Source organism: Phoenix dactylifera, chromosome 16, assembly GCF_009389715.1.
Source record: "Phoenix dactylifera cultivar Barhee BC4 chromosome 16, palm_55x_up_171113_PBpolish2nd_filt_p, whole genome shotgun sequence".
Taxonomy (NCBI): Eukaryota; Viridiplantae; Streptophyta; class Magnoliopsida; order Arecales; family Arecaceae; genus Phoenix; species Phoenix dactylifera.
The window spans coordinates 12,594,115-12,715,902 of NC_052407.1; the positions used below are offsets into that span (position 1 = coordinate 12,594,115).

Here is a 121,788-nt window from a genome sequence, read left to right on the forward strand (position 1 = left end):
CTGAGATGTTAGAACGGAATCTATAATTAGTCCAAACCAATTTGCTCTTTGTATTTAATAAAATATATCTATAATGTAATCCAAGAGATCAACTTATCATCTAAAATATTTGAACATAATAAAATTAATTAACAACCAACGATGGAATCCATAAGTCTACATAAATGTATTTATAGTCTTAGTAATTCCTAATTTTTATTTACTTTTTCCTAGAAAAAAATATTTAGCAAATTTGTCCATTTAGTGAACAAATTAGGGCGTAAAGTGGTCAAAAGTGTTAAATACTAGACTTCATTGCAAATCATGTGGTCTTTGACGAAAGCTTCCATGTTTTGATGAATTGACTCCAAAGCTTTCAGCATCAACATTAGTTACTTTATGCATATAGGATAACTTCTCGACCTGTTAACTTGTCATGAAAATTAAGGATTCAAGAATCACACTTTTTCATTCTTTAGTATTAGTTAATGCTACATTACAGCACATCTTATGCATGTCATTAATTGGCATGCAACATCCACAATCATACATGTTTGTACAACAATGTGCAATCTTATTCAATTTAGTTAGCAAGTCTCATGTCATCCACAAAGAAAAAATGAAAAGTCAAAATCCTAATTCCTAAGGGCCCGTTTGGTAACTTTATTATATATTATTTTCTATTTTCAAAAGTTAAAAATTAATAAAACAAGAAATATGCTTTGTGATGCCCCTTTTAATTTGTTACTATTCGTAAAACTCTTAGAATTCTTAGTAGCATATTTTTTATGTTAAAAAAATCGTAGAAAGAGTTATGTGCTTTCGCTCGCTCTATCTAAATCATGCATTCTTGGGTGGTGTTTCTACTCACAAAGTAAGTCCATTTTTGATCCCGATATGCCAAGTGACCGATTTTCTATAGGTTTATTATACTTTTTATATTTTTACTCTTTTTGCTATAACATATTTCTATATTAAATAAATAGATTTCACTCATTTTATTTCTTTCTATGATAAAGAGGAACCATACTATTAATGATTTATACCACTAAAAATATCTAGAAATAAATAGTGACGTATTTTAGTAGTCTCTTGACTATGCACTAAGTAGATACAAAAATATATAGCTCATATGATATGAAAACATATTTTTCTATGATATGAGCATTGAGCTCTATTGATTTTCAATCCATACATATTTTGATATATATAGATCATGATCAATAAAGTAGAATAATAGCATAATAAAAATGGTCTATTTTTTATGCTTGCTTCATATATAGAATAGAAACCACCAAAATATGTGATTTTGGTTCCTAGGCATTTTTAGTGCCACATATTATTATTAACCATCTGGCTCTTCTATTTGAATGCTTAATTATTAATTTTGAACCTAACAAGAATAGATACCCTTTCCTCTCGAGAGGAGAGAAGTTAATCCCTATACATACATACATATACACGCACACACAAAATATATATGAATTTTCCCCTCAAATATATGTGTGTGTGTGTGTGTGTGTGAAGGTTTTTCTTTTTCTAGCTTCAGCACTTGAGCCTTCCCATTGTGATCACAAGGATGAACTAAAGACCCCCATCAGAAAAAAGGACATGCAAAGAACATGTCCATAAATTTTATATTAAAAATTACATTATCATTTTTTAATTATATATTAAAATAAGTATTAAACATGTTAAATGTATAAAGTTATATATTAAAAATATGGAAAATATATTAAAGTTTATGTTAGGCGAAGCATATTAAATAGATAGCTGATTAGAAGATTGGCATTTAACAAGAAGGTATAGGCATCAAATTATATGGAGCCTGTATGAACTTTTGACTGTGATTTGCATTGGATATCTCCAGCAAGACAAGAATTTGCAGAAAAGAGAAATTGAGTGTAGAAAAGAGCAACTATTCTTGCTATAAACATCCAAACAAGTCTTAAAGATGAATGCTATCTGCTTGCTTACAAAAAATTCCAAAAAATAGGGGAAAAAAAGAGCATGCAGGTGTCACTCCAGATGTATGAATCTAATGCTTGATGATGACCAATATAGAGTGAGGAATTGTTAAGGTCTCAAAAAAATTACATCAGAATGCAAAGCTAGGATATTTGAAAAAATAATGCTAAACAAGTCTATTTTAGAAGCTAGGGAAAATGCATCTTAGATACACTAATTAGTATGTAGGTACGAGAGGATTAATGTCAGATCTCTAAGGACAAAAAATTGGTCTATCCATTCAAAGCAATTGATGCGCAGGACTTTTTTTGGTGAAATATAATTTTGCGCTACATAGCCGACAAAAGAGTTCTAAATACTGCTAAGCGAATATCAAATACTGGAACCTCATCATTCGTGGACTTATTCATTAGAGTAGCAGCAGCATTATTGATCTTCTTCTTTCAAGGATTGGAAATAGCTAATAAGACGGTTGAGAATTTTGTGGGCCAATTTTGTCAATTATTCGATGCATATATAATTGTATTAAAAAAATTAGAGAAATGAAAGAGCAAGCATAAAAGTAAAAAAATTCAAATAAGTGAAAGAGCAAGCATAAAAGTTGTTAATCTCCGTCTATACAAGATAAATTAAGTCCTAGTACTAGAAACTATCGTACATCATCTATACAAAATAAACTAAGTCCTAGTACTAGAAAACTATAGTGGATTCATCATCACATGGTATAGGTACAACTTGAGGCTAGCTTTTTTAGGACTCATGTCATTTCTATGTATTCATATGCGCGTGTGGGCATGTACATTAGATAAGAAAAGATCTATATCAATGAATGTTGACGATGGAGATTAGCTATTTGGTATCGCAAGAATCCTTGCAAATAAGATGAGTCTAACAATCCAATATCAAGCTCGAAAACAATGAAAACATGAATATGTGTGATATATTTTTACTTTTTTCTAAGCATTGCTTAAAATTTGAAGCTTGGACCTCCCCCAAGGATAAATTTTTGGGTGAGAGGTGCTGAGCAACAGCTATATTCATCTTTTTTTTATTTTGTTGCACAGATAAGACTTGATTCATATCACAGGGAGGGGAAAATCACATAGATGGCATTGAAAGCTGAAAGCAGCAAACAAATTGCTTTCTTGTGGGGGTGTTTGCAATGAATTACAAATATATTAAGAGGTATGCAGTCCACAAAATAGCAAACTAGTATCAACTAAAACTCTTAACGAGTTCTACAACCCTTGGATTTTGTTATCGAGCATCTTTTATAAGTACTTTAATTATTTGCACTAGTAAAATGCATGATCGTTATCAATGAATTGATTTGCCGGCGGTGCATGTTATATGAAATAGATGGAATATATTTCTGGCCTTAATTATTTCCGCAAGAAAATCTTTGGTGATCCACGACCGTAATTAACTGAATGAATTTTAAGTCGGTGTACCTTTTCAATATCATTATATAAGATGATTCATACGGATTTAAAAGACCAACATTATGATTGCGTTTTTGGAGATCCGTTGTATTTTGAGCAAAGAGAAGGTTTCCAATCATATTCTACATAAATTGTCATCCAAGACCCATCCTCACATATTCAATCAAAATCCTTGGATGCATCAACCTCAACGCATATCCTTGCATAGCTAATGCGTTTTTATGGCAGAACGGGCTGATCTGGTCTTTCATAATAAAGTGATAAATGAAACTGCTATGAAACGACTTATTAGCAGATTAATAGATCATTTCGGAATGGCATATACATCACACATCCTGGATCAAGTAAAGACTTTGGGTTTCCAGCAAGCCACTGCTACATCTATTTCTTCTTTAACAAGAAATACATCAGCTCCGGCTAAAAACTCTGTCTTAAAAACAGATCCGAAAGGAAGAAGTTGTTGCCTAAAAATAAAATTCAGACTCCAATTCGGAAGTAGCGAATGCCTCTTTCTTACCAAGCCTAATCTTTCTTATCGAAATAATAGGAACCTTCGATCAAGCCAAAGAAAGAGAAAATGATTTCACCAGACTATTATATGCTTATAGCTGCCCTTAGTTGTAAATTGCCTGATCAGTATAGGGAAAGTGGGGGTGGTAGTTGTCATAATCAGTTTTTGTTAGGGTAAAGAAATTGAACCATATATGATATGGCTATGAGATTACCACTATCGCAAATTGGTTTAGCATAATAATTTAAGTTTATGGTACAACCACATAATGATTACTATATTAATAAATGTTCTTTTCTTGCAATCGAGTTTGAAATATAATTCATCTCAAAAAATAATTAGATATCAACCTTTTCTTAATCTTTAAAATTTTTAATTTCTGCCCCAACTCTCCACCTAAGATATCTGAATTCAACAATCTAGCACTATCACATCAAGCTGAATAAAAAAAAAAAAACAACCCTCCCCTAACTAAATTAACTTTTGGACCATCAAATTCCTGTGTGGAGGTAACAACACTGGTTTGGATCAAAAGATACTTTGCAGTCTCCACCCCCTGCCATACATGTAACCATATGAAGATCAAGGTTCATAGAGTAATCCCCTTGAGATGAGATATTAACCCTCAATCATCCGCCATTAATTCTGCTAATAATTGAAGGACGTTTCATTAGATCGTAAACCCCATATCTCCCGCCGGCGCATTAAAGTCCAGGCTGCTCCCTTGCGTGTCCGGCCACTCAAATAAGCTCGGAATTGGCACCAGCACAGTAAAATCCCAACCTTGCGCAGCCTCAAACGGTGAAAAGCCAGTAGCATGTACCAATACTCGTTTGATTAGCAAAATTTTTTTTTTCATTAAAATATTTTTTTTAAAAACTGATATCCCGATATATTATATCTAAAAATAATAATTTTTATATATTTAATTGATTATAAAAAAGTGACTAGTTTAGATTTGGTTGAATATTTTTTTTAAAAAATATAAAATAACTATTATGTCTTTAATCAACTGAAAGGTTAAGAATATTTTTTTAAAAAATTATTCTAATTCTCAGCCGACAAAATTTAGAATTTTTCATACCTCATATAGATATTTATAATAAAATATAAAAAAATATTTTTTATTTTTTAAAACTCTAACTTAATATGAAATATTTTTTAATTTTTTAGTTGAGATTATTTTTTTTAAAAAATATATACTATTCTTAGTACAGCTACTATCTCCCGTCTCCCTACAAATTCCAAATGTAAAGGGAAAAAAATAATAAAAAAAGAGATGCAAACTTAGAGCAGCACTAAACGCCAGATTCAATCCATCTTTTGGGGAACAGTGTGTAAGAGAGAGATGAAGACAAAGCGAGGGTGGCGGGGAGGGGGGAAAAAAGGGACAAAAGATCTCGGCGCATTTGATGCAGAGATTCGGGTGGAAAAAAAGGGGGCTGCAAGTAAAAATAAATACACAGGTATAATTGAAATGAATTTCGAGCCGTCTGATCTGAAGAATGTTGATTGGACGGGCGGAGATGGGGTGTATGAAACGGAAAGCGTCCGAATCTATGGGTCGAGATGCCGAGGGGGGAGGTGGCGGTCTGGTGTTCCTGCAGAACAGGGTATTGGTGATGAATGAAGCTTTTGAGGAAATGCCGGAGAGTGGAGACCTGTCCGTGTACCACGTGGGGTTGCACTCACCCCCGGTGAGAAGACGCGTCTAAGATCAATCTTTTCGCCCGAGCCAAGTAGTTAATTACTTCCTGCTAAAGAGAGAGTAAATATCACGAGCTCAGCCGAAAGAAAGAATAATAAAAAAAAAAGCGCTTAGAATGCTTACAAAAACAAGAAAAATTTGAAATTGCCGAGCATTGCATCACACTATTTAGGTTTGCACAAAATCCTTGGGCACAAAAAATATGAGCAGTGATAATCTATTACTATCATCATCGTCATAACCCATGCAACATTCGTTGCATGAGTCACATTATACATAAGTTTGAATCTATAATTGTAGAATAATTTTTTTGTCATTTGTTGGACAATATTGTCTAGCTATAAGACAAATTATGTATATATTAAATAGGTGACAACCGGAGACGACGCCATCTAATTAGTCTCTCAATCTTTGTAATTAGAAAAAATAATAAATAAAATTATATTTTTCTCCTATACAAAGGACCCACTATATTTGTTTTGTAAGTGGTTGATCAAAATGATTTCATAATAGCAATTGGTGAAATGTCTAAGCTTAAAATTTGTTTATCCGAGGATACATGCAAGGGAGCAGAGGTAAGCTAGGTGGAGAACACCACCCCATGGGTGCAACCACTCCCCATCATACATCATACCATGCGAACCCATACCCCTCATACGCCAACTAAATATTTTATAATCCAACCCCCAATTAAACAATGTCTTTCCTTTTATTTTATTTTATGGTATAAAACTTTGAAGAGAGAGAAAGTACTTTTTCCGAGAGCAGCAGCAGCAGCATCAGCGGCAGGAGCAGCAGAGGAGAGAGAGAAAGTGTGTGAGAGGCGGAGCAATGGGAACAGCTGCCCAGAAAAAACAAAACAAATAAAGAAATGGTTCCCAATTCTTGAAAAGAATAGAAAATTCTTAAACTAAGGGGAAGCTCGCAGAAGCGGCCCCATAAATCGCCCCCGTGCATCGCCGCTCCACTTTAAAGTTGGTCCCGGCCGCAGAGCCAAGCCTTCCACTCGGCCAGCGAGAGAGCGTTAAAAAAACCCAAAAAAAAGCGAAAGGGAAGCACCAAAGCGGCCTCGTCTCTTCTTCTTGGCCAGCATCTCCTCCTCTCTCTTTCTCTCTCTTTATCTCTCTGTCTCTCTCTATATCTCTCCAAATGGCCGCTGTGGGAGCCGGGAAGAAGCTAGGGTTAGGGTTCCGCCGCGCCGCTGTGGCCGTTCCGGCGGAGGGGGCGAGGGTCTGAGCCTGTGATGCTGGAGGGAGGCGGCGCTTCTACTCTCCAGCCGCCGAGGTGCCGGAACAGGGGGGGTTCTGTGGGGGTAAAAGTTGGTTTTTGCTAGGTTTTTTCGGGGGGAAATGGCGATGGTGGTGGCGGGGCAGGGAGGGGGGAAGGAGGCAGGGAAGCCACAGCAGGGGGGGTTGGACGCGGGGAAGTACGTGAGGTACACCCCGGAGCAGGTGGAGGCCCTCGAGAGGGTCTACACCGAGTGCCCCAAGCCCAGCTCCATGCGGCGGCAGCAGCTCATCCGCGAGTGCCCGATTCTCGCCAACATCGAGCCCAAGCAGATCAAAGTCTGGTTCCAGAACCGCAGGTAAAGAATTAGAGCCCAGAAACCAGTCCAAATGTTGGATTTGGCGAAAAAAATGGTTTCATTTTGAGATTTTTTTTACCGTGATGTCATGCTGGCTTGGGCTTTTCCATGGTTTTTCCTTCTCTTTTCGTCTGACTTTTAGTGGAAGAAGGGATTTTGGTAATGGGTTGGAAAGGGACGATCTTTAAGGCCTCGATGGGGATTTTGATGTCTTTTTATTTTTTTGAAGTAAATGACCCAACTGCCGCTTTTATTATAAGTAGCTCTGTTTTACATTCACTTCGAGCGATTCCTGGTTATCAGTTCCGATTACTTCTATTTTTAATGCTGTCCTACTACATTTTCGCACGAAAATGTTTGTTGGAAGAATATACGGGTTTTCTGTACTGAAATCCTCAAATAATTTGCGTGGATTTGCTTATAAGATGTTTTTATATGAAAGTATTTTGCTTTTCTGCGTTATAAATGTTTCTGTCCTTTTATTCGAACCATGCTTCTTGTCTTAATTTGCTATCATAAAGTGTCTTCTGGTACTTGTGATGTCTGCTGATGAACAGTATACCTTTTATCTGGATTTTTTTTTGGAATCATTGGATGCAAAAATTCTTACTTTTCTTCAATTTGTCGGATCTAAATGTTTCCATTTTCCAGTTTTTCTTTGTGTTATGAGAAGCTTGATATGGTTCTCGGGCAATCTTACTATGCTTAAGTATATAAGAAAAATTCGCATCCAGATCTGTTTTCTATATAATCTGGAAGGGAAGCATTTGTTTTTGTGGTCCTCAATGTTGAAGGCCATGGCCATGCATTGGAATGACTTGGAAAGGACTTATCTGGTCTTAAAAGGTTTTTCTTTTGCTTTCAAGTTTTCCCTCGAAAGGCTAAGTGATAATATTGGGGAAGGGGTCTGAACTAGTAACAGCAAATGAGGGGGTGTCCTTCAAAATGAAAGTTCATTAAACTTGCGTTTGAAACTCGTCCCGACAAAAAAGCTACCTTTCTATTTCTTGGAAATTTAGAGCTCCAAATCGCACTGTTGGATAGCAGTGTTCTTGGTGCTAGAAGCTTGTCTTGTTATTTAAAAGCCTTTGACATGAGATATAGTGGTAATCATTGAGTAGAGGGAACCGACACCAGTTGAGGGGAAAATGACTGAGAGTCCAAAAGTTAATGAGGCTTCGATGATGACATCTTTAATAATAGTTTGTACTCTCAATATCATCTGCTTATAGTTGAATGTCCGGTGTCTCTTAGCGTTCTTGTGATAAGAGATTGCTCAGAATTTCACTTTGGGTGGATGTGTGTTAGAATGACATCGAAATGCTTTTCTTTCTTATGCGTTTTACTTTTTAAGCCTCTGATGTTTGTTATTTTATAATGGAAAATCAGATGCCGGGAGAAACAAAGAAAGGAAGCATCTCGTCTCCAGACAGTTAACAGAAAGCTGACTGCCATGAACAAGCTGTTGATGGAGGAAAATGACCGGCTGCAGAAGCAGGTGTCCCAACTTGTTTATGAGAATGGATATATGCGCCAGCAACTACATCATGTAAGGCTATTATGTCATCACTTTTCTTTGTAAGGCTTTAAAGCAGCCATGCATCTAGATCATATTTTGTTCTGGCCTTGTCTGCTCGCTTCTGTTTTTGTAATTTCCTTTTATTTTCCAGCATTCATTACGTTGTCTATACACATTTTTTGCCAGTATGCTCAACACTAAACACATTGTGCTGAGGCTGAAGATTGCTTGGTTTGAAGCTCTGTTGATCTAACAATCAATTGAGCTCATGAATTAAGTGCTTAAATATCTGATTGCAAGGGCGATCAATTATTTGTCAACTGGATTGAAGAGGTTTTACTTCCATACTTGTTGGGGACTAGAGAGTTATGTGAACAACCCTTGTTTACAATGAAGAGCATTTAAGAAAGGCTATCACTGTTCTGTTTGAGGACATTATAGGTTATTATATGCATTCTTATTAAATCTACTTTCCTATGAACGAAGATTTATCTCTGCTTGTCATCGTGCAGGCATCTGTAGCAACTACTGACACAAGCTGTGAATCTGTAGTGACGAGTGGTCAGCACCACCATCAGCAAAACCCAACACCTCAGCATCCTCAAAGGGATGCTAACAACCCAGCTGGGTAATTTATCAGCCTAGTTGTATTTTTCCATCCGATTGTCTAATTGCTTGTCTTCCATCTCACTTGTCACTTTTATGGTTAACAGTCTACTCGCAATTGCTGAGGAGACCTTGGCAGAGTTCCTTTCAAAAGCCACTGGAACTGCTGTCGATTGGGTTCAGATGGTTGGGATGAAGGTAATAGGAAAAATATTTCTAACATTTGCTTAGAAGTTTTAATCTCAAATTCCAATGTCAAGTTGCATTTTCTTGATTGTTGTATGATTGCAGCCTGGTCCGGATTCTATTGGAATCATTGCTGTTTCCCACAATTGCAGTGGGGTAGCAGCACGAGCCTGTGGTCTTGTGAGTCTAGAACCCACAAAGGTAAGCCAATCCTTCTAAGAAGTCTATCAGCTACTAGCTTTTTTTTGTTCCTAGCAGGCTATTATAGATTATTATTTTATAGGTCGCAGAGATCCTCAAAGATCGTCCATCTTGGTATCGTGACTGCCGCTGCCTTGATGTGTTGACTGTAATTCCTACTGGAAATGGAGGGAATATTGAGCTTATATACATGCAGGTTTGTGCTTATGGTCTTATAATTACCATATTTTTTCCTTTTTTTCTATGAACGTTGCATGATGCAACGTGTCATAACTTGTTTTTCTTTGTATTATCTTATTTTCCATATTAGACATATGCACCTACTACTTTGGCATCGGCGCGCGACTTCTGGACGCTCAGATACACCACTGGTCTTGAAGATGGCAGTCTTGTGGTAAATACTTTAATTTCGTGAAATTTAGTTACATCTGTCCTGCACATTTTTATTTTTCCTGTCAAGCCCTGTCAAATTTCTATTTAAGTTCTGTTATTTCTCTCCTTGTTTTATGTTTCTTTTGTTTAAATTCTTCTTGTATTAGACCTCAAGCCTGTAACTTAATCTTGTAGATCTGTGAGAGATCATTGACTCCTTCCACTGGTGGTCCTGCTGGGCCACCTGCTTCGAATTTTGTTAGAGCTGAGATGCTTCCCAGTGGTTATCTAATTCGACCATGTGAGGGTGGTGGTTCAATGATTCACATTGTCGATCATGTTGATTTGGATGTAAGTTTTCTACATGATTAAATTCCTTATCAACTTGGCCAGCATGACTTTTTCAAATTTGAATTCTTTTGTTCTTTATGCTTTAGGCTTGGAGCGTGCCTGAGGTGCTGAGGCCCCTGTACGAGTCACCAAAAATTCTAGCACAGAAAATGACCATTGCTGTACGTTTCTTGTCTTAATATGAGAGCCTGTTTTTGTAGCACTGCAGTATATTGGATTTACTTTTTGTCTCTTTTTTATTAGGCATTGCGTCATATACGGCAAATTGCACAAGAAACAAGTGGTGAAATTTCTTATGGTGGGGGACGTCAACCTGCTGTATTGAGGACTTTTAGCCAGAGATTGAGCAGGTAAACTCCTTGTCACTTTCTGCTGGTTCATTATTTCTTGCTTAACCTCGCTACTGTTTTGATTTGACTTAAATCTTATTGGAATAAATGCAGAGGTTTCAATGATGCTGTAAATGGGTTCGCAGATGATGGCTGGTCATTAATGGGTAGTGATGGGGTTGAGGATGTAACTATCGCCATAAATTCGTCGCCAGACAAGCTTCTTGGGTCTCATGTTAACTCTTCAACAATGTTTTCTGCCATGGGCTGTGGCATCTTATGTGCAAAGGCATCCATGTTGCTGCAGGTTTAACTTTCACCGTTGGCACCCATTATTGCTAAAAGAAAATTGATGGGTTCTTTTTTAGTGCATATATTAATTATATGCTTCAGCTTTTTCAAAGATCCCACGTTATCACCAAAATTTTTATGAAAAATTGTGAGGATAAAAACTCTTTTTTTTCTTCTTACTTTTGATTGGTGTGTTTTGTTAATAGTGGCATCATTTTTTCTTGGATGAAACTTGAGTATAATAATACATTGTTTTGGGTGATTTAGAATGTGCCACCTGCTTTACTCGTTCGTTTTCTGCGGGAGCACCGTTCTGAGTGGGCTGACTGTGGTGTTGATGCTTATTCTGCTGCATCTTTGAGGGCTAGCCCATATGCTGTTCCTGGTGTGAGGGCTAGTAGCGGTTTTCTGGGTGGTCAAGTTATATTACCTCTTGCTCATACTATTGAACACGAAGAGGTAATCCAATCTTTGTTAGTAAAAAACAATTCCATGTGCTCATGTTATTTTCTCAGTGCTCGAATGTTATAACAACAACTATTCTTGCTTGCGTTTGTAGTTTTTGGAGGTGATTAGGCTTGAGGGTCATGGGTTCAACCAAGATGAAGTAGTTTTGTCAAGAGACATGTATTTGCTGCAGGTTTGTCTATTGAAATATGATGATGGCTTTTATGCTTTGGAATTAGACCTCTGCCTGCTTAATTTCTTTTTCTTGTAATGGCAGCTTTGTAGTGGAGTTGATGAAAATGCAGTCGGTGCCTGTGCACAGCTTGTATTTGCACCTATAGATGAATCTTTTGCTGATGATGCTCCCTTGTTGCCCTCAGGATTCCGTGTCATACCGCTGGATCCTAAGACAGTTGGGTAACTAAACTTGTTTATTATTTAAAACGATTTTTGGTTTAAAGGCCATTAATAAATTGATGTCAGCCTTATGAGTTTTTTTCTTTTAATTTTCTTGTATTATGGGGCATGACATGAAATGATCCATGTTACAAATGCCAATCCATATTTGAAGTGCTTGTGGTCCTTTTCCTTTTTTTAATGTTATGTTTTGTTTGGGCAATCATTTTGTGTTTTTATCATATGGCTATCTTTCCCATGTTATCGACTTTTGCCTGCCATTAGTCCTCATAGGCATCGGTATTAAATGAAAGCACGTGGTGCACAAAACTGCTAACTAAATTGAATTGAATGATAAAGGTTATTACTTTTCATGCATTACCTATTAATTGCTTGCGCCTATTTACTTGCAGATATTACTTTTTCAGTTTCAATGCATGCAGTGATAGCTTTACCAACATTTATTTATCTAACAAATGCATCATGCTTTTCAGTAGCTTTATCTCTAGTGGCATAATTTCAAATGCTATATTTTATTTTTGGAGCAGGATGCACCCAGTGTCAATCGAACCCTTGACCTGGCTTCCACGCTTGAAGTTGGATCTGGTGCTGCAGCCCGCTCTTCTGGCGAAAATTCTTCAAACACTTATAACCTGAGATCTGTCCTGACAATTGCATTCCAATTCACATATGAGAATCATCTCCGAGAAAGTGTGGCAGCAATGGCACGGCAATATGTCAGAAGCGTGGTGGCCTCAGTTCAGAGAGTTGCAATGGCAATTGCACCTTCGAGGCTTGGCTCACAGATTGGGATGAAGCATCATCCTGGTTCTCCTGAAGCGCACACTCTAGCTCGATGGATTTCCCGGAGCTACAGGTAATGCCTTTATTTTTGTTTTCATTTGTGAATGTTGCATGCTGAATTATTTGACTGAGTTGAATTAAGAATATTAGTCTTTAATAAAATGTAAAACAAGCATGTTTTTTTTTTTTGAATTTTAAGAACACCAATAAGTTTATAGTGGTATACTTTAGCAAGGGCCACTTATAGGGCACTTACCACTTTCTTATGGAATATATCAATACATTCTCCTCTTTGTAAACATGACCATAAACAGTTGTGAAGGAAACTTGATGGTTGCTGTTGTGGTTACGGGTATAGTTTATGTTTCGGCCACAATAATTTTTGCAATTCAGGCAAATATACTTATTGGAAAATATCGATTCTGAAAATGTTTGATGTCTGGTGGATCAGATAATTAGCTTCATTCAAGCATGTATGTATAGATTATTTTGGTCTAGTGTACCTGGACGGCATCCATTGGATAGATTATTTAGCAACATCTTTCTAATCCCTTCTCACAATTATACCATTTCCGAGTTTGTGCCATTTAATTCTCTGAAAAAAAATAGTTGCTGTTTAAAGATCAATGCTCTCCATTCATACTAAGGAAATGCAAACTGACGAATTTCTTAGATAATCACTAATTAATTTTTGAGGTCTAGATTGCTCATTTGCATAAGATAAATCATTTTTCATCTGATTTATGTTGCATTTGCCATGTTTATATTCAAAATATCCCAGGTTTCATATTGGAGTAGATCTCCTTCGGGCTGACTCCCAGGCAGGCAGTGACGCCTTGCTGAAACTCCTGTGGCACCATTCGGATGCAATTTTATGCTGTTCGTTGAAGGCAAGTGGAAATTTTCCTTTAGACTTGATAAAATCATTCTTCGTATGATTTTTAACATAATATAAAATTGCATTCTTCCCTTTGTGCTTTATCACACAAATTTGGATTCTTAGTGTTCCTACTTTGTAACACAATTGCTTCTGCTGCAGTCGTCCCCAGTGTTTACCTTCGCAAATCAGGCTGGTCTTGACATGCTGGAAACCACTTTTATAGCTTTGCAAGATATTACGCTGGAGAAGATCCTCGATGATAGTGGTCGGAAGGTGCTTTGCTCGGAGTTTACCAAGATAATGCAACAGGTAAGAACAAGAGCTTCTACTCGCTTCTGAATCATTTTGCACTTTCCTTTGGGAAATTAGTTCAATTTCACCGCCTTACATGTTCGTTGATTCCTTCTAGGGTTTTGCTTATCTCCCTGCTGGCATCTGTTTATCAAGCATGGGTAGGCCTGTCTCCTACGAACAGGCTGTGGCATGGAAAGTACTGAATGAAGAGGATTCACACCATTGCTTGGCCTTCATGTTCGTGAACTGGTCTTTTGTTTGAGTCACCTGTGGCTTTTGCAGCCCCTGTATGTTGTACCTGGATGAACTCTAGCATCCTTAGATATATGTTATGCTTCTGGAGTCATCGGACCGCTTCTCTTGGTACCTGCTATCTATATATTATGGGAACATCAGACCAGTGTTAATCTAAGTTAAGATGGTACTTTGTGGTGTTTAATGCCTCCTGTTTTTCTATAAATTCATGTTGTATTGATGCATCGGATGCGTGTCCTTGATGTTTGTTGCTTGATCTAAAATGCTCATCTACCCACTGGATTTAAGCAGCCAATCTTCTCTAGTGGTTCACAATGTTCATGTATGGCCAGCAGCAGTATGTAGCCTGCAAACGTTCTCTAATTCTTATTACATTCTGCTGCATTTAGAGATGTCCGCCAACCGAGCAAGGTGATCTGGTCTTACAAATAAGTGCTCATGAACTCTAGGAAGTTTATTTGATAGGGGTGAAGCAACTGTTCTATCCATGCTAAATGACTTTGTGGTTCCTGGTGCTTTGTAAGAGTTAAATTTTTTGGGGACCTAGACATTTGTTAGCCACATTCTAACTTGGCCTTAAATCATCCTCACATTCGTCTTATATAGTTAGATGGTGAGAAAAGTGACGGACCTGTGACCATGTCACCTTAGAACCTTGCTCGATTGCATATTGCCTTGTGTGGCCAACCCTTCTTAGTGTGCATTTGGTTTGCAATCTAAGGTGTGGAGGATTGAGGTATTTTTATTTCCTTCTAGTATAAGAATGAGAATAGAATTTTTTTTCAACTAAACAGCATAGCTGGAATAAGAGTTAGTTTATTCTCATTTGGGCTCAACTTTTCCAATCAAACATGCCTTTGAAGTAATCCAATGACCCCGAATGGAGTTCACGTCACTAGGAGATCAAACACAACCTGCTCTTTAGATAAAGGGAATCCTAAACCATCTTAGTTCCCAGTAAATACTTCTTACCAAGGTTGTGGGCCTTTCACAGCGGCTTCTAGACTATACGTAGGATAATATTTATATAATTTGTATCCTGCATCTCGAGCCAGTTCTGGCAGGCTTCCATGCATTAAGTTCGGTTTCACTGGGAGGTCTTACTGCACAAAATCTGGCTTGGATCACATCCAAAATTACCACCCAACTTAAACATCCAGAATGGTCACCAAGGTCGCAAACCATGCAACCAACAGCGAGAAGTCGCATCCTCCTCTCAGAGACCGGTATCCATCAACCACCCTTCCCGACCTCTTCCGGTTAGCGAAATTCCCATCACATCCCAACCCTGTCCCATCATCCATCAACGGCCGCGATCCCCTCATCTCCCAGCGCCCACCATCACGTGGCTTTCTTCCACGCAGCCGCCCCTACCCCCCTACATCTAATCGTAGCTGCAGGTGAATATTTTTAGTAAAAAGCCTAGGCATGACCCTACGATTTGACCGAGTTGTCCCGTGTCAAACCTAAGCAGTAGCCTCCCTACCTACACCTGCGACATTATCTCAGCACGGAAACATTTTAATAATTTAATAATAATAAAATAGAGCCGAGCCTCGCATCATCAGCATATAAACCTGTCCCCCGACAGCACCCACAGTCTTCGATGTGACCACATTATCTTCTCCTGTTCGTCCACCTGTACTCATTAATTCTTTATGACTCTAATAATAGACACTCACCCCTTGTATAGACCCACTAAATAGACCCTCTCAAGCATCATCTCTGAAGATTAAAATAAAATAAATATACTGGTTCTTCGATAATGGGTCCCGTAGGCCTGAGAGGTGCCACGTAAGAGGAGACCGCGTGATCTTCCCTTCGTTCCATCCATTCTGTCTGTACGCCCGCTGTAATTTTGCTTCCCCCCCCCCCCCCCCCCCCCCCCTAAATGGTGAAATGAATGCCGCCGGAACGCCACGTCACCGAACCTTTACTCATTAATTACGGCAACTCTTTTACCGAAATACCCTTAGTGTTATACGATATTGCCTAAACGATTTGATCGCGTGATGGGCATCTCTGACACGGGATGGAAAATCAGACGGTTAGAGACGTCCAATCGCAGTAGAAGAAAAGGTGGGGCAGGGAGCATTGATTGAAGGGGTGGGATGGTACGGGTTGGCGTACGGATCGATGGACCTCAGCGTGGTCGGGAATAAACGAGGGCGATGGCAGGCGCAGCATCTGGCGGTGCTGCTCCCGTCGCTGTCGGTGGGGCCCGACCCCTCTCGACAAGTGGCCCTCTAGGGGCACGTGTCCGCATCTCGTGAGCCCGTGGTCTCCCTCCCACCCGCCCTCAAAAGCGTCGCTGCTGTACTCCCCGTCAGGCGCGCCAGGCGCTCAGGGGCATGCGTATGAAGCCCCCCGCTGTCAGTGACCCCGCTGTTCTCCGAATTTACGATGCTGCCACCGTGGGGGCGAGTGCTGGTTGGTGATCTTATTTACTCATGCCATGGCATGCATGCGGCATGGATTATGGATGGTCGTGCATGCGGTGATTGTAAGCTACGCGCACCGGTAAATCTACTAGGGGACGGTACGCGTGTTGGAAGTCTGGAGGCGTGTTGAAGACTCAAAGGCTAAGTTGGGTCGCAGAATAAATTTGAACGGAATAATAAAAAGTTATCCGGTAGCTAAAGAGGATCGGTTTATGTTGCGGGATAATTATTTTCCGAAATTTAGATAAACAATAAGTGGACGGGAAGCATTTAGATTTATCTTTTTTTTCTTCACAAAGACGAAATTAGTTTTATATTTTTTCTGTATTTAAGAAAGGATAGAAAAATGGACAAAAAAAATGATATGCAATTGGTTTAAGAGGGCGAAAAAAATATGTTTAGCGGAAGGAATTGGAGGTTATCCCGACTTATTTATTCCCATCCAAACGCGGCCTAAAGTACTCTCTGTACCGAGGCAGTGGGGGAAAGAAGCCATGGTTCTCGAGCCTCCCTCTCTCTCTCTCTCTCTCTCTCTCTCTCTCTCTCTCTCTCTATGGGTTTGGGCTTTCCCTTTTGTCCCCAGCTTTTTTCCCCCAAATCTCGATCCGCTGCAGCGAATCGGCCTCAGCATCCATTCCTCGCTTGTTTCTGCCCTCCTTTATCTCTCTCTCTCTCTGTATATATATGTATATGATATTATCTCTGTGGGTGATGAGATGAGACCGGCGTGGGCCAGGGAGCGGGCAGGAGGACATGGTTGGGGGCCGGCGGGAATCCCGGTGGCTTAAATGGGGACGGGGGGAGGGACTGAGATCATCATCATGGCCTTACGAGGTCCCTTGCAAGGGGAATTTAGGGGCTCCATTCCGAGGGCTGGAGCTCGACGCGATTCGCCTGCCCGCCCGGATCCAATAATTCCCCACCACCAGCGCTTTTTAGGGTTTTTATCTTCTTATCAGGGCTTTAATTTTAATTTGGAATTATCTCGTCTTTTCTCAAAATTATGCGGGAAACGCATTGGAACCGGACGGCATTGGACGGACTTCCTTCCGGCGGGCCATCTGGGCCCCCACTGGATGGACGGCTGAGATACGCTTTCCGTGGGACGAGGGCAATTCGTTATTGTTCGCTAGGGCTAAGAGGGAGAGAGAGGGGGAGGCGGGAGGCGGCGAGGGAGACGACGACGAGGTCTCACGGCAGTTCGAAACCCTAATTAATGGCGAGGAGGTCTAATCCATCGAGTAAATCCAGCATCTCATGTAAATCTTTCTTCTTCTACCCTTTAAATAACTGTTTCTGTTTAATCTCGGGGAATGATCTGTGTTCTATTTGATTTATTTGTTTGCCTGGTTTACGATAGTTGGAGTGGTGGAATTTTCAGGAGGGATCCAATCTCGGTTCCAATTTGGTTTGTTTGGGCATTGAGGTTATACAAAATTGTGATTTTTTTTTGACATGTCATAAAATACGGCTTGAGTGCAATGTTAGGGATGGTGGAGACCTCTATCTAAGTTGGAAGTGGCGGAAACAATCTTAGAAAGGGATTGAAGTTTATAAAAGAAATAGGACAATTTGAAATTACTTGGTAATTTGAGTTGGAATGCCTTAGGTTCTGATTGTTTTAGAGCTTAATCAATGATTCATTTGGCAACCATTGTTGACACCTTGGAAACTCTTATATGCTATTTCCATACCTTACTGTCTTGATGAGATGAGTTGGTGATATGAATATTGCTTGAACCATCTCATGTGAATCATCATGAATAGAAGCAAATTCTGGAAAGTTGCATGATCAATGTTGCTTTTGTTCTAGCTATCAATGTAAATTGCTTGATTCCTTGCAATATCTCTTTGTGGTCGGACTGTGTACTTCTAGGAGTACATCCATGTGCTACTTGCACCACTCCTTAGTTGCATAGCTTTTGTAAGTCAGTAAAAGGAGAATAATCCTCAATGGAAGTGCAAGAATAGAATTAGTCTAGGTCCTATTTGATGAAGATTATGATGTGGTGATATCCGATGAATTAGGTATAGGAGAAAACTCGGAAAAGTTGGATTGTGAAAGGCGTGCAATATTGAAAGATCGATGCTGAAGTAGTGAGCTTCATACCAAAAGGCAAAAGTGTGATCAAGATAAATTGTCAGTGCTTGTATCTCATGGCCCCAGTTAAATATACGAAATCAACAAGTTATCTCTGCAAATGGTTAGTATAAGAGCATTGCAGATTAAATGAGAAACATTGTTTAGTGTTGGATGAGGGAACACAGGTGTCAAGTGATCAGTTTTCCTGGAGAATCTGATAGGTAACTTTAGGAACTAGGTTAAGGGATAATACATGATATTATTTTACAAGATATGTTGGTATGATCCTGTACTGTTCAGTATACACCATTATGATATGCAAGGATTCCATTGTATTGGTTACATTATTGTATGGTATAAAATGGATTATAAATTCAATATTTATCTGATTTGTATGTCTTAGACAAAATAAATTGAACTTCAAACTCTATCCTAGCTGTCCATTTATGCCTTCCAGGAACTTTTAAAAACCCTTTCTTGGATCAACATATAAGCTCCTAAATATGTAACATAACTTATTTAATCTTGTAGGGATTTTCTTAAAAAGAATATTATTTGTAATGCTAAAATGCCTAATAGGTAAAATATCCACCAAGTATGTTTTACATTAGCTTGTCCCTAAAGCTTCTAATGAGATATGATTGCCTAAGTATTTAGTGATTAAATATTATTCTCGTCACCATGCTCCTAAGAATGAATTCCCAATTGAGGTGCTCTTGACTTAACAAACTGGTGTTGCCCATCAACCCAATTTTAGGGCCCATTGCGTTTGAGCATTTTTTTAATGAACAATCAAGCTTGACGTGTTTCCCTGTTGTTGTTTCATGTCTGGATTTGGAACACAATTAACTTCTTAGGAGTATAGCAAACAATTTGCAAGGTTCTTTGTTGGCGCACTTTGAGAGAACTGTAGATGCACTTCCAAGGAACAAGTTAATTGATGCTTTGTTATCATACTAGAATCTATCACCTAGAGACCTGAGTGTCCTCTTTTCTTTTCTTGTACTCTTGGGTAGCTATTCTTTTTTCTTGCTCTCCATGTAATTGGGCTGAACATAAAACTTATTAGTGAAAACTTTTAATTTAGTAAATGTTAGCCACTTGCTTTGGTTATCATGAACATTGTTCTTAGGTGCCCATTGTTGGTCTCTATAGAGCCCATGCGAAGTCATCATAAGCATGATTCTCATCTTCTTCTTACATCAACAATCCTTGCCTTTCTTCACATATTCTATAACAACCATAGTCCTTACCTTAAATGATAGCCGAAAGGTACTTTTTAGGTTACTTGGTCCTGTATAAGTACCCAAGATCTCCTATAACATACAATGATATGAGACTATTCATATGCCTACATGAGCTCTCACATATTCTCTCCGTTTAAGCTTGATGTCCTCATCAGGCTAAGAGTTCAAATTCAATCAGAAACACCATGGTCAGACTGTTGTCAGCCCCACGAAAGACTCATGATGTAATGTCCTCTAGTTTATATGGGCCATATGGGTTTGATTTTAATATTGTATAACCTATATTTATCAATCGGCCATACCGATTAGTACCATACCAAGGTTCGCCGTATTGGTACCGGACCCTATACTGGCGCCACACTAGCATAGTGTCGGTACGGTATGGTATGCGGTACGCTTACCGAGTGTCGGTACGCCACGGTATCGGTATCGGTACAGTACGTCCGGTACCATTCGGTTCGGTACGGTATAGCATACCATGTTAGTACCAAGTCGGTATGCAATCTCGTACTGTACCGACACTCGGTACGCAATTTCGTACTGTACCGACACTCGGTACGCAATTTTGTACTGTACCAATACTCGGTATGCTTCGCTGTCTCGTACCGCATACCGACATTGTAATAGCATAGTACCAGTACGGGGTCCGGTACCTAGATGGCGAACCTTGATCAATCTATTATAAATATATGTTTTATAGGCTTTCCTTTTAGTTCGTTTATTATGTGTGTAGGTATGTATGTATGTATGTGTATGTATGCGTACACACACAAAGAATATGTTGAGTTTGAATCACACCGTGCCCACCTTGGCTTAGGCTCATTTGTTAATTTACCAAGAGTTAGTCCAAAGTTTGAACTCAATTTCTAAGTTTTGTGCACAATGAGTTTGGTTTACTCTCAATTTGGCTAGTACAACCATTGTGTATCCCAACTCCCAAGTACTTGGACTTGAGGCATTGTTTAAAACAAAATGAAGGGCAAGGCTTGGTTAGCCGAGATGCCGTACCATCTGAGATCCAGTAATCTTTGTCTCTCTAATGCAAATATCTACCTCTAGCTTCTGAGGCCCTTGTCTTTTCTCGTCTTTTATATTTCTTTTTTATGTTATATTTTTTCTTTATTTTCCTTTCATCTTTTTTATTCTATGTTTTTGCTTTATAATTCTATTAGCTAAGCACCAGCAGTGATGAGCATACCATCAAATGCTGAAGAATTAAGAAAAACTGTGCTGTGTTGATAATAAACTTTTTTCAGTCTCTGAACCACTTCTCTTTTCTACAATCTTGTAATCTTTTTGTTAATTTGGAATTGTTGGCTTTTAATTTTTATTGTCTTTGGTTTGATATTTTTGAAAGCCATCTTTATGTATGGCTTCTGCATTCCTATGTCCGGGCATTTTATTCATTTCATAACTGTTGTGATTTCAGTAAACTTATTTGATTTTTGAATCAGAATGATTGTTTTTGACAAGTGATAGGTAATTGTTATTCTACATTTAGAAGATAATTCTTCAGCATCCAAGCATGCTGTTTATCTGATTAGTTAATTACAATATTCTCTCTTGTTTGGTATTTATAAAAATTTTAGTAAGGAATAGCTATCTCAGTCATTTTCTATGAGTGGAGATACCTTTTCGATTGATCAGAAAACTCCCTATTGGTGGTTTATTGCAGTAAATATTGGCCTCTCACTCCAATATGGTTTTGATTATTTTGTTTTGATGTTTCCTACGATACCTAAGTTAGCATTTTTTTCCCACATGAAATTAGCATTTGAATACACGTATTTATCACAAGGTAGTTCTTTGCAATGTTCTGAAAATCGGACTGACCAGCTAGTTGAACCAGTTGGACTGTCAGCTGGCCAGGCATCTATTTCGGTGCAGAACATGAGTAATCAACTGGACTCTTTTGGCCATAGTTATCTTCGATGGAGAAACTTGTATGCAAACAGTACTTTCCATGATTTAGAATTTGGTAAGGGTAAGCTTTCCCTTGTCCTCATGGCTGTCGAGCTATTCCTTTGATAAATAGAATGTTTTGGTTTGTTTGTCGCATGTGTTTTTAGCCTACATTGTTGAGCTTTCCTTGTTTGAGAAGATTCTACTCTATTATCATTTAAATGCCTGAAAGCAATTAATTTTGTTTATGCTTCCACATTCAATTGCAGATTGGGAAGAAAGAGCGACGTGGCACATTGCAAGAAACACCTGCTCTTGAAGTCTATGAAGCCTGATCTAGACCACCTTTTCACAAAGTTAAGGTATGCAATGTGCCACGTCGCTCTTTCTTCCGTACGCCTCTAGATCTGTGATTGGAAGGACTTGCTGAATATATTGGTAAATGGTGTGTCGTCAAACAATCTTTCGTCTTGCTTGGTTATATAATTCTAAAAGCAGGAGCCATACACATCTATGACTACTTTTCAGATATCTTGGTAGATGGCGATGTTTTTGATTACTTGTCATGAATAGCTTCCTGCGCTTTTACATGTTCTGACAGGAGATTTACAGGTTAATGTTTCTCTATCCATGCGTGTGCTAATTTGTTGGCCTATTAGAGTTTCAGAAGCATGAAAGCAAACCTAAAAGCGTCGTATCCTGATGCCTTTCGAGATGGTTTGGCAACAAAGATGCTGGAACAAAGACCTGACTTCAAAAGTGCCTCTGCAATAAGCATCAGAGATTAGAATTAAATTGGCTGTTTTGTTATTTGCTCCATCCAGTATGGACTTTAAAAGAGATGAAGAGATGATGCACATGAGAACTGATCTTTTGCGGTGCGCGGTTTGTACCATAAAATGTGCAGCTCTCAATGGCCGCCATCAAGAGATGGATGGCCATCAAGAAACATGGCCTTTGTGTTGATAACTGTTCATATCTTGATGACGACCATCAGACTATGTTTGTTCATATTGTTTCACTAGACTTCCTCACCATCAGACTTAATTTGGAGTCTACTTGAGCTCAAAAAGCTCTTTACTATTATATTGACATCGTCTTTCCTTTTTTCTTAGCATCCTTCATTTTTTTTGGGGGCCTTCATTTTTTTTTGGGGGTGCAATTTGGAATGAAGCTTCCAACATTTCTTTTTTCTATCTGCACACTAATTTCATAATAATCAAAATAACTCATTTAAATAGTATCGAGTTGCTTTTTATCTTGCTCTCCCTTCTAGTCTAGTTTTTTTCCTAACTCGGCTCTGATTCTTTGACTTATCACCTTCTTGTCTTCCCTTGGCTTGTTTTCTCCTCAATCCCCTTGGCTTCACATTGCTTTCATTAATTTTCTCCACCCTAAATAGGTTCAACTCCTTTTGGATATTTTTATTGAAGATTGTCAATGTGTTTTATAAAGACTACATGATCATCAATAGAAATTTCTAAAGTAATAGTCTACTTATAGAACTCGGTGTAGCCCTTGGTAGATTAATCGTACTTCTACTGGAGATATAATCATTGACTAAATCGATCTCCCTTATGGTAAGTTGGATAGAATTTCTTCTTGAATAAAATTGTTAATTTTTGTGTCATATTAAGTACATTATTATTTCTCATATAAAAGTTCTACTAAGTAGGGCATGACTATAAAGCTTTAGATAAGCAAAAGAAACTTTCTAAATACTATGTTCATAAATAATAAAATGAGTCTCCGATTGATTTAACCTATTATGCAACTTCTCTATATCGATAGATCCATGATATACCTAATATCTTAATATGTGCTTTGACTATAAAAGACTAGAGAGGGGAATTTTGAAAACCTACAAGTTATCATCCATTTTTACTAGATGGCAGGTCATCATTTTCACTTTTCAGATATTGTAGACAATGTTATAAGAGTAGATGGTGTTGGTGTCGAATGCATTAGTCAAGTCATAAGCTCTATAAATTGTAACAATCTTCTCCTATAATTGATTGACTATTGGCGATATCATCTATCGAGATAGAAGCCCTTGCCCTCATCTTTGTCCTTTGATATCTTTTGAACATTAAAAACTTTTTTCTCATGTACTTGTACTACTTGCAACTTGATTCGATTGAAGAGAGAAGAGGGCAATTTCATTAATCTACTCAACATATACCTCGTATAGAAAATAATAAAAAATATTTAGAAATTTGAAAATAGGATTTCTAGCCTATTTTGTATTTATTTATTAATAATAAATTGATACGTAGGGCCTGTATTATCACTAATGTGGTCTACCCTTTCTATATTTTAGTTGAATTCTGCTTCTAGTAAAAATAAGTGAAAAGTTATCTATGATGGTAAGAAATTTATACTATATAAAAAGAAATTTAGATTTTGACTTTTATATCAACTTTACTTTTTGTCGCATTACCTAATTTCTTCTAGATTGGAAGATATACTTAGTCAACTTGCTACCAAAAAAAAGTTGATTGGCTTATTCGATAACCCAAACATCATTGAAGCCATGTGTTTACAAGGTGCGATGAACCCCTCGAGGGTGGTCATCCCTTATAATACTCACTAAGAGTTTCATTTGGTGTTTGGCATGCTAAAAATAAACATTCTTTGAAATATTAAAATTTTGGTTTACAATGAAGTCTTGAATGATCGTGCTCTAAAACTCCATCTAGACTTGCCTGAAGTGACCACATTGGTGCACAAATGGATCCATTGATCCTCCTGAATCAAGTGTTTATGTTTGCATTATAGTTTTCTTTTTGCATCAAATGTAGTAGATGTATTTATTTATATATTAGGAAGTTGAGTCCAATCTTGAAGGCAATAAAATATAGTTATGATATGAGCTAATTATTAGTTCAACTCTTATTTTTCTATTTCAAAATAAGAAAACTTTCAAATTTGAATCCTTTCATGCTCTCAGAAAAAAATCTTTTATTTGATAATGAAATTGTAAGAAATCTCCCTCTAACCTTATTTCCATAAGATTTTTACTATTTAAAAAGCTAAAAATTTAAGTCTCATGAGTTCACACCAAGCTAGTGGATGAGTTGCTCATATGTATTACATATTTATTTAATATAAAGATAATTGAATAGCAATTAAAATTATAATTTAATATCAAAGAGTACAAAGATGATGAAGATACTGTATGATATTAGTACACATGTAACAATATGCCTTAACATATATTTTTGAAAACATAACCAACTAGTCACCAACTTATCTATGATCTTAATTGAAAGTAGGATAATTACTTTTCTTAGCTACTTGTATTTTATAATAAATTTTCTAAAATTGAAACACTATTTTCTTTTCAATAACCAAGATACTTACAAAACAGATGTCTTTCTCATGTGCAAGAGAGACAATGTTTCTTATCCCAAAGGTTTTGAAGGCTAGTCATGTATGTCAAATTGCAATTGTAAATCTAAAATAATATTTTAATCATTTAGGAGCATAAAGATAGACAAATGCTATACATTGTGAGTATGCATGCAGTGCTATGCTTTGACATGTATATTTTTAAAAATAGCCATTTAGGTAACTGATCTTTCAAAACTTTTAGTTGAAAGTGGGATCATTGTCAATTTTTTACAATAGAACAAGTTTTTCTTTCTTTCAATGCTACAAGGGTTGATGGTTATGATTTATTCTAGAACCCATCAAGGATTGGGATGCTTATACAAGAGCTGCCTTACTTCCTATGTTTGAGATGCATCAAGTTTCCTTAATTATTTTTCTCTTTTGATAAATAGTAATAGTCTATACATGAGGGGTAGCCATCCCCCAATACCCTAACTCTCTAAACCATTATGAAGATAGGATTCAATCCAAGTCACTAGGCATACTTGCTAAAGACCATGGTAACTTGGTACAGCTTTATATGTTTGGACTTTAAAAACTTTCTTTAATATATATTATAAATAAGGATAGCCAGCTGTGGTTTCTCATTGTACTCGGTGAGCACTGTATATTTACAAACGAGATGCATTAATTTTCATTCCAAAAGTCATCATGCTTTTTACGTGTAAATCTTTAAAAGCTGGCTCAATTGTCTGGATTCTAAGATTTTTACACCATATTTATATATAAAGATTGAGGATTGCAATTTATTCTAGTGCCTGGTTAGGACTAATATCCTAAAAAAAAATCACAGAAATTCTCATGCACAAGGGATGTTATATTTTTATGCGAAAAGTTTTGAAAGGTGGTCTCATATGTTTACAATGAGATTCTCATGTTATATGTCATGAACAAGGGCAGATAGATGTGACTTCATGCAGCATCTGCTTGTATGGAAGGGTTTTGAATTTTTTTTAATATCATTTATGGTATATCTATCTCTTTATTTATCAACAACAAACATAGATAGTGACATGTGGTTAGAGTATGAATGAATTATCTTCGTTTAAGTTTTGTTATTCTATTTGAAAATTAAAATATTAAAATATTTAGATTTTTATCACTTATTATTAAATAATAAAATATGTCCCTCTAAATATAATTTTTGACCTAAGTTACCAGCAAACGAGCTACAAACCTCTACTGGCATGCTATAATATTGATGTATATATATATTTTTTGGTAAACTGGAAACATCATATCTTTCTAGCATGACCACATTCAAGAAAATTAGAAAAAAAAAGATGATAAAAAAAGGGTAGAGCAGACTCGTAGTTTTTACAAAGCCAATTATTGGAGTGCTATGCAACAAAAGAGGCGACCTAATCAGCCGTATTGTTCGCCTTATGATAAGCATGAGTAACCTGGATGGCCACACAGTCTCTCAAAAGATTTCTGATATCCTGTAGCAGCAGGTGCTGGTCCCTTGCTCTCATATGTCCCTAGATCCATCTGATTACATTAGCAGAATCTCTTTCTAGATGGATGCGCTCAACCCCTAATCTGATGCGTGCATTAGTGATTCCTTTTCAAGCAGCTCTGAGTTCGGCTCTAGGAGTAGAAATATCATATAGTTGGGTCTTCTGTTATGATCAATTTGAAATCAATGACGTTAATCACCAAGCCAATACCTTCTCGACTTTTCTCCTCAAGCACACTTCCATCAAAATTCACATTGAAAAAGCTGGAGATAAGGACTCCCAGGAGATAAAAATCATCCAGAGTCACTCCAACAACTGAGTGGGTCTGGATGTCCCAAGTGTCCCAGATCCTCTACTAACCAAATGTATATTGTTTTTTTTTTTATGAAAAAAAAGAGGGGGAGGGGAAAACCCCACCCGCGTAGCAGCCCTCACTGTGCCCCTCTTTCACCAGAGAATGTTCGATGCAGGTAGAAATTTGACTCATACCCTTCTCAATCTATGGGCCACCTCACGTGTGAGTACGTCACCCCACCGCCACCTGGACCAAATAGCGGTCCCACTGAGCATGTCTAAGTGGAAGGCATCCGGTCCCTATATTTAATCAACGTCCGTATATTTCGAATCTGGATCGCACAGATAGAACTAAAGCTTCATTCCAACCATGTTACCATCTTGGTGGTAGATGTATATTGTTCAAACCGCGTAAAATTGCGCAAATTAGTTTATGCCTTTCTAATGGTTGGGCACTTAGCTCTATTTAGAAGTTGCCTAGAGCTATGAAGGGCGGCTAACCATTAGAAGTTTAACTTAAGAGCTCTAAAGGACAGCTAAGGTGGTTCGATTCCATTTCGGCATGGCGAACCTGTCCCCTTCCCTCTCTACGAGTCCTTCCCTCGGGGGACCCACCCCCTCCTCTCCGGCCGCCGCCGCCCCCAAGGATCGGAAAATGGCCTCTGCGGAGCAGTTGGTTCTGGATCTTTGTGATCCCGAGCTGAGAGAGAACGCCCTCCTCGATCTCTCTAAGGTTACTTTTCCTCTTCCTCTCTGCTTCTGTCGTCTTTTATATGCTTAATTCTTTTCGGAAAGAAATGTTTTTTTTCTTGCCTTTTGATCACTAATCCATGATAAGATTATTTCATCCCTCCTTCCTTCTCTGATTCTGTTGTCCCTTATTATCTAGTTTTTTTTTTTAGAAAAAATCGTTTCTTTTTGTGTTTAAGAACCTAATTAGGCTATTCATCCCGTCTTTCCTCTCTTTTTTTTCTGTGATTTTTAATGTACATAAGCATTTTTTGAGCAAAAAAAATTCTTTGGTGATCGCTGACCTAATAATGTTGATTTATCCGTTTTTTCTTCTCTTCTTCGGTTGTTTTTTAATTTTTTGAGAAAAAGTTGGTTCTTTTTGTTATCACTAACTCTTCCTGGCTCTCTTTTTCTCTTATCTTTTACGTATTTAGGGGTCTTTGAGAAGAAGTTGTTTCTTCTTGTGATCACTAGTCTATGATTTGTCATGAAAATGTTGCTTACTGTAGAAAAAAAGCTTTGCTTGCTAATATAATATTACTTTTTTGGTAAAGAAATATCTCATATTTAACAACTGGTTTTTATTTAACTATTACCATTTTGTGATCCTTTTTGAAAGCACACGACTTGGTTTCCTTTTACCGCAGAAGAGAGAGATATTTCAAGATCTAGCACCGCTGTTGTGGAATTCCTATGGCACAATAGCGGCACTGCTTCAGGTATGTGCCCATTGCGACTTGTGTAGCGCTTTTTATTTGGGATGATTATTGTGGGTATAAATTTTCCTTTTTAATATCTTTTCGTTCCTCCTTCATCTTCTCCTCTCTTACTACAAAGATATGACTTATTGGAGATTTTCTTTATAAATGTTTATTGGTTTATGACCTGTGCCTAAGGTAATGTTAAACAATCTGAATAGAAGATCAGTAGGAGTCTGAGAAGTAAGGTGTTTGGTGAATCTTGATAAAACTCGATCATATGTTACCTATGGGCCTAGATTCACTAGCTTCGAACACTGAACAAAATCTTCTAGCCTCATTTCTGGAATATTTTTGTGGATACCTAGGGTTTAGATTCACTAGCTTCAAACACTGAACAAAATCTTCTAGCCTCATTTCTGGAATATTTTTTTGGATACCTAGGGTGATAATTTTTTGTTTGATAGCTTCAATCTGTGATTACCTAGGGTAATAATTTTTTGTTTGATAGCTTCATAGGGGTGTGCATGTGTGTGTATCTATATGTATGTGTATATATACGTATATATACATGTGTATCTGTATACTATGTATATATATATGTTCATATTGATGTGATGACTTTTACCTTAGTGCTAAAGGAAGCATCGTTCTTTACTTGTTCCAATGGAAGTTGATTGTCAAATTATGATGAGGTTTACTTGACAGTCATCTTGTTTGAAGAATGTATTAGTAAGTCCCAGAATAAAATCAAGAAGTGTAATGTTCAATTAATCTCATGGTGAAGAAGCTGAATTTGTGGTTCTCAAAATTCATTTCTTTTGGCAACTCACTTGGAAGCATAGATGTTGCCAGAATAGATTGAAAAGGTAATATGAAAAGTTAATGATGTCTGTCTTTTACGAGCATATATTCCAAAAGGAAGGAGTTTAGTTTATTTTCTTTTGCTCAAAGACAATTTGCTTTTTTTAACAAAGTACTAGAAAATGATTATTTTTAAACACAGCATGCAATACTTAAAGGAGGAGAAGGGTAAAATGAGGCAGTTTAAAGTAATGATATCTTTGTAACAACATCTGACCACCTTTATCCTAGATGGCGTGAAATCATCACCTGTATGACTCTATCAATCCTTAATTATTCCTCTTCAACAATAATGAGACATCACTTTAACCTTAGTTCTATAACAATCCCCAGTTTTGCTAATTCCTGCTTTTCTTTCCGTCTTGCTCTTAGAGATAGGGATTGTTAAATTACAACATTCAACTCATTTTTAAAAGAAGCTTATGCTCGACCTCCTTGTACATGAACACAAGCTCAGTTATATCTGTCGTATTTTATACAACTAACCGTATTGATTATTAATTGTGGAAAATCTCTATTTTGTAGGATGGTCTTCATTAAGCAAACTCTATAGGGCTTTAACGTAATAACTTTGGAGACTAGGATAAAATCTGAAATCGTTGATGGAGTATTTTTGATGATCATTATACTGCTTTGGACACATAATATTTAGCTATTCTTCCTCAAGGGTATTCTCTTAAATATCATTATGTTACTCAAGTCACATGAAACCTATATATTTAATGTCATTTATGCTATTAAAATGCATTAAAAACTAAACATTCGATTGTTTGGAGATGAGAAAGGATTGAATGATTTGGAGCGGTCCCGTATTCTGTACCCTTTTACACTTTGCACAGCTAAAGGCCTCTTATGTAATCATGCTTTAAAAACATTGTTAGTGCTCTTGCAAAATGAAAGAGCCTAAATCTTTGGTGCCAATTTGTAAATATAACAATACTCATCATGTGTATACACACATATGTGCCTGAAAATAGACCTAAATACCCATTCTTTTTAAAGAGCTCTAAGCATTATGCTTAGTGCATGGCAGCAAAATAAAGTACTTTCATGCCCATGTTCTATAGATAATTCTTGTTAAAATGCATGCCATAATGTCCACATATATGGCGAACATGAGTTTTATGTTCGTTAAACTTTCGCAATCATGTTTGCATACTTTTGACATTGTTAAAGATGTGCTTGAGGCAATCTTGCAAAGATGAGTTGTTGGCTCACGTGCCTTAATTGGAAGAATAATACATGGTATACATACTCTGGGCCCTGACCTAACAAAATGCTCACATGCCTCAATTGTCAATCACATTATATGTTGCCCGTTTAAATCTTCTGACAATTCCTTAAAGAAAGCCAGCCTATTTTCTTTAATTCAAGTGATAACTTCAGATTGTAAGGTAAGTGCATTGATTCTGTTCATAAATTAAGATCATAAATCCAAGTTATTATTATTTGCGATTCCTGCATCGTAGGAAGCTGGAGGCATTAGAAACTACCAAAGAGGGTAAAATAGTAAACAAAGTGAGGAGTGCTGAGTAGAAAATGCTTGTAGGGCTTTATCATTTGTCCATGAGAACCTTCTACTGGGTTTCTCTTGTTGGAGCTTTCTTTTCTACAATATTTATTTCTTTCTGATTCTGTCTGTTTGTAATTTTCTCTTTATCATGTTCTGCGTATCTGGAGCTGTATTACATGGATTCATTCCTCTTTTTCTTTAATAAGAGCAGTTCCATTTCCCACCCTAATAAGTTCTGAGCATGCAAGATCCTTATGTACCAACTTGAAAAGTGAAATCATGCTTATTTAGTTCCGTAATAGCTTCAGTGGACAAGATTGTACAACTTTTTGGTTGTATTGCTCTGTGATGTTGCTGATGTTGGACATTTGAGTGCTTTTATCCACTAATTATTAATGCTGCAGCGTTCTTTTTTTTTTCCATTTTTTTCTCACATCTTTCTGGTGTCTTTTCCTCATACTTTTCTATCTTCTTCTCTCCACTATGTTTCATTTCTTTTTCTTCTGTCTCTAGCTGTAATTTTTACCCTCTTCTGTCTCATTGCATGAAATACTAGACCTACTTTCTAGGTGTTCCAGTTGCTGCATGATATCCTTGATCTAATAACATCTGATTTTAGAGTGAATTTAGTGTACTAGATGTTGAAAGCAAAAGAAGTTGAGCTAGAAAGCTGGTTATTTTTGAACCTTTCAAACCAGAACTTTCGTTGGGACCATAGGGAGATTTCTGCAGCTAGCTAATATCATAGGGTAGATGCAGTGAAGATTTGTCTAAAACATTACTAATAATTGAAGAATTGCTGCAATAGTAACACTGCTATGTGTGTGTGTGTGTACAACATTTTATTTGGTTAGTACATCTCATTGCAAATGGAGTTACTTGTTCTTACTGTATGCTTTCATTATTTGCAGGAGATAGTTTCAATTTATCCTGCTCTTTCGCCCCCAACACTGTCACCTGGAGCGTCAAACCGAGTTTGCAATGCACTTGCTCTTCTTCAGGTTAGATGTTCGCTTATTGCTACTCTAATCAAAGAAAGCCTTGGAGGGTCATTCTATTCAATTCCTGTAACATTTTCTGCTTACATGATGATTTGAAATGTTTCATATATCATTCTGCTCAATTCTTTTAACAGTTTTTGTTTACATGATGGTTTGAAATGCTTTTTATGGTGAGTATTTATATATATAAATAGTGTAGAGTATGTGGCTTGTGGAATACATGTAATGATGTGGGTAGTGCATGAGTGGCTAAGATCAAGTGCATGAAAAATTATTTTCACTTCTAAGCCTATGATCGCTGTGATTACTTTTGTTCTCCATAAATATTTGATCATATATTTAGAAAACTCATAAATATGCTCACAATTTTTGGATAGATTCACTTAACCCTTATTTGGCAGGTGCAGTTTGTATCTATACTTCTGTGGTTAATGTTATGGTTGTAATTAACAATTCTCAGTATGGAATACCTTAGATGGAGTATGCTTGATTGTACACATCAACATGAATAAAAGCACCACATTGTCTATATGGAAATGATATGATCTACACATAACTGTTCCTGAAGCATAACAAGAAATGGGAGCAATTTTTGCAAATTAAGATATCTGAAAAAGGGATAATTTTTAGGCTAATCACATTTAGCAACCTTATGGTAAAAGTAAGATGTTCCATAAAATGTTTCATCAGATTCTGTATTTGTAGATCAATGTTGCAATCAAGATATTAAATAAGGGAAAGCAAAGTGAATGTTTCTTTTGAGATTCAACCAAGCTTGAGAAAAGAATATGGAAGAATCTGATATTGCGCTAATGCATTACTGAGAGGAAGTAAAACTGCATCAACTCGAGAAGGATTAATGAAAGCAACAAGTAGAGGGACTGTGGGAATAAAATCCAATTTAACCAAGAATAATTCCCTGTGGCCTCTACCTATATCCATGCCAAACAATTTGGTATTCTACAAGATGAATATGTTAGTTTTGCTGGAGTGAGGAACTAATCTACTAAGTTCTGATTTTTTCCTTTAGGAAGTGACTGATAAAATGCACAAGCACCTAAATGAACAGGACTTTGATAGAGTCTAAAATAATGGAGAAAAGATTTCTAGAGATTTTCTATACAAGTGTCAACTTGGAGTCGTCTTTAAAAAAAGAAAAAGAAAAAGATGCTTGGCTCTAGATTCTGGTTCCATTCAGTGAAGACATGCCGGTTCATGCACAACATTAACCAATATGGAACTGTCATGAGATCAGTGGTGGCTACTAAATCTTTTGTTAAACCGGAGAAAATGCATGTGTCTTCAACTGCTATTCACAGGGTTATTAACAGCCCAATCGATGCTGCTCAAGATGGCATCCGATAAAATTTGCAGGGTTAGTATTCATTATGACAATTTTTTTTAGATGCAGCACTTGACATTCTTAAGATTCCACATGCTCATTTTGCTTTGCCTGGAACCATAGTCTGCCGTACTGCCCCATATTGCCTAGTACGGGGCGTACCATATTATGAGAAAATGAGTACGAAACTTAACTTTAAGTCAATACAAACTCTGTACCGGCTTGAGGCGTACCAGCTTGTACTGACCCGAGGCGTACCGGCCCGTACTGTACCGAGATAAAAATTGAGAAAAATGGTTAGAGAGCTATTTCAGTATAGAAATGTACCATACCGAACTGAATCGATAAGATACCGATATGGTACCCGGTGCCAAGATTGCGGACCTTGCTTGGAATTGTGAAGGATCATAATTAACTATTTGACTTGATGATATGCACTAAAGTTCATCTACAAAATGAAGTGGTAGACATGGATGAGCAGAAAAAGGGTCATGGATCTTGAGTTCTCTGAAAACACAAAGTGTTTATGATACAATACACAAGAGCAACAAATATCTTATCATGTTAAAACTTTTAAATTTTTTTTTGAGAAGTGTATGTTTGGTATCCTTAGACAACATTTGGAAGTTTTTTAACATATCTTCTTATATGCTTAGGAGTCTGACTTACTTTCAGAATGGGTATGAAGCCTAGCCTACTGGTTTTTTCATGGTTATACATCTGGGGATGGGCTTGTCGTTTGAGGACGGCATCTTGTGACATAATTTTATCTGCCACTGCAATGCCATTTCTGCCCTATTTGTTGCTAGATTTAGTAACATAACAAGTTGGGAACAACCTACTATTTAACAAGGTGTTTCAACCTAGAATCTGACAAGACTTGACCTCAAGTCTTTATACTTAGGATTTGAAGGAGATTTTGTTTGGAGCACTATCAGCTGGAGATACTCTTTCTGTTAGCAATGGAATATGAAGATAGAAGAACAAAACCTTAAACCTATGGGGTCTAGTTTGCTGCCCCTAAAGATTTGTGAAATTAGATGGTAGAAAACAAATATATATATATATATATATATATATATATATATATATATATATATATATTTCCAAATAGAACTATATACTAGAAAGTAGAAATTATTACTGTTAGGTAGCATCCTGAAAGAAATTAGTATAAGTAATAGCTAATTACTTGCAAACGAAGTTATAAAATAGTATAGGTTGTTTGAAGGCTGGTTTCCTGATGGGATATAAAGATTTTGGTTCTTAAATAACACAAAACGAGGACATTATGAGACTAATACCATATTCAGACTAAATTCTAAATGGGTGAAATTCTATATATAAGGCCGCGAAAGAATTTTTGTAATATCTGTCAAGGAACCCAAAACTACACATCAAAGCCTATTCGTTTTGATCATAACTCCATATTTTAGTTAGTTTGGGGTTGATGATGATGTAAATATCGGGAAAACTGATTGCTAAATCTTGAAAGTCACAGTGAGAATTATCAGAAGTAGCTTTTCCTGGCATTGAGAGAGGTTTTCTGGTGAAGTTCTCTTGTTACTCTAAGATGATAATTTATTTTTAATGAAACTATAACTGCAATTTTGACTACCAGCCGTTTTTCATTCTGTTGGAATCAGCTCTATGGATGAAAGCCCGATCATCGAGTTTGGAAGTATTCTATGACTGAGTAGCAAGCTGAATTCAGCCCATATGATTGGTATTGAACAGCTGGTCAATGGTACTCTATGCAGGAGATGGTCCTTCTATGAAACCTGTAATTATAATGTGGGTTGACGAGAAGGATGCCTTACTGATTTCATCAATTTAGGAAAACTTGGAAAATATTTAGACAAAAAAGAGAAGGCAAGGTTCGACATGCTGAGCTACATTCAAATTTTCAGCGGACATATAGCTGCATATTCTCATCATCATTTCTCTCTAGTACAGGAAAATGCACTGTTAAAAATCTATTTGAGGCCACATTTTTCCCTAGGTCTTTTCTTCTGTTTCTTCCGTCCATAAATTTCTTGTCCGTTATCCTACTGGTTGAAGTTCACATATGGCATGTTATGATTCTGAAAATGATTAATAGTGATAAAAAAATAAGCCACCTAAATTGACGTTCACAAAAAAATATCTCACCTCTGTCAAAGTGCCTCGGCTAGGTATGTTAACATTTTTTCCCTGATCATTCTTTGTATTAATATAACGATAATTGGAATAGCAAGATGACAACTTTTGCCCTTGCCATTCTTCAGTTTGCAGGCCTTAGGCTTAGCTTGGTAAATTTCTTGTTCTATTCTGCAGCTGAGATATGTGCATGCACACGTGCGCAAAAAAAGAAAAAGGCCGTGTGGTTTCTACTGGCATTCAGCTGCTTGCTTCTTGTTGAGTTAGTTTCTTAATCAATTAATTTAGTTCTTTCTCTCTCTTTATTTTAATAAACAATGACTTGTGCATTATTTCTGTTTTTTTATTGCTGTGAAATTGCTCCTTGGAATTTCTATAATAACCTACTGATGGCTGTTTTATGTTGTCAGATATTTGAAACTATTTCTTTTTGGTTTACATGCAGTGCGTTGCATCACACCCAGATACTAGGATTCTTTTCTTAAATGGTAATCTATACTTTTCCTAGTTTGTCATGATTCACTCCTATAGCAGCTCAATGTGGTTGAGGTGTATCTCATTTGCTGTTTATCATTGCAAAATTTCTGTTTTTTTTGGCACTTCATGAGTTGTTATGCATAATAATATGTATTTTTAATTTTAGGAGGAAATTATCTATGGTTCTATGACTATTAATACCAAGGTAGACCGAATTGGACTGAACTGCTCGGTTCGGCTCGCACTGAGCAGACCCGGTGGAAAACCGGGTCGGTTCTTCTATTAGAATTAGTTCCGGCCCCTAATCGACCGGAACCGGCTGGAAAAGGCTCGAACCGGACCGAACCGGCCGCAACCGGCTTGGAACTGGCTAGTTCCATTCGAACTCGGTGCGAACCCGACGGTTCGAAACCGAGCCTCTTCTCCCTCTGCTTCTTTTGTTAAAATAAGTGTCCAAACAGTTTTTTTATGAAGTTTGTTTAGCTGTAAGACGGCTAAACGACTCCTTCCTTCTAATTTGCGAAACCACATTGATGCAACGCGATTGAAGAAAGATCCAAGCCTAAATAAGTTGTGCTTCCTCTTTTCTATCTTATTTTTTCTATTTTTTTCTTAAAAAATAGCTGAAAATTTGCAAAATAAGAAAGATCATGCCAAAATTTTTGATTTGTGCTTGAATTTATTATATGTTGGAGATTTATGGATGATCTACACGATGAAATAAAATTTTTAATTTTTGGATTATATATAATTTTTAAAACTTAAAAAAATATTTTTGGATTAAAAAAATAAAAAATAAAAATTAAAAAAAAGTAAAATTAGAAGTGTATTTAGGGATATGTAAGCTACTTTTGAGCAAAATTTGGTGTCCATTTATTCAAGTTTTGATGCGATCACGTGCACAGTGTCATAAGCCTAAATTTGAAAAAAAAATAAGTAGCCTTTGATGCATGCCCACGGGCCTAGAAAAATATATGTAGCATCTATTGTTCGGTTCTACATAAATTTGAATTGAAATTATTTTTTTTGAAATCTTTATATTTAAAAATTAATTTTAAATTTAAAAATAATTAAAAATATATAATTAACGCCAAAAATTATAAAAAATTAGTACTACGTATTACATAATTCATAAGTAATTTCTTAAGTGAAAAGTATATTTTTCTGAATTTATGATATTTAAACATATTTTAAAATTTAAAAATATTAAAAAATATAGATAAATAAAAAGATATGAAATATTTGTATTATATATTAGATAAATTAGATGTATTTTTTGAGGTAAAAAAGTTATCTTCATCATAACCAAATTTTGCTATTTTTAAATAATTGATAAATTGATGTATTTGATAAACCTGCAGAAATAAAACTATCAAGAAGAAAGGATTCAGAGCATGATATTGGTTGGGATCATAGGTAAATGCTCTCCAGTTGGCACTATTGAAAGTACATCTGGTGCAACACAAAGTTCAAGAAAGAACGGATAACCAGATTGAAGCAGCACTTAGCTGGTGGTTATCCGAGGATCTATGTATTGAAAATGCCTTCAGAAGGTGTAGCAGCTGAAAAAAAGTACTTCATTGATTTTAGAGCAGCGAAGGAGAGGATTTCGAGAAGACGGCGGAGGTAGACTATCGAGCGATAGAGCCATCTTTCTATCACTTCAGAAAGTTCGAGGAGGCATCTGCTCTAGATAATGGAGAGGCATAGATCCAGGCTGCTATACAGGCGAGCCTGAATGATCAATGTTGGTAGGATGAGATGGCCAGGCATCATACTACGAGTCGGACTCCGGTTCTGCGAGCAATAGGACAGATCCAGAGTTTAGGATCTCAGTCAAGGAGGCCGTCAGCAAAGGCCGTGGCTGTATTGTATCTATGCTGGGGGCTTTTGGTAGCAAAAAGAAGTCATCTAGAGAGATTCTACCGGGAGCAGCAATTCATGGTTTAGATCCATATGCCTTTCGCAGCAAAGGGTTGACATAATGCTAAAGAAGGATAAAAAGAAGGACATGTGGTGAGCTATTGGATTATGATTTTACTTCATCTACATTCTAGAAAATGTGGCGCACAATACATATTATAGGTTTGCCATTTTTTTCATACAGGCTATTAGTCTTAGTGTAGATCTTCCAGGCTCGTACAAGAGTGACCCATGTATGGACTGACGATGTGTGATGGTTGGACCGATCCTATCAGGTGGAGCATTATCAACTGCTTGACATATTGTGATATGAAGATTTTCTTCCATAAGTCGGTTGATGTTTTTGATCAGGTGCACGACACCACGTACATTCTTAAATTGATGGAGGTTATTGATCAGGTAGGAGAGGAGAATGTCATGCAGGTCATCACTGATAATGGACAATAATATAAGACCGCCGGAAGATCTTGATGGAGCAGCGGCTACATTTTCTGGACTCTAGTGCTGCACATTGTATCGACCTTATGTTGATGGACATTGCAAAAATTTATAGGGTGCAGATAGTGAAGATAGCCCAAACCATCTCCAGATATATTTATAACCATACATGGGTCCTTTCACTGATGAGAAAGTATGCAGGGGGAGATTTTGATAAAAAACCATATACATAGGGGTTCATACAAGAACCATCAAATAAAAAATTGCACTTAATAACATTCTTGAGAAGAAAGCAACCTTACGTCAGATGTTTGTCAGTCTCGAATGGCAGAAAAGTAGATATGCAAGGGCCGGCACGGAAGGAAGCATTGTTGAGGACTTGGTGACGAGGCAGACATCCTAGCAGCAGGTCACTACAATAGTGAAGACTATCGGACCATTGTATGAAGTGCTTCGGGCTGTAGATAGTGAGAGGTACCTTAGATGGGCTTTTTTTTATCACATGATAGAGTGGGCAAAGATTTAGATCAAGGAGGCAGATCCGACGTATGCCCAGGAGTGCATTGACGTCATTGAGCGATGGTGGGACGACCAGACGAGTAGAGACTTGCATCTAGCAGGCAAGAAAAAATATTGAAAATTAGATTGCTCTTGTATTTGTACAATTTTACTTAGACAATAACGAACTCTATCTGCAATATATTACTTGAACCTTTGGTTTCAGTACACCATAGCTAGAATTGACATGGATGACGAACTTTTGGCCGCTCTGCGTAATGTGATTTATAAGATGGAGTCTGATTTAGAAGTCGCGACCCTATATCTAAAAGAGGCAAGTTAACTTAAGTAACATGTGTCAGTTAATTAGTATTTTTATTATTAATATATTATAACATGATTCTTTTTCGCAGACCAAAATGTTTAGAGAGTGCATTGATAGCTTTGGAGTCTCGGCAGCAGTTGTAAGAAAGTACAAATCCAAGTATATTACATATAAGGTGGACATTTATCTGACGTTAGATGGTTATGAATATGATAGTATCGTATATGCATTTTTTCAATATTTTTGCAGCTGAATAGTGGATTCATTTTGGTTTGTCTATGAAAAATCTTAAACGGCTAGCTATTTTGATCTTCTTCCAGACGGTTTCTTCGAGTGACTATGAGTGCAACCAGTCTACCTCGCCTTAATCTACAACAAGCAGAAGAATTGTTTGACACAGAAGCGCCTCAACAATCTTGTATATGTTCAGTACAATCTAAGGTTGATGCTGAAGTGCAATCAGAAGAAAGTGGAGCTAAAGTACATAAATTCGATCCATAGTGCTTTTGTCGATGATGAGGATGATTCTATGATCAGATGCTTGTGGGCCAGCAGCAGGAGCCAGTGCTTGATGAGCGAGGATCGCTTCCACGACTGGCCAGTTTCGTAGTTAGCGAGGCTAGGGTCGATGCAGAGCAATGAACAGAAAGCAATATTCCATGCATCCTTTTAACTCATCAGCCATAGCCCTAAGGGAATCGGTCATCGTATGACTCTTTATTCGAGACACTCAGTGATCGAGAGATGCTTAGACGAGGCCATTACGCTATCCGGTTGACTCGATTAGGAGGGCGACATATATCCTTCCAACATAGCCAGGTAGAGGGACACAAAGGGAAGCATGCAGCAAGTGGCACGAAGGATAAGAAGATAGCTGCCTAGCATACCAAAAAAGAAAAACAAAAGGCACGTGCAGCCCCAATGGAGAATGTGGAGGAGCCAGTTCATTCAGATTCAGAGATTAGGAGTAGCAGTTCTGGTGGTTATGAAAATGCTGGCCAGAAAGAGTGGAGGATATAAGACCACCATTTATAAGACAACCACAGGGTGGTTTTCGATTCACTGGTGAGTTCCAGTTTACACATGCTATACATAGGATAGAGACCATGATGCACGATCTAGTAGAGCCGGCGAAGATCCGATTGCATATAGGAGACGGGCTCCTTGGGATCATTCAGAAAGATATGATGTAGCTGCAGATGATCTTGTATGTGTAGGATCCATAGACGTATCAGATTTCGAGTCGTATACTGGATCCTATTATTCACAGCCACAGACAACCTATAACTAATATAGATACGGATATAGATATGGTGCGTCTGAGGCATCTTTCGGTGGCTACTATTCTACGCAATTCGAAGCATTTTACGAGTCGGATTTTGCTGCGACTTATTTGGATGGGCCTCTTCACAGTCGTTTTATTAGCCAGTTTATTAGTCAGAGGTCTAGAGGACATCTCTCAGAACTAAAACTTCAATGAGAGATTCGAGAGTGCTTATAATTCGAAGCGTGTTCTTTATGGGATGAACATACAAGACTACAACGTCATCTAGTTAGAGGGGCGGGCTGATGTACTTCCTAACTATGCTAATCAAGGTCCGCCGTACCGGTACCGGTCGGCGTACCGGTGGCCGGCCGGACCGGTACGGTACCGGCCGGTACCGCGAGCCAAACATTTTGATTTTTTTTTAAATGTTGTCTCTGTTGGATCTTAAATTAAGTGAAGATTGATGTTTTTTTATTGCTTTTTTCATGATTTTTGATGTTTTTATATTTAAATTTAGGGTTGAAATTTGAAATATAGATGATGCATGTTATGTTTTCCTTCCGTTCCAAATGATAAAATGATACACATAAAATATCTTCAAATTAAGATACAATCATTTACATACATTTAAAGTACTCTAGGATATCTAAAATCGGGACGAGTGCCGATGGCTCTCGTAGATATCCGAATCATAAGTATAATCAGGAGGAGGCAAATCAACCCAATCAGAAGGAATGCGCGCCAGGTTATAAGAAATGTCGGATCTCTCGCTCACGCTCTGGCTTTGAGAGATGTCCTCTGATTGTGTAGGGGCCCATCCAAATATGGCGGAAGCAAAATCCAATGCACCATATCCATATTCGTCAGGCTGTGGCTGTGGATAATAGAATCCGTATCCGTATGTTGTCGGATCTGCAGTCGTATCCTATCTTCCTGAACGACCTCGAGGTGCCCGTCTTCTATATCCAATGATATCCTCATGAAATCTATCAGGTGGTCGATTATGGTCCGTATCCTGTGTAGCACCCGTAAATTGGGATTCACCGGTGAAATAAAGACCACCCTCCGGCTGTGTCTCATGAGTACCATACTGTTCTCCGCTCCCTCCATGGCTAGAAGATCCATCACCACCAGAACCTTCATCGCTGCTAGTCCAAGTCTCTTCCTCGACACTCTCCATTGGGATCCTTTGTTTTCCTTTCCTGGCCCTCTCTGTCTGGCTCCCCTGTGCCTGCGGCTGATCAGCTCTAGGAGTGCGTGGAATATTGCACTCAGCCCATTGCTCTGGATCGACCCCAGCTTTGGTGGCTATGAAGGTAGCTGGTCGTGGAGGCGATCCTGGCTCGTCAAGCTCGGGCTCCTGCTGCTGGCCTACAAGCCAGCCGAGTAGTGGATCATCGTCATCAGTGGTGAAGGTCCCGTAAATCTGATCTGTATACTTGAGCTCCACTTCCTTCTGGATGCACTTTAGCCTCAACCGCAAATTGTAATGCACATAAACAAGGTCGTTGAGGCGATTTTGCGTCAAACGGTTTCTTTGTTTGCTGTGGATAAGGGCGAAGGTGGACCAATTGCGCTCACATCCACTAGAGGAGACTGTTTGGGAGAGGATCCGGATAGCTATCCGCTTTAGATTTCTCGCGGATCCACAAAAATGCACCCACCATTCAGCTGCAAAAATATTTATGAAAATTACATATATGATAGTTCCATAATAGTAACTAAGTAACACTAGGTGAATGTTTAGCTTTAGTGTCACGTACCTGGATTCATATTGTGTTTGCTGACGACAGCCGCTCGTTGGCCAAAACTGTAGCTGCCCTCTCTAAATAATTTGCTCTGTGAAAAATAAGCATAAGAAAACCATGTTAATAATTGAAGATGCTGATATACTTACACATGCTGGTAATTACTAAATCATAATTATCTCTTCAAGACATAGGGCCGCTTTTTCTGGATCATGCTCCATCTTGTAAATCACATTACGCAAAGCATCTAGAAGTGTTTCATCCATACCAATTCCATCTATGCTGTACTGAAATCGGGGGTTTAGGTAGTATGCTGCACATATACGAGACTATCTTAGCATAATTATATAATTACATCCATCACTATAATTATCACTATAATTATATCTTGGCTTACCTGCTAGATGTAATTCCGTACCCATTTGCGCTCCCCACCGTTGCTTCATGATGTTGATGTACGACCGGCTATGTGCTGGATCTGCCTCCATAATCTGATCCTTTGTCTTGACCATCATGTGATACAAAAATTCCATCTGGGGGTAGATCTTGCTATCTACGGCTCGCAGCACTTCATATAATGCTTTGATAGCCTTGACTATTGTAGTATCCTGCTGCCAGAATGGCTGTCTCGTCACCAAGTCTTCTATCTTGCTCCCTTCAGTGCCGGCATAAGAATATCTACTATTATACCACTCGGAACTGGCAAATATTTGACATAGGGCTCCTCTCTTCTCGAGTATGCTATCAAGTGCGATGAAGTTGGTAGCAAACCGTGTGACTCCTAGTCTCAGAATCTCTCCCCCTGCATACTTTCTCATCACTGAAAGGATCCAGTTATGGTTATAAATATACCTGGTAATGCGTTGGGCTGTCTCCACCGTTTGTTGCACCCTACGGATCTTTCCAATGTCCATCAACATGAGATCGATACAATGTGCAGCACATGGGGTTCAGAAAATATGTGGTCGCCATGGTCTGCCGTACCGGTCGGTACGGGCCGGTACCGTCCGGTACATATCGGTACTGGATCCTACCGGTACGGTACAGCTACATATTTCGGTACCAAACTGTACCGGCCGTACCGACCGGTACTGATCCATACTGACTTGGTACCGGCCCGTACCGAACCGGTACCGGCCCGAACCGATCAGTCCGTACCGGCTCCAATTTTTTTTGGCTTTTAGCCCCATCGGTACAGTACCGGTTCGGCTCGGTTTGGTTCGGTACCGTACCGGTACCGATGCCCACCGGTACGTCGGTATAGTCGGTACCGCGTACCTTGGTCGCCGCTCCATCAAGACCTGCCCGTCAGCCTTATATTGCGGCCCATTATCAGTGACGACCTGCACGACATTCTCCTCTCCTACCAGATCAATCACATCCTCCATAAGTTTCAGCATGTACGAGGTGTTGTGCACATAAGCCGAAGCATCAACTGACTTGTGGAAGGTCTTAGCATCACAGTATGTCAGGAAGTTGATGATGCTCCGCTTGGTCGGACCGGTCCAACCATCGCACATGATGGTTAGTCCATATATGGGCCACTTGCTCTTGTAGGAGTCAATCAAATTCTCCAGCTTCTCCTTATTGTTGTCAAGAAGCTCACCGTATATGTCCTTCGGGCCTGGAGGAACTACACCGGGACCGGCAGCTTGTATGGCGGCAAGACCTGTAGTATGTATTGTCTGCCACATTCGCTGGGATGTGGCTGAAGTAAAACCAGGATCCAATAACTCGCCACATAGTTTTCTTCTTATCCTTCATCCACATTGTGTCTATCCTCTCCTGCCTTGAATCTTTGCTGGGGAGAGCATGCGGATCTACATTATGAATTGTCGCTCCTTGTGGAATTCCTCTAGATGATTTCTTTCGGCTATCAAAACTACCCAGCATAGATGCAATCCGGCCACGTTCTTTGCCGATGCCCTTCCTGACTGAAGTTGTCCTCAAGAACTCTGGATCTTGTTTAGTGCTTCCAGAATCGCTGCTCGACTCGTATGCAGAGGGCCCAAATCGAGCCCTATGCCTGGCCACCTCCTCCTGCTGCCACTGATCATCCAGGCTTGCATGCATGGCCGCCTGAATATCTGCCTCCTCCTCATCTAGATCCTCGACTTCCTCTGGCTCCCTAGAGTGATAGGAAGGTGGCTCTGCCGCTCGGCGATCGACCTCCGCCCTTTTCTTGGAAGCCATCTCCTTCGCTTCTTTGACCTCAGCGAGATTCTGCCTCATCAGCACACGAATCTCGTTAGGACAATTTGGGCACGTAGCAACCTCACCGAAATTTTCGGCTAAGTGTTGCTTCAACCTGGTTACCCCTCCTTCCTTGAAAATCTTGTCGCAAAACTTGCATTGAAACTGGTGTCGTTGCCCCTCACTTCCAAGTCTTCGCCCATAAGACCAGCCAATATCACGCTTTGCAGGGTTCGTTTTTCTTGATGGCTCCATTTCTATCATAAATGTACGACTTATCAAAAAATTAAGCTAATAAAGTAAATTTTTGCATTATCTTATTATTTAAGTAATTTATAAACTATTTTTTTAAGTTACTTGTTAACAAAATTAATGAAATAACATAGGACAAAAAAACCGCACCTTAAATAGTCTCCGCTGGATTTTTTGGGCAGGACCTCCTCCTCAATTTGTGGGCTATCTCTCAAATCTTTCCGTCTCTGATTACTCTTCAGAGGCTCACTCCTGGATTTTAGTTACTCTGGAGTCTGGACAGAGCCTCTCGTTTTTATAACCGAACGAGCGAGGAAGAAGTGGCCGACAGGCCATAGCTTTTTTTTTTTTTGTTTGAAAGAAGTGGCCCGTGGGCCACTTCTTCCTTAAAACCACAGCGCAGGCTCCGTACCGGCCAATTCGCACAAAAAAACCGGGAAATACCGGCTTTCATCTATTTTCGGTACCGATCAAGGACCGGCCGGTACGGGCTGGTACGACATTCCTTGATGCTAATAATCCGGATATCTATGAGAGGTATCGCCGTTCGACAAATTTTAGATATCGGTATGTATGTTGTACTTTAAATATATGTAATTGATTGTATTATTTTATATTTTTTATCTCACTACTTGATTTGAGAATATTTAATGTTGCTTTTTGTAGCATGCAGACATCTTACTAATTATTTTATGTTTTGTATCATTTTAAAACAATAAGATGCATCATTTAGGTTAAATCAGGATCATAAAAACATTAAAAAACATTAAAAAACATAAAAAAAAATCAAATTAGACTTAAAATCATTGAAAAAGTTCAAAATGATTGATTACCAATTAAATCAACTTGAAAAACTCCAAAAGAAAATGGGCGTGCTGGTATGGAACCGACATGCCTAAGCGTACTGTGTTGGTACGGTACCGGTTTAGTATTATACCGACCCGTTGGCCAACTGATATGGGTCTCGTTACCGGTTCGACGGACCTTGATTGATACTTTTTGGTTATTAGAATTTACAATCTCGGTACCATATCTCGTACTGGTACCATGTTGGTACAATGTCGGTACGTACGTTACGGGATCAGTTTGGTGTATTGATACTCAATACACCCCCATATTATCGGTTCCGTACTAGTATGGTATGTTATATGCCCTGTACGTGGTTGCATGCACCGGTATTGCAAACCTTGACGGCCACTATAAAAGATTCCCTTAGATTTACAGGAATGCCTTATTAATGGGAAATGTTGGTGCTAGAATTTTTGCCATATGTAAGATTAATAGCTTCATGACATTTTGCGTGTATATCTGTGTTTTGTATTTGCTTATGATTGAATTCCAGAATATCTTCATTCATGCATGTTATGCTTGTTTGTGTCATCAAGAAGATCATCTAGTGCACTTACTCTACATGTATGCAAGGTCCACAATTTTTTCTCAAAGATGCTTGATTAAGAGCTACCCTTGGTTTCATCTATGAATAATGGCAGAGCTTGTGATTTCATCTTTCTAGTGACTGCGTTTGTTCCCCAACTAGCCACTACCCAGCAGCCTCCCTCCTTTATTAGTGTAGCTGCTGGATATCTTGCATTGTGAGCTTTAGCTCCTCTTTCTAATGCCAGAGCGCCTATAGTTTACTTGCTAGGCGAGTGGGTTTAAAGCCCAAGTTTGGATGCAAGATTAGAATGCAAGGGTTGTGAGCCCCTGGAGGGTGCACGTGCTTGCCGCATGGGTCACAGGTCTCGTACGCATGGGTTTCGGAACCCAAGCTAGCTTTGTCTTGTTAAGAAAATTTGATGTTAGTGAATTCTAGAGAGTTTTGATTTTTGTGAACTTTTTTTACAGAACTTTTGATGTTATTAGGAAAGGTAGTAGTTAGGGTTCTTCGAGTTAGAATAGAATTTGGAATCCCATATCGAAAAGTAAGAGAAATGGGTTTCTTTTGTACTACTTATAAATATCCTATTGGGGCTCCTATTGTAATCATATTTGAGATACTTAAGCTATTGGCTAGTGAGAATTCTCTTATAAGAATTGTTATTGCCTTCTCTATATCCTTTTTCTCTTCTCCTTTTTGGTAGATTTCTAGGGTTTGCGAGTGAGTGTCGTGACAACTGTATCTTTGGAGTGGCTGGCCAAGGTGGTGGTTTTGGTCTTGGAAGAGATTGACGCACCCCTGCTCCTCTTCCAACTACCATTTGCTGTTCTAACACCTAGTGTCGTATGTGCTGTGGTGGGGTTTCTACCTTGCCACAATTGCTTGCAACGATATACCCTTCTTCCTTTGATTTTTCAGCCCAAGTTCAATACCTCCCGGCATCACTTTCATTGGCATTATCGAACTTCTTGAACCTATTGTCTTTTGTCAAATCCTGCGTGTTCTCCCAACTTATATTTGCATTTAAACCTTGAAAGGAGTTTAAGTGATGGAAAATAAGAGTTTATTAATCTTTGTTTAATGATTGTTGTTGCTTGATGTCAGTATTAAGATTATATTAATGATAATTTTTGTATTTTCTTGTTTTGCAGCTCACATACCTTTGTATCTGTACCCTTTTTTAAATACCACAAGTAAAACAAGGCCATTCGAGTACTTAAGACTTACAAGCTTGGGAGTTATTGGTGCTCTTGTGAAGGTACGTACACACTTTATCAATACACTTATTGTAATAAGCCAAATGGGCATACATTCTTGCTGTTGACTTGCGAAGTCATTATTTGACATGTTCCTTTGTTATATGTGCATCTCACTTTTGTGTGTGTGTGTATATATATATATATATTTGGTTTCTTTTCTTCTTAAAGTGTAGGGCATGCGCTGAAAATTTTCATTGATTTAATTAGCATTGCCAATCAAATGATGGTCCTTAATCCTGCTTGAGCTTGCAAAGAATAGTCAGTCACCAAACAAACTCATGCCAATTTAGATAGTTGTAGATTGAAAATTTGAATACAGTCCTAAAAGCATCGATCAATCTGTTAGTGCTTTTTCCTTTTTAGACCTTGTTTTATGTGACATTGGTGAATGAATATAAGTTGGAAATCAAAGCAACAAAAAGAAGTGAGGATCTACAGAATTATAAGAAGCCTATTGGCCAAAAAAATGTTAGGCCTGTGGGCCGGCCCGGAGAGGCTAGGCCCAAGCTAATGTTGTGCTGCAGCCTAGCCTATGGGCTTGTGGGCCGGCCCAGGGTGGCCGGGGCCCATTAAGGACCGAGCGTGCTTGCTGCACGTGATGGATGGAGAAGACTTCTGATTGGAGTCTTCGTCCTCCTTCGGTATTGTCGGACTCCAAGAGTCCTAAGGCGATCCCAACACCAGGGAGTCATCTATTTAACGCCTTCTTCGTTGAAAGTCGTCCTCAATTTTTTCAAGAATCGTCGTCGATGTTGACAATCCTTCTCTGAGTCACCTCGATCGTCGCCGGAAGGAGCTGTCAGAAAGCCTCACTGGATTGAGGTATCAGTTCTCCATCTCCTCTTTTTTTCTTAGTATTTTGGCTTTTGTTCCCTTAGATTTGAGCTGTCAAATCGCCAGAATACCTTTTGAAACAGGGGTGCCTTGTTTTGGCTCCCTTCGAGTTCGCCGTCGCCGGCCACCGAGTTTGGTCGAGCTTCGCCGATGTATAGGACCCCTGTGATCTTGCGGTTGTGGGTGAGGAAAACAACCATGGTAAAGGTTGATTAAGGGGTTGAGCATGATGATTTCTTTTCTCCTTTTCTTCGGCCGACCACCATCGCCGGTGGTGCCGCGATCGAAGGGCTGCCTGTGGCCGTCATTGTTGCAGGTTGGGCGGCTTTGGTGGCTGCCACCGTCTAATCCGAGAAGTGAGGGAGAGATCGACTCCCTTATTTTGGAGAAGAGAGCCTCTCTTCTTTCTCTTTCCTCTCTTTCCTTTCTCTCTAAAAGATCTATGGAACCCAATATCGGGTTCTATCGACCTGATTTATGAATCCGAGTTGACTCCTGAAAAGAGGTTTTGAACTGTCTTGGTGCCCGGGCTGCCTACTAGATGGATCATCTCGGCTCTGTTGAATGTCCACAAAACCCCTATTGATGAACCTTGTTGATTAATCTTGGCTCTGATCGAGTCTGATTCATTGAGCGAATCATCTAGACCTGACCTACCCGAAATCACCGTACGTCCAATCAAGTCTTCTCATATTATTTTAAAAAAATCATCAATTAGAAATTATAATATTTTAAATAGATCTAGCGGATCATCTAGCAAAGTCTAACAATCTAAGACAAACGAAGTAAGTTGATCATGCACTTCTTACTGTTTTTCAACTTATCATGTTTTCTTGCATAAGATTCGCTTGTGGAAATATCATATTTTTCTTAAAATTATAGATCTGCATGTGTGCTATGAAATTCAGGGGCTTTATTTAAGGTCAGTTTCATCCGCTTGCTTTATTATGAAAAATAGTTTCATAAATATTTTAATAAAATAGCTTTGTTATGAAATATGAATCTGATTATGCCATTAGTGTTTTTATCTATTTATGTGTATGTTGTAAGAAAAAGATATAAGTATTTGAAAGGCACTCGGATAGCTATGTACGACCCTTGCCTGCGGGTATAATAGTTGATAACGGTCCTCGCCTGCGGATATAATAGTTGGTAACGGCCCTTGCCAGCGAATATAATAGTTGACATATGGCCCCGCCAGTTGGTATAATTGTTGGCATGCGGCCCTCGCCAGTAGGTATAATCGTTGGCAGAGTGTGACATGCAGTCGATTATGGCCCTGTCACGGGTATAAAGTAACCGTAGCATGAATATCTGTGAGCAATGTTTTTTATCTATGATAGAGTTAAATGACATGAAGAATAATTTACAAATTTATTTGCAAAATAAACTTAGAACTATGTTTATGAAAGATGGATAATATGTTTATGTATGATTTGCTTTATGACCTATTTTAATATATTGTACTATGGAAAATTTTATTTTGTAATATTTGTTATTTTTTCTTAAATAATGCATTGACATGGAAAAACTTATGCTTGATCCGGTAAGATAGTGTAAGGTTTATTTACTGAGCAGTATCGCTCATATATCTCTAGTTTTTTTTTTATATATTTCTCTCCAGGCGAATAGAGTCAGTAAGGATGAAGGATGGTCTAGGCTTGGAGTTCGTGCTAGAAAGCTTGGCGAATTATAAGCAGAACTTTTGTCCTTAGTTGTTTATGAATTTGTAGCTTAGTAATCTTCTAAATATTGAGGATTATGGGTTGGTATTTATGCTTGATGTAGATGCTCTGAACCAATATTAGTTGCATTTAAGGGATGATGAAATTGAACTTTTATTTATTATATTGTTTTTGAGATGAATTTGGAAGTTAAGATGGATTTGAAATTTAAATGAAATGTTTGGCTTCGTGTTATCATGGGTTGTACCCCTCGGTAGCACGACCATGTCATGCTCCAGATCTAGGGCGTGACAGAATATAAGTTGGAAATCAAAGCAACAAAAAGAAGTGAGGATCTACGGAATTATGAGAAGTCTATTGGCCAAAAAAATGTTAGGAATGTCAAGCAATACAATAAAATCTTGCACAAGTTCTGGCATATGAATAACAGAGGAAATAATGAAGCATGAGTTCCTTGTACACCCATTTAGCAATATTCACCTCATGTTTACCCCCATTTCCTAATATTTTGCACTTCTATGTCATGTTGTGAACAAAGGAAATTTGAGTTTTCATCCCGTCTTCCCCTTTTTTTTACTTTTCTTTTAATGGTGAGTTCGCGTGTTCAAGTAATTTTTAGCTTATGGTGATATATCATCTGCTTATTTCTTCATATACCCTGATATTGGCTAAATTTCTGATAGTGTTAGCACTTTGTACTATTGCTGATTGGCTCTGATCATCTCTGTCTACTGCTAGGCATTTGATATATAAAGAACAATTCACAAGCATATATATGGTTCATACTTTTTGTAGGTTGATGATACCGAGGTTATCAGTTTTCTTCTTCAGACGGAAATAATTCCCCTATGTCTTCGCACCATGGAGATGGGCAGTGAACTGTCAAAAACAGTGAGTTATCGAACTTGGATCTTTTTCACAAATATGATTACTTGTTATTGTGTGTTTCTCATTCAATCCTGCAGAGTGCCGGTCCCAATAATGCCACGCCGGTTCTAGGTACTATCTTATTACTTGTCCGCAGGAGATTCAAAACATACTGACTGCATTCTATGCTCATTTTTCTTACCTTATCTTGATAAATATAAGCATATCTCAATGCCTCCATATATTGTCTTGTAATTATCTAGGCCTCTTGGTTGTTCTCTATAACCTTGTTTTCCATTTAGTATTAGTATTTAGTACAACACTGAAATTCCAATTTAGGCTAGTTGTGCTTTGGGGATCAGGAAAAGATGTTGCATGACTTTGTTTTCCTAATGTATTATCTTCATCTCGTTTAATTGTTTTAGTACCTTATTGGTTAGGATTTAAAAAATTTTCATATTTCTATCTACATGATTTTTAGTCAATGGAGATATCTTAATTGAAATTTATCAATCTCCTTCTAAACAAAGTTTCTTGTGTTGTTATACAGATAATTGCAAATTTTGATTATCTTAACACTTCTTCAACTTCTTTTGTACTCCTTTGAAGCATGGAGTCTTGATAAACCCGAATCCCGATTATGTTGCTGTTGCTCTCAAAGTTTTGTTTCTTGGTTGCAAACTACCAAGTGCAAGGACATGATTGGTGAAGCAAAAATGGCAAGCTTAGTTTAACTGTCTACAACAATAAATCAATTGTATATGATGTTGGTGCTTGCTAGGATTCTTGATGCAATTGCATGACTAAGGACATTGTGACCTGCTTAGGCGATCCAAGCTTGGAAGCATTCTAGGTGGAAAACCTTGAAGTTTTGGGAATCTTTGATGATGATGGAATGTTCAGAAAAAGATTACTATTTATTTTTGTGATGTTGTTGTTTGTGAAGAACAAGAATCGAACACCATCTAAGATTGTAGCTTGTCAAGATATGAACTAGCACAAAGTTTGTCACAAGACTTTTAAGTTTGAACGGCTAACAATTGAATGGGATGCTTTGTGCATCTAGATGAAAATATTGAAAACTAAGTCAGTCTTCAAAATTGTGAAAATTTGTTCGAGATGACAATCTGTCCTCCTACAAGCTAATCTTTGGTAGTTAAGTGGCTGTACCCTGGAAATTCAAATCCATCTCTGAATGTAGTGTTGGATTCTTAAAGATCAGGCCGAAAAATGTGGTTCCATGAGCTTGATGTGTTGGAGAAACATATTCAAGCCTTGCAAAACCTTAAAGCAAGCCAAGATAGCATGAGCTTGCGACAAGTGCATTAAACATCATTCTCTCAAACAATGCTATTTTCTGTTGACTGTATATGCCTTATAAAATAGCTTGAAGAATGAAACACAACTTCGATACCAAGCCAAGTATGAAGGTTCATTTGTTGTGCAAGATGTCCACTGTAATGGCACCCACAAGATCATCTTCCCTAATGGTGAATTATGCATTAGAGTTTGAGCTTCATGAGCCAAAATTGGAGGCATACAAGTAGATATTACATGTGATAGAATGATCACAAGAAATAAGAGAATATAAATAGAGAAAAAAGCAGATAAGCAAATTAAATGATAAATGTGGTGTTGAAGAATAAGATACATCTGCAAGTTATGCAATGAGGAGGGACCTCAATGCATGCTTAACAGATCAAGATTTGCCTCCACTTGGTGGACAAGAACCAACTCTTCCTTGTTGCCTGGAGCTTCCTCTGCTCTACTAAATCTCTTTTTGGGATTTAGTGCTTGTGCCTCTTGGAGCAGTGCTTCAAATCCTTTATCATGATTGCATCTTGAGCATGCATGTTGATGACTGTCTGTAGACAAAGTGATTGCTCCTCCATGTAATGAGAGAACTCTCTCATCATCTCAAGCTTTTGCTTCTTCTCATTGGCTTTGTAAATCCGTGACTTGGAGACTCACTTCCTATTAAGATTTAGCGTAACTCGAGTCTGTGGCCTCTCTTAAGTTTGTAATGCCAATATGTTAACAAGATTGGCCATTGGTGTTAAAAAGGGAAGAGGTGGTGCTCTCATTATTCAAGGCATTAATAATTGCAGTTGTTTCTTGGCATTGGAATTGAGCAATATTGGCCCACTCCATTTTTTGTAGGCCTGGGTAGAGATATTTGGCCTGATGGGCCAGGTCAAGCCAAATATTTTAGGCTTGAATAAAAATAAGGCTGGGCTTGAGGCTTGCCAAATTTTGAATTGGTCCGGCCCTAAATTTATATAATATCTATATCTTTTCTTGATCGACTATATCTAGAGCTATACCATACACTTTATGTTAACTCCTTGAAAAAGAAGTTAACGATTCAAAATCAATGATTGGCCATTCAAATTCAAGATCCAAACCGTTGAGAGCATGATCTATACTATAAGAAAAATAGCTGGAAGCCAAAATTTATGTGTTCTAGTGGTTTCTAACTTAATTATCAAGTAGTAGTGTCTGGACGGTTTTAATAGTATGATACTATGTTTTACTATCATTTAATCATCAAACCTAGTGAATTTAAATCAAACCATATTTTAAGATGAAATCATGATCCATAAAGTGGATTTTTAATTTATATGCTCTGTCATGTGTTTTATCAAAGGGTGAGCCTTGGCATAATGGTAAGGTTGCTCCACTTTTGACTTGGTTTTCATGGGCTTGAAACATAGAAATGGCCTTTCCATGCATGGATGTAAGGCTACATGTGTCTAACCCTCCCCAGACCTCACTGGGCTGCCCCATCATGCATCACATTAGTGCAATTGATATTGTTCATTTTTGTGTTGACTTGATGCATAGGTTAGATATCACCAAAATATATAAATTTTGGTTTCTAGTTTTTTTTTTTTGTAGTGTATATCATGCCCAGCAGTTTGTATTTTCAATTTAAATGTTGTATCATTGATTTTAAAATCGTCAATTCCTTTTCGGAGTTAATGTAAAGTGTGTAGTCCAACTCTAATATCTATATCTATACTATATATAAAAGCACCAATAAGTTTCTGTTTGGAGATGACCTCAGGTCCTCAACCATTGAATCCAATTGAAGAAATCCTAACCATATACTATTTGGGGGGGGTGGGGGGTGGGGGAGAGAAATGTGATATATTTCTCTCTGCAAGCCATTTGATGGTGGGTATCATTCAAGAAGAGTTTAGCCTCTTAGATAAGGTAAACCCGAATAAATCATCCTTCATATCCCCAACAACATACACCTGTCAATGAACCACACAGTGCTTCTATTCTCATCCAAACTCCAAAGGTAGCACTGCCATAAGAGAGGTATTTCCTCTCATATTTAACACAATCTAACTCAAAAGCTAGTGTTTTAGTTATCCTATTACATAGAGGGCTTGGATTCTACTTTAGATCCAAGGCTATTAAAATAATGTTAGATTAATTTAGCTTATACTCTTTATTTTATTTTTTCTTCTATATGGGACTGTTATCTAAAATTATCAGAGGATGTGTTATGAGATTTTATGTTTTTTCTTGAGTTAAGAAGAGTTTGTTTTCCTGTGTTTCATCATTCATCTTCCGTACGGTTCTTTCATTTTGCTTCATTTCTGGTGGTTTTTGTTAATAGGCACTACAGCATCCTTGCTCACTGACTGTAACTTTTTTCCCATTTGGTGAGAAATGCAAGTTCCCAATTTCATAAATACATTCTTACTTGCTAAACCATCTAGGAAATCTGCTACAGTATTTCATGTGCTTGCTGCTACACAAACTGCCAAGATTCATCACCTTATTATCATTTACATACCCTTTCCCATCTTTAGGGGCTCAGCTGTGCAGCATAACTCTAGGTTGGAAACTTAAGGGAAAGATTGATCAGATCTTTATAATAACCAGTCAACCTGACCCCAAAGTAGTACTAGGCACATTTAGGAAACCTGATTTATTTTTTAATGCTTGAATAATCTAGTTTTCCTTTACACAGCACCTGTATAGACCTTACCATTATGAACCAATAGTATGCTTCTATTGTGGGAATACCTCATCACGGCTCTACGATAAAAATTCATAGATCTACATGTTTCATCCTTGGTCTGCTCTTCTTTGTAAAAAGGAAAAATTAAATTCTAATGTTCGTTGAAGGTCAGTATGATCTTTACATGAGCATATACATGCATACATATGCATCCAAATGTAAATGGAAACATTACTAACTCCTAGTTTTTAAGTTGAGGATCTCCTTTACCTTGTTCTAGATTCTGATGCCACTAGTACTATCCGTAGGCATTTGAGGTGTTTGAGAAGCTGATGCATTTGCAAACTTGAAAAACATTATATTCATTTTCAATCAATTATCCCATTTCTTTAGATATGAAATTCAAACTATCTTAGGTATTCACAGTTTGCAACTTATTCTGTGGTAGTTGGGTAAAGATATTCTAGGTATAATAAGTTGCAGTTATGAGACTCTGAAATAATAAGCTTTATTAGATATGACCCTGTTAGTGAGCAAGGGTTCATGTGTACTTCAAGTGAATGGACAAGGTTCATTTCCTACTTACTATGTCAATTTTGGTCATTATGATTTCTATGGATTATTGTAGCTTTGTTGATTTTGTCTATTCCATTTTGGACTGCAACTTTCATGCCTCTATCTCAAGATCTGTTGTTATTTTTTGCTCCTGTTCCTTTTCTCAAAATTTCCTGCGGTCATTGCTTGCTGCCTAAATTCTTTTCCTCAACAATTTAGGTTTTCAACTGTTACTGTTACTAATCAAATCTTGAACTTTCAGGTGGCCACCTTTATTGTTCAAAAAATTCTATTGGATGATGTTGGTCTTCGATATATTTGTGCTACTCCAGAGCGCTTCTTTGCTGTAGGTAGTGTTCTGGCAAATATGGTTGTGTCACTAGCTGAGCAACCCTCGACAAGGTTGTTGAAGCATATAATACGATGTTACCTTAGGCTATCAGACAATCCAAGGTTTGTTCATGACATAATTGTGGCATTTATTTGTGATATATGATGTTATTAATTTGTTCTATGCTAGTTCGGTTATCCTCAACCTTGCTTCCCTTTAATGCAGAGCATGTGGAGCTTTGCAGACTTGCCTCCCTGAGATGTTAAAAGATGGAACTTTTAACAATTGCCTTCGGGTGAGTGTCACTATGTTGTTGGTTTCAAATGCCCTCATAAAATTTTTTCTTCAAGCATGCATTGTGAATATTATCCTAGTCTTTTATTTAGAGTGGTCTTGCTCATTCATCATCCTGCCAGAAGTTCATTCTTTTTCATTTATATATTTCAGTAGGTTAATTTAATTTCTTTTGTCAGCTAATCCTGATGCTTTGGAATCGATGGAAGTTCCCTTCAAGTTTCTTATTTATTCTTGGATCTCACTGGACATGACAATGTTGTATCATTATTTAATAACCCGAAGTCTCACAGAGCATAGAAAACACACTCCAGTATCAACAATAGAAAGAATCTGCCTTTGCACCTCCATCATCATTTGGAGTAGAGACCATGTGTTCACTCTCTTTGCTGCCTTTAATTACTCTTGCCCTTCAGAATAAATTTCGTATGAACTCATTAATTTCACCTGATCTTCTGTCATTTAGGATAAGGCGACCTATTTCATCACTCTCCAATTTTATCACCATCTTTGTTTCTGAAAAAGAAAACATCATACTTAAGAAGGTTTGGACACGCCCATTTTGGGCTATGCTGTTGTCCATATCTCTAATTATAATCTAAAATTTCAGGATGACCCTGCTACCCACCGATGGCTTCAACAGCTGCTACACAATGTGAGTGGAGGAAACTTGGTGGCCTCTCTCCAGGCAGGACTTGATCACATGATGGCAAACTAGATAACAGTCGAGCTTTTTGTTCTCGTATTCAGGCGTGCGGACTGTCATAACCATTTTATGTTCGAGATATCTTGTTTCATGTATGTTTTAGGCTTATGTGAAGATGCAATTTATAGAGCAATGTTGTAACGTATTAAGTTATTTGAAAGACTCCGTAAGCACCAACAATCTTTATAGAGGGTACTGTGAGTGGACTTGTGTTTGTATAATGTGTATATAATGAATGTCATGATTAAAGTTATAATCTTCGACTTTGTTATGCTATGCGGTCCTGGTCCGCATAGACCGACTATTTTTTCATCCACCAGGAAACTTAGGGTATTTGATGGGGCAAACTTAACTCGATTACCGTGTTTAAATAATCATTGGATATGAAAGCTTAAATTGTATATCATGTCTTAATATTGCCCTTTTCTTTTCCTTTCTCATAAAGTGTACTCACTCACTGCATCTGAATGAAATATTTTTTGTTCTCTCATAGTGTCCAGAGATCTATTTTGTAATACTCTTGTAAGACACTTCAAAGTTTGTTGTAGGTCCTCTAAGCATTAGCTTCCGGACTCCATTAAATGCTACAGGTCCTCGAACTATTTTATGCAAAAATTGTTCTTCTGATAGAAGTTACCTTTTCTTTTCTTTTCTTTTCTTTCTACAATCTCACTTTTCAACGCTGGCTATTCTATCACCAGGCCTTTGGGCATCCTTAGAGGTCCTCTTCTCAGACAGCGCTCTTCGATCTCCCGGCCTCTTCTTTTCTTCCTCCGCCTACAACTTTTCTCCAATTCCTTTTGGTCCATCGTTTATAGATAAATCTCTCTCTCTCTCTATGCTGGCTTTGGAGCGTGATGATATGCTAATGTCGCCCCAGTCTTATGATCCGTTCACCTTGTGACTGGATGATGGTGATAGACATTTTTATCTGATTCCTTACCAATTTTCTCATTTTCTTTATAATTCTAGTTCTTTGTACATGATTTTTTTGGGATATTTTTTTTTTCGTGTTTTTTGATGTGATATTAAAGGGGGATATGATGATTTCTAATCCATAGAAATATTTCTGCAGTTCAGATGAAGAATATATATAGAAACATGCACTACCATCTGATCTCCCTGTAATCATTTTATTCAATCCCGGTTTTTTATCAATTGATCCTTTAAAGGTGAAATTAGATCAGGTTACTGTCGGTTTATATTGAAATTCTTTTAGATTTATATAATCTAATGATTTATGCAGATATTTCGATTTTTCTTTTTTTTAGTATCAATTTTTTTCTCAATGAACTTGATTAAAAAAGTCAGACTTTGTTCTTTTGTTAAGATGTTGCAAATAAGTTTACCAGGATTTTTGTCGAGAGTTGTGCAATCTGTGATGAAATTGTTGTTTATTGCTGAGTTGCAATGATTATTCATCAAATTAATTACCATCTTTCGGCTGAGATTGCATAAACATTTTAATGTTTTTTTTTTAATTTTTGATTTGTTAGTCCGATAGATAAAATATGAATGCCATGAGGTATCTGATGCTCAGTCTAATCGATGGCTGTGCTTCTCGTTAGAGTGGCAGATAAGGAGACGAACAGGTCTTGCGACACTGGTTGCTCTTCTTCAATGAGCTTCCTGTTACTTTTACCCTGCTTACATTTTTCTGTTCGAATCCTTTAAAAACTGTTTGAGGTGTTGAAGAAAATTAACCAAAATCAGTTAGAATTTTGAGAAAAAATCTTTTCTTGCAGGTAAATTTTGATGATCGGCCTAAATGTTAATGTTGCAGGATGGTTATTCCCCTAGATTTGGTCCACTCAATCTAGCAAATGATTATTATTTACCTTTGGTTACTTGCAATTAGAGATACTTTGAAAAAGGAATCTCATTTAATTTCGACATTTGTGGAGGTTGATTTGTTTGGACAGCTAAGTACATGAGGGTGGTGTTGATGCTGATCATTTATGCTGTGCTTTTTCATGATGATTTTTTCATGATTTATCTCCACATCCGTCAGTTGTATGAATACTTCCGTGGGAGTTGAATTATAACATGCAATTACTGAATTGTTTTGCTGGACTTGGATCAATGAACCAAAATAAGGAACGATTTTATGTTCACATGACCAAATCGGTGAACTTTGAGCTGCATGTGAGGGTTCCTATTCTGAATTATTTTTCCAATTTCGTTGACGGGCTACAACATTTGCTTTTAAAACTAATTTAATTATTGATATATATTTTTAATTCAAATTTTAAGCTAGCTTAATTATTAGTTTTATTCTCTGAATATTAGTGTTCATTTTAATAGTTTCACAATGGGAGCGGGACGTTAAAAAACTCTATCACAATTAATAAAATTGGATGCTTTCGCTTGTGTCAATCTCTTGGTCATTTTGTTAGGATAGCGGTTACTTAATCCTTAATCCTGGTTTGATTCATTTAAGTGTAAAACTTTCTGTGCGGTTTTGATCCGCATAGAACCTACTTTGCGTACTTGAATCTGTCTGCATCCTTTTATATGGAAGTTGCCGCATAGAACCTTTTACGTGGAATCTGCCCGCATAGAACCTATTACGTGGAATCTGTCCGCATATATCGTTTCATGTCAAATCTGTCCGCATAGATCATTTTATGCGGACCCAGTACGCATAGACCTTTTTGCAGGATCTTTCCGCATAGTGACGTCTATGCGGAATCTGTCCGCATAGTGACGTCTATGCGGAATCTGTCCGCATAGTGACGTCTATACGGAATGGACCGCATGGGGACTTCTATGCGGAATCCGTCCGCATAGTACATTCTATGCGGAATCAGTCCGCATAGATCATTTTATGCGGACCCAGTACGCATAGACCTTTTTGCAGGATCTTTCCGCATAGTGACGTCTATGCGGAATCTGTCCGCATAGTGACGTCTATACGGAATGGACCGCATGGGGACTTCTATGCGGAATCCGTCCGCATAGTACATTCTATGCGGAATCAGTCCGCATAGTACATTCTATGCGGAATCAGTCCGCATAGGGACTCATATGCGGAATCGGTCCGCATAGGAACGTCTATGGGCCTTCGGTTCGCATAGTACATTCTATGCGCATTCGGTCCGCATAGGGACCGCTATGCGGAATCGGTCCGCATAGTACACTCCTATGCGGTGTCTGACCGCAGAGGTGCGGAGAATCCGTCTTCATAGTACATTCTCTGCGGTATCCGTCGCATAGAGACTCCTAGCAAGGTTCTATGCGGACTGACGCCGCATAGACGGTACTGTGCGGACTGAAGTTTCTAGCGGACTATGCTGGCGTTGTCCGCATAGAACCGTCTATGCGGACGCTTCCGCAGAGAACCTACCATTCTGTCTTGGTCCGCGGAGATCGTGCTATGCGGACAGCATCCGCGTAGAACCTTAGACGCGGGGGCCTTTAGGGCATGGAGAAGAGGAGGCTAGACGGGGCAGAAGCAGCAGCCGAATGAGAATGGGGTGATGGATCGTATCCACTCCATTACATGTTACAGGTCCTCGAACTATTTTATGCAAAGATTGTTCTTCTGATCGAAGTTACCTTTTTTTATTATTCTTTCTATAATCTCATTTTCGGCGCCGGAGATTCTATCACCAGGCCTCTGGGCATCCTTATGTCAGTCACATCTATCAAAATTTCTTTTTAGAATTCCAAATGCTTGAAATTGACTTTCCCCAACATTTATCCAACACCGGATGTAGTTGTGGAAGCCTCAGGTTCATTATGCCATGCAATTCCTAATCAGCCACTTTGGATAAATTAAATGAAGCTTTCGATAAATATGATTAGAAGTATTTTAATTTGATGGACAAGATGGATCAGCTCAATTATCTCTGCCTTCCCTTTTATTTTTTTAGCACGTTTGGTCCAAGTCCTGTTTGAATGCTAATAATTTCAAACAGGTGTTGCATGTAGTGGTGCCATACACTGGGTCAGCCATATATATCCATACCCGCATACAAATGCTAATCACAATCTACACAAAGATACACTAGTAAATAAAATGGCATTTGCTGCTGGAAATTGGATTTGGGGGCCGCTGTCGGCTGAGAAGGAGGAGCTCCGGCGTAAGATGGTGGGTGACGGTCCGTTGGCGGGCGGCGTCCTCCGGGTCCAATTTCCAGCAACAGTTGGCGCTAGAGAAAGGGCCCGAGTTGTGGCCATGAAGTTGAGAAGCAAAAGGGCCTCCAATGCCTCCCAGCGTCTTCCACCAAGTCTTGGACACTCTGCCAGAACTCGCCATCTCCAGCTGACCTAGTTTCCCAAGTTCAGCCGGAACAGTTTAATATCCTGGTGCAGCAGGTTCAAGCCTTGGCCGCAGCCGTCCAAGGCCTGCAACGTGAGGAAGCCCCACCTATGCCGCCTCCGCAGACCTAGGTCCAGCCAGCGCTTCCCCAGGGCCAAAACCTCCACGGCTCCTCGAGGGCCAACAATGAAGAACGATGCTGTCGTCAAGGCTCAGCCCGGGCGTCTCCTTGGAGAGAATTGCCAGGGATGAGCATAGACAGAAGGCCGCAGCTTTCGGAAGCTGAGTCAGCTCCGGACCGTCACGAATCAGAGCAGACTACTGTGGCAATCCCCCAGGTTGGGGAGCTCGACAGGAAGGTCAAGAACCTTGAGCGCCAGATTGAAGCGCTTCACAGTAGGAAGGCAAGGCGCGAGAGCGATTTCGAGTTTATCACCAAGTCCCCCTTCTCCCGCCAGATCGAGGATGAGCCGGTCCCACCGAGGTTCAAAATGCCCCAAGTGGAACCCTACAACGGAACTACTGACCCCCTCGATCATTTGGAAAGTTACTGAGCCCTCATGGCATTGCAAGGGTCCTCGGAGGCTGTGCTCTGCAAGGCCTTCCCAGCGACTCTTCGGGGAACGGCTTGGCTTTCGTTCTCTGGACTGAAACCGAGCACGGTATCCTCTTTTGAGCAGCTCGGCAGGCAGTTCGCCACCAACTTTGCTGCCAGCCGGCGCCAGCGGCGAATATCGGATTCCCTCCTAGACGTCAAGCAAAAGAAGGGGGAATCCCTCAGAGAATACCTTGACCGCTTTACCACCGCAACCTGAGAGGTCCGCGAGCTCGACCAGTCGATAGACATGTCGGTACTAAAGACTGGGGCTCGCTCCTACAGATTCCTCTTCTCCATTGAGAAGAGCTTCCCCGCTGACTTCACTGAAATGCTGGCCCGAGCTCGGAAGTATGCGAAGGCCGAAGAGGCTATCGCCTCCAGGCGGGGCACGACCGAGAGGCCTCAAAGAAGCAGAAAAAGTGCCGTGAAGAGCACGGCTGTCCGAGAAATCGATCCCCCCGCCGAGATAAGAACCTGCCTCGGCTGAGGAGCCCACCTCGACAGCGGGGACAGCTTCGACCAAGGTCCTCGCCTCGACCGAGATCTCCGCCGCGGCCACGAATGTCCTCGGGGAGGTACGAGAATTACACTCCCCTGAATGTTCCCCGAGCAGAGGTCCTAATGGAGATAGAAAGTCGAGACTATTTTCGACCTCCACCCTCGATGCGGGATACCGGAGCTCGGCGCAATCCTAGGAAGTATTGTCGTTTCCACCAGGACCACGGCCACGACACGGAGGATTGCTTCCAACTCCGGGATGAGATCGAGGCGTTTATCTGCCGCGGGGTACTCAACCGGTTCGTGCGGAACCGGCGTAAGAAAAGGAGGCTAGTGGAAAATGCTGCACTGCCCGAAAATCTAAATGACAACGAGCCTATCGCCGGCACCATCAACACCATTGGAGGAGGAAGCTCGGCTGAAGAACTAATTGAGAGAAGGACCCCTCTGAGGCGCCCGCGCACCTCCGAAGCCATCTCATTCTCGGACGAGGACTTGGAAGGAGTTGAGACTCCTCATGATGACGCTGTGGTCATCTCCATGATTGTAAATAAATTTGATGTAAAGCGCGTCCTAGTTGATAATGGAAGCTCGGCACATATTTTGTACTACGATGCCTATCAAAAAATGGGGATGACGGAAAGCCAGCTTCGGAGAATGAATGCTCCATCTGGTCGGATTTACCGAGGATTCGGTCTAGGTCGAGGGCGAGGTCGGCCTTCTTGTCACGTCGGGCTCGCTCCCCGAGAAAGTACTGTAAAGACGGATTTTCTTGTGGTCCGCGTATCTTCGGCCTACAACGCCATTCTTGGACGACCAGGGCTAAATGCCCTCCGAGCTGTGGTCTCGACCTATCACCTGCTTATGCGGTTCCCCACCGACCAAAGAGTAGGCGAAGTTCGTGGGGACCAGGCAATAGCTAAGCGGTGCTACATGGCAACTCACCAAGCAAAGCAACCAGTTAAGGTACCAAGCCAGAAGGAGCTACCGGCCAAAGCACCAACTCAAACGCCAGGTCAGATGCTGCCCATCGAAACCTTGGAAGTGCGAGACGACCTCCGAAAAGGATGGGTAGAACCTGGTGAGCTTCTTACCCAGATTTCGTTACCAGAAAATTGCCTAGAGTTAACCGTGCAGGTCGGCTCCGGCCTGAGCTCCCTTGAAAAAAATTGCCTGATCGAGTTCCTTCGGTCCAATATGGACGTCTTCGCCTGTTCGCCCGCCGACATGCCGGGAATAGACCCTGAGGTCATGATTCATCGGCTCTAGGTGAAACCGACCTGCAGACTTGTGCGACAGAAGAAACGGGGCTCCACCCCGGAACGACAACGAGCGACGACCGAGGAAGTGGACAAATTTCTCGAGGCCGGCTTCATCCGGAAGGTCTCCTATCCAGACTGGCTTGCCAACGTGGTCCTCGTGAAGAAAGCTAACGGGAAGTGGCGCATGTGCGTGGACTACATCGACTTGAACAGAGCCTGCCCAAAGGACAACTTCCCACTCTCCAGCATTGACCAACTCGTAGACTCCACCTCGGGACACCAGTTGCTGACATGCATGGACGCCTTCTCAGATACAATCAAATCCGAATGGCGCCAAAAGACGAGGAGAAGACGACCTTCATCACCGACAGGGGCACTTACTGCTACAAAGTGATGCCTTTCGGGTTGAAAAATGCTGGAGCAACATTTCAAAGGCTGGTCAGCCAAATCTTTAAAAACCAAATAGACCGAAACATGGAAGTCTATGTGGACGACATGCTGGTAAAGAGCCGAACAGCGGAGGACTATGTGGCTGACCTCAACGAGACATTCTTCATGCTTAGAAAGTATCGGATGAAGCTCAACCCTGCTAAGTGCGCATTCAGAGTCACCTCGGGCAAATTCCTTGGCTTCGTAGTTACCCAGCGTGGAATCGAAGCAAATTCCGAGAAGATCCGAGCACTGCAAGAGATGGTGCCACCAAAGACGGTCAAAGAGGTACAGCGGCTCACAGGGCGGGTTACGGCTCTAGGAAGATTTGTTTCCAGGTCGGCCGAGCGGTGCCTCCCATTCTTCACAATCCTCAAGCGACCAAAGAACTTCTTGTGGTTAGAGGAATGTCAGGAAGCTTTTGAAGAGCTTAGGCACCTCCTTGCTTCCTCTCCATTACTCACAAAACCCCAGCATGGTGAGCTCCTCTATTTGTACCTGGCCGTCTCCCCGATTGCGGTAAGCTCGGTCCTGGTCCGAGAAGAGAACAAGCTTCAAAGACCAGTGTATTATGCCAGCCGGGTCCTGATTGGTTTGTATTGTTGGATTTGCATTGTGAGATTTACATCGATGTATTTGGTTTGGCATGTAATGATAGGTGTTGTGGGAAGGGCCTGAATTTAGTCCCATATTAACTAGGCAGCGGAAAGGTCTGTGCCTTATAAGGAGGGAAAACCTCTTTCCTCACGAGGCGCCTTTTGAAGGGCAAAACCGTGCGGGTATCCCCCCGTCAGCGCTGGATGCGCGGGCCGGAAAAAATTCTTCCCGCAGCGCTGGACGCGCAGGCCGGAGTCCCAGAGCGGACGATACCTTGTGGGAGACGCAGGCCATTCTCTGTCGTCAGTTGGTTGGGACTGTGCTGTTGTCGGGTCGGAAGGCCCGCAACAGATGGCGCTAGAAGGAGGGTCGCCCGCACATAGAAACTCTCCCTGGGCCTGGGGGGCTGTCACGGGTAAAACTGGCACAGGACCTTCTCGCTGAGGGGGCTATGTTGTGGAAAGGGCCTGAATTTAGTCCCATACCGACTAGGCAGCGGAAAAGGTCTATGCCTTATAAGGAGGGGAAACCTCTTTCCTCACGAGGCGCCTTTTGAAGGGCAAAACCGTGCGGGTATCCCCCATCAGCGCTGGACGCACGGGCCGGAAAAAATTTCCCCCGTAGCGCTGGACGCGCGGGCCGGAGTCCTAGAGCGGACAATACCTCGTGGGGGACGCGAGCCATTCTTTGTCGTCAGTTGGTTGGGACTGTGCTGTTGTCGGGTCGGCATACCTGCAACAATAGGTTTCCAGTACAAATATATTTGTCTGATGATTATACGTAGTAGATATTGAGAACATGATTATGTGAACAAAGATACTTTGAATTTGAGAGAAATTCATTTTATAAGTGGTAACTGATTTGACAAAAATAATAAGTGGCAGACAAGATATGGTTTGAACTAACCTCGTTATGGGATAGCACCTATGGCCTAACGTATGGGGATAGCCTCTACGAGTTTATGTGTGAGATAGCCTACACAAACTTATGCGTAAAATAGCCTCCACATATTTAAGCGTGGTATAGCGCCTATGGGCTAACGCATAGGGATAGCCTCCACGAGTTTGTGCATGGGATATTCTCAATGGGCTTAAGCATGGTATAGCACCCATAGGCTAATACATGGGGATAGCCTCCATGAGTTTACGTGTGGAATAACACATATGGGCTAATTCATGGGGATAGCCTTAATGGGCTTACCGCGTATAATTTTGTCAGTCTTGGACTGAGTCATGATCTTGATTAGTCCAAAGTTGGAAATTAATCAATAAGAAGCATGAAATCAAGTTAATAAGAAACATATGAAATGATATAAGAAATTGTTGTTGAATAATTAGTTACATTTGAGATATATATATATATATATATATATGTGTGTGTGTGTGTGTGTGTGTGTGTGTATACTTTTTCAAAATGATGATAATGAGAACTTATGTGCATGTTATTTGTATGAGCTTTCCGAGTATTGATACGATATTCATTTTTTCTGATTTTGCTAATTGATTATTTTTTTATTACTTATAGTGTAGCGGTTTGAGATTCTTACTGGGCTATAAAGCTCACAACCCTTTTTTTCTTTTTCTTTTCAGAGTTGCGGAGTACAAGTAGCTTAATATTTGACTATAGTTACTTGGCTATGAATGAGATTATATGGAAAAGGGACGAATAGATATAGCATCACTGCTACAGATGGGATGATTAAATTCGGTAATTAGATCAGTTTTATTGTTTATTATGAATTAAGATTATTATTGTTCACGGATATTGAGGTTGTGATAAATTTTTTAGACCTAGCATATTTTCTATGGCTCTGCCCTAGGGCGTGTGTGGCTATGTTACGTGGTCGACCTAAGTGATGGGTTTGAGGCATGACATGTAATGCATGGGAAGGTCTCATGGTAGCAATCAATTATTTTTGTGCATGGAGGACTTGGATCAAGGGTGACAGCCATCTCATGGAAAAAGTTAGACATCAATTCTAGAGGCTGGATAATGTCCCTAAACATGCGATGCATATCTATAGGGTAGATAACAAAGTATCTAATTGGTTTGCTAGCTACGTTGTCTCCTCGGGGAGGAGTTTTTTTTATAGACTATAAGTTATCCTACCGAACTCAAATTTGTTGTATGCTGATCTTTCAGAAAAAACCTAGGCTTTTCATATTTTTAAAATAACAACACTAACTCATAGCTATCACAGTTCATGCAATCCTTTCGCAAGATGCGAAAGATTCTATCAAGTATACATGGGGTTTGATGATCTATGTCACAACCGGAAGATCAATCCTAGCCATCTATACTGTATAAACTTCAAAGATCCGAAGCATTAGCACAAATCTTGAGGTGCTGCCAAGATTTAGAATGCTATACCCCTTTCACATTCCTCGCCACTTTGATGCCCGGATGGAGAAACAGGGGAGATGATTTTAAGACTCCCGTTCGCCATCCGCTCCGCCCTTCCCTCCCCTTCTCTCCCTCTCCACCGCCGGCCAATCCGCTCTCCTCCGGCCTCGGCCCTCTCCTCCTTGCCGCCAAGACCCCGCCAAGAAATCCCTCTCTTCCTCCGCCCCCTCGCCCACTCCGCCGCCCGCTCCGACCTCGATGCCTTCCGCCGCTGGGCCAAATCCCTTGCCCTCACCGCCGCCCCCGGCATCGCCGCCGCCGCTGACGGTGGCCCCGACGCCGATCACCTCATCCGAGAGCTCTCCTGGCTGGTCCAGGACGCCACCTCTGAGCCCGAGGTCGGCGACGAGGTTCGCCTGAGGGTCGGACTGGAGGAGCTCTACCGCCTATGGAGGGAGAGGATCGAGAAGAGGAGGCCGTTCCAGTACTTGGTCGGGTGCGAGCACTGGAGGGATTTGGTTTTGGTGGTGAGGGAGGGAGTGTTGATACCGAGGCCGGAGACGGAGTTGCTGGTGGATATGGTGGCGGAGGTGGAGGGGTTCCAGGAGGGATTGTGGGCTGATATGGGGACTGGGAGTGGCGCCATTGCCGTGGGGATTGGGCGGCTCTTGGGGGTGAGAGGGAAGGTTTTTGCAACGGATTTGAGCCCGGATGCGGTGGAGGTGGCGAGGTTTAATGTGGAGAGGTATGGTTTAAAGGTCAGTGTTTGTGGGTTGTGGTTTTCTGCTTTCTGTTTGGGCTTTCAGTATGCCAAAAAAAAAAACTTCTTTTTTCTCCATTCTGCAATTGACTAATTGTATGAATATCATGGTAAAGATTATTATCTTGTTGTAGAACTAAATAACGGGAACAAACTACCAAAAAAAAAATCTGCTTTTCTTTCCTGCGGGGCAATGGAAGGAGCTTTCATAGTTAAATTGCTGTAGAACTGGAATGAATATGTTAGATGAGAGGGTCATTGCGAAGTAAATCACCTTTAAATGTCTGCTGGCATAGTTCTAATCGTTGAATATTTAGTTCTGAATTGATTGATATTTTGGGTGGAAAAGTAACTAATGAAAGAATGAAGTACCTGATCACTTATTCTGCTGTTTGTCATGGATGCTAGATAGATCGGATCTCTATTCCCCCTGTTTTCTGTTTCCTGCTTAGCTATGGTTCAATAGTGGCACGGTTTGCGGTTATTTCATCATCACTCCACTTATTTTGCTCTTTTTAATAAGTGATGTAGTCATATTTCTAAGTTAGTGGCTCCAACAATGTCTTACTTTTAGCTCCAGTATCATTCATCGCCAAATAATTACCCCAAAACTGAGAAAAAAAACATGTATTCCCAAGATGTTGAAAAACTCTAAACAAACCTTTTATGCATGAAACGTAGGGGAAATTATAACCTTAATTTCATTCTGTGCTCTTCTCCCAATCAGATATAACATTAGGAAATTTGGGGATAAAGGTACTAGAAATAAATCCTTAGTTTAAGAAAGAAAAATTCCAAATACCCATGAATAATATGTGTGATGACTGGTGAGGCCCATAGGTGTGTGATCTTGGGATTAAAGCAGAAATCAGGGCATGTGTATTGCACATCAGAATGTAGGGAGCCACCCATAATATATACCACCATATAACCTAATAATTGCAACTAACTGTGGCATTCAAATATAATGTGCTGTTAAGTAGACATCTGCACCTTGCAACCCACTTCCTTGGTCATAGACTGGAGGCTTACATAAATAAGGGGAATTCATATATTTCTTTTGAGTGAAAGCATTCGTATATTTCTTGAAGATTCCATTTTCTTAAATTATCTCATAATTTGCTCCTTGGGCCTGAATTTTTCTTGTTTGCATTTAGGATAAAGTTGAGATAAGAGAAGGACCATGGTTTGAACCTCTTCAAGATGTCAAAGGCAAGCTTGCAGGATTGGTCAGTAATCCTCCATATATACCAAGCAGTCATATATCTGGACTACAAGCTGAAGTTGGCTGGCACGAACCAAGGCTGGCTCTAGATGGAGGCAAGGATGGCACTGATTACCTTCTTCATCTTTGTGAAGGATCTGCTTCGGCACTAAAGCCTGGCGGTTTCTTTGCTTTCGAGGTAATACATCTTCCAACTTTGATTTCGTTATCTTTTCTGCAACATAGAAATCCTTCCTTTTCTTTTTTTATGGTTAATAATATGTAGGTCTTAATTACTAGGGTTTGTGTAATTTAGTCCAACTTGTCGAATCTATCAAATATATTGTAGTTTTAGTATGAGGGGCCCTGGGAGCTAAAAATGATGTCCATAACTGCAGTATGAAGGCTTGTATATATGACAAAATCAACATGACTGCATTCGTCTTTGATGAAGTGCAACTCATATTGGCACCCAAAGTATGGCATATTTATACAATATCTCAGTTCAGTGGTAGCCCAATATTTGGCTTCCACAAGTGGACATGCTATCCTGCTTTGATCTTTGCTCTTCTTTTTTGTTGGTAAAATAGCCATCTGCGGTAAATGCTCCTTGACTTTGATGCCAACCCCCCAACCACTTGTGTCATCTTGCTCCGGGCCACAGGATGTATGCCTCATCACTCACATTTCTGTATAAATAAAGATTCCCTGCCTTCATGTGAATCTCTGAATAGTACTCTTCGGTAGTTTTGAGCAAGTTATTTGATACAAGAACACTGCTTTGGTTGTGGTTTTGATCAGGGGAACAGTAGTCAGTCTGTGATATGCACCTGTAAGTGTTATCCTGCTGGGGATTCCTAAATGAGAACATCTTTCATCCTTCCTGTAATTCCTGTGCTATTCTATCATCTTTAGTAGCCTTTTAAGGTATAATTGGAAATTAAAATCAGATCAGATTTCTTCAAGTCCAGTCTTTGCTCAGATGGGTTCTGATACACATGCTGCACTGGCCATAACATTTGAGCTTTTATTTCTGAAAAAGATTTTGCACTTGTTTTGCAGACATTGAATACGTTAAAGCTGGCACTCATGTCTCATTCTATAGCCTTCTGAAACTTTGTGCTTTATCCTGAAACTCTCACATATCAACCTGTATTTTAATAACATATAAAATAAGACTGAACAGTGGAAATATTTGTCTCTAGTCACCAGATTAGACAACCACTTGGAAGGGGTGCCATTCATTAGCATAGTAAAATTAGCTGTTCGGATATTCTCCAAGACTCCACTGATCAATTATTAAAAGGGCTTCATCAGAAGCTTGTCACATCCTATACCATGTTTTTCATCGATATTAGTGGCCTGGATTTTCATATATCCAAGCATACATTATGAAAAAGCCATGTGAAGTCCGTTACATCTTCATGCAGAACAGTGCAGAAAAACCAATCAGTCCTGGCACACTTCCATGATATAGGATAATCACATTCTCATCAAACTCCATTTCTGATTCTTAATTTGTCTGCGGTATTCCAACATTTTATGCTGGGCAAGACTGAGTGTTTCGTAATGTATATCTTGCTGAATACTTTTATAGAAAAATTGGGCCAGGTGAATGCTTTTGATGCCGCTGTGGTGGATTTACCTTTCTTGGCACATTGCTTTGTGTAACTACTAAACTTCAGTGCTGCTGATCTCTTATCTCCATGAATGCGGAAAATTTGCGCAATATTCTGATACTTCTCTTTCTGTTGCAGACAAATGGTGATAAGCAATCTGAGTTTATTGCAGATTTCATTAGCACAATGTGGGGGAATTTCTTTGAAAATGTAGAGACTGTATTAGACTTTGCAGGAATCAAACGTTTTGTGACCGGGGTTCGCAGATGAATATCGGCCATGTAGAAGATATTTCAATTCATCACAAGCCCTGGCTGCTATAGAAAGTTTGGAGGTGCTAGTTTGTACAATAAACTAGATCCTTCGTAGGCTTTTTGCTTTCAAGTCTGATAGGATTTATGAAGACATTAGTATGGGATACATATATTGCTCCTGCTAACAAGCTTCTCAAGGGCAGTGGTTAAACATATAATCAATGGATTTGATATTTCAGAACCTGTCTCTCTTCTTTTCCTTTCCTTTTGTGATATAATGAGTCTATTTTGTTCTTAAATTGCGTCCTAATGCACGAGGCTTCTATTGTTGTGGGTTCTGAGGAGAATTAGATATATATAGTTTTACCATTGTGTCGAAAGGCCGTTTCTATATTTTAAAACTATGATATTTAGGTCACCTTATCATTGAGTCAGAATCCACCCTCTATAAGTCCTTTCTTTAAGAATAACTATACCATTTTTTTGGGACATTTAATGTACAGAAAATGATGAGACGAGGATATAATCCAATGCCTACCAGTGTTTGGTACCAATTTCACGTCTACCCCTGTTTTGTACCAATTTCACAACGACGACGATAATAACAAGTACAACAATTTTAACGGTGACAATGATAATAGCTACAACAACTACAATGATGATGATGACTATATATATTACATGTGCCACACTAAACACTACAAGAGGGTGGCTCCGTCCGTGATACGAGACCGACGACGGCTAAAGCATCATTTGAAGCGAGAGAACAAGAGATCAATGATATTAGTTGCAAAAGGACCAAGAAGCATGCTGTAGCTACAAATTATCTAACAGCCCAAGCAAACCCTTCAACAGACTCACTAGTTGTTTGGTGTCACTGCATAGGTCACATCTCGGGTCCAAATAATGGCCAGAAATGACTATATTTTCCAGAGTGATTTTTGGAGTCCTAGATTGATCCTTACAAAAGTAGTTAGCTAGGCTCAGGAATATATGAATGCAGCTCTCTCGGAGGTGTCCTGGACAACCGGAAAAATTTATGGCTCTTCCTTTGCAAACTTTGCGTACAATTTTTTTTCACTTGGGAGCCACCGCTCCCTAGTTTTCTCAAGATTAATTTTAATGATAGTATCCAGAATAGAGATGAGTGAGGCAGAGCAAGCTTTGTTATTAGTATAACCATTTTTTTTTGGTAACAAAACTTATCTCTTAGTATAACCATTTTTTTTCATTAAATCAAAACTTATTAAACCATTCTAGAGTAAACAAATCTATGAGAATCAGAAAATAAAATATATGAAAAATCATGAGGAATATCTATCACAGCAATTCATAAAATAGTCACAGTATGATTGGCCACATATGTCACCATCCAGTTCGCAGTACTATTTGTTTATATATAAACATGTATCACCTCAAACAAATGTAAAAATGCTCTCATTCTCCAACGGCCATGAATCAATATATGGAGGCTAGTATCTATATTTGATGAACTCGATAACCATCGTGCCAAAGAATCCTCCTCCAATATAATGTAAGAAGCATTTAACTATTTTGTAGTATATATCAGGTATTTTCATGCAGCATGCAACTTAGTCATGGATACTGTTACTGTAGTCTCAAATAACGTAACACGCCTGCTCTGCCATGGATGCATCGCAAACGTCATAGCATGACCATTAAATCCTTACTCCACCCGCTTGGTCTCCTACCATTGCTGTGGTCAAAGAAAGAAGAATGGAAATGCCTTGCCCGTTTTTCAGTTTATTTCGTTTCCTTTTTTTTATTTGTTGGATGTTTACTTTGTTTCCGCTCTTAGCCGCCCCTTGACTCTTCACACATCAGCGTGCACAAATCTCAAACTCCATTCTCACAATTCAGCAAATCAGATTTTAACACGAACTACCGTACCACGTGGCATGCGCTTAGCGGAAGAGCCCTGCTGTTGCGTGCCCTAGTTCCTGAGGTCGTAACGCACTTACCAACCCTTTTTTTTTTTTTGGGTGACAGAAGTAAATGGCCTTTAATGGTCTCGGAGGGACGTATAACTAAAGAAACCAAGTATTAATATTAGCTCCATTCGATCAATTTACCATTTTAACCTTTTCCAATACTTATTTTCGACCGTTGATGTTCCTAGCGGACGGCTGATCTTATTCTACCCGAACGATATCCCAGCAAATACAGTAAATTATAATGGTAAAATAGTCTACTCGAAAGAATAAAATACTAAGGGTAAGACGAATTAGTCGTGGAATGCGCTTGAGACCTAAGAGTAGGCCTTGCGATCGCTGAAGGGGCTTCTCGCCTCTTCCTCACCCCAAGGGATCTCTCTGCCGATTATTCGAAGCCTTATAAAGAAATCCTAGCTTTGATTGGGGAAGGAGGGGAACCCTAGAAATTAGATCATGGCGCACGCTGTAGGAGCTCAGGTCAGTAGATACCACTCCGACCTCGGCTTTGATCCCTCCGATTTTTTGGTTTTTTCTTTGAAGTTTTGGTATTTTTCTCTTGTTTCTATTTCATTCTGATCTATCCAGAGCTCTCTCTGATGTTGGGATCGTTCGCAGGTCTCCCTATCGGTGCCGGTTCGAACCGATGTTTCTCTGAGGAAATCCGGATTGAAGGTAATTTTTTTTGACGCTTCGTGATATCGTAATCGGTTTTTTATTATGATTTCTTGTTCTTTTATGCGTGTGATGTCATAGTATTGGATCAAAAAGTGGTTTTGTTTGGGTTTAATGCGTGCTTGGCTTCTGTCGTGGTGAAATATGATGGTAGAAATCCACTTGATGCCAGCTCCGCATCACAATTTTAGATTTATCTTATTTGATTGGACATGTGGTTTATAGATAAAAGACAGTCAATTGCATTGCAAAGTGTGACCTTGTGACCTTTTTGTGCACATTGATTCAATAGTGATATCCAGATGGAAATAAGGCAACAGTGGCTGTGATCTTCTATGGATACTAGTTGGGAAGGGTGTTTTGTTCTCTCCTATAGGGCATTTATCAACAAGAAAATAATAAAACCTTTTATTCATGAATCTACAATTGGTATTGATTTGGAGAATTTTCAGATTTTCTTGAATTCTTTCATGCGAAGCTTTTTTTTTTCTCTCTCTATCTCATACTTATCTAGCTTTATCCATATGATAGTCAATCATGATACCAATGGAGTGAGCATATTTGCTTCCTATGTGGTTTATCACCTTAGCTTCTGAAGGAGAGGAAACTACTAAATGCTTTCTTATTTTGCCTTGTGTTTCTACGTAGTTCTATTTCTGATCCCTTCTGTTCCTCTGAACTTTGATGATTCTGGAATTAGATTGTCGAGGTAGAGCAGTATGATGTGTCACAATTAGGAGGAGGAACTTTTTAAATGTTACATGTGAGTTACTTCTAATTATGAGGAAAGAATAGAGATTGTTTTCATATTCAAATTGGAATAGAAAGGTTTGAATAATGAAGCTTTTTTTTAAAAAAAAAAGAACATATAGAATGCAAATTTAGTGAAAATATTAGTAAAAATGAGGCCTTATTTAAAATTAATGGCAGAGCAAATTCTTTAGGTCTGGATTTATCCTATAAAAGAATGGAGTTGACGACAATTTTTTTTGATATGGAGTGGAGTTGATGGACAAAAGAAATGCTTTTGAGGGTGTAATGTGATTACCATTTGCCTTAAGGATGTAATATCAAACTTGAAAGGCAGCAATAGGGAAATCCTTGTTTGGTTAGGATATTGGCCAATTTTAAACATGCATAAAACGAGCATTCTGAAGTATAAGAGTGTCTACTGCCAAAGATTGTTGCATCAAAGAGGATACATTAGTGAATGATTGATTGACAGGGTGCAACATTTGCATGATGACTACAGAATTCCCTTATCACAAGAGGGCCCTGATATGTCTAGGATCAGGAAAAAGAAACCATAGGGCTTTAGACCTAGTTGATAATATGGAAGATGCCAGGATGGATGTAAAGGAAAAAAATGCCCGAGGGTGTAAATCAATGGCAAAAAGGATTTAAGTGACTTGTTTCTTATGGTTAATGTGGACTTCCTGGCATTATCCTAAGGTAAATTCCTCATCAATCTTAAATCATAGACCTATTGTATCTCTCATTATGTTTTTAATTGCTCCTATGTTTTATCAGATTTCAGCTTAATTACTTCTGAGCCATCCAATGACGTACCATTCTTTGGATCATAATTTTCCACAATTTGACTTTAGAGTTACATGCCTGTTTGCAGATTGTCTTAGATGCAATTACTTTAGATGTTTAATTTTCTTTTCTTTGAAGTGATTCATTTCAGTGAGAACAAATTCTATTGTTTTGAGCCAATCATAAAAGACGACCCTTCTATAATCAAATTAAGTTTCCAACAGAACCTGTATCTAACATGTGGAGCTCAAATATTAGTTTTGCTGATCATTCTAGGAAACATTTTATTTAAATATGCTTGATCTCTTATATATTATGATCTTTCATTTTAATCCATAAGGATATACTTTTACATCTTTTCCTCTTTCCATGTACATTGGTGGACCTGGTGCTAAATGACTTGCAGACAGAGGCATTATATTGGTTTTATTTTATGTGTAGAAACATTTGTTGTTAAGATTGTTAAGGCCTTTACACATACTTTTGGTTTTCTGTTCTGCTTTCAAAATGCTTTATGCGACTCAGCCTCACTGTGGTTCTCACTTGTTCTATTGTATTTCAGGGTCGCAATAATCTTAGCTTCCACAATAACCTGTGGGTGCCGTTTACATCTTTAGATTTAGGAAGCAACAATGTACAATCAAAACACCAGTTCAAGGTCGTATGTATGTCCATACAACAAGCCAGCAGAAGTAAAGTTGCAGTTAAGCCTTTAGAGCTTGAGAATGCTCAAGGGCCACCTCTCAACCTGTACAAACCCAAGGAACCTTACACAGCAACAATAGTCTCAGTTGAGAGACTTGTTGGCCCAAAAGCCCCTGGGGAGACGTGCCATATCGTTATTGATCATGGAGGCAACGTCCCTTACTGGGAAGGGCAAAGCTATGGGATCATTCCTCCTGTGAGTATTATTTTAGAGTCCAATTTCTAGAAATCTATATTCTTGCAAATAATGCCTGTGATGAGAAGTTTAAATTCGCATTGTCAATATGTCAAGTGATGCAAAACTTCTCTGTTTTTTCTTTTTTAGTTTGTCTCATTTCTTTTATGGTTGCAATACTAGTTGACTGCTGCCATTACTATTGTCACTTTTGCATTTATTAATTTGTCTCAGCGCCCTTTTCTAATCCTTGTGCTCTCTTTGTGCCCTTTTCTTGTTCTCTTTATTATCTTGATTTTGGTGATGATCTCATGTCTTCTTCGTTTGCTTAATATGATCTGTGCTTTTCTTCGGTAGCTGCTTCTATAATTTGCATACTGCTTTGAAATTAAAGAAAGAAGAAAATAGTTGTATCGATGCATCTTCTGCATTTTGCTTGTTCGCATGTTTATGCCCCTCCATTTGATCATTAGAGTAAAAGCTAGGCAAGGCTAAACAGGTTTCCGGGTATCTAAAAGTTCTATTGGTGGTTATTGTTGAAAAAACAGCAAGAAAAACACATGTAAAAGTACATTTCACTTCAATAAGAAACATAATATATGATATAAAGCATTCTATTGGTACTTCATTATGTGTTCTCCCTTGAATATTGCATTCTTTGTAAGACATTGTGAGAAAACAGCAAGAAAAACACATTTAAAACTATGTTTCGCTGCAATCGGAAATATAATACACAATATAAAGTATTCTTGTGGTCCTTCATTAAGTTCTTTCTTGAATATTGCGTGTTCTTTTTAAGACATTGTGATTTTTTAATCCTCTAGTTATACGTTTATAAATCAATATTCATTTCTATTGTACAGGGTGAGAACCCAAAGAAACCTGGATCTCCTCACAATGTTCGACTTTATTCGATTGCATCAACAAGGTACGGAGATTCATTTGATGGAAAGACAGCCAGTTTATGTGTCCGCCGTGCTGTCTACTACGATCCTGAGACAGGAAAAGAGGACCCTTCAAAGAATGGTGTTTGCAGTAATTTTCTCTGTGACTCAAAGCCAGGAGACAAGATTCGGCTCACAGGTACAATGTAAATCCAGAAAAAGAAAAACCAAGAAAAAACTTAGATGCATATGTGCCAATTCAAGGTGAAATACTTCCATGAATTCTAGATTGGTAGCTCTCATGTGTTTTAAAACTTAACCCTGTGCATTCACAATAAAAGCAAAATCATACCTTAATCATAAATCCTTTGTTCCACATGTTTGGGGATGGCAACAAAACGTGCAGGGATATATAATGTACTGTTACATATGTATATACATACTTTTGTGGGGTAAATGTCTATGTGAGCATGTTACTATATATGAAGTGAATATCCAGATGTTTGCCTTATATTATGTTTCAATGACCAGTGTTCTGCTGGCTATTAAATCTCTGGCTATGGAAAAACCTGAAGTGATGACTTTGTGTCATTACTAGTTTTTTGCCTGTAGATTAATTTTATAGCTATCCGAAAAGGAGCGAAGTAAAAATTTCATGGGCGAAGCTTCTCCATGGTTGAACATTTTTTTAACTTTTTCAAAGAGGATAAGAGTCAAAATGGAGTTGGCCTGATTTTCACAGTGCTTAGGATATGATGATTCACAGAGTTAACGGTTATTCTATCACTATTCCTCAAATGTTTAAACAGCTTTTTCTCAATGTTTTGCATCACATATAACCTTGGACCTGTTCTTCTTTCTTGATTCTCTAGTTATGTGCCATAATTTAGCATGTATTTGCAGGTCCCTCAGGCAAAGTGATGCTCCTACCAGAGGATGACCCAAATGCCACTCATATCATGATAGCCACAGGGACTGGGGTTGCTCCATACCGTGGGTACCTTCGGCGCATGTTCATGGAAGCTGTACCAACATACAAATTTGGTGGCCTAGCATGGCTTTTCCTTGGGGTTGCAAACACTGACAGCCTTCTCTATGATGATGAATTTACCGGCTATCTTCATGACTATCCTGACAACTTCAGGTCTAAGATCTCTCCATTCAATGTTTTCATTTGTGTTGAATTACTTAATTCTCAAATTGCATCTCACATGAAATAAAATCAGGTACGACAAAGCCCTTAGCAGGGAACAGAAAAACAAGAGCGGGGGAAAGATGTATGTTCAGGACAAGATTGAGGAGTACAGTGATGAAATTTTCAAGCTTTTGGATCGAGGTGCACATATCTACTTCTGTGGTCTGAAGGGGATGATGCCTGGGATCCAGGACACACTAAAGAGAGTTGCAGTGCAGAGAGGGGAGAACTGGGATGAGAAGCTCTCCCAGCTTAGGAAGAAAAAGCAATGGCATGTTGAGGTTTACTAGAAAAGGCTGGAAGGTGGTAAACAAATAAGGGCATGGCTGCCGGATCAAGCATAGTTAGATGACATATCTTCCCTGATGTCATGTGATTTCAGTCGCATTTATTGCTTGCTGCTCATTCACTGATGCAGAAAACCCATGTAGCATATGTTAGGATGCATAGAGAGCTATTGGGGCAGTTTACTGCAGCATTGTTACTCCATTTGATGCGACAAATGGACCTCTACTTAATCCATCAGCAATTTATGACTTTTAGCCATTCTTATTTTAGAACTCTGTTCCCCAGACATCTTTAGTATTGGCAAAGGAGATTGCCTCTTATTTGTGAGATTTGTGTTCTTGTTCCTCAGTTCTAGAGACTATGGAGAAAGAAGTTGGGAGTAATTTACTCTTATGTTACTGGACTCGCAGATTGTGCTGTTGTATGTTTGACATCATTCTTAGAGCAGCTGCACTAACCCCATTAACCTCTTCTTTGTTTTTTATTTTAAGGTGGATTTCATATGTGCAGCATCTTAAGGTTCATTGACATGATCAACGCAGCAACTAGCTCCACACCAAACACAAACCTACTTGCCTCTGCAGAATTCTATATTTGAGGAAAGCACAGGAACCATCCATCCTTGTCGTCCGAGAATGGAGCAGCTTTGTCGCAACGATGAAGATAAGACATGATTAACTGAAGCAGAAAACCTCAAAAGGATTCCTAACCATAACCACAGAGCCATGCCTCAACTTTGTCAAATAAATTAGTTCATCAGCAGCCCTTTTCTTTGTCAATACATTCCTTTCTTGTCTCCAGGCAAATCCCTTGTCACAGCATTCACCTGGAACATATAGGTCTTTCTGCTGCAACCTTCCGCAATGAATCCTAGTCCCTTTTCTTTTGCACTAGAGTACTTGGACAACTATGATGCTGACTGTATTAGGTAACAGTTAACAATGACGGACGAGTCTTTGGAGCTTGTTACAGTATGCGACTCGCGCCGGAGTGGCATTTACCTCCCATCGGCCTGCTAAAATTTTGGGTGGTTGTGCACAAGATTCTCATGCTGAATGGCTATCTGGTCCGATGTGCGACCTCGGAGGTTGGTTGCTTTTGGTTTGTATGGCCTGGTCTTTAGATCAATTGTAATTGACTTGACTTGGCTTGATTGTATTAAGGGGTTGTAGAGTATATTGGAGGTTGGTTGCTTTTGGTCTGCATGGCCTGGTCTTTAGGTCAGTCGTAGTTGACTGACTTGGCTTGATTGTATTAAAGAGTTATAGAGTATATTCTGGTTGCCATCTCAATTATGAGCCGGACGAATTCAGTCATGCCACATCATCATGATTATTTTATATCACATAATGCTGAAATACACTTCCCTTGTTGAGCTGCTCTCTTATAACCTCCGTCTGCCAATTAATCTACTTAACTCGTTCCTAGTTCTACATCAAGCAATGTAGTGATTAGGGCCAACTTAATCATATGGTTCGTTTTGTCCAAGCAATGGGTGATGAGATCATGATCGAAAGATGTGGACTTGTATCCCACTTAGCAACTCCATTTTTGTTTCTGGACAAAAGGGATCCATTCCATGTCTGAAAGTAGCTTAATCAGCAATTTTTTTTCTTTTTGTAAAACAAAAGAGTGCAATTTTACTGTTTCACTGCTATTATATCTTGTTTCCATGGGTTCAGCATTTGGACGGTGAACATTGATTAGCTCCACAATCGCTGCACCGTCATCCAGCCAGCATCATAGCTAGCTAGCACGCGCATCACGTGTGCACTTCACCGCATGCTCCCTTTCCTCGCTGGGTATTGAGAGCTTTCATCAATTGATGCCGTTAAATCAACAATCACATGAGGAGTGGGGTTTTGGTTGGACCACATTTTTATTGGTTGTGCTTCGTGGGACCCCAAGCTACTGGATTAGAATATTATTCACCTTCATAAGCCTCCTTTTTTTTTTTCTTCTATTTCATTCTTCTTCTCCTCCTCCTCTCTCTCTCTCTCTCTCTCTCTCTCTCTCTCTCTCTCTCTCTCTCTCTCTCTCTCTCTCTCTCTCTCTCTCTCTCTTCTTTTCTTTTAAAACTTTTTTCTTTCTTTCTTCTCCTTCTTCTTCTTCTTCTTTTTTTAAGTATAGCTGAGTCTGGTTATTTGATCAACACTTTGGACTTGATTGGTTTATGAAATGATTAGATTATTTAAGCTAAATCTGAGTATTTCTCTTGTTGCTTGTCCAATTAAACAACTTGAGTTAAACTAAGTGGGTCTTTGGATTGCACAATGAGTCTAGTTATTTTCATTGCCGACAATGCATTTCCACATAGATGTCCAACTTTGAACTTAGGCTGATCAAAGAATTATTGCATATCTAGCTTCCGGATTCCTTCTCTCCTTTATTTCCACATCGTAGTGGATTTGTTAGGATGGGCCCCTTTATGCACCATTGTTGATTCCAATTAGAACCTTGATTAATTCCTTCTTTAATCCTTTTGGGTTCTTCGTGTAGGTCCTCCCAAATTACTAATATTTTTTCTTGGCATATTCTCTTCCTCTTACAACAGTGGGATTGTTTGGATGCTTTGATCTAGTAAAATATAGAGGCTTAATATTCATATCTAAAGGTTAGATTATGGCAACTATCACAGTCATGCAAGATGATTGCTTGCAAACTTTAACCTTCTCCGGGCTGTCATCTGTCAACTGGTCACCCACCAAAAAAAATGGAGGAAGGAGATTATTGCAGACATTAACATTGAAAAAAGGGGGAGTAGTCAACCACCATCCTCTTCTTTTAGAGGTCCCTTGGTGGGACATGGTTTAGCTTGCAGATTAATAGAAGCTTGTAAATAAGATAACACCATATGATAGGCATCAAATGATTTAAATAGATCAGGTGTTCCATGAATTGATTGGTGCCTGCAGCTTTATTTAATTCGCAAGGTTGATCAAGAAAAACATTATAGACCTTTCTGGGTATATCATGATGTTGGGCGTTGGTCAATACAAAAAAAAGAAAAAATTGATTACGATCAGAAGTGCTAGCCTATCAGGTGGAGTCAATGTTGAATTTCAGCTCATTCAACATCTCTTTAGAGTAAACACTCAATCTATTATTTAAATTTGAGCAAGATAACCACATATTTATTTTTTTTAATTTGCATATTAATTTAACTAAACTTTAAAAGGCAATTGATATAGCTCATCTTTGTCCAAGTCAATATCATATTGATATAACTTACCCATTTTCACAAGTAGCTAAAATTGAAGTTACAAGTGTAGGTTCAAGCCTAGATTTAAGATAGGCTTTGTATTCCAAAAACAAATGTTTCCATCATACTTTAACTTATTAATTTTCTTCCTTGATCTTCACATGTGGATCTACAAGACCATGAGGTATGTTTTGTAACGATATTTTGAACCGGATAGTATTCAACAAGTTTTGATCTAATTCATACCCATAGCATAGACTACTAATCAGGGTTTCGAATGCCTCATTACCTGAGGAGATTTGAACTTACATGCATTAGTAAGTAATTTTCTCTCATTTTAATTCCTTCTCTTACTTCCAACCAAGTCACTTGGAATTGATCTAACCCTAGTATGTAAAATTTACATGTTTGCAATCATTGATGACCTCTGCTTGATGATGACTAGCGATCATAATGATTATTTTCACCAATACCATATTGGAATTATCATATTTTTTTTCAAATATTCAAAATTTTCAAGCTTGCACATCGCTATCATAGTCTTAGTCATCTAGAATCTCTGGCAGCAACTAAAATCAATCAGCACGTCACACAATCAGCAAACTGATTTGCTCTCCGAAAATGATTTGCTTTCCAATGAAATCGTCATATGACCTTTTCCTTCAAACTTAAGAAACTAGTGAAAATGGAAGCTATTTCCTAGAGTAGTTACTAGTGAGTCAATATAACTATTAACATATCACATTGCAGTACGAAAGTTTCATAAGGGGTCCACACATAAAATTCCTAAAGTATTTATGCTTAAGAAACTCTAAAACCATCACGTGGCTTGTCACGTGACCCCTTTTATGAACCTCATCCAATCGAACAACGAAGGCGAGGGCACCTCGTCCCCCCTTGTAATAAAAGCATCAACAGTAACCGGAAAAAGGAAGACCCCACTAAGCTCTCTACGACTCTACCCTTCGCATCGTCATCTCTGGCTCTCGGCTCCCCCGCCTCCTCCCTAATTGCTTTCACCACTCGCTGGTAACAAGGGAAAAAGAGAGCCATTAATCCCACCTTACCAAATCTCTCTCGCCCCTCTCTCCTCCCGTCTCTTGGCGTACATAATGATTAATGGGATCCTCTCCAAGCTTTAGATCTCTGTGCCCTTTTCCCGTTCTCCCTTCCTTTTGCTTTTAACCCGCCACCGTCTCTCTCTCTCTCTCTCTCCCCGCGCTTTTTCACGAGCAGTGGCGGAAAGAAGAAAAAGGAAGGAGAAGAAACAGCTAGGGTTCCATCAGATTACCGTGGATTATTTTAGGGTTTTGTTTTCCAGGGCTTCCGAGGAGGAGGAGGAGGATCGGATTTTCTTGCCTTTTCCCCAGATCGCTTCCTCGTTCCTTGCTGCAACCTTGGGCTCGGATTTGGTATTCCGGGGTTTTGAAGGAGGAGTTAGGCTGTTGTTTGGGGGAGAAAAAGATGTGATAATTGTTCTGGGGATTTTGGTGAGCTTTCTGCGAACTGTTGTAACTAATTGGCGTAACTCAGGGAAGAGTTATTCTTGTTGAAAAGTGCAAAAGATCTGCTTCTATCCTTTGGAGAATGCTGGGTTTTTTTTTTTTGGGGATAAATTTTGTGTTTTTCTGGTAGAGTTTGATTGCCTGTCGTGGAAAGAATGGATTTTTTGAGATCCTCCAGCAATCCCATTCAATTGACACGTAGTTTGATGCCGGTGTTTTGTAGTTGAAGGCATCGGGGCATCGGGAGCAGTGAAGACCTTGTTTAGAAATTGTTCATGGGAATATGATTGTGTGAGGTATTTTAGAATCCTAGTGATGGTAGTATAGGGATATCTAATGGGGGATATATGGCTGTTTAAGCAAGGATGGAAGTGGTTTCAGTGTCAGAAGCAGGCTTTTGTGGGCACCCAGGTTGCAGCCAGCTGCACCAGGGACAAGCTCGTGTTTCTGATCGACCGTCACTGGCCGATGGTATACAGCTGGTCCATAAACGTGGGGAAGTTTTTTTTGATGCTGCTGGTCCTGTGGAAAGATTGTGTTGTCAGAGGCTTTTGGTCGTTGATCAGTTTGGGTTCAGCAGCGCTATTTGTCATAATGTGGAGTTGTTTTCTTAGCTTGACTTCGACATCTTGCGTTGTTTATGCCCTTCTAAGTCTGGTTTGCTCCTTAATCTTGACTTGCGTTTTTCTCTTGCAATTTCTTGTATTACTTCTCTTTTTACCTATTTGTCTAATCCAGATAGATAAGATGAGGCTGGTTTTCTATATTTGCATATGTTGTTTTCTCCATGATATGTTCAGTTGACAAAATGTTTAATTTTGGAACTTAATGGCAACCAACCATGGTTTCTAGTTTAATCCGCTTTATATAATGCTATCATCATGTTTCTGATACATGTTTATTCATTGGGTGTTTTTGAGCTTCTCTTTCTGATTATACATGTTCCTCGATGCGCTTCTTTGCTTTATTCCTGAGCACTTTGTAAACAGCGATGCTGCTACTGAAATTTAGTAGTAATATAGTACACTCTCCTATGTGTTCTTAGATTGAATTCTAGATTTTCGTATGCGTTCTTAGATTGAATTCTAGATTTTCGTATGCATTCTTAGATTGAATTCTAGATTTTCACTATTTCTAATGGTTTTGTTGAAAATCTGAGTTTTTAATAGTCAGTGACATGGATGCTTTTGAGACCAAGTAAGTTCATTTATTTAATTGCTTTCTAGTGGCCTCCCTAAATGCACTTATCATCTGTTATCTTTCTAGGCACATAGTGCCTACCTGCCTGCTATTAGCATGTGAAAAATATGAAGATATGCTTTTCAGCCTGAGTCCAAGGTGATGAAACAAAGCCCATTCCCAGGGTCTTGATCGGACCTGATCTAGAGTATGCAGTAGGATGCTTGACTAAGGAGAGGAGGGGGGGGGGTCTGTAGGAGAAAGAAAAGAGAGAGAGAGAGAGGGCATAATGATCAAACCTATAAGCTTGAGAAACACTGCTTATACTTTTTCAGCAGTAAAGGTGCCTCTTCCTTTGTTGAAATAGCCATTAAATTTCAATAAACGGGTAGAGTTTTAAACAAGTGTAAGGCATTTTTGCTTCTTTTAATGATACATTAAATCCCTTGATAGTCAAGTGATTTCCACATTTGGGGAATTTGTGCCTGACCTCTACTTTTCATAAGGACCAGAGTTTGACAAGAAATTGATTAATTGTAAATATTTGTTTTTGAGTTGGACTGTTCTGTTGACAACTTTAGGTTTTTTGTTAAAAAAGGTTTGTAGTGTTCATCTGTTATTCTGGTTTGGGATTATATTGAATATTTAACATGATAGTGGTGGTGAAAGATTCTGCTTGCTGCAATATCTTGTTCCTTATGCATATATGGAGTTAGCTGTTTCAAATTGTTTCTAGTTTATAGTTGATGCTGTTCAAAACCAAAAGGGGGAAGGACTAGGAATACATGGTTCATCAGCTTCATGCTATAATGTGTATTTTGTCAAATAAATGTTTTGACACTTTTTGACTTACTAATTTATATTTCTTATTTGTATATTTGGAACTAATACATAGCTCATCAGCTTCATCTTACGATGTTTATTTTGTCAAATTGAAGTTTTTACAAATTTTGACTTAACTAATTTATATTTCATACTTGTATATTTGGAACCAGTAAAGAAGTGATATTGTGTGCTAAAGATTCTTGTTTTTAGTGAGTATTTGAAGTCTGTATGCCTTTAAAATCAACGGATATGGCCTATGATGCTTCAACACTGACCTTTTATCTATTAGCTCATCTCTTTTGTGGTCGTCTCTTAAATCATTTCCATTTTGGCTGTCCCTTGTATCATAAGATTTTTAATTGAATAGTTAATCACCTTTTGTCTCTTATATTTCTACTGCTTCTAAAGAGAGAGGCCTTTGCAAAAGCGTAATAAACTATTTTTGAAAAGCAGCTACCTGGAATGCCTGGGCGGCTGCAATGGCTTGCCCAAGCCCCTAGGGTGGACCTCCTTTACATCTGACATTTACTATCTAACATGTCATGTCCTCTGAAAAATGTAATACTGTTTCCTTTTTCTACCATCCTTTTTTCCTATAGTTTCTTTTGATTAGTTTCCTATATTTCTAGGTATTGTTTGTGTAGTTATGAATTCTCATTCATTTTAAACTACAATCTGCCTAGGTATCCATCTTCCATCTAATTGGGCAATCCTATGAACACATGAATATGTTACTGCCTTTAAAAACACTGGTATTATATTATTGAGGGTTAGCAGGAATTTTTAGAGCAGGTTTATGGTTTTATATTTTTGATGTAAGACTATTTTAATGAGGAAGGAAGAACTTGAGTTAATCTCTTTGTCAGTGTTTGGTTCGGGAGTAAAGCAGGTATAACGCTTGAAATGAGCCTTATGCATACCTTTATACAGATATGAGAAATGGGCATAATCAAGGAACAATTATGCCAGTTAAAGTTTTTTATGCATACATAACCATGCCAAGGGAAAGTTGCCACTATTTGTGGCATAAAACCATCATAGTGCTAAGATGCAGGAACAAAGTGCATAGGCAACAATATAGTCACCTATAGATCATCATTAGTATAGTGCTAAGATGAGGGATAAATAGAATGAGCAATTCATGAACAGTGAATAAGGGTTGATAATTTTATCATTCAGACAAGAGTAACTACAAGAGTAACGGATTCTTATTTATATCAAGATTGTTAAAGCACCCACTTTTCTTGTAATCAAAGCACTCAATTTTCAGGAAAAAAAAAAATAAAAAAAAGGTTGTCATGTAGGATAACTTCTCTCATGTGTAAACACAGATGGTTGTAATGACTGGCTTCTCCCTTGCAACATGGATGTAGTTAGATGCAGACAAAAACACTTTGTTCTTCATCCAGTAGAGAGGACTCCTTTTGCAATGCTTAAGTGGATTTATGGGGTTACATGATGAGTAATGGTACAGTGGTTATCCTATTGGCTCAGTGGATTACATATCATTTGTGATTAGTAGGGGGTGAAATGATTTTCATATCATATAATAGAAATGAGGTTATAAAAGGACTATTTTATTACTGCCTCCGTGGATTACATGAGTACCATGTTGTTATCAGTAAGGGGTAAAATGATACACATGATATATGATAGTCAAGGGTTATATGGAAGGGATATGATTTTGTCCCATAAATGAAAATAAATTCCTTAGTAAAGAAGTTAAAATTTCATGACAAATGCAAATTAAAGGTTAAAGGACACTGATCTTTGTAATTTGGTAAGAGAGTTTTATGACTTTATCTATTGTTTCTTGAAAGTGGAATAACTAAGGAGAAGTAAACCATATTTGCTGTTAATCTTCTTTATGATTTTTAATTTGTGATTGTGTCATTACGAAAATCCATTCATGCAAATTTATTGCTTGGCAGGCTTTTCTTGATTTGTCACTCTCTCCTACAGTGCTTCTAAGATCAATATGTCATGGTTTTCAAGATAAAGTTTGTATGTTCAGATGTTATAATATGTTAGAAATTTGTTTTTATTACTTTATAGCACATTCACTGATGTGTGCAAAATATGCTAGTGAATTTTTTATGTTGATGTAGCCAATTTCAGCGAAGGCAGGGGATGCATGGTCCCATATGCTGCCATCTTTTCTTCAATTCCCAAATCCCATAGCCTTCCTTCACCTAGCTCTTCACCTAAAGGGTAGGGATGGGACTATAGGATTCTAACTCCCTCAAAAAAAAAAAAAAATTGTGCTTGTGTGTTTTTTGAAATCAGCAAACTTTACTTCCTGCATCATGCTTATAATTAATTTCTGAAGAAAGTGTTCCATATTTAGATTGCCGAACCTAGTGAATATGGTCTTCCTACTAGCAAGAATTAATATAATCAGTCTATCATTTGCTTGTGAAAGATATAACTTTTTACAAGGCCATTCAATGAACTATGTATGACTGACATGAATTTATTGTATCAGGGGGCTGCTGGGGCAGCCATTCGCTGTTTAGGCCATACCCCTGGACTTTTTATCATTGGACTGTTTGGAATTTTGTTTATGTGGATATATGGCAACTTTTGGATTACAGGAATTCTATTTATAGCTGGAGGTATGGAATCTGCACTGATGAAATATTACATATTCAATTTTAGTGCATCTTACACTCCATAATGTGATACCATTTTCTTTCTTTTTTTTTTGTTGATTATTTATGTCAAGCAATTGAAAAATGATTATATCATGCAGGCTATATGTTTTCCCTGAATCATGCACGGTTTCTGATACTCATAGCAACTGCATATGCTGTTTATTGTGTCAATGCTCGTGTTGGCTGGGTTGGAGTTTTTCTGTCACTAAATCTCTCTTTCCTTTCAAACGATCTCCTGAATAAGTTGCTTCAAGGATATGATGATACCAATGAAGGCTCACACTTTGAAGAGCAGAAGAGTTCAGAATCTTTTGTGGAAGACTTCTCTGCTGATGCTGAATATACTCCTCCAACTAATGAATCTGAAAATGTAGCATCTGTTAAATCATCATGTACAACATCCACTGTGCCAACAGTTTTAAATACTCAGAAAGAAGCTTCTTCTAGCAAGGTCATCAAAGCTGATTCAATGTCATTGGATGAGATGAAAAGAATAATGAATAGCGCAAACCATTATGAAGTTCTAGGCTTTCCTCGGAACAAGAGTATCGATCCTAAAATATTGAAGAAGGAATACCACAAGAAGGTGGTGAATTTTTACATACATAGAACCAAGAGTAACTCTTTTCAAAGTTTGTTCATCCATCCCATGATATTTTAACTTAGCTGGTGTACACTTTGTTTATGCAGGTCTTGCTTGTCCATCCTGATAAAAATATGGGAAACTCATTAGCTTGTGAAACATTCAAAAAGCTTCAATGCGCGTATGAGGCAAGTTAATCTCGAGGCAAACGATTATTCTCTTGGTTTACTAGGAACACCTTATGAATTAAAGAGAGATTAAGGGAAAAAGAGAACTGCGTCTCAACATTAGAAGTTAATTATGTTCTATTTATCTCAAAGGTGCCTGCATAGCTTAAGAAAACTTTCAGAGAGTCTTTGCTGCAACTCATAAATGTATATTTCAGGTTCTTTCAGACTTGACAAAGAAGAAAAGTTATGATGAAGAATTGAGGAAGGAAGAATCTGGGAGAGTGGGTCAGAAATCTCGTGGTGCCTCTCAACAGGTAGAAATAATTATGGCATATAATTTAAATGATTCGGATAAGTTAATCCAGATTTAATGGTTATCAAAAACTGAATCACCATTATGATTCACAAATATTAGAGTGAAATCTCATATGCTTTAGGTTGTGTAGTTTTTAATATGAGTAAATATTACGCTTACTTGCTGGGAAGTACTTGCTATTCTTGTGAAGCATCCAAAGTTAAATAAGGCAGAAACTGAACCTGTTTACCTCTGTCAAGTAGGTAGATTTTTCCACACACACCAGGTCGTGTTTTTGGCTTTCTGATTGTCCTCCTTTTTGCCACGAGTTGCTTTTCTGATTGGGTGAACACCAATTTTAGAGGGTTGACATCAATCATAAATTGAAATCTTGTCCATGCCGTTAAGTGGGCATTAGCATGACCATGCCTGTGCCTTACTGGGACATTGCTTTGGCATGGTGTTAAGTGCATGCCAAACATTGGTACATTGTGGCATGGTATGTGCCGATCTTGTGCTCGTCCAGCATGACAACAGTACATGATACTTTAATCCTTGCTTCAATTGAAAGTCAGTTGTAAATGTTTGTAAACTTCAATGTCTCATGCCTCTTTTTGTGAAGCTTCCAGTGTCCAATAAAGATGGACGATGCTTGATATTCGAGGTCAATGTACTTCTCTATCTACTATCAATTTTTTGTGAGTGTTCTTGAGAATATTCCTTTTTTATAGGATTCTTCTGTTGTTTTACTGGAGCATGGCACTAATGCTTGAGTTTCTAATGGTTTTTTATGCCAATGTTCTGAAACTAAGCTCGAATATCAAGTCATTTTGATGTCCGGGCTATGGGTTAATGGGTGGAGCCGGGGTCGATCACTAGTGGACCCATTAACTCATGGTACTATAAATAAATACTTTCCACTTTGTAGAATCTTATCCGATCCCTAGTCCATGCCATCACCCTTCTCCTCTCGTGTCGACCCATTAACTCATTAGTGCTATAAATAAATACTTTCCACTTTTTAGGATCTTATTTGATCCTAGTCCACATCAGCCTCCTTTCCTCTTTGCCTCAAGTCTTTCTCTATCTCCCCGATCCCATCTTTCGTCCCATCATTCTCTCTTGATACCATTGTGAATCAAGAACCCAACACCAGTGGCAGTGGTGGTGAGACTCCTCTAGCAACCCAGCCATCTTGCACCTACTCCACTCCCTCTTGATTGCCCCTTCCCCCTGGATGACATCTTTTCAAGGTGGGCTCCCTCCACAGCCTCACTGCCCGCAGTTAGTGGTGCAGTAACCTCGACATGGTGACCTGTACCCGCTCCCTCTCTATCCTTTTCCATCCCCATGACCACGTTGTGGCAAATCAAAACTCAAGTGTTTTGATTTCACCCTTCCCCCTTGAAAACCCTAGAAGCTGCATGGAAAGGTAGGAGGACTTAATGGGGATCTCACCTTGGCAATGATGATGGCCGACGACACCACTCTCGCATTTGCCTTCGCCAACACCACCCGCTTCCTCCTCCGCCCAAACCCCACCTACAACTAGCTCTGGGCCATCTACAGCCCCTTCGACCCCTTTGCGAAGGACAGTGTCCTTGGGGCATGCGCAACCACCCATGACCATTAACTTGGACGAATCAAAAACCGGGTTGAACTAGCAGGTTGAGTGGGTCGATAGCCTGTGTCAGCGGCTTGCCAGAGTTTTGAGGAAACCCAGGTTGAGGATTGATCCAATCCTTTTAGGCTTATAGGTCACTGGTCGGCCAGGTCAACATGCCCGACTAGGATGGGTCTTAAAAATTGATTTATACGCAATTGTCCATTGCATTTATTTCTGTTCTTGATTGTCAACTCTAATTTGGAGCATTTTGCTGTTGAATGATAGCCTATGGTGAAGTAGAATCTGTAAACTGATTCCATAAACATAGATTAGTTAGATATGTGACCATTCTAAGCTGGATGCACGCATAATGCATGCATGCTTTTTGAGTGAGTCGCGTGGAAAGCTTCTGTGTGTACATATGTATGTATTTATGTATGTCTGCATGTGTGTGGATGTGTGCAAATTGTTCTGTAGGCTTCTAATTTGTTATGTTAGTTTGTGTAGGATTCTTCACTGCTATAATTTTCCATGCTGCCAATCTGAGACCCAAATAACTTTGCCCAATCGCCTGATGTCATCTATTACAGGATGGGGTGGAGTATCGCTCTGAAGAATCCAGGCGTATAGAGTGCACAAAGTGTGGCAATTTTCATATATGGATATGCACCAAAAGAAGTAAAGCCAGGGCAAGATGGTGCCAGGTCAGAGATTAATCAGAACCTTTTTTTGATGTTGGAGTGTTGACTTCCTTTATTTCTACATAGATGACGAAACCATGTAAGCTTTGACACCTGATTAGAGTAATTACTGGTATTAGGATTGCTCCCAGTATCATCAAGCTAAAGATGGAGATGGATGGGTAGAGATTGGGTGCTCCTCAGTCTCTTCAACACCTCAGAAGGTATGCTCATGTTAAAGCATGTGGAAGTCTTTATTTTTTTAAAATTTAGATAGTTGTCTTGATGTTGTTATGATCATCAAGTTGAATAGCATTTGTATGACAGTGAATGCATCAACAATCTGAAAAGTCATCTGCCAGTTAAGAAAGAAAGAAATTTTGATGTTTATCCGTGAGAAATGAATAAGATGGATAAATCTATATACAGAGGAGAGGTTGGAACTCACCTGATTTTTTAGTGCTTGAACTTTAGAAAGTATACACTGCATATCTAATATACATATTACGTTAAATGATCATTCAGTATCAACTCAAGATCTGTATTCAGACTAATAGATTTTTTACTCTTATCTCAGTGTTGTCGTGGTGACATGCCACTGTACTAACTGCCGTTACATCCATGTTGAAATCTGCCACATGTTAATGGTGGAAGTCATAAAAGATAGGAACACTCTTCCCGTTTGTAGCAGCCGGAGCGCCTGTCTTCTCCATGACTTCAACCATCCGCATTGAGTCTACCTGGTTATCTATACGAAAATAGCATGTGAACTTAATATAGCCGCTTCTGTATTGCCTTACAACTGAATTAAATGTTTGCATTTTCTCTGGCCTTTTCTGGGAATTGGAACCGGGAATCTGCTACAGATGTTGAATGTACACCAGATAAAAAGTTCCTTTGTTTGAACATTTTGTGCTTTTATTTGCAGAGATCAGAATTACATCTATTGGCTTATCACTCTTCTCTGGGGTCGAAATGGACACTTAAATTCACTTCTTTGCTGTCAGTGAAATGGCCATTTCTTAGCAAGATACTATATGGGAAGAAACAGAGGAAAATTGAGTCCATGACGTATGTATATACAACTCATTTGAAGAATCATAGCGAGAAAGTGCCCTTTTTTGATAAATTTAGGGTCTTTCTGCAGATAATTAAATGTTATGCTGCTGAAGCAGCTATATTTTTTTGCATCTTTGAGCATAGCCTCCCTCCTCCTTTTTATAGTAACATTTTGGCCATAAATAAGTAGAAAAGCTTCATAAAAGTTTTTACTATAAGATTTTCACTCAATCCAGAAATTACTAAATAGTGAAATAACATTTCTATGGTCTCCTTATCGATTCTTGGTTTCTAACATATGCTAGAACTCCTAGGTTTTTATAATATTAACTCGATTAAATCCTTAAAAAACTAGAATTCTGAAGAAGTAATTTAATATACTCTACTTAGTAATCATTCTTGTCTTGCATTGCATATGAAATGGGAATCACATTGTTCACTTACCATTGACATATCTTTGAGTTTTTGATATGCTCAAGCATAAAATCCTCAGATGCCCACATCTTATAAATCAAATTGCTGTATAAAATTTTCAGATGCCGATATCCTATACATTAAATTGCTGAAGGCATGTATTTCAATATTGAGTACCCACCAATGTATTAAAATGAACATTTGACTGTGAGAACTACTTAGTATATTGCGCAACCTTTTGGGAAATTATTGCTCATTGTATACAACTGATTCCTTTACATAACTATGACTTTTAATATTCCAGAAAATAGGTTTTGTTGATTATGCAGATGGCTTGAATTGACTTAATTTTGATTGGAGATGGTCAGTAGAGGACTTCTATTTAGATCTTTGATATGCTTAATGTTACACTTCACAACTGCATTAGCTGTTAATAAAGTTTGATTTTTATGATCAATTTTATGGTATTTAATCATCAATCATTCCTCAAAAGTTATCTTGTTTAATAAACCATTATGCATATGATTACTAGTTCTAACAATAGATTTTACAAGTTTTCTAAAATATTTATGCTAATAGTGTCCTCAGTGTATAGATAGTGTAAATATTCAGTTTAATTGAAATGATTGAACTGTTTTTGGTTCAACACTTTTGTGATTGTAAATGCAAAAGAAGCGTTTCTGCTGGATGTTACGAACTCTGGGGGAACAGTATCCTGTTCGTGTTGAAGGCAGTGTTTTAAGACTAGGGCTGGTTGAGCAATTTCACTATTTTACTGCTTAACTTGGAGGATTGGGGTTCACTTTCAGTCCTATGAAAAAAATAAAAACTTGCATCTCAAGTTTCCAACTCCCTTTGTTGCTGTTGCCATCCCAAGTTACCTACAGGGTATATTTGTAGTAAGAGATAAATGCAAAAATAAGTTATGAGATTCCATCATTTTTGTGGTATATATGTTATATATGTAATGGTGCTGATAAATTTTTTTCCCATTACAGTATTTACTTACTGCTAACCCATGACCTGGACGCTAGAATAGCTCGATGTTAGGCTCTCTCTCTCTCTCTCTCTCTCTCTCTCTCATGGTTTTATCCAAGCTTTTGGTGGGTTTGGCTGAAGTTTTCATATTGTTGAACATAGTCCCCTAATTTATTGCCATAGCTTGTTTATAATCCTTAGATTATGCTGCTCAAACATCAGTTAGTTTCATATATACTAAAATACTTACATGTTATCTTATAATTAATTTTGACCCATCTAAACTCTAAGAGGTGCTTGTGGATGTAGGAACAGAAACAAAAATCACTTTGAGTTTAGATATAGGAACCATGTAGGTATGAAGTTGATGATGGTTTATTTGTTTTTCATTTTTATTTTTATCAAGGGTGGGAGGGGAGATGGTACTTGAGGCTTCCATTGTCTACCAAAACATTAATGTAGAAGCCTTTCAGCCCTAATAGCAACTAGTGCAAGGTTGTCCTGTAGAAGATATTGGAAGGAGAATGAAGAAGTAGAGGTGTGCATGGTTTGGGTTTTGGTTTAGGGGCATTTTCTGAAACCGAACCGACTTAAATCGGTTTCCAAAACTGAAACTGAAACCAAACCAACCTAATACGAAAACCTGTTCAAATTTACCCTAAAAATTCGGTTCGATTCGGTTTATTAGGTTGGAAGAGGAAGAGAGAAGGAGAGGGAGAAAGATAGAGGGAGGAGGGAGAAGAGAGGTCCGGCGGCTTCACTGGTTGCAGTGGATTCGGCGGTCGTGATGGTGGTGGGGCTTGGAGGCCAGCCCCACCCTTTGTCCACTTCTCAATTCGAAGCCAAAAGCTAGAGTGGCAATAGTTGTTGGGATTGGAGATGGAGAGGATGAGGTCGGCTAGCTTGAGGTAGAGGCCTTTGATGGAGGGGTGGGCGGCAAGGTGGCAGGGGGAGGGGGAGAGGGTGCCACAGTAGAAGTGGAGGGAGACGTTGGTGGTGAAGATGCCTGGGAATGACATTGTTGTTCTCGAGCATCATGAAGATGGTGTTGTTGTCGTCGCTGGCATTGCATAGGAGGGCGGCAGCGTAATTGGTGATGTCCTTGTGGACACGCCAGAAGGCGCCGAGGGTCATGGGGTGCGATGGTGGCGGTGCAGCGGACCTCGACACTATTTTTTTTAGATGCTAGAGACCCGATCCTTATAGAGGTCGGAGCTGGAGATAGAGAGATCGAGGATGATGCAGGTCTTCGATCGTCGAGGGGAAGGGGCAGTCGCATGGGTCTAGGGGAAGGAGAAGTTGGATTTTGACTGGGGAGGATTGGCGAGAGCGACCACTAAGGTTTAAGCCTTAAAGGTGCTGGCTCCATTTAGGGAAAGGGAAGTTGGATTTTTAGCTGTTGATGTTTGATCGGATGACTCACAAATGTTGGGGTTAAACGGCGTTGGTTCTATTTAGTCCCACATTGACTACTTACATGATACTTTCTCCCTTTTAAAGAAAGATCCTCACAAGACTAATCATTGAGCTTGGTACCTAAAGCTTGGTTTGGGTGTGACTGGCATATCGAGCTAGTTCCCTATTCCAAGTTAAATGGTACATATGCAGGTCAGTTCGGTTTAAGTTGTTTTTTTTAAAACTTAAACTGAAATAGAATCGATTTTTCCAGCTCTAGAAAATTCCAAACCGAAACCAAATTGAATGTGGACAAACTTGATCCAAACTGAACCAAAATATTTGGTTTGGGTTAGTTTTGTAGTTTGGTCGGTTTTCTAGCACACCCCTGTGAATAATAGATGGAGGTGGAGGGTCTGGGATTTCTCAGTCAAAGGACGTATATATACTGCCGCCAGGAGTTGCATTGGAGAAAGAAATTCTAAGATTAATCTTGACTATTGGCGTGAAGAAAACTCCATCAGAACTAAATTAAGAAATCCTATTAAACCCTAGAACAATTCTACTAGTGGTTAAAATTTTATTGGATCATGATTTGTTATTCAGAAAATTTGAATTTTAATATTAACTTTTTTTATTTTTAACTAAAGGTAGCTTGCTTTCATATCTTTTCTGAGGAAAAGGTTGGCTTTAATATCACCTAGTCTTAGGTCAAAAAAATCTGGAGATAATTGGTTCAAATATGTATAGTAAAATGCTGTTTGAGGAATAATCACCTTATTTGTCAGTTAAAACAGGTTTATAAAGTTTTTTGGATTTGAGTCACTAGAAATAAAGCAACCAGATTATAGAGTAAGTCTACAGATCAGTCAAAATACGTGGAAAAATTGTGTTGCTAATTTACGTGAGAGTCTGTATTGTATTTGACATTGTAGAGGAAGCAGCACAGTTCAATATCTATCAGCTGTTGCTTATGGTTACCATTTAAGTCTGGTTTCAACTGGTTCCATCTTTAAATAGTATTGGTGTAAATGGTTTTCTGTGGTGTTAATTGTAGGCCATATTGAAATATATATTTGCAGTATCTTGTCTAGCATTCAGGTGTCTTTCACAGCATGACAAATATCAAGCACCTAACTAAGAACACTTTTGAACTGATAATATTTGTTGTTAATTTGAAAAGTTAATTTCTTGCTTTCCAGGTGGAAATACCACGGGCTTTCGTATGTGCTGAGAGCAAAATATTCGATGTGTCTGAGTGGGCCATTTGTCAGGTCAGTTTTTAGCAGCTATCACAGGATTGCAACATTTTTTTTCCTTTGATATTTGTGATAAGCCTTATGTATTTCTTTATTGTAAAGAAATTATTTTCTCTTGCACGACAACCCCTTGAACTTGCATTTTTGTTTTTTTTTTCTTTGATTAAGTTACAGACATCTCTAGCACCAGAAGTAAACTTTCACCTCTGTGGACCCAATTTGATAGTAGTAGAGGTCAGAGGTGGATTCCAAGATTTCTATATTATTTACAAACTATTTCTTCGATATTCTTGTAAAAATTATATAATACTTTTATGTGAATTCCAGCCTCAACTGAACTATAAACTAAAGCAAACATATAGCACATTATGGAGGTGATTTTACTCAATTTTCCCATTTGGTATCAATTTAATCTCCTTCCACATCAATTGGGTTGTGCATGTTGTAGTGATGTTTACTTTTACTGAAAGTGGATTATATTACTAAAAGTTCTATTCAAAAAAGAGATAAGTAGTATAACTATTAGGAGGGGATATCTGACAACATATTTAGTATGATAAAATGGCTGACCATAAATGGTTAGGTGATAGCTCACATAAATCATGATGGTGTGTTTCCATACCATCAAGCTTTAGAAGTCTCCACAGGTAACCATTACCCTGTTAAACAGGAGATTGTTTAACCTTCCACTGTTTTAATATGTTGCAATTTAACAGTTTGTATAACCTGACACTGACAATCCTTCTAATGCTTGGACTTAATCCCCTTCAGAGTATTTCTCCCTCCACGAAAAACTTGCTTATCAGTGAGATCAACTAGTGTTCTTTAAAATAGTATATAGTGCTAGTTTCTAGCATCCAGTGTACAAGTTATTTTCAGATTAACATACCATTCTTTTATGGGCATGTGCCAAATGGTCTGTAACGAAGAGTATCAATTCCTTCCCTTTTTCAGCACATTATAAACTGATTTGCAAGGTCCACCTCTTAAGAAGTGCTTGTGGTAGAGTTTAAGAGCTAATGCATTTCTATATCCATTACTATGTTGCTTGATTTAAGAGCTAACGCATTTCTATATCCATTACCATGTTGCTTGTAACACTTTTCTCATGAGATATGAAGAAAAGAACATTTCTAAATTTATTTATTCATGAAGTTGCAATACCAGCAGTATTCCATGCATCACATCTTTATTGAGGGGTATATTCATGTAATCCACGTAAGGTTTAGATGTGCTCGACTTAAAAAATGTGAGGAAGAAAATCTAGAAATATAAATTTTAGTGGAAAACTCGATGTTGTTTGAAATAACAGTGAGAAAATATTACTTGGATGGAGTTGAAATTTAAAAAGGCGAGCATTGGGCCTGTGCAGTGCAGATGATTCTTTGGATAGCTGATGATTTGTGAATGGTTAAACTAGATTTACATATATCGTTAAATGATTCAAATCCCTCTCTTGATAGCGATATTCTTAGAGGTTTTATGCATATTCTCTTTTTCACGAGAAACACATCTGCTGAATATTGATATGCATAGTATTGTGTGTGTGAGAGAGAGAGAGACATACAGAGAGAGAGAGAGAGAGAGCAGCCCTACAAGTAAACTAGAACGAACTCATAGAGCTGATTAGGTTTGGTTTTAAATATAAATTGGTTCAGGTGCTAATTCTATTTTTTGTTTTTAAAACCCAGTTGGATCACTTATGTTTTGTGTCAACCCTCAGAGGTTTCAAACCTAGCACCTCCTCCATTTAGAGGAAGGGTGTGAGCACTGGGAGATAGCCAAGTTCACTGGATCCATTTTCATAGGAGGAAGAAGGATTTTGATGGTGTCTGGAATCTGGAGGAACCACAAGTTGGAAATGAGCATATGGACAGGTAAAGAGGTATTTGCCTTCTAATAACAGAACAGATGGAGGACCAATTATAAAAAAATCCCAGATATATGGAAAAATTGGGGAGGTTTTGTGAAAGATGCATAAGAAAACTCAGAAGTTTTTAGGTGATTAGGCAACTTAGATTGACTGTTTATGTGGCCACTAGGAAAAATGAGAGGCTTATAAGGATTCTCAGTCAATGGATATGTGGACTGGCTATGTTTTCCACTGACAAAAATTGGTGGCTTATTAGGATTCTCAAAGCCAATGGATATATGGACTGGCTCTGTATATTTGGTTACATTCATGAATATTGGAAATTCAAATATGTAATACAGTTATGAATATAATGCAGTACATTAATTATGTAATTCTTTTCATGCTTCTTTCCCCTGGTTTACTAACCTTCTTGAATTTTGACATTTCATTGATCATCTTTCTAAAACAGTTTTATATGCCACATCTTAACTGCTTATATTTAACAAAATAATAGATGCCATCTGATTATTGTTTTTTAATTTTTAATAATATTCAGTTCCCAAAACAGGTAATATAGTTGCATGATCTTTCTCCCGGAAAGGCCCACATCTATTTTGCCCTTTTGTTTCTGAAGAAAAAAGTATTGTTTGCAGGGAATGGCATGCAGGCCTAATACTCATCGACCAAGCTTTCATGTAAATATGGTTGGTTTGGATAAGTCAGGGCAGAGATCAAACTCCTCCAGATATCCATGGGGTTTGGATGCTGAGATGATTGCCGAGGATGATGAATTTGAGCTATGGCTTCAGCAGGCCTTGGCATCTGGTGTCTTTTCTGAGACTCCCAAACGTAGAAAAAGCTGGAGCCCATTCAAGATCCATCAGAAAGGTTTGAAACAATGGCGGAGATCTCCATGAATGCAAATTAAGACTTTAAAAACCGGGTTATATCTTCATTGGAGAAGATATATATCTGGCCTTAAAAGAAATGAAGAAAAACATGACACCGAAAGGAACCATGTGTCTGTAAATAGATCAAAGCATCACTTCCAGACGTGTAGCTCTCTTCATTTGGGAGAGGGGAAAAGAAAAATAGGAGGTAGCAGTTTAACAGCTCCGAGATCGTGAGCTTTTATTCAGAGGAGCCATTTTATGCCCTCATCATAGAGTTGTGGAGGAATAGTGGTGACTGGTGCTTTAATGTGTCCATTCCAACATTTTTATGTTTCACACTGCATGCTGGCTTCTGCTTTAATAGTTCTGATCTCTGGTGTCTTTTGAGGCCTTGAAATGTGGGAATGGCTGTATCTGATGCATCAGAAGAAAGGCGTGAGAACCATGCATTGTTGGATGATGGACTGGCAGAATATGGGGTGCATGAGGTCTCTATCCTCCATCTTTTGCGGTGAAATAAAGAAAAATACTAAAAAGGGACTACACGTATATAGATCAGAGGCATGCCGTGGAGGTAAAGTGTTTTCTAAAGATGTTGTACGCTAGATGACCTGGTGAGCACAATGTAAATTTCAAGCCTGCCAAGTGGAGGGCCTCTTGCAAGCTAGCAAAGAACTACTAGTGATTGAAGTTCCAAGTGTTTCTCCTCACCTGTTCATATTTTCTTAGCATTTGTGTTATGACATCTCTTTCTCTAAACAATGATCTTTGTATGTTTAACATTACAGGAACAAAGAATAATTATTTTCTATATGAGGCGAAGCTTCGTAGCATTCTCATGTGATAATCCATGTTTGCAGTGAACGGGCGCAAGACCCCTCTGACCCGTAGAACTTGTATTCTTGTATCTATCGTTTATTATTCAAGGAAAAAAGATAGCCTCCAGCCTGTCAAAGGGAATATGTTTTAAAACCAAAGTGGCTGGTTGATTTTCTCCTCAGCAAAATTTTCCAAGGGCTGATGTCCAAGTTATATTGGTGGGCGACTGGTACCAAGGAGAACATATACCAGGACGAGCAGAGATTGATTTATTTCATTTGATTGACAGCTACACTGATTTTAGTTTGAAAGTAGTAAAATGAAGATTAAATTTTCTCTCAGTGATTTTTATATTACTTAAAAACCTTGCTCCTTGGTGCTGTATTGGTATCCGCCTCTTATATTCCCTGTTTTGGTTACTGTCTGATACTGGTGCAAATTGATGTCGCAGCCCGTGAGAGAAAAACCTTGCTCCTTGGTGTTCGAAGCTTGTTTTCATAAAACTGGGAAAGTGGAATGCATCTATGGCACTTGGGAATTATAGGAGCAGTGATGCAGACTTCTTTAGTAGGATAATACATTGCCCCTTAATTCAACTGTTCACAAAGATGATCCATGCAAATTTGCATCCAAATTTCAGGATCCTTGAGGACTGCCTTTCCTCCTAACAGACCTGGCTCTGTTTTCAAGTTAAATTTCAGGGATAAGCTTGACCAAACTAAATCTCAGGCTTCTTCAAGTTCTCAAGATCCAGTTCTAATCGAAGTCACCCTTTCCAACTTTGTCAGCCCTAAGCCTACAGCCATAAGCCCTTATTTTAGGGGTTAGCGGAGAGTGTGTAAGCACTGCAGACAAATGAAAGATGTGCTTCGGCTCTCATTAGATAAGCCAGCGAGGGAGGAAAATCTTGGTTTCATGAGACTTCAATCTGGTTGATACCAGCCATATTCGCCAAATGATCAGCAACCTGATTTGCTCCCCTTGGAACCTGCATGCGTGCATGCAACAGAACCATGAAATTGTAGAGCATCTCCGGTGGAAATTCCTTGAAGCCGGATGAAGAGAATCTTCCTTGCCATTTATCCAAGCAACCACGGTTTTTGACTCCCATTCCAACAGGATGCTATCCATCTGAAACCTATCCATTGCTATTTGTAGGCCAAGCATGTTGCAGATTGGGAGACTTTCTTCTCAGCCATGGAGAGCTCATTCTGTCAGAATTGGCGCATATACCAACTACTGATGCTTTTAATATTCTCTATCAGAGGCATGGATAGACTGCTATATTCAATTACGTTCAGTGGGTTAGTTTGATAGGTTGCTGCTTGTTTTCAGACTGTTACTTCTTTGTTTGTATATAAATTTGAGCTGATTCTTGTACCAAAAAAGCTGCAGTTAACTCAGCATTAAGTCATAAGCCATTACCAAAGGAACCGTGGAGGTTGACACCTAACACACTAGCCCTATTAATTGATGTATTAATCCAAAGTCTCGTATAAATGAAGACAGGTCAATGTGAAAAAAACTGACCACCTTACCTATCAAAATTCTCTCTAGTTCACTCAGATTTTATCCTAAATATATTGAGCAGATGAAATTTGACATTCAAAATATCATTCCATATAATAATAACAAGATTAGGTAGAATTTTGATGTTTAAATATATCGAGGAAAACTAGGGAGAGTGAAGCTTCTTTGACCTATTAGGGAAGCGGAGTAACTAGGAGGCTGACCATAAAAATCTGAGCACCAACCGGCTACAGTGAATCCCATTATAACTAACGACACCACTTAGGGCTCGTTTGGTTCGCGGGAAGTATTTTCCCTCCTAGGAATATGATTCCTGGGAATCAGATTCCTAGGAAGAGGATACCTAGGAAAGTACTTTTGACATGTTTGGTTAACCATGGGAAAGTGACTAATTTCCAAAGTGCTTATGTTTGGTTGACCATCCACTTTCCTAGGAAAGTTATGTATAATTCCTATTATGCCCTTAATAAAAATTAGGTCTTTAATGCCTCTTTAATGCTTCTTTAATGCTGAAGGGTCTTTTTGGGAAAAAATAAAAAAGAAGTGATTCCCACCTCATGGGAAAGTAACTTTCCCATGTTTCTCATGGGAAAGACTTTCCCATGAAATGTGGGAATCATATTCCCATGGGAATACCACTTTCCCATCTCTCTCCTTTGAAAACTCCAACCAAACAAGAGGCATTTCATTACTTTCCCGTTGACCACACTTTCCCCCCTCGTTTTCCTGCGAACCAAACGAGCCCTTAAAGATAAGTAATTTCTTTTGCCTGGCCAGCTATATATCAGCAGTGATGTCATTACTTAGCAAAAGATAAATGTTGAATCAAAAAACTCTAAAATAACTTGAAGAAGGTAAACTTTTCACTATAGCTACTTCACAAGTTAGAAGTGGGCTCCCTTTAGGGATGATAGCCAAACAGATTTTTTGGGGCATTCAACCTATCCCAAACCTTAATAGGATTCATTTAGCAAAATCCTATAGGGTTTGGTACATAAAATTAAAGCTCGTTAGGGTTTGGAATGGGTTTGAAATATGATCCTCAAGGACTCGCTACTAGAACTCGATTATATATAATATATATTTTCTATAAAATTTTAGAAAAATATATATAAAGAGAGAGGTGAGGAGACTTGAACTCTAAGTTCCAATAATATCTAGCATCTACATTTTCCACTAAGCTACAAAATCTATTTATATTTTGACTGTTTGCCAAATTATTTATACCATTTTTACCTGACATTATTGATATTTAAGTCATTATGTAAAGGTCTTTTCCTTTATTCCCCCTACTCTCCCTTCCTTATTTTTTTTGTAATTTTGGGTCAGGGACCCAAACAGATCCAAATAAAGATTTATTGGCATGTTGGGTATGCGAGAAATTTTCCATTATTTGATGGGACATGTTTCAAATTTTTGGACAAATTTTTAATAGGATTTGTATGGATTCGGGTAGTAGAATTTTAAATGGATTCAGGTATGGATAAGGCAAATTTTACGATGCCTATCAGTTGCCATTCCTAGCTCCTCTCTCTCTCTCTCTCTCTCTCTCTCTCTCGTGCATGTGCATGTACTTTCACAATAAATACTATTCTTCTGCTAGATTCACAAAACATTATTATCATCTTCATTACTACAATAATCTATTATTATTATTTCTTTTTAAGAGGTATGTGAGTGTTCTGCTACTAGATTTGTAAGATATTATTATTATTATTATTACCATTACTATCACTATCTATTATTATGATTATATCTTCTTGAGAGGTATGTTTTGTTGCTCGCCAACTTCGAGTCAAAGGACACAGCATGCATAATTCCAAAGAAACAATTTGATTCCACTGGGTTCACTTTTCTACCTTCCCTCGTCGTGGGAATCCTGAGAAACGCCAAGCCAACGCAGCCTGTTAGAACTTTCCACCTAAAAAGCCACTTTGAAGTAGGACCAGTTCGCCTTTACAGCGCCATGCCTATAGTACCCAATGGCCATGATTGTTGCAGCTTTTGTTTTTTGGCCTGCTTTATTATTATTATTATTATTCTCCTATGCTGTGGAAATGCATCAAGAAGGGTCCCACTGCAAAAAAGATAATTATCAAAAAAAAGGGAAAAAGTTCTAATTTGGTGACCAAATACTGTTATTGTGTGATTAGGTGATCACAGAAATGAATTTTTTTTTTTTTAGCAGAACGGTGGAAAACAACCCAAATTTAATGCAAAAGATGGAATTGATTGGCTTCACATAACTGTTTTAATCAAAAAACTATATATATAATGACATGATTGTAATAGTCTAATTACCTTCTCATTCTTTATATAATCTTCTAAACTACCTATAGGAGAAGGTTATCTAGAAATTTTAGGTGCATATTAGCCAATCCTTGACACGTCCAAGTATTTTTCAGGCACAGCACACATCACATTTGCTCAAGTTGTATAGGCTAGCTTTAATCATATGCCAAGTCATCTCATATTTGAGTTAACATATCTTAATTCGTATTTGATTCATAGCTTAGAGAAAAAATTGGCTTACAATGTCATATATACTATTGAGGGTTGAATGTGGACTATACAATTATCCAGATATTTCTTTTAATGGATTTCAGGTCAAACACTATAATTATTTTAGTTAGTATTTTATCAATGTTGTGCGAAGTAAAACATGTTGTTTTATCATTCCTATTTGATCTTACAAATTTTCCATCTCTTTGTCTTCTTATTATTATTTATCTTATAAGAATTATATACTTCCATTAAGGTCACCTTTAACATATTTATTAATATATTCTTGTACGCTATCATGGTTGACGCACAATCAAAATGAATTACCAACTTAAGCTGGGTCAATCTAGTTCATTCATTAAAGGGAAGAATATAACCCCAAAAAATAATAACAATAACTATGCAATTTTCTATGCAATTGATTTACATAATTTAATATATTCATTTTTCATAGTTAATATAAATATTTAAAACAAATAATGTTAATTGGTGAAAGTGTGAATTATACTTTTGAGATAATAATATGAATTAGAGGTGCAAATGGGTTGGGTCGGACTACGTCATGAGTGACCCTGACCTAACCTAGTTCTTTGTTTGGTTCCTAATGTTAGATCCAGATCCAACCCAATAGAAGATCGGATCTAGTTGGGTTGGGTCCACAGCTAAAATTTTTAACCCAATAGGTCATTCGGGTCGGGTTGGGTCCATATATAATCCGGTCCCAACCCAAACAATTTGGATCCGATTCAGTTTTGAGTCAGACTATATTTCTTTTTTTTTTTTGCTAAGGCAGGTGAATCATATCTGACGAGTACGGATGCATCCAATAAAGTCAAAAAGCAGAATGCCTCGAAGTGCTAAGGGCAACTTCCCATCACTAGCCCACAGAATGCTATCGGAGTGGCTGGCTACATAAGTGGTTACCCAATTCGCAGCCCTATTAGCTTCATGGAATACATGTTTGACCTGAAAGGCCTCGTCATCTCTCCTCATAGTGCAGATGTCTCGCAACAAAGGGTAGACGCAACCGTTGGCCCTAGGGCTCCTTCCGAATCCAACTGGTGAAGCTATATACTTTTGGTACCATGCTCTGCATTATAGACCCATTCTATTGCGGTACAACATTGTCTATTTGGCCTATTTGATTGCCGGGATGCACGTTGCCCTCAAGGATGCTGACCTTTGCCAGCTTATTTATGTAAAAAACCATGCATAAAGGCTACTCCAGCCACCTGCACAATTTTTTGAAAGGCCAGCAGTATGTCAGCACCATTATGCTCTGCAAGCAGAATGGTTTTGTAATATCAATGGAAATGATTAATATCATCAAGCCCTATCTCTTCAGGCCATGGAGGCTTTCCTTCAGAAATTAGAATTCTTTGGTGCCTGCTGCATTTCAAATTAAATGTATCCATAGTAATTTAAGAAAAAACCATAATATATCCGATACATGCAGGAGCAGCCCTGTGGGATCCCTTCCCATAGTAGGTTAGTCGGGTACAGTACCGAGCAGAGTTTCTATTAGCAGCTTGTGCCGCGGTTCACAAGTTACTATTAAAAACTTGTCAATTACTATATCCAACCAACCAACCAATAAAAATTAGCACATCCTAAACCTGCCAGTTTAATTAATTTAACTCACTTTAATCATAACTAAAAGCAACCCAAGCTTTCATTTATAACTTAAAGTCTACTATACATAGCTCAAAATATAACAAACTTTACATCTGTCTCAAGTTACTTTACATTCACACCCCACCTATGTGCATAATACAAAGGTTTTTCCTTTCACTCAGAGGGGGCATGGCCAACCTTCTTGACAAACTTCTAGGATGATGCTAATGCAGTACCTTTATAATGTTATGACTCTGCCGATCTGCGAAAATTTACAGAAAAAGAGAGGGATGAGACCTAAGTCCCAGTGAGTGGATAATCTATTAACCATGAGAAAATAAGAGGTTTCAGCTGTGATACTTATTTACATACATTAAATATAACGTGTTTATGCCACATATGAAATATTTGCATTTGATTTTAAAGCACTTAGATTTCAACCCCATAAGAAATCTGCTGTTTGCCAATAGTACTACAACTAGCAGGAAATAAAGCTGTTGCTTTAAAATAAAGCATTAATAAAATCACCTTGCTCAAGTCATTTTTCTGGACCATAGAGTCTACTTTCCTTCCCTGAGGAATTTGATACATAGAACATTCACATAGGTTCTAAAATCATTATGCTTAAAAATAATACATTTGTTGCTCAGTCATATGTATACATAGCTTAAATATTGAAAATCATGGCTCCCGCGAGCCCTACTGCCGGTCACTCGCATGAGGCACCATTCTCATGAGTAGCCCGACAGTCCTATGCATGGTGCTACTACTACGCCCTCTCGGCGTCCCAACTCTGCCCCACTAGCACATATCATTACTACGCCCTCCCGGCGTCCCATTTCTGCCCTACTGGGCCCATATCATAGCTACGCCCTCCCGGCGTCCCATCTCTGCCCTACTGGCCACATATCATAAACTCTGATGTGATGTATCTAAGGTAAAAATGCAAATATTAGTTACTGTAACAGGGTTGGAGTCGACTCTAGAGTACAGGGGTCGACTCCAGAATAGCTTGGGTCAAACTAAAATGACTCTCTTGGCCGTGATAAGGGGATTTAAGTGGTTCAGTCACTTTGGGTTAATTCATTCCCAAACAAGTTCATAAACTTACGAATCAACAAACATGAATTTAAACTATTTTCAAGCATAGCATATATTTTCCAAATCAGATCATTTATCCACTGATAGAAAGCAATTTAATCATGAGAATTAATACTTCTTATTTTCATTCTGTAGCATATTCATTCTGAATTTGGAGACATCATTCATTTCTCTGGAATTACAAAATAAACTACCATAGTTAAGAAGAAAACCACTCACCTTGTGATGGCTAATGCACCACCCTAGTGCTTGATACTCCCGGCACACTTCCGGGACTCTCTTCTCCTCCTAAACAATTAAAAGAGTCGATCAAAATTATAACCTATATGATGCAACATGATTATGCATGTTCCAAAAAGAAATCCAACACCCTCATCTCAACTTTCTGATTTTTACCTTGCTTGTCTTGTTTTAGGACAAATAAAACCTCTCATTTCTCAAAGGTTTCCAAGCTTTTATCCCCCTCTTTGATACCCTGGGTTAGGACTAGAAAACCTTCTATATCATCTATAAATTTTCAGCTGCCAAACAACTACTTAACATCAAAAATAAATCAGAATTCAATTTCCCTGTTTTCAGCTTGTTTGTTCTATTTTCGAGCCAATTAAACCTCTTAACTCCCGGAGGTTCTTAAACAATCAATTCCACCTATTAGGCTCTGTGTTAGGACTAGGAAATCCCTAACACAACCTACAAACTTTCAGCTTTAAATAACAATTTAATCACCTAAAACACAAAGAAATCCCATCGCTTCATTCTGCAGAATTTCAGACTGCTTTCAACAACTTCGGAAGCATAGTTCAAATCCTTTTTCATACCTAAAAATTCATCTAAAATAACTAAAATCTTCCTTTATCACCCTCCTACGTGGGACTACAATTAGAATCACTAAAAAGTTTGGAAAACTCACCTGAAATTCGCTGGGAAGCCTGGGTGCACCAGAATTTCTATATTTCTGTTCTGCAGCCCAACATCAAGTTGCTCTTCCTCTTTACTTTAAACCTTCTTCCACAAATTCTTTGGATTCCCCAAGTAGCTCTCTCTCTTCCCTAGCTTCCTCTCTCCCTCCCTGGAGCTTTTCCTGGCCTGACTTGGGCTGGCACCTACAACCAACAACTAAACTTCTCCTAACGGTTGAACAGCAGCAGCACAAGTTGCTGCCTGCTGAAAACATGCTAGACACCCCCCCCCCCCCCCCCCCCCTCTCGACACGTTGGCTTCCTAGATACCTAACGTGTCAAAAGAGTGGTTCCCAGGGGTTTTAAAAACTAGGTTTCAGGCCACGTCATGCTTCCTACTTTTTACAGAAATTTTGGACAAATCTATGTCTGCAGTTTTCTGTAATGACAGGCTTCCGAGGGACTCACCTAACTTGTTTTGTTCCAGGCTGTAGGCTAATCCGTTTGAGCTGAAATTTCAATAGTAAATCCCTCACTCAATGTAGATTATGTGTTTAAAATTTTACTTAGATTCATGGACTATATCCAGAGTTATTGCACTCTCAATCCGTGGAACCGTAAAATTTTCTGTAACAGCTGAAATTCCGACCTTTTTGAATTGATTTTGAATCAAACTTCCTGGGAAATTTCCATCCAATTTGCATCACAAAATTTTTGATATTCCCCCACCTTTCCTGTGCATTCGGATTCTCATAATAAACTAGGTTAAAATCATGAAAATGCTTAATAACTAGTAAAAAATTACTTAAGCTACCCTAACCCTGTTTCAGGGTGTTACAAGCCCAATGTATTTAGGGGCCTAAGGTTGTTTTGTCTTTGAGGCCTTTCCTATAGTGGGTCAGCCTAAGGCAAACGCACAAGGAGACTTTTTTTTCTTTTCATTTTGTCTTTGAAATCTTTCCTGTGGTGGACTCTCTTTGAGCCGGTACCTTAGGCGACCGCCTTAGTCGCCCAATGGTTGGGCTGGCCCTGGAAAATTGATGCTTGTCACGGACCTCATGGCCGCGGTCTCTTGGACGGGTTGCAACTCGAGAGATTAAACAGTTAGGCTTGAAAGACCTTTAACTTAAGTACCTCTATAGCTTAGGGTCCCTAACGGGTTTAAAAAAAAGACACAACGCAAATGCAACTCTATGAGATGAGAATGTATTGGTTAACTTATATTGATAATAAAAATATTTTAATGACATTAGAGAATCATATCCATCCATAGCAAAGTTTAAAAGAATTAATTTGAAAAAAATACATAGAATAGCATACAATTTTGACAATCTAGGACAACACAGCACAATGTACTTTAACTTCTCCATCTTGAATGGTTTCAACTAGGCTAAACCTAAATAAATACAAAAAAAAAATTATTTTTAGTTTTTCTAACATTCAAAAAGTATCCTTCATTATTATTTTTTTTAATAATTAAAAAGTTATCTGAATGGATGAACTTGAAAAATAAATTTTATTCAAATTTATTTATGCATAGTTATTCAGCAACCATACTAACCTTACTTATAGCCTACATGTCTCTTACTACATGGATCGATTATCCGCAGCCGCACAAAAAATTAGAATGCACTGGAGCTCCAATTGAGAGGTTACTCTCACATGTAATCTAACAATGCACCAAGCTCCCCTCATGAACTCGCCTTATAAATAAAATCTAGCCATAATTATCTAGAAATTACGACTAATCAGCTACGTCATGTAAAATCAATTTTATGCACACAAAAAATGTCTGCAGGCGTGATACAAGAAAATTAGCATGACTCACAATAATCAAGAATATATTTGTTGATAATCGATATCAGAATCAAAATGAATTAGAATTAGAATTTGAACCGTCATATTTCTAAATACATTTGCTTCGTAGAATAAGAATCAAAATAATTTTAAATATTTTTTTAAAAAAATTAAATATAAAAATATTTTTAAAGAACTAAAATTTCTAAATAAATTGAATGGAATTTAAATGCTAGAAAAAAATGGAATTGGATTTTGTTGATAAAAAAATTCTAACATAATGATTGGTGTGGAAGTCATTTATTCTTGTTTCTATTTTTGAACTCCATTTTCTTGGGCTCTAAATGCCAAGTTTAATAATTATAGTTTACTTATTCGACGGTCCGTAGATCCTGTCTTGGACGCTGTACTTTGCTTGCCGCGGCTGTCTCCGCTTACCGACGACTTTTCTTTTGTCTTCTTTTCCGACTGACGACTCTTTTGTTTTCCTTTCCTCTATTCTCTCAACCCCTAAAAAAATAATAAAAAAAATACCACACAATCCGATAAAGGGAGAAAAAGATCTCACTCCCAGACCTAAAAATCCACCCTTTTTAGCTTCGGCTCGCTCCACTGTACGAGACTTCGCGGGAAACAGTGGCGGGAAGTTCGAAGAGCTTCCCCCGGACGGCCTCGTCTTCGTTGCGTCGATGGACCGGATCGAATCCGTGAGTTTCTTTTTTCTTTTTTTTTACTGCTTATTGGCTTCTCGATCAGTTCTCGCTGTTTCTTGCTTGAATTATTGACGGTAATAGTTAATTTTGTTGGAATAGTGGCATCTTTGGCTGTTTTAGTTGGTGGGCTAGAGGGATTCATCGATTTGACTTTCGTCTTCTAAACCGTTTTCTTGGTTTAATTAGTCTTTTAGATTTATCTGAGGTACGGAGATAGGAATATGGAATTTTATGATTCTAGTTTTGCTAAACATTCATTGGTAGTGGCTTTGAGCTGCTACTGTAGGAATTAACGGACTGTTTGAGATCTCTGAACTTCTAAATTTGTCATTTTGAAGTAAACTTTTCATCATAGAGGGCGATTAAGGATCTGTGTACTGTTTAAATTTGTCGGAGTAATTGGTTTTCAGTTTGAATAGTTGTACCTTCTGGATGTTTTATCTGGTTTGGTTAAGGATCTCTTGACTTGACTTAGCTCGTTAATTGTCTTTTCTGGATTTGATTGGTAATCTGAATTGGAAGTTTGATTTTGTCTTAGTTTCATAATCAGAGCTATCGTTCTTTTTCCTTTAGAACTGGGAATTAGTAGATGTCTATCTGACATCAAGTTGGTACTTCTATCCTTCAGTTGTTGATTTAGGATCTCTGAACTTTCTAAATTTGGAATTTGGAATTTGGAATTAATAGATACGTTACAGATGGAAGGTCAAGTACTTCTCTGCGTACAGATTGGGCTCAGGCCTGTGAAATTTGGATTAAAATAGTGAAGATGGTTTCTTTTCTACCTTCAATTCACTGATTATGCTATTCTTGGTCTTTTTTTCTATTTTTTTCCTTTTATTTTTTCTGCTGCTCAAGGGATACACATGTTTCTTTATTTAATGAGATTTGCTAGCGTTAATGAACTGTTTAGTTTCATTTTTTGAGAAATTTGCATTAAAATCATACGTAGTTCCATTTCTGAATGGGATTCGTAGATTGTTTAGTTTCCTTTGTTCTGGTATTGGCATTAAAATTAATTTATTTTCTTTTTTCTTGAAATGAAATTGTTGTCCTTGTGCACTTTTTTAGTCAGGAGTGCAGTTACTGGTGGAGAATTCTGATGTCCTGGATGAAAGGTTTGGTACTTCAGCTGATGGGTCTTTGCCATCAAGTAGAAGTTTTAAAGGGAATGAGAACGTTGGAAATGACTCGGCTTTTTATGAAAAGTTTCTCCTTGATGATCTGGATTCTTACTGGGATGAGATAAATGACCGTCTCAGCATTTCAAGAATGGTGAGTGATTCAGTCATCAAAGGAATAGTAAATGCCGTGGTTGAAGAAGCTGCAGAAAAAATTGCCTCGAAGGATGCAGAGATAGCAACCTTGAATGAGATGTTGCAATCTTGTAAATCTGATGCAGCTCCAAGTAAAAGGTTAGCATCCGTTGTGATGCTGCCAAAACCTTCTGCAATAAAGGTTGAAATTGAGAAAACAAAATCAGAGCTGAATCAGAGCTATTCAGATGTAAGTACGGATTTGAATTATGCAAAACATTTAGGCAGGATAAAGATTGTGGCAGAAGAACAGCTTCATAAGCTTCAGGAGGTTCTTCAGGATTTAAAGGCCTCGAACTGTCATGGTAGAATAGATGTAGGCTACATGGATTCAGGAATGTTTGGTATACTTCCTAAGGTAAAAGCTGATGAAAAATTGCTCGAAATAGATGGACGAATTGATGGTCTAAAAGTAATGCTAGCATCTGGATATGAACAGATTAATGACATATTCTACTTAATGAAGACTTCAATGTGGGAACAGCAATGGGAGCATGAATTTCAGAAAGAAATAAGTAATTTGATGATGCAGAATTATATCAGGGGTCTACAAGATGAGTTTGAAACAAAATTGTATGAGCAAAGAGGACTTATTAATACCTTAATCAAGAGCTGGCAGGAGAAAGTTGCGGAACTTGCTACTGTGCGTGAAGAACTTGATGATATTTCGAAGTCATTATGGAGCTCAGAAAACAGCCATGAAAGTTTTGAAGAATGTAGTGTTGCAAAAGGAAAGGAACACTTTCCTGGAAAAGTGTTAGGAAATTATCGTTTCCCATCTCATTCCGAGGAAAACGGAACTATTATGATGGAGAAATCTGAGGATTCTGGCAAAGTCGTGCTAGAGGTTGTTGAATTATCCCAACTGAAGCACATGACAATGGAAGAACTAGTGTCTTACTTCAAAACTGAAATAACCAAGATGAGAAGACAACATGAATCAGCTTTGCAAGAGAAAACGGAAGAGTTGTTCAGATTCAAAAGGGAATTCCTCAAGGAAAAGGGTTCATCACCTTTCAGAAAAGATAAGGACTCTGAACTTTTAAAGAAAAAAATTCCAGAAGTCATTTTGAAACTCAATGAGATTCTTTTGGAGAAAGAAAAGCTGCCTCCATTCCATGATGATCATGACGAATTATGCCGTTTGAAGGAAAGAATTGATTGCTTGTTTTCAGAAAACCAGAGTCTACGAGGTTTGCTTTTGGATAAAAGAAAGGAGGTCAAGCATCTATCTTCACAGGTCTCTGATGCAGCGAGCCAAATGTCGCTTCACTCTTCTGTGGAGGCTAACTGCCTGAAACAAATTATGAAATTCAAAGGGGATCTGGAAGACATAAAGATGGAAATTAGCATTAGACATGAACTGTATAATGTTATTTTAAGGGAGTTGATTTCTGAGCATCAATGCAGCATGGAGGATATAAAGATTGAGACTGTTTCTCTGCAAGAGATTGATTCTGTTTTAATTAAAGGAGTTGCTTGGGATGCTATGTCTGCCATAAATCCTACTATATCAAAATATTATAAGGAAAAAGCTTCTCTTGAAACAAAATTTTTGGAAAAAGATAAGGCATTAAGATTAGAAATTGACGAGAACCGGAAGTTGAAGCAGAGGATGGCATCGCTATCATCAGTGATGAAGGAAAAGGAAAAGTTAGCAATAGAGATTGGATCCACACTGACGCAGCAAAAGGAGCAGTTTGACCTAGCTCACCAGGAACTTAGTTTGCTCAGAGACCAGGTGTGCAAGCAAGAGATATTGATATCAGATTTCAAGAAGGAATCATATTCAATGCAGAGTAGGCTCAATGAGGCTTTGCAGCAAATTCATCAGTACGAGTTGGACATAAACAAACTGAATGAAAAATTAAAGAGTGCAACAGATGCCTTCAAGGAAGAAGGAAAGCAGAAGGCCATGCTTCATCATATAATTGAGGAGAAGCAAAAGTCATTATCATTATCTGACACGAAGGGCAGAGACCAAGCAAAGCAGTTGGATCACATTGTTGTCACTGCGATGGAGTTATCAAAAGCAGTTGTAGGCTTTGAAAGCAGATCTGCAGAGAAAATCAAAAGGACCAAGTCTAGGTGCTTATTTAGTGTTTCTTGTCACTCAACTATTCTAGATTGGCAACTTTATAGTTTTATCTAAGATGAATACAGAGTAGTATTTGGATGGTTAAACCAGAATAAATGAATTAAAGTCTTTTATTCCACTTTAAGCCCAAACCAGCGTTGGTGGAACCATCCCGAACCATCTGGTTTGGGGCCTACCGAGCCATACGGAAGGCGGACTGGGATGGTTCTGGCCTTCACATCGAGAAACCGGAGAGAGAGGGGGAGGGAGAAGGAAAGAGAGGTAGAGAGAGGGAGGGAGGGGGGGGGAGGGAGGGGGATGAAGGGAGGGAGAAGGCTGGTGGAGAGCCAGGGAGGGGCGCGGAGGGGTGGACAAAAAGCTCCGTCTTCGGTTTTTCCTATTTTGTTCGAAATAGAGGTCCTAGAATGGGGGTCCTTTGAAGAAGTTAAATAAAGTCGGCAACCCCCTTGTCGACTTTACTTAATTTTTTAAATAAAAAAATATTTTTTATTTTAAAAAAATTAAGTAAAGTTAGCAAGAGGGTTGCTGACTATATTAACTTCTTCAAAATAAAAAAGGAGCCATCCACGGGCACCTCTATTTCGAACAAAAGAGGAGAACTGGAGGGCGGAGCCCTTCCTCTGCCCCTCCCTGCCCCTCCTCGGTTCTCCACGGTCCTCTACCAATCTCCTCCGGCCATTCGCCACTTTCCCTCTCTCTCCCTTCCTTTCTCCCTCTCCGCCTCTCTCTCTCTTTTCCTCTATCCTGTTCTCTCTCTCCTCTACCCTCCCTGATATGTTAGTATGGGCCTAGCACAGAGGTGTACCAAACTGTGCCGCCGAGCGATTGGTACGGGCCTCGGTACTAGCACAACGATCCTTAGCCCGAACCAAGAATAATCTAAATGAATAACATATATGCAACTAGATTTTAACATATATGTGATGTACATGACGGTATCTGTTCAGTTCCTTGCACTTTTCTCTATATGTATTGATAAAATCTCTCTCTTGGATGCTCCAGAATTGAGATGGGAGGATGCTGGATTGCACTTGAATAACATGGTTATGGGCAGTCTTTAGCTGCTATTGTTGTTTGATAGGGAGTTACAGACAATAAAGGAAATAAGAATATGGTGTTACTTGATAATTACTTATAAAGTCCTTTGAAGAATTGGAGTTAACATCAAGAATGGAATTTGTATTCTTTACTACTTAGTTTAAGAAAAGAGTGATTTTTTTTTGGTAAGGAGCTGGGAAGACCCCACAAAGAGTCTGATAGCTTATAATGTAAATGTTTGATAAGATTTGCTTGTATTATAAGAAGGCATCCAGAAAATTATCTGCCTTTTCAAAAATAAATGTCATTAATAAAGTTTGGTATGTTAAGACTTCACTGTCTATTAACTATCACTGCCTCTTTGAAACTAAAAGCTGCGGTGACCTGTGAGGCATTCACATGGAGTTCACTCTCATTTAATAACAATTCATATCTGGCAACAATTGCATTTGGGTTGAAATCTGTGACTTTGATTAATATTTGTATCTTGATGTTTGCATCTCATGAACTGAATTCCTTGACACTTGAAAGTAATGTCGTCTTCTATTAACAGGTTAAATATGCTGAGTCATCAGTTCAAGCCACTAGTGAAAGAGGCTATCCTTCTAAACAAAAAGGAATTCTGGTACAAACAAATGCTCGAAATCAGATGTTCTAACCTCCAAAAGGCTGAAGCTGAGGTATATGCATGAAATTTGCTTTCCATTTATGTCATTATACCTACAAGTTTGGCCTGGCCTTGTGCTAACATTTATTTTTTTAAATCCATCTATGACAAATGTTGTTTTAACTTTTAAAACTCATTAATGATAAGATCACCATAATTAGCAAGCCTTCATATGGATGTCTGGCTGGGATTTTTTTTTCTTCTGGCATTCACCCTAATTTTTGGACCAAATCAACTGCCATCTAAAGCTTGTGCTCAGTCTCATGCTAAACCAACATTATGATCTATGTGATATACTTGGTTTGTTAATGTTACAGAATTGTGCTCAATTTCTTGTTCACTTTCAACACAGGAGACATGCATCTCCCCGCTACTTTTTTATTTGAAAATCTTCAACTTCCAGTTATGTTATGCTAATCTTCTAGACTACTGGAACTTAAATCTTTTATTGCATGTTGCATGTTCTCCTATATTTTGACTTTTCTTTAGCTGTTTAGAAGATCCAAGCTTGATCAAGCCTGCCTCTAATCAGGCATGGCTTGAAGAAAATTTCAAGCCTGAAATTCAGGGTAAAGTTCGACTCTTTTAATATCTTGACGAGCTTGATCATGCCTGATTTCAAGCCGAGCTGAACAACAGCCTTACCAAAAGCATCTTGATTAATTTGAGACTCTTAAATTGGGCCAAATTTGTTTTTAAGCTCAAATTAAACCCTTAATTTAGAGGTTAGGAGTTTGATATCAGCCATTAGATTGATTAAAGGCATATTATACATACAATTATATATGAGTTTTTTATATCTTCACATCTTAAATTGCAGTTCATCTTCTATTACAAACATAAAATATAATTTTAATTTTAGTTTTAATGCTTTTGGATTATGGATTTCCCCTTTAGCTTTCTGAAATAGGAACTAAATGGCATCTTGTTTCATGCTTTGCAAATAATAGCATTTCAGGTTCTTACTTTTAAATCATGCTTACATTTCCTTCTTCCATATTTTAAGAAATTGGAATTTTTTGGGATAATGTGATAAATGAAACTAGAAAGGAAACTTCAAGGTGTGAGTAATCAAACACTCATGCTAGAGTTTCCACTGTAAGTTTGAACTTATCCTTAAAATATCAAGGCATGAACAAACTTACTCTTAGTAAAGTGGTAATTTTGCAAAGAACATGAAAAATTATAGATTTGCATGATTTTTGCCACATTTAAATTGTCAAAGCACCAATAGTTATTAAGCTTTGGCATGCCTCATCTTAGTGACATTTGTACTTGGAATTTACCCTTTGTGATTTATAATTTGTCTCACTTGTAGAAGTTGCTTATTGATATTTTATATGGACTTAGGTTGATCTTCTAGGAGATGAGGTTGATGCTCTTCTGGGTCTTCTGGGAAAGATTTACGTAGCACTTGATCATTACTCTCCAGTGTTACAACATTATCCTGGAGTAAGATTTTTCTTTTTCATTTTTATTTTACTTTTGATTATTTTTTTTGCATGTTCTACAACTTAATCATGTTAAGAATGATTGATTTTCAACAGCCGTTTGAGTATGACTAAAAAATTTGATAGCCATTTTTCTATTACTATTTTTTAATCTTTCAAGCAGTAAATAACATTGACATTGCATGCAAGTAGTACTTTAGAGTGACACACCTATATTATCTTATACACGATGTTTGCAACTTTGGGTTTCCTTTAGGGCTCGTTTGGTTCGCAGGAAGCATTTTTCCTCTTAGGAATATGATTTCTGGGAAATAAATTCCTAGGAAGAGGATTCCTAGAAAAGTACTTTTGGCATGTTTGGTTGACCATGGGAAAGTGACAAATTTCCAAAATGCTTATGTTTGGTTGGCCATCCACTTTCCTGAGAAAGTTATGTATAATTTCTATTATGCCCTTAATAAAATTAGGTCTTTAATGCCTCTTTAATACTTCTTCAGCATCCTTTTTGGGAAAAAATAAAAATAAAATGATTTCCGCCTCATGGGAAAATAACTTTTCCATGTTTCTCATGGGAAAGACTTTTCCATAAAATGTGGGAATCATATTCCCATGGGAATACAACTTTCCTATCTCTCTCCTTTGAAAACTCCAACCAAACAAGAGGCATCTCATTACTTTCCCGTTGACCACACTTTCCCCCCTTCTTTTTCCGCGAACCAAACAAGCCCTTAGGGTTATCATACTAATAATGGCATGCATGTTGTAGCAAAATATTTACATATGGATAGCTTATATAAAGAGATATGATCTATATGTTGCATATTCTCATGATATTATGCTTATTATATGCTTTAGGAAGGCATGTTAGTTCATTACAAACTTCGCAGCCTTAAACTAGAAAAGGACTAAAAGAATATTCTTATGTAGTGAGGACATGGTACGCCATATCGGCCTGATCCGGGCGGTACGGGGCGTACCGTACCGTACCGGTTTGATATCGGTATCCGATACGGGTGGCGTACCAAGTATCAATACCATACCGTAGTAACACTGTGCTAGTGTAGCATCGGTACGGGATCCAATACCGAGACGGCAAACCTTGAGTGAGAAGGTTTACTATGGTAGAAAAAGAGTGGATTGATCAATTTGTTAATTATGTAGTTCTGTTAATACGACCATCCCATATAGACATGATCTTCTCTGATCCTTTTTTTTCCTTCAAAAATTTTATTGCTTGATTTATGATTAGAATTTCAGAATTTGTAAAGTCGATAATGTGGCTAATATGGCTGTGTATGAAACTATTTGCTTTTAATACATTTATACAGCTAGTGTTGTGTACCAAGAATTTGTTGGTTGTATACTTGTTGAGATAACAATGGGCTTTTGGGGTTATCTCGTCCTTATGACTGCTTGGTGGTTCTTAAAGCTTTTTGTACTAAAATATTTCAAAGGGAAAAATTATGATGCAAAAGGAAGCGTCTGGCTGAGGTAAATAGTGATCCATCCATCCATGGACAGTTCTTTTTCCGGACCAATAATTTGAAATGATAATGCATTTCTTGGGTTTTGAAGTAGCCAAATCCAAGACAAGTGTCAGCTGTGAAGAAAAGCTTGAAGCAGAGCCAACTAATTATTCATAAAGTGCTCCTATAAAGGGTGTTGTTCATAGGCCTGTAGGGCAACCAAGCTAAAATAGATTTTCAGATTTTGATTGGACTGGATCTTCTTTATCTAGGAGCTTCTCCATTAGATACTGTATTTTTCATAGAAAGGGATGCAGTGGCATGGAAAATTAAAGAACATGAAGCAGTTGCTAAATCCACTGGAGGAGTCAAGGATTAATTGAATTCATGCCGTTGAGAACATTGTTCCTGGGGATAGGCTTTGTGATTGATGGTCCCAACAAGATATTCTCTCATATTGGAACTGCAGTTTACATTGTAGTAATTCTGTTTTACGAATGTACAAACAACATCAAGGTAAATTGTGGCTTATAGTGAAAGGATAGTGATGTAAAAAGTACCTATCAGTTGGCTGACATCTTAACCAAGTCACATGTGCTGAGTTGGGAGTAGAGCATAGACTACATAAGACATACATCCATATCAATTTTTTCCTAGACCAGCTGCAAGAGTAGTAGCTTCTCAGCATTCTGTGTCTATATATATATATATATATACATGTGTGCATGTGCATATGTGCGTGCAAACATTTTATAGTGTTTTACAGATTGAGACCGAGTAGGAGGAGGGTGGGCGGAAATCTTAATATCTTATTTTGAGAGGAGTGGGAGGGTGGGTGGGCAGGCAGGAATATATAAAAAACCTAGAATACAATTTATCCATTGAAGAGTGATGAAATCTTGTTTGATAAGTTTATATTTATGCTTTCTGACATAGGTTAATATGTTTACTTTGAAGTGTTAATTTAATGAGCCTTATTATTTTGGGCCTAGTTCTGTTCCCATATTGTATGTAATAATCTATAAGTGTTTAGCCTCCACACATGATTGTTTAAGTCCCTTCTTGTTCATGTTTAGAGGACCCTCTTTATTTTATAAAAATAGAATTAAAAAGGAGGGTGAGTGTCATGCCCCCAACTCAAGATCGTGAGCTAGAGATGCGGCAACTGCCGCATACTTATAGAAAACTCTTTCCACATGTATGCAAGGCATTCCATCATAATATTATAAATCATGCAGAATAAATTTAAATAACTAAAGTTTAAACTTTAAATTTAAATAACTAAAATCCAACTTTATTATTTTACAAAATCCAACAATATCCAAAGGGCTTACATCAAATTTCAAGAAACAATAAACTAAGATAAAAAAAGTCAAAACTCTGCTTCTAATCACTTTTCCGTAGCAAATCCCCATGCCAATCTAGTTCTCTAAATATGTAAAATAGTAAGATATTGAATAATGAGCTAGATAGCTCAATAAGCAATGAACACTTTAACAAGATAAATTAGGCAATAAGATAAATAATAATTATTCTGAAAATATGCATATGCAACACATCAAATCAAAAACCAAATCTAGATTTGCAGCATTATCAAAACATTATATATGTGAATCTAATCTTTTAAAAAAAATTTAAGTTTGTATTCATGAATCCATGTTTTTTTTGTGAAACATCAAGTTTATCTTCTCAGCCATGATTTATGACCACATTATCCCTGTGGCAGAACGTTTTTTGTGATACTGTGGATCTTCTTGCGGTGTATCACTTATCTTCTTGTTGTGAAAGTTCTTTTGGATAATCATGTGCTAATGTTCAACCCTCAATGACGGGATCCTTTGCCTGTGTTTAACCTCCATTGGCGGAGTTCTTATGTCACACATCTTCTTGGGGCATCCCATCCTTTTTGTGGTGTAGATGCTTCATGACTAATTAAGTGCCAATGTTTAGCCCCATTGGCGGGGTATTTAGTATAGTCAGGCTGAGAGTCCAAAACCATCTCAAATCAAAGTTCTTTTTCATAAAACATATTTCATATTCTAAATTAAAAAATGCATAAAACCATATGGTATCGAAATCAATCCAGCACAATCCATAACAAAATCAATATTTTCGATTATGCATCATGCGATATACTAGAAGAAGGCATATTCAATAATGAAACTCTATGCATCAAATCATGAATAATTCGACTCATAATTTATTAAATATAATTATTTTATATTTTTTGATAAATCTAGAAAAAGAGTTATATTACTTACCTTGTGAATATAGTCAAACAATAAATCCAACTAACTTTAAAAATCTTTCTTATAGTCTAATATTCAAAAATTATAGTTCTATTATAGATTCAGCCATGATTATTAAAATCCTAAGTCCTAACACCCCCATATAGGATCCAACCCAATAATTAGAAAATATTTTCATGGAAATTAGGTCCTCGAGATGAGTGTTGAGATAGGATCGATCCTAATCATAGGAGAGTGGGCCCACTGGGGTTCATCGGTCACAATAGAGAGAGACAGTAGAGAGAGAGAGAGAACATAGAAAGAGTAGGGAAGATGAAATAGGGAGACTTAGGGCTTCCTTTTTCTATCATGGAAAAGTGGAGGAGGAAAACCTTGGTGGTGGCTGCCTTTCACAACAGATGATCTATCATTCGACGATGATGAAAGCAGTGATTGATGGTGCTTAAACAGGAGAAAAACAAAGCTTTTTTTTCAGTAGTTTGGAAACATTTAGAGCAAAGTCTGTGGAACCATCTCGAACCGCCTGGTTTGGGGCATTCCGGATCGTACCGGCGGCGGACCGGGACAGTTTCGGCATTGAAACTGAGACGCTCTCGCCAGAAGGGGAGAAGGAGAAGAAAAAAGAGGAAGAGAGAGAGAGCAGAGAGGGGAAGGAGAAGGAGAGGAAGGAAGAAGGCCTGCCGGGGCAGGCCGGCGGAGACCGGGGAACCTCCGCCTCTGGTCCTTTGTTTTGTTCAAAATAGGGGCCCAAAGGGGGCCCCTTTTATTATTATGTTTTTTAAGTTGAAGTCAGCAAACCCATTGCCGACTTCACTTTTTTTTTTTAAATATTCTCTTATTTAAATGCTTCCTAGGAATTTCCTTTCTATCATTTTTTACAATTGTTGCTTCCTTACGCTTGCTCTTGAATCTCCTTCCACATCAATAAACTATCACTTACATACTTAAAATTTGTTAACTATTGAATATAGTGGTACTAAAATAGTCTATAATTTTTTTCTTTATAATCTTTCTAGATCACAGACATTGATGCCTTTTCTGCAACCTGATATAATCCGTGTCTTTCAAACTGGCCCACAATGGGAACCTACATGGTACTTAAATCTAGGCTAGAGGTAAATATTAAGTATTATCTAATGCTAGCAAGTGAGTGTGACGTCGGAGCAAGTGGTATGACACAATTAACAATCAACAAAATTGTATATAAAACTCCAGGTTGTAAATTTAGCTTTCACTGACAATTGACGTTTTCTTGACTATGAGCAAGTTATTTTTTTTTTATTTTCAAAATAATAGATATTTTTTCATGAAGATTGAAATATTCTAATCCTTCTATTCATCAATGATTCAGTATTATCATTTACATTCTGACAGGTGATGGAGATTTTAAAATTGGTTCAAAGAGAATTAAAAGGAGAAGATATTTAGAATAGTTGATCTATTGCTGTGCCAGGTAAGCTAGAAATTTGATTTGTCAACATGTATTTGTGCTAAAGTGCGAGATTGTAAAACATCTTGCAGTAGCCCATGGCACATTAAACACATGGATCTCAAAATTGACTCTGTTGCATACTTTGATAGCTAGTTTATATATCAGTTTATGAAAATCTGCTAGTCTTAGGATAACTTTTGTTGTTCATTCTTTTGCTTTCAGGTTTGGCCAGGTCCTATATATTATTTCCCAGCAAGCATAGGATGCAGTGTACATTTTCTTGTAGGCATCTGTTGATAGCCCTTTTTTTGTGTGTTAAATAACTCAAGGAAGTGGTCATTGCTGTTCCATGGGATCAGACCTGTCAACAACCAACCTAATCTATTCTCAGTGCACTGATAACTGTATGCTCAGGCAGATGCTTAGGCCCCTTACAAGTGGGTTTGGCATAGGCTTCACAATCATTTGTGGACCAACTGCACCTGAAGTCTGGAGAAAAAGAAAAGAGCTGTCGGTTGCTTTCCATGTCACCAAAGAATCATGGATATTATGCAATGCAAGCTAAACTATGTATGATGTAAATGCCGGTATGTGTTTTCCTTTTGCAGTAAATTATTCATTTATTTACACAAATAGCTTTTGGAAATTGCTTGTAAGCCATTAGGCAGCTTTCTGAATGTGGAAACAATATTCAGTAACGGTCACGGGCTAAGCCCTATCGTGTATGATGTTCTCATTTAGCTATTGATTGACGATATCTAGTTGATGCTAGACCATTAACGCATAATATGATATAAATTTATAACCTGCAGATGGAGGACAAATTTTAAAATAATGATTTCTTCCTCTTTGTGATGATCAGTGGTAACGAAGCAATGTAAAAAAGAATGGGTGGTGAAAGTTCCATAGGAAAATATATCATCTATTGGACCTATTGCAGTGTGTTGATTCCAATTCCAATTCTTGTAAAATTTGGGCAAATCTATGGAGCAGCAGTGTGATGGAATCAGTCCTTCAGGAAAGATTTGAGCTCTCAGATTGGTGAATCATAAACAAAAAGC

At 38.4% G+C, this 121,788-nt stretch overlaps 6 protein-coding genes, 1 long non-coding RNA gene and 4 other non-coding genes across 14 annotated transcripts; 10 read left to right on the plus strand and 1 right to left on the minus strand.

The window, feature by feature from the left end:
- Positions 1 to 6,540: 6,540 nt before the first annotated feature.
- On the plus strand, positions 6,541 to 14,348 carry LOC120104086 (homeobox-leucine zipper protein HOX32-like). The gene is made up of 18 exons (XM_039114591.1): positions 6,541 to 7,193; positions 8,583 to 8,742; positions 9,225 to 9,340; positions 9,426 to 9,516; positions 9,610 to 9,705; positions 9,788 to 9,901; positions 10,016 to 10,099; positions 10,273 to 10,428; positions 10,515 to 10,589; positions 10,672 to 10,778; positions 10,872 to 11,064; positions 11,316 to 11,507; positions 11,608 to 11,688; positions 11,773 to 11,907; positions 12,440 to 12,768; positions 13,477 to 13,585; positions 13,735 to 13,884; positions 13,985 to 14,348. The coding sequence occupies exons 1-18, from the start codon at positions 6,958 to 6,960 to the stop codon at positions 14,129 to 14,131; spliced, it is 2,571 nt and encodes an 856-aa protein (XP_038970519.1). The 5' UTR covers positions 6,541 to 6,957; the 3' UTR covers positions 14,132 to 14,348.
- Positions 14,349 to 27,442: 13,094 nt separating this feature from the next.
- On the plus strand, positions 27,443 to 56,648 carry LOC103703647 (CCR4-NOT transcription complex subunit 9-like). Its single transcript, XM_008786569.3, has 9 exons — positions 27,443 to 27,677; positions 28,324 to 28,395; positions 31,663 to 31,752; positions 35,679 to 35,721; positions 46,884 to 46,990; positions 50,306 to 50,401; positions 55,174 to 55,364; positions 55,468 to 55,537; positions 56,147 to 56,648. Exons 1-9 carry the CDS (start codon positions 27,507 to 27,509, stop codon positions 56,252 to 56,254), a joined length of 948 nt encoding a protein of 315 aa, XP_008784791.2. The 5' UTR covers positions 27,443 to 27,506; the 3' UTR covers positions 56,255 to 56,648.
- A 444-nt stretch (positions 56,649 to 57,092) lies between these two features.
- LOC113462053 lies at positions 57,093 to 57,180 on the plus strand. The gene has a single exon (XR_003384285.2). It is a non-coding gene; the product is annotated as a small nucleolar RNA U31b (small nucleolar RNA).
- A 95-nt stretch (positions 57,181 to 57,275) lies between these two features.
- On the plus strand, positions 57,276 to 57,365 carry LOC113462051. Its single transcript, XR_003384283.2, has one exon. It is a non-coding gene; the product is annotated as a small nucleolar RNA Z195/SNORD33/SNORD32 family (small nucleolar RNA).
- A 247-nt stretch (positions 57,366 to 57,612) lies between these two features.
- LOC113462052 lies at positions 57,613 to 57,697 on the plus strand. Its single transcript, XR_003384284.2, has one exon. It is a non-coding gene; the product is annotated as a small nucleolar RNA Z196/R39/R59 family (small nucleolar RNA).
- A 58-nt stretch (positions 57,698 to 57,755) lies between these two features.
- LOC113461960 lies at positions 57,756 to 57,897 on the plus strand. The gene has a single exon (XR_003384212.1). It is a non-coding gene; the product is annotated as a small nucleolar RNA F1/F2/snoR5a (small nucleolar RNA).
- An 8,370-nt stretch (positions 57,898 to 66,267) lies between these two features.
- Positions 66,268 to 70,313, plus strand: LOC103712136 (release factor glutamine methyltransferase). The gene is made up of 3 exons (XM_008798564.3): positions 66,268 to 66,991; positions 68,151 to 68,396; positions 69,955 to 70,313. Exons 1-3 carry the CDS (start codon positions 66,311 to 66,313, stop codon positions 70,084 to 70,086), a joined length of 1,059 nt encoding a protein of 352 aa, XP_008796786.1. The 5' UTR covers positions 66,268 to 66,310; the 3' UTR covers positions 70,087 to 70,313.
- Positions 70,314 to 72,317: 2,004 nt separating this feature from the next.
- On the plus strand, positions 72,318 to 77,888 carry LOC103711376 (ferredoxin--NADP reductase, root isozyme, chloroplastic-like). Its single transcript, XM_039114593.1, has 6 exons — positions 72,318 to 72,502; positions 72,641 to 72,697; positions 74,799 to 75,137; positions 75,980 to 76,199; positions 76,904 to 77,144; positions 77,227 to 77,888. The coding sequence occupies exons 1-6, from the start codon at positions 72,479 to 72,481 to the stop codon at positions 77,483 to 77,485; spliced, it is 1,140 nt and encodes a 379-aa protein (XP_038970521.1). The 5' UTR covers positions 72,318 to 72,478; the 3' UTR covers positions 77,486 to 77,888.
- A 3,720-nt stretch (positions 77,889 to 81,608) lies between these two features.
- Positions 81,609 to 98,882, plus strand: LOC103712133. Of its 3 annotated transcripts, XM_008798559.4 has the most exons (10): positions 81,609 to 82,847; positions 86,680 to 86,809; positions 86,947 to 87,434; positions 87,539 to 87,619; positions 87,817 to 87,915; positions 90,093 to 90,206; positions 90,323 to 90,406; positions 91,111 to 91,253; positions 95,231 to 95,302; positions 97,796 to 98,882. In XM_008798559.4, exons 1-10 carry the CDS (start codon positions 82,527 to 82,529, stop codon positions 97,839 to 97,841), a joined length of 1,578 nt encoding a protein of 525 aa, XP_008796781.2. In that variant the 5' UTR covers positions 81,609 to 82,526; the 3' UTR covers positions 97,842 to 98,882. The 3 variants fall into 3 exon arrangements, with proteins under 3 accessions (XP_008796781.2, XP_008796784.2, XP_008796780.2); XM_008798558.4 differs by lacking the exon at positions 91,111 to 91,253 and having other exon boundaries at positions 81,612 to 82,847; XM_008798562.4 differs by lacking the exons at positions 91,111 to 91,253; positions 95,231 to 95,302; positions 97,796 to 98,882 and adding an exon at positions 90,760 to 91,098 and having other exon boundaries at positions 81,610 to 82,847.
- Positions 98,883 to 104,533: 5,651 nt separating this feature from the next.
- LOC120104115 lies at positions 104,534 to 106,772 on the minus strand. Of its 2 annotated transcripts, XR_005506592.1 has the most exons (3): positions 106,512 to 106,772; positions 105,821 to 105,889; positions 104,534 to 104,762 (listed from the first exon to the last, which is right to left on the minus strand). It is a non-coding gene; the product is annotated as an uncharacterized LOC120104115 (long non-coding RNA). The 2 variants fall into 2 exon arrangements; XR_005506591.1 differs by lacking the exon at positions 106,512 to 106,772 and having other exon boundaries at positions 105,821 to 105,998.
- A 2,052-nt stretch (positions 106,773 to 108,824) lies between these two features.
- Positions 108,825 to 121,498, plus strand: LOC103712132 (WPP domain-associated protein-like). The gene is made up of 6 exons (XM_008798557.4): positions 108,825 to 109,004; positions 110,082 to 112,414; positions 114,016 to 114,142; positions 115,480 to 115,581; positions 120,670 to 120,748; positions 120,950 to 121,498. The coding sequence occupies exons 1-5, from the start codon at positions 108,987 to 108,989 to the stop codon at positions 120,721 to 120,723; spliced, it is 2,634 nt and encodes an 877-aa protein (XP_008796779.3). The 5' UTR covers positions 108,825 to 108,986; the 3' UTR covers positions 120,724 to 120,748; positions 120,950 to 121,498.
- Positions 121,499 to 121,788: the final 290 nt, after the last annotated feature.

Excerpts from the sequence above, each read along its gene's own strand:
- LOC120104086 (XM_039114591.1), top strand. The coding sequence starts at position 6,958 with ATGGCGATGGTGGTGGCGGGGCAGGGAGGGGGGAAGGAGGCAGGGAAG. Across the intron at positions 10,429-10,514 it reads TCGATCATGTTGATTTGGAT|GCTTGGAGCGTGCCTGAGGT; the intron begins GTAAGTTTTCTA and ends TTTATGCTTTAG. Across the intron at positions 11,908-12,439 it reads TACCGCTGGATCCTAAGACA|GATGCACCCAGTGTCAATCG; the intron begins GTTGGGTAACTA and ends TTTTTGGAGCAG.
- LOC103703647 (XM_008786569.3), top strand. The coding sequence starts at position 27,507 with ATGGCGAACCTGTCCCCTTCCCTCTCTACGAGTCCTTCCCTCGGGGGA. Across the intron at positions 27,678-28,323 it reads CCCTCCTCGATCTCTCTAAG|AAGAGAGAGATATTTCAAGA; the intron begins GTTACTTTTCCT and ends CTTTTACCGCAG. Across the intron at positions 31,753-35,678 it reads ATGCACTTGCTCTTCTTCAG|TGCGTTGCATCACACCCAGA; the intron begins GTTAGATGTTCG and ends GTTTACATGCAG.
- LOC103712136 (XM_008798564.3), top strand. The coding sequence starts at position 66,311 with ATGATTTTAAGACTCCCGTTCGCCATCCGCTCCGCCCTTCCCTCCCCT. Across the intron at positions 66,992-68,150 it reads TGGAGAGGTATGGTTTAAAG|GATAAAGTTGAGATAAGAGA; the intron begins GTCAGTGTTTGT and ends GTTTGCATTTAG. Across the intron at positions 68,397-69,954 it reads GCGGTTTCTTTGCTTTCGAG|ACAAATGGTGATAAGCAATC; the intron begins GTAATACATCTT and ends TTTCTGTTGCAG.
- LOC103711376 (XM_039114593.1), top strand. The coding sequence starts at position 72,479 with ATGGCGCACGCTGTAGGAGCTCAG. Across the intron at positions 72,503-72,640 it reads CGCACGCTGTAGGAGCTCAG|GTCTCCCTATCGGTGCCGGT; the intron begins GTCAGTAGATAC and ends GATCGTTCGCAG. Across the intron at positions 75,138-75,979 it reads GCTATGGGATCATTCCTCCT|GGTGAGAACCCAAAGAAACC; the intron begins GTGAGTATTATT and ends TCTATTGTACAG.
- LOC103712133 (XM_008798558.4), top strand. The coding sequence starts at position 82,527 with ATGGGGGATATATGGCTGTTTAAGCAAGGATGGAAGTGGTTTCAGTGT. Across the intron at positions 82,848-86,679 it reads TTTATGCCCTTCTAAGTCTG|GGGGCTGCTGGGGCAGCCAT; the intron begins GTTTGCTCCTTA and ends TTATTGTATCAG. Across the intron at positions 90,407-95,230 it reads TCTCTTCAACACCTCAGAAG|GTGGAAATACCACGGGCTTT; the intron begins GTATGCTCATGT and ends CTTGCTTTCCAG.
- LOC103712132 (XM_008798557.4), top strand. Across the intron at positions 112,415-114,015 it reads ATCAAAAGGACCAAGTCTAG|GTTAAATATGCTGAGTCATC; the intron begins GTGCTTATTTAG and ends TTCTATTAACAG. Across the intron at positions 115,582-120,669 it reads TGTTACAACATTATCCTGGA|GTGATGGAGATTTTAAAATT; the intron begins GTAAGATTTTTC and ends ACATTCTGACAG.